We start from the raw sequence: 144,179 nt of genomic DNA, 5'->3' as shown, positions 1-144,179 counted from the left end.
GTTCTTCAAAAGAATGTTATACAAATTGAGAGAGTAGTATTGAAACATACACATTATCACATATAAAATGGATTGCTGGGGGAAGCTGCTATATAATACAGGGAGCTCAACCTGGTGCTCCGTGACAACCTAGAGGAGGGGAGGGTGGGGTTGGGAGCAAGGTTCAAGAGGGAGGGGACACAAGCATACTTGTGGCTGATTCACTTTGCTACATGGCAGAAGCCGACACAACACTGTAAAGCAACTTTCCTCCAACTAAAAATAACTTTTTAAAGAAAGCAAAAAATGGTAAGTAAATAATAATAAAATAAAAATTTAAATAATAAAAACAAAGCAAGGAATGTTATAAATGTGTGTCATTCTCAGAGGATCAACCAATTCTAGTCCAAGACGCAACAGTTTTGCTTTCTTTGCCTTATTTATGCAAAATGAAAGTTTCAGATATCTTACAAATAACAAGGTCTGTAATTTTGTTTATTATGAGTTTTAATAATCTACTTTTTAGTAGTTTATTTTTATTTATTTTTAACAGTGCTGGTTCTCTGTCGCTGCATGCAGGCTCTTCATTGCCAAGTGTGGGCTTTCTCTAACTGCGGCAAGTCAGGACTGTCTGGGTTCCAGAGTGTGTGGCACAGGAGCTCAGTACTTGCAGCTCGTGGACTTAGTTGCCCCGCAGCATGTGGGATCTAAGCTCCTGGATCAGGGACCAAACCTGTGTTCCCTGCATTAGCAGGTGGATTCTTAACCACTGGGCCTCCAGGGAAGTCCCCTGATGATCTACTGCTACATCAAAAACCACTGCAAAAGCTAGTGTCTTAAATACAATTTGATCAGGACTCAACAGGAACAGCTCATTTCTGCCTCACTCAGAGCCTTCTCAGATGGCACAAAGGCTGAGAGATGCAAGCATTTGAAGGCTCATCGATCATAAGTCCGGTGGCTGAAGTTAGCTGTCAGCTGGGACCTTAGTTGGGCTACAGCCACACGGGCTCTCTGTGTGGCCTGGGCTTCCTCACAACATGGCATCTGGATCCTACACACCAACATCCTAAGAAAGAGCCAGTGATAAGCTATGTCACCTCTTCGAACCTAGCCTTTTAAGTCACACTGCCACTCTACCACATTCTGTTCTCTAAAATCAAATGAGAAATGGCAGGGGATTAGATTCCATCTTTTGATGGGATGAATGTCAAAGAATTTGCAGATTTTTTTTTTAATCACCATACTGTTTATTAAAAATGCAGATTCCTCATCATCCTTTCAAATATGTGGCCAGATGCTTTCATGGAAGGAGCTCTTATGCAGGGACTCCAAGACACTGGATGCAAATCCTGATGGAGATCTGAGACTCTTGGTTGCTGTTGTTGTTCAGTCACCCAGTCGTGTCCGACTCTGTGGCCCCATGGACTGCAGCATGCCAGGCCTCCCAGCGCCTCATTATCTCTCAAAGTTTTTCCAAGTTGATGTCCATTGCATCGGTGATGCCATCCAGCCGTCTCGTCCTCTGTCGCCCTCTTCTCCTTCTGCCCTCAATCTTCCCCAGCATCAGGGACTTTTCCAGTGAGTCAAGCTTCTTGCATCAGATGACCAAACTACTGGAGCTTCAGCTTCAGCATCAGTCCTTCCAACAAGTATTCAGGGTTGATTTCCCTTAAGATTGACTGGTTTGATCTCCTTGCTGTCCCAGGGACTCTCAGGAGTCTTCTCCAGCACCACAGTTTGAAGGCATCAAATCTTTGGTGTTCTGCCTTCTTTATGGTCCAGCTCTCACAACCGTATGTGACCACTGGGAAGACCATAGCCTTGACTCTTACATGGGCTAATTTTCCACGTTAAGAATGGGGACTAGGAAGTAGTGTACAGATGAGGTCAAAGTGAGATGAGAGGGCACAGAGGGAAGGGATGCAGGCTTCACAGTTTAAATTCTCAGCAGAGAAAGGCAGTGGAGGCACTAGATAAAACACAGCAGCCAGACTCCCAAAAGAATACTTAGGGCCACTGATCGGTCAGTCCTGTAAAAGCAGAGTGAAGAATAGTGGTGGGCAGGCCAGCAGCTCAAGGGAGAAATCTTGCAGCAGGTACAGGTGGTTTTGAGTCCAGAAATGGGTTTTGGTACCCCTGTTCATGGCCTCCAGTCCCATCACTTCATAGCAAATAGATGGGGAAACAGTGGCTGACTTTATTTTTTTCAGCTCCAAAATCACTGCAGATGGTGACTGTAGCCATGAAATTAAAAGATGCTTACTCCTTGGAAGGAAAGTTATGACCAGCCTAGACAGCATATTAAAAAGCAGAGACATTACTTTGCCAACAAAGGTCCATCTAGTCAAGGCTACGGAGAAGGCAATGGCACCCCACTCCAGCACTCTTGCCTGGAAAGTCCCATGGACGGAGGAGCCTGGTGGGCCGCAGTCCATGGGGTCGCTAAGAATCGGACAAGACTCAGCGACTTCACCTTCACTTTTCACTTTCATACATTGGAGAAGGAAATGGCAACCCACTCCAGTGTTCTTGCCTGGAGAATCCCAGGGACGGGGGAGCCTCGTGGGCTGCCGTCCATGGGATCGCACAGAGTCGGACACGACTGAAGCGACTTAGCAGCAGCAGCAGTCAAGGCTATGGTTTTTCCAGTAGTCATGTATGGATGTGAGAGTTGGACTATAAAGAAAGCTGAGCACCGAAGAATTCGTGCTTTTGAACTGTGGTGTTGGAGAAGACCCTTGACAGTCCCTTGGACTGCAAGGAGATCCAACCAGTTCATCCTAAAGGATATCAGTCCTGAGTGTTCATTGGAAGGACTGATGCTGAAGCTGAAACTCCAATACTTGGGCTACCTGATGGGAAGAGCTAACTTATTTGAAAAGACCCTGATTCTGGGAAAGATTGAAGGCAGAAGGAGAAGGGGACGACGGAGGATGAGATGGTTGATGGCATCACCAACTCAATGGACATGAGTTTGGGTAAACTCCGGGAGTTGGTGATGGACAGGGAGGCCTGGCGTGCTGCAGTCCATGGGGTTGCAAAGAGTTGGACATGACTGAACGACTGAACTGAACCCCTGTTTCTGGGCAGAACCGTGCTTCTGCTAGACAGCAAACAGCCTGCTATTACTGTACCAAATCATATAGAATCCTCATTTCAGGTTCATATGACCAGCTGTCCTACTAGACTAAATGCTCCATCAGGGCAGGCAACATGTTTAATTGTTGGGGGTGGGGGGTGGGGGTGGTGCCACACCATGTGGCAGGCATGTGGGATCTTAATTTCCCCACCAGGGATTAATCCTTTGCATTAGAAGTTCTGAGTCATAACCACTGGACTGCCAGGGTAGTCTCTTTTTTCTTTTTTGTTTGTTTTTTTGCTGTTGTCTACTTAATTCATTTTTGAATCTCAGCACCTTGCATGGTTCCTTTGGAGCCCAATACTTAGCAAGTGCTCAGGAATAAATGGAACTGAACTATCAAGGTCAAAGGAGGGAGACTATCTTAAGGGAGTAGGAGTCTAAGGCTGGATATCAGGACAGGATTTAGAATCCAGGAAAATCAAGGCTCAGTTATTAAACTATATAGTGGTGGAGGTCCTAGGCAGATGATCTGTGCTGAGGTTCTGAGTGTAACTGGCTACAAGGCTGAACTGCCTGAGCTCTTAAACAAAGGTTCCTTCATTTCTTCCCAAAGATTAATCCTAAAGCATGGGTGCAGGATCACAGAATGGGAACAAGTGGCAGGAACAGAAAGATCTGTGGCCCACATAAAGAATGTACCAGGAAGCCTGTGAGACCCCTTTCTGCTTCTAAGTCAACCTGCACAGAAAGAAGCTGTGCCTATAAGACGATGTGTCTTGAACAACATGCCAGGAATCCCCCACTGCACTACGTGGCTTCCCCAGGCCAGACTTCTCTGTTGTGAGCTCATCTATCCAGCTGCCCCAGATTCCCACAGGCATCAAACAAAGCTCATCACCAGGCCCAGACCTCAATGTTCCTCCTGCATTCCCTGACTCCACAGGACAGAACCAGCACCACCCAGCTGGCCACACTGGAACGTGGCCTTGTCCTGGTCACCTTGCCTCAGTCATCCCCAACTTGCAATTATGTCCTATCAATTCCAACTCTTTATTATCACTCAATCCTGACTCCCCAAAATACAGATCAAAACTATAGCGAGCTACCACCCCACACCAGTCAGAATGGCCATCACCAAAAGTCTACAAATTAATAAATGCTGAAGAGGATGTGGAGAAGAGGGAACCCTCCTGTTGGTGGGAATGTAAATTGGTGTAGCCACTATGGAGAACAGTATGGAGGTTCCTTCAAAAATTAACAGTAGAATTATTATATGATCCAGCAATCCAAATCCTAGGCATATATCCCTAAAGGGCAAAAATTCTAATTCAAAAAGATACATGTCCCTCAATGTTCAGAGCAGCACTATTTACAATAATCAAGACATGGAAACAACCTAAATGTTCTTCAACAGATGACTGAATAAAGAAGATGTGGTACGTGTGTGTGTGTGCGTGTATGTATGTGAGAGAGAGAGAGAGGAGGGCATGGCAACCCACTCCAGTATTTTTGCCTGGAGAATCCCATGGACAGAGGAGACTGGTGGGTTACAGTCCATAGGGTCACAAAGAGTGGGACACGACTGAAGCAACTAAGCATGCACATATATAATGAAATATTACTCAGCCATTAAAAAAAAAAAAGAATGAAATCATGCCATTTGCAACAACATGGATAGAACTAGAAATTATCGTACTCAGTGAGGTGAAAGTGAAAGTCTCTCAGTCATGTCTGACTTTGCTGCTGCTGCTGCTGCTGGTAAATCGCTTCAGTTGTGTCCGACTCTGTGCAACCCCATAGACAGCAGCCCAACAGGTTCCTCCATCCATGGGATTTTCCAGGCAAGAGTACTGGAGTAGGTTGCTATTGCCTTCTCCAAACTGACTCTGCAATCCCACAGAATTCTCCAGGCCAGAATACTGGAGTGGGTAGCCTTTCCCTTCTCCAGGGCATCTTCCCAACCCAGGGATCAAACCCAGGTTTCCTGCATTGCAGGCGGATTCTTTACTAGCTGAGCCACAAGGGAAGCCCAAGAATACTGGAGAGGGTAGCCTATCCCTTCTCCAGCAGATCTTCCTGACCCAGGAATCAAACTGGAGTCTCCTGCATTGCAGGCAGATTCTTTACCAACTGAGCTATCAGAGAAGCCCACTCAGTGAAATAGACAAAGACAAATATTACATGATATCACTTATATGTGAAATCTAAAAAAATGATAAAAATGAATTTATATATAAAATGGAAATAGATGCACAGACATAGAAAACAAATTTATGGTTACCAAAAGGGAAAGAAGAAAGGGATATAATGGGAATTTTGGATTAATAGATACGTGCTACTATACTAGATAACTAACAAGGACCTACTGTATAGCACAGAGATCTGTATTTAACACTTTGTAATAACTTATAATGGAAAAGAATCCAAAAATGAATATATATATATATATATATAACTAAATCACTTTGCTGTACACCTGAATCACTGTAAATCAACTATACTTCAATTTTTTTTTCCCAAAAAAGTCTCCTCTCTAAGAAATCCCCTCAACCCTAAAAAGTTGAAATGCCTTAAGTAACTTCAGATCCTGAACTACAGGATCAGTACTTACCCTGATCAGTGGCTACACTACTCCAATGGCCCAGATGACCTGGTTGTTCAACAGATGTTTACTGAATAAATGGACAAACAAATAAAGCCATAGCCACTGTAAACCATGCCCCCACCTAGCACTTCCTAACCTCTTCCATCCCTTCTTTTTCCCCTCCATAACACCTATTGCCTCCTATTGCTATGCCTGTTGCTATACATTTACTTGTTTCTTTTACTCATGATCTCTTCATCTCCACACACCCTCTGAGTGTAACCTCCATGACAAAGGAATTTTTTACTTAGTTCATTCCTGAACCCCAAGTTCATAGAAGAGCACCTGGCATTCAGTAAGCGCTTAATGACCACAAATGGATGACAGGCTTCCACTGCTTAGCTGGGTCCACACAGCCTGGGCATTTTCTCAGCAGGGATCCTCCAGGGTCCCTGGCAATCATGCCTCACTGATGTGCCATCCTCTCCTGCCCTGGGGCATTCTTTCCTCATCTGCCTGCCCTTATTTTAGGGCAGCAGCTGCCGCAGAACAACCAGCTACCAAAGGAAACACTTCTCATCCCAACATCTGGAGAACTCACTGAGAAAGTCTTTCAACCCTCATGCGCCAGGAAAAATCACTTTGTCACTCTTTACAAAGTAGCCAAGTGACCATAAAGTATTTGTTTTAAAAATGCATTTAATGAGGAACTAGTTGGTATTTTAAATTTTAAATATTTGTGAAATTTTAACATTAAAAAAAAAACTTAGACTCAGGAAATACTAAATAAGGGATTATTTTTCTAAACCAGCAATAGAGAAAATCAGCTTTATTTTTATAGTAACAAAATCAAGGTTAGGGACTACCTGTTACTGTTGTTGTTTAGTCACTAAGTCTGACTCTTTTTGCAACCCCCCTGGACTGTAGCCCACCAGGCTCCTCTGTCTCTGGGATTTTCCCGGCAAGAATACTAGAGTAGGTTGCCATTTTCTTCTCTGGGGTATCTTCCCAACCCAGGGATCGAACCGAAGTCTCCTGTATTAGGCAGGCGGATTCTTTACCACTGAGCAACAAGTGAAGCCCTAGGGACTGCGTAGAGTTAGCAAAATTATGTTGTCTTAAAAAAAATTCATATTAAGTTTCTAAAAAGCCACTAAAGTGATTTATTTATGATTGTCAACATAAGAACGCTAATGTGTTTAAGCACATAAAATATGGCAGACACTTTAGGTATGTCATGCTGTTTAATCCTCACAACTCTGTGACAGAAATATAATTAGACTCATTTCAGAGTAAAAGAAACCCCAAGTCAAAGCAACTACGTAATTGCTATAACATTTTATTTCCTAACAAAGGAAGGGAAATTAATACCGTATGGCACAATGATAAAATCTGACAAAGTTACAATGGTGGCTAAACATGTTATTGTATACACAGCTTTCTGAACTTCAAATACTTCATAATTAAAAAAAATAATGCTGGTAATAATTGGCCCATGTTACAGTGCTAATTAAGGACAGAACCAAAATTTAAATTCGCATCTAACTCTGAAGTCCATGCTTTTCCCATAATATTGTGCTGCCTTGCCTCTCCAAAATAGAAATTATGACATTTGCTTGAACCAGTATATACCCAAGTTGGAAGGCTGAAAGTAGGTGTAACTCATCATTACAGTTACTATTAGCAGAAATTATAACACAAGTGTGGCAAATATGTTGGATGCATGTCACATTTTTCTACTGTCTTTGAGATGGTTTAGTAGTCCTAGACCAAGAGATTGTGAAAATTATCCTCTATTCTCAAATGGCCTCTTAGGATAGAGTCCACAAGCTAGAACCAGCATCTCTTTCTTAGAGTACAAGACATAATTAAAAATAAGGAGCACTCTTATGGACAAAGAAAGGAAAAGGAGTAAACCAAAGATAGTAGGTGAGCGGGGCTAACTGTGAGTGAGTTCTGAAGAAGGAATGGGTATGATCCTGAGGTTTAAAGAATAAGAAGAGGAGAAAGTAGGAGAGGAAGGATTTTATATATAAAGGAGGCATAAAGAGAACTAGGAGATGAGATGAAGTCTGAAGACAAAGAAAGGTAAGAGTTAGAGAAAGTAAAAAGAATATAGAACAGGAAAAAATTAAAAATTAGAGGAAAACAGTGGGACAGAGAAGCAGGGGGCATAAAATGAATGACATTAAGGAGAAGGCAGAGGCAGCCCTCCATCAGTTCATAAATTAGTTCCACGTCCTGCCATGTGGATTTTCCCCTCCCTTTCCTGACATTAACAGGATCAGCAACTTTGAGTGCTACATTTTGCAAGAGGAGGGTGATAAATTGAAAGCATCAGTGAGCAAACAGACCCTCGCAATGAAAATTAAGCACTGAGGAATGCAGATTAAATTCCGACATGACATAATACTTAGAAATGCACTGAAACACGATGTTGTTCTGGAACCATTTCCAGGTCTGCAGCAAGCCTCCAGACCACAGGCTGCTGTTACAGATTTTATTTCTCCCCCCACCCCAGTCCACCACTGTGGACTGGAATCTGACGCCATCTTTACTACTGAACAAGCAGGACGAAGCTTCACAAACACACCCCCAACCACACCCACACCTGCCAACACCTTTATTTATCTAGCAGGTTGAAGGGTGAGTGGCAAGCAGCCAAAACACACACCAGGGGAAACACACACTCTTTCGAATGTTTTTTTTTTCCTCTCACTCCCCCTTTCAAGGAATTTTAAAAATTATATCCAGAATGTGCAAAAATGTCAGAGTTTTTAAAAACCTGTAGCGGCAATCAATTTTCTTCCAGGTTCATCAGGTTTGTTTTTATAGGTAAATATTTCTTTCTAAAAAGGTAGGCTAAAAATCCATAAAGCTGCAGAGGGAGACTTAGTAAACATATTATTTTATATTGCCCAAATAAGCACTTGTTCTTTAAAGGGAGATTCGTTTTTGGTGTTTTGTTTTTTTTTTAAAGCACTTTGTAGCCATTTCATCTGTTTATAAACAAGTTTTACATTAATTCCAGTTAGGTTAATTCAATAAGGATTTACATTAAATCCTTAACAAGTGCCTACTTATATCAAGGTCCTATGCCCTAATCCACACAACCTGAAAAAAATTAAACTGTCACCTGGATGATATATTAAAGGTCGGGCTTCCCAGGTGGCACTAGTGGTAAAGAACCCGCCTGCCAATGCAGGAGATGTAAGAGGCGTGGGTTCAATCCCTGGGTCAGGATGATCCCCTGGAGGAGGGCATGGCAACCCATTCCAGTGTTCTGGCCTGGAGAATCCCCATGGACAGAGGAGCCTGGCGAGCTACAGTGCATAGGGTCACAAAGAGTCGGACACGACTGAAGCAACCTAGCATGCACGCACACATATTAATGGTCATCTTTACATACAGGTAGTTCCTAAGGGAAAGCAAACAGATCAACAAGCACAACTCAGCCGCTCATTTCAATCTCCAGCCACCAAGGACCACCCATCTTCCACCATGGCACTGGGAACCACCCTGAGCTACACAAGCACCACACGTGGTCACATGTAGATGTGAGGGCTGGACCATAAGGAGAGCTGAGCGCCGAAGAATTGATGCTTTTGAACTGTGGTGTTGGAGAAGACTGTTGAGAGTCCCTTGGACTGCAAGGAGATCCAACCAGTCCATCCTAAAGGAGATCAGTCGAATATTCTTTGGAAAAACTGATGCTGAAGCTGAAACTCCAACACTTTGGCCACCTGATGCGAAGAACTGACTCACTGAAAAGACCCTGATGCTGGGAAAGTTGAAGGTGGGAGGAGAAGGGGATGACAGAGGATGAGATGGTTGGATGGGATCACTGACTTGATAGACATGAGTTTGAGCAAGCTCTGGGAGTGGTGATGGACAGGGAAGCCTGGCGTGCTGCAGTCTATGGGGTTTCAAAGAGTTAGACACAACTGAGCAACTGAACTGAACTGATAAAACCACCAGAGCCCTTGGCCTACCCTCCCATTCCCTTTCCTCCTCTCTGCTGCCTTATCAACCCTGCAGCCTCCCGTGGCAGGTGCCCCTCAGCTCCAGGACATTCCCTGCTCAGGACAACTTTTGGACAAGCAAACCCTGGGCCAAACTCCTGCCACAACATCAATAGAGGAGCAGACACTGGCCTCAGACTCAGAAAACTTTGAGTGCCAAGTCCTCCACTTGCTAATTGTGTGTCAAAAGACAGTTTATTTCATCTCTTTGAGCTTCCATGTCTTTACCCTTAAAATGGGAAGATGATCTGCTTTACCGTCTTCATAGGATTGTGGTGAAGATTTTGTGAGTCTACTGTGAGGGCGAGCACTTTCTAAGTGCTCTAGTGATATATATTTATTCAGAAGTAACCTGTTTAGAGCTATACAGAGGTAAGTAGCGGCCTAATTTTATACATTATAGGATACTGGAAGGTCACAGCTTGGAAGTCAGATGTGGATCCAGTCCTGACTGTTGGATAAACCCAAACAAGTCACTTTCCTCCTTCCACCCTTTGTATGAGTTCATGTTTTTATTCAACTTGATGATCTCTGAAGACCCTTCAGGGACTGATAACCTGGAAATCTAGAGCTGCAGTGTTTAACTGCACACGTGTTGCATAAGCTTTCAGGAATCAGCCCGGGAACGGAACTTACAGGATAATATTGCTTATGGAAAAATGAGTTCTGAGTGATGACAACTGCCTTTCAAGTGAACTTTTGGAACAAAAGCAATTTGTGATTTGGAGATTGCATTAATCACTACTATAGATTTCCATTACAAAAAAAAAAAAAAACAAAACCCTTTGGTGAAGTTAGGAACTATCTCCCATGCTTTCCTGGAGTTGATTTTCCACAGCATTTCAGTTTTGCCACTGTATGTACTTGAGACCTGAGATGTACTTGGGTTTTTAGTTAATCAAACCACCACCATTTCTAAGGACAATGACTGGTTTTCCTTTTGGCACATGAGCTGTATGTATGTATGTGTGTATATGTGTGTGTGTGTGTGTGTGTGTAGTGAGGGAAGGGGACTAATCTGGATTTCACTTTAAACCTGATATTATATGAAATTATTACACATTATGAAAAGCATTTTGAATTTTTAGAAGAAATATGCAATATTGACATACACTTTCATTTTTCACCTTTACTTTCTTCCTTATATCACTCTGCCATTAACTGTCTAAAGTGAAAAAGGAAAGGGCAGTGTATCCCTCAGCAGATCTAACAAAGGCAGTGGGATAACTAGTACTCTCTCAAATTAAAAAATGAAATGAAAAGACTTTCTTCTCAATTGACCTTCCTAAAGCAGGGAAGTCTTGGACACATATTACCCCCAGGTCCCCGGGTGCAACATGTTATAGTAAACTCCTGATGCTATGAGGGAACAGGGAGAGATCATGGGATGCTGCTACTATGGAAGCTTGGGGTTATGTAACAAGAACTTGAGTTGTCAATCTCTGAATGGAGGACAGCTCAGGTGGAGGCTCAGAAACCTGAATTTTCACTGGCTCATCTCACATGGTCCAAGACCGAGGTTTCAATATATGGTTGTTATGATAAAAGTAACCACAATCCAAGAAATCATAACTATGAAGACACATTGTTCTAAAAAATTCTCTCACATACCTTCCTTCTGTGATGACTGAAGCTCTACTCGCTGTCAAGAAGGCAATGTTTTCCCATTACATGAAATGTACATGTTCTACTGACTTCACGCTTTATTGTGAGATGCACAGACACCTTTTCTAAAGACAAGTTTAAAAATCACACTTTTAAACAAAAATAAAGTGACTTGCACAATAGGCTCCACAAAAAAAGTTCACACACAGTTTTTCAGAAACTATTCCAAGAACTGTGGAAGTTAATGTGTTAAAGTGATCATCCTTTTCCCAACTATGGGGACATTTTGCATCTGATGGACTTGCCGAATTTATTACCAGACAGTAGACATGACCACACTCTGAAATATGTATTTGTGTAAGAAAAATTAAAAAACAAAAAGAGGAGTTAAGGGGGGTCAAGAGATATAAATTTCCAGTTATAAAATAAACAAGTCCTAGGGGTGACTTGTGATGTGCAGCACAACTATAGTTAACACCACATTGCATATTTGAAAATTGCTAAGAGAATAGATCTTATAGGTTCTCGTCAGAAGAAAAAGCTTACTTTTTATATATCTAAAATATCAGATCATTTTGACAATAAATCTGTTGCCCTGGCTTAAGAGGAAATAATCTTTTTTGTGAAAGGCTTCTATGTACTCTGCTGAGAGTCTTAGAAATCCTGCTTCTAAGCTGCTAAGTTGCTTCCGTTGTGTCCGACTCTGTGCAACCCCATAGACGGCAGCCCACCAGGCTCCACCGTCCCTGGGATTCTCCAGGCAAGAACACTGGAGTGGGTTGCCATTTCCCTCTCCAATGCATGAAAGTGAAAAGTGAAAGTGAAGTCGCTCAGTCCTGTCCGACTGCTAGCGACCCCATGGACTGCAGCCCACCAGGCTCCTCCGTCCATGGGATTTGCCAGGCAAGAATACTGGTTCTCCTCTAACTATTAAAAAAAAAAAAATATGTGAGCAATATCATTTTGTGATAGGATCACTGTTATAGATTCCTGATAGGAATCAAATTGGGCTTCCCAAATCTAGCTGACTGGGACAATGCTAGGTCATGTGACAGCACAAGATGTGGCTTTCCCTCTGCAAGAGATCAGAGCAGCTCCTAAGGGATCCTTGTATCAGTCGATAGATCCTTGAAATCAAACCCAGGGTGGTTGTGCATCAAAAACATGCTCTTTGGAGAAGGATGACGATGATGATATGGTGATGACAACAAAATAGCTGGCATTTATTATCCATTTCCGGAGAAGGTGATGGCACCCCACTCCAGTACTTTTGCCTGGAAAATCCCATGGACGGAGGAGCCTGGTAGGCTGCAGTCCACAGGGTCGCGAAGAGTTGGGCACAACTGAGCGACTTCACTTTCACTTTTCACTTTCATGTATTGGAGAAGGAAATGGCAACCCACTCCAGTGTTCTTGCCTGGAGAATCCCAGGGACGGGGAAGCCTGGTGGGCTGCCGTCTATGGGGTTGCACAGAGTCGGACACGACTGAAGCAACTTAGCAGCAGCAGCACTGTCCGTTTCTACAAGTCAAGCATCACACAAAGAATATGTAAATTAGCTCATTTAAACCTGACATCAACTCCGGGATAGCTTATTTACACATACTGCTGCTAAGTCACATCAGTCGTGTCTGACTCTCTGCGACCCCATAGATGGCGGCCCACCAGGCTCTCGTCCCTGGGATTCTCCAGGCAAGAATACTGGAGTGGGTTGTTTATGTTGACTAAATAACTTGCCCAAAGGTACACAGCTCAGAAACAGCAAGGCCTCCACCCAAACTCAGATGGGTCTTTGTGCTGAACCACTTCATCTGCCCCTCCTGGTCGTCTTTCCACCCTAATCTCTGCACCAATTTTATAAACTGTGCCAGTTTTATACCCAGGTGTTTGACCTCTATGAGCTGCATCAGTGGGCTTCCCTGCCTTCTGGATGGTAGTTGTTTCGGCCCATGGCACCAGGGCAGGAGGTCAGCGGGAGGAAAGAGGCAAAGACTGAGCAGCTTATTCCCTGGGCTTCCTCCCTGTGGAGTCACCTCAAACTGGGGCTTATTTCTGAAGCCCTATTCCTAGAGTACCATTTCCCAATCAATACTGTGGAATGCTCTGACACGTGTAATGATGGTCCTGGGGTTTCATGAGACCCAGTAGCCAATTTTTGACTAGGCATATTAGTGTGCAGGTAATTATATTCTCCTAGATCAAGAGAGAATTGAAAAGAGCCTGTGCATGTGCCCTTGTGTGTGTGTTTACAAACACAAGCAATCCTAAAAGAGGCCGTGATCCCTGTGTCAATGCAAGAAGTACAGTCACTACACTCAAGGGATTTCATCGTGCCTCTAACACTGCATCTTGGAACGCAATTCTCCTCGGAAATAATCCTAAAGAACCACAATGTTACAGCTACTAGAGACCCTAGAGATAAAAAAGGAAGACTTCCAACCCCTTCATTTTTCAGATGAGTCAATGCATCAGAGCAAGAAGTGACCTCCATGGATTTCCAGTTCAAAAGTCTGATTCCATTCATCAAACTCTTGGAGTGCTGGGGGCTTTCTCTTGTTCCTCTACGAACTGCCTCCTCCATCCACTTAGTTTGCAAAACCACCAAGATACTGACAATGACACAATATCTCAAAGTGTTTACTTATTAAGCCTACTATATTATAAGCAGTTTTGTGTATGTGTTAGTTGCTAAGTCGTGCTTAACTTTTTGCGACCCCATAGACTATAGCTGGCCAGACCCCTCTGTTCATGGAATTCTCTGTGCAAGAATACTGGAGTGAGTTGCCATTCCCTTCTCCAGGGGATCTTTCCAACTGAGGAATCCAACAGGGGTCTCCTGCACTGCAGGCAGATTCTTTACCGTCTGAGCCACCAGGGAAGCCCAATGTACTATAAGCAATTTTACATATTATTCAATAGGGCTTCCCTGATAGCTCATGGAATACTGAACACTGGGCTCCAGTATTCTTGGGCTTCCCTGGTGCCTCAGATGGTAAAAAATCTGCCTGCAGTGCAGGAGACCTGGGTTCGATCCCTGGGTTGGGAAGATCCCCTGGAGAAGGGAAAGGCTACCCATTCCAGTATTCTGGCCTGGAGAATTCCATGGACTGTATAATCCATGGGGTCACAAAGAGTCGGACATGACTGAGCAACTTTTACTTTCAGGTATTTTACAAGATTTGTAATGACTGTATAGCCTTTTGGCTTTGGGGTGTCATGTCCTTTGTTTCATCAGTCCTCTGTGTTTTATTCGTTTCCCTTTGCTCCACTGATGAGGGAAGGATTCCTGCCTTAGGGTGACAGGGATGGTGGGATACATGACGCCTGACACTGGACAGATGAGATGGACAGCAATTTTACAGCCCCATACACTCACAGCCTCAGGGAACACATGCACACCATGCAGAACTGCCTGGGGGCTACCCCTAGAAACAGAGGGAATAAGCAGAGTCTGTGGACGCAAGCTCCATAGAAACAAGAGGGTGAGGTGACCCCTGGCTTCTGCAGGGGGGTGTCACTGACTTGTCTGAATAATTCTGCACACTGGCAGGGAACTGAAGAAGCCCACTGTTCAGGGATAAGCAGCACTGTGCCTGGCCCTGTGATAAGGAAGGGCTTGGGCCAGTGTACCTTATCCCAGGGAACAGAATTTGTTGTGGAGGGGACCTGCAGTTAAGCCATCAAGCCCCTCCCCACATCCAGTTTCAGATGTCAAGGCAGCACATATTCTTGAACCCTAACCCTAGGTCTTACACCACACCTTGCTGTTTAAATTCCCAATATTTCATTCTCATAAACAAAACCACAGTGGGCACCTTAGGACACCTATCATTTTACCTATCTCTGGTCACTCCCTTAGGATAAATTCCTTGATGCCAAACTTCAGGGGGAAAAAAACAACAATAAAACAAACACTATTCTGAACTATGTACATTGGTGGAAGGTCTGTACTCCATCCCTCATTTGTCAGATAATATTCATATTCTAGGCAGAATGCTGTTTTGCTTTTATTTTAACTAGATGCTTTATTATGAAACCTATAAGCTCTTATAAAAATATTCAAACAGTTGAAAATGGTATATAATGAAAGCTAAAAGCCTCTCTCACCAAGCCCCACTAGGAGGCCTTTCCCCCAAAACAACTACAAAATGCTTATGGATATACAAGCATATAATGTGTATGTGTGTTAGTCACTCAGTCATGCCTGACTCTTTGCAGTCACGTGGACTGTAGCCACCCAGGCTCCTCTGTCCATGGAATTCTCAGAGAATACTGGAGTGGGTTGCCATTCTCTTCTCCAGACAAGCATACCATAGTGTATCTTCTTTTAAAAAAAGTTTGAATCCAATAAATGGGAGGGCAATATGCTTTATGTTGGAACTGCATAGTACTTCATTAGATGGATGCTGCATTCATTTGCAAGGATTGCCATAAAAAAATAACACTGACTGGGTGGCTTAAAACAACAGAAATTTATTTCCCCACAGTTCTGGAGGCTAGACGTCCAAGATCAAGGTGCCCGCAAGTCTGGCTCCTCCTGAGGCTTCTCTCCTTACCTTGCAGACGGCTGCCTTCTCACTGTGTCCTCACACGGGCCTTCCTCTCTGTGCGTGCCCCTGGTCTGTCTCGTCTTCCAAGGGCATCAGTCATGAATTAGGGCTCCCCAACCCATATGATCTGTTAACGGACTGCATTCAATATGTCAGCAAAATTGGAAAACTCAGCAGTGGTCACAGGACTGGAAAAGGTCAGTTTTCTTTCCAATCCCAAAGAAGGATGATGTCAAAGAATATTCAAACTACTGTACAATTGCGTTCATTTCACATACCAGTAAGGTTAGGCTCAAAATCCTTCAAGCTAGGCTTCAGCAGTACGTGAACTTCTAAATGTACAAGCTGGATTTAGAAAAGGCAGAGGAACGAGAGACCAAATTGCCAACATTCATTGGATCATAGAGAAAGCAAGGGAATTCCAGAAAAACACCTACTTCTGCTTCATTAACTATGCTAAAGCCACTGACTGTGTGGATCACAACAAACTGTGGAAAATTCTTAAAGAGATGGGAATACCAGACCACCTTACTTGTCTCCTGAGAAACCTATATGTGGATCGAAAAGCAATGGTTAGAACCGGACATGGAACAACAGACTGGTTCCAAATTGAGAAAGTACAACAAGTCTATATACTGTACCCTGCTTATTTAACTTATTAACTTATTACTATAACAATAATATATGCAAAGTACATCATGTGAAATGATGGATGAATTGCAAGCTGGGATCAAGATTTCTGGGAAAAGTATCAACAAACTCAGATATGCAGCTGATATACCACTCCAGTGGCAGAAAGTAAAGAGGAACTAAAGAGCCTCCTGATGAAGGTGAAAGAGGAAAGTGAAAAAGCTGGCTTAAAACTCAATATTAAAAAAAACTAAGATCATGGCATCTGATTCCATCACTTCATGGCAAATAGATGGGGAAAAAGAGGAAACTGTGAAATATTTTACTTTCTTGGGCTCCAAAATTACTGTGGATGGTGACTTCAGCCACAAAATTAAAAGGCACTTGCTCCAAGGAAGGAAAGTTATGACAAACATAGACCAAATATTAAAAAGCAAAGACATCACTCTGCTGACAAAGGTCCATCTACTCAAAGCTATGGTTCTTCCAATAGTCAGGTACAGATGTGAAAGTTAGACCATAAAGAAGGCTGCACATCGAAGAACTGATGCTTTCAAACTGATGCTGGAGAAGATTCTCGAGAGTTTTTTAAACTGCAAGGAGATCAAACCACTCATTCCTAAAGAAAATCAACCCTGAATATTCATTGGAAGGCCTGATGCTGATGCTGAAGGTCCAATACTCTGGTCACTAGATGTGAAGAGCCAACTCATCAGAAAAGACCCTGAAGCTGGGAAAGACTGAAGGCAAAATGAGAAGGGGGTGGCAGACGATGAGATGGTTAGATAGCATCAACGACTCAGTGGACACGAATTTGAACAAACTCCAGGAGATAGTGAAGGACAGGGAAGCCTGGCGTGCTGTAGTTCATGGGGTCATAAAGAGTCAGACATGACTTAGCGACTGAACAACAACAACTTATAATCTCATTTCAACTTAATCCATTCTTTAAAGGCCCTTTTTCCAAATAGAGTCACATTCTAAGATACTGGGGGTTAGAACTTCAACACAGGAATTTGAGGGAATCATAATTCAGTCCAGAAGAGACACACCATAAACTTTGTTGCTTTCAGCTTTTTTTTTTACTATTATAACAATGCTGGAGTGAATATCATTGTCCATATTTTTGAACATGTAGGTATACCTGTAGAATAAACTCCTAGAAGCAGAACTGCTGAGTCGAAAAAATAAATTTTTGTACCTGTTGCCAAACTGCCCTCCATAAAGATCTGTCAAATTTAAACTCCCACCAACTGTGTGTGTGAATAGTCATTTCCCCTCACACCCAACACACAGGATATGATCAGACTTTTTTCATCTTTGCCAAACTGTCAGTAAAAAAAAGAAAAAAAAAAACTTATTTTGGTCTGGTTCTTTTAATTATCAGTGAGGTTTTATACAGTATGCATTTTTCATAAGATGACTATTACCCTTTTTTCATACATGCTATTACATTTACAGTGATTAAGTGCTTCAGTTCAGTTCAGTCGCTCAGTCGTGTCCGACTCTTTGCGACCCCATGAATCACAGCACACCAGGCCTCCCTATCCATCACCAACTCCCAGAGTTCACTCAGACTCACGTCCATCGAGTCAGTGATGCCATCCAGCCATCTCATCCTCTGTTGTCCCCTTCTCCTCCTGCTCCCAATCCCTCCCAGCATCAGAGTCTTTTCCAATGAGTCAACTCTTCTCATGAGGTGGCCAAAGTACTGGAGTTTCAGCTTTAGCATCATTCCTTCCAAAGAAATCCCAGGCCTGATCTCCTTCAGAATGGACTGGTTGGATCTCCTTGCAGTCCAAGGGACTCTCAAGAGTCTTCTCCAACACCACAGTTCAAAAGCATCAATTCTTCAGCACTCAGCTTTCTTCACAGTCCAACCCTCACATCCATACATGACCACTGGAAAAACTATAGCCTTGACCAGATGGATTTTTTTTGGTAAAGTAATGTCTCTGCTTTTCAATATGCTATCTAGGTTGGTCATAACTTGCTTCCAAGGAGCAAGCGTCTTTTAATTAAGTGCTTATATATATATATATATAAATCAAAGCTGTTAAAATGTCTTTATTCAAACCCATAGTCAGGTAATTGAAACACTGGTTCCAATATAACAGATTTAGAGAAGTATGGGACTTCCGTGGTGATCCAGTGGTTAAGAGTCCACATTCCAATGTGGAGAATGCGGGTTCAATCCCTGGTCTGGCATGATTCCACATGCCACAGGACAACCGAGCCCACATACTGTAGCTACTGAGTCTGTGAGCTCTGGAACCCATGCCGCAACTAGAGAGAAGCCCCTCGCCACAAGGAAGGATCCAGCATGCCATAACCAAGACTCACTGCAGCCAAAAATAAATAAATAATAAAATATCTTTAAAAAGAAGTATGGCCGCACAAGCTTTGCATAGAATCTGTTCTAAACAAGTACTTGCTGAATGAAACTGATCACTGGTGGAATTTGCTGTATATCAGCAAAGGTAATAAACCCAGCCCCTTTAAAAAAAAAATGAACCTAGCTCCTAATCACCAGTGCATCTCTAAATAACTTTGAATTAATTCAAACATATTTTCCTCTACCAGTTCTTCTCCCATTGACAAACAGGCATGACTGAGCCTGGTGTTTTCAAATTGGATTGAAAGGGAAAAAAGGTTGTTTTTAATTTGAAAGTTACCTGAAAATCTTGGTAAATAAACCAAATCTAATTTTTAACCCAGTACCAGTACAAACAAATTTTCTTGTATATTACTGTGCTTTGGGAGCCTCTGGAAGACACAGCACCAGGGCAGCCTCAAGTTCAGGACTTCCTGGTGGTCCAGTGGTTGGGAATCCACCTGCCACTCCAGGGGACACAGGTTCAATCCCTGGTCCAGGAAGATTCCACATGCCCTGGTGCAACTAAACTCATGAGCCGCAACTACTAGGCCCATACACAGCAACGACCAAAGCCTGTGCGCCCTAGAGCCCATGCTCCACAAGAGAAGCCACTCCAGTGAGAAGCCCGTGCAGCGCAACAGAGAGGAGCCCCCGCTGCCCACACTACAGAAAAGCCCCTCACAGCAACGAAGACCTAGTGCAACCAAAAATTAATTAATTAACAACAACGACAAAAAGAAGACAGGATTTCCTATCAGAATGAGCAGACAGCATAAGTAAGATCAGGTACAAATGAATAGGCAAGATGCTGAGAAAAGACGAGTATACTTGCTATGGAACATAAAAATTTTAAACAGAAAAATTGCCTGCAGGGTTTTGGTATGAGTGTATTTATGGGGAGGGGGCCCCCCAGGGAGGGAGGAAATCATGTTCATATTGACTAGAACTATCCAGGTTTCCCAAGTGCCTCCCAATAGCAGCAGGAATATTTATGAACAGATACATGTGGCAAACAGAATTGAGCAGTGTAAGTCTAAAAGTGCACATTAAGTTTGCCATGTTTCAGGATTTCATCATGTTTTTGGCAAGAGTAAGTACACATAAGGAGACCTTTTGTTAAACCACATAACTCTGATCTTGTTTATGAGCTCTAAAATTAAATTATCTCACATAAATACTCAGAAGGTAATTGTCATATTAGTCTCAATGGTCCACAGTACCACCACAAAAGAGCCAGTCACAATTCATTCTGTGACATGGGCGGCCTGGCGGCTTGGTATAATGTGCTGCTTCGTGGGAGTTTCATGACCTACAGACTCTCACGCATTTGGAGAGGGGAAGAGGGGCTGGAAGCACTTTTGCTGGATCTGTGGCCAAAGTATTTACTATTGAATAAGGGAAATGCATTAATGCGAAAGAATGAAGACCGTAGTTCAGAGCCTGCAAACTATCTCTGTGAAGTGACAAATAGTAAATATTTTAGATTTTGCAGGCCATTAATTCTCTGTCACAACTACTAGGCTCTGCTGTTATATCATGAAAACCACCATAGACAACACATAAACTAACAGCTATAGCGGTGTTCCAATAAAACTTTATTGACCAAAAAAGGTAGACAGGCCAGATTTGGCCTATGGGTCATAATTTACCACCTCTTGCTCTAGACTACATTGATCTTCCCCTTCTCTGGTATTTTCTTTTCTAAACATGCACCATTACTATGTCCCAGGTCCTATTCGACCTTCTAAAAAGTATTTTATTTAATCCTGGAAACAACTCTGCTTTTATCACCTTCCCATTTTATAGACAGGCTTGCCAGGGGGCACAGTGATAAAGAATCTGCCTGCCAATGCAGAAGACACGAGAGATGCGGGTTTAATCCCTGGGTCAGGAAGATCCCCTGGGGTAGGAAATGGCAACCCACTCCAGTATTCTTGGCCCAGAAACTTCCATGGACAGAGCAGCCTGGAGGGTTACAGTCCGTGGGGTCACAAAGAGTCAGGCACAACTGAGCGCACACACACACACACACACACATACTTTATAGATGAGGAAACTAAGGCCCAGAGATGCTGAGCAACGTTCCCAGGGTTGTACAACCAGACAACTAGAACTTGAACCCAGGCAGTCTGACCACAGAGACCACAGCTTGCCACCCACCCCTGTGAGGTTTTAACTGTCCCAAGAACTCTTTAAAAAAAAATCCATCCACCCTTCCAGGGACTCCTGAAGCTCCGCAAGTCTGACTGGCACCCAGAGCAGATTATTTTTGCTAATCTTCATTCAGGTGGATCCTAGTTCATTCTAGTCCTTTGTGAGACTTCTAACAAGGGAAACACAGGGAGACGCTGAGGGTCCCAACTCCACGCCGGCATTGAATGTTCTCAGACACCTCATGAAGTTTTCTGGATATTTATCCAGCATCTTTTCCCAATTTGCTATAAGCCTAGAAGTTACTGTGTCCCCTAAGGGATAATTTGTGACAATACTGTGCTACCAAAATTTGCTGTTTAAAAAAACAAGAGAAAACACTAGAAAATTATCATATTTCATATAAAATTAATGACTACAGAAATAAAAATTTACCCCAAAGTTCTCTTAGAACACAAAATTACAGGTTCACTGGATGAAAAGTGATGATGTTTGTCACTATAAGTAATAGGATACTACTATGAGGTTTGGAATTTACCTCTTTACATCTGAATGAAGTAAACACATCCTGGCTGTTGGGGTTCTGATACCACCAAATGAAGTAAACACATCCTGGCTGTTGGGGTTCTGATACCACCAAGGACGGGAGGGCAAGTTTAACTTGCTGCTTGCCAAAAAGTCCTCAGGATTTGCTTCTCCCTCACCCTCCCATCATATTTTTTAGATTTCCTTTCAATCAAAACTTACCTCTTTTGATAGAGTTAAAACCACATCATTAAAGAAGAAAGTAAACTGAACATTCCCTTTCAGAACATGGAAACTTCCTGTGGTTGCCAAAGAGAACTTGAAATGCTTTAAGACTGAGATTATACATTCAGTCAAATCAGCAAATATAAATTAATAGCTTTGTGTAAGGATTTAGAACGTAAGTATTGTAGAATGAGAAAAGAGGTTTTCTCTGAAACGGCCTCTGGGAAAGGGAAGTGGGTATTTTCACATCCCATTCATAAAAGCCAAGGACAAGTCCATAAAATTTTCTATGGCCTTTACTGCAGAGGAAAAAAATCCTATTTCTATTTGTTAAAAGATTTCATACCCTGGAAGAACAAAGAATGTTTAGCTCTGAAGAGGACACACAAATCTTAGGTAGGATATATTTGTGAGTTTTAAAAAAAGATATTTTATTACATAAAACACCACTGTGGTATTGTGACTGGGGTCCTTAACAGCTTTGAAGTTTGCATCGAACAGGAAAGATATGAAAAGGCAGAGGAGAAGAAAAACATGTGAAGACTACTATATACCAAGCTCCATGCTAGGAAGTGTAATATAAATTACTATATCAAGGAAATAACTAATGTAAAATATTGATTGCTGCTTAGTTGCTAAGTCGTATCCGACTCTTTTGCAACCCCATGGACTGCAGCCCACCAGGCTCCTCTGTCCAAGGGATTCTCCAGGCAAGAATTCCGGACTGAGTTGCCATTTTCTTCTCCAGGGGATCTTCTCCACCCAGGGATCGAACCCACGGCTCCTGCAACTCTCCTGCTTTGCAGGTGGGTTTTTTACCTCTGAGTCACGGGGGAAGCAAAATCTTAGTTACATCTTCAAGTTTTGCAGATTGTTATTTGTCATTAAAAAATATTTTCTCTTATTTCAATTTCTGTTGGGAAATTTTAAATTTTATTGTGCAGGCACTTTTCTTTTAAACTAACACCTCCTTTAAAAGCAGGCTGAGGAAAACTGACGTGCGAAGGAGCCTCATTCCTGCTTGCAGGATTGCGCCTGCCTGTCTTAAAACTGTTGCAAGAGCAATGGAACCTCTTGATCATTTTCAGCTACCAAGGCCTTCATTTCCATCGCCCACTCCACCTCCCAATTATAAACTAATATATTTTTCAACATGAGGACTCGTGTGTGTTCATGACTATAATAAATGAGGCATGGCTTTGCAAGCAGTTGGGATATCCCCTCGAGAAGTTGTCTACATAATTAAACCCTGAAGCATCTGAACATGGTTACTGTGGTGTGTGACCCACTCTTGCATTGGAAGTAACTACAAAGCTGCATCACGTATTTCCAGCAACTACTCAATCAGATGACTCCTAAATCCTCCACCCAGCCTTCCCATGGTAACCGGGAGATTTGCTTCAAGCACAACAACCTGGCTGCCTTCTCTCACACCTCCTGTCTCAGTTTTGCTGAAAACTCACTTCCCTTGACTTAAACTAAGTTACTCTTATTGTTCTGTTTTCTGTGTTCTGGACATTGGCTGCTGCTGCTGCTGCTGCTGCTAAATCGCTTCAGTCGTGTCCGACTCTGTGCGACCCCACAGACAGCAGCCCACCAGGCTCCGCCGTCCCTGGGATTCTCCAGGCAAGAACACTGGAGTGGGTTGCCATTTCCTTCTCCAATAAATGAAAGTGAAAAGTGAAAAGTGAAAGTGAAGTCACTCAGTCGTGTCAGACTCTTCGCAACCCCATGGACTGCAGCCTACCAGGCTCCTCCGTCCATGGGATTTTCCAGGCAAGAGTACTGGAGTGGGTTGCCATTGCCTTCTCCTAGATTCACTAAACTGTTTTAAGTTTTAAAATAAAAGCTGTGGGGCTCTGACTATAATCATTTACTGAATATCTATTAACCTATATAGAACCTGTTTGCTCTATTTAGATAATTTATACTTTTCTTTGCATAGATAATCCAAATTTCCTCATGTAATACCCATAACAACTCACTGATATATATATATATATATATATATATATATCCACACACACACATATATATATCACTTTTAAATACATATATTACTATTCCCACTTTACAGATGAGGAAGTTGAGCCTAAGAAGTTAAAAATGTCTAGGACAGTGGTAATGACTCAAACCCACTGATTTCCAAAACTTACTGCTCTTAAACGTTAGGCAATATTGCCTAATTTAGCTCTTTATCTGGAGTGGTGAATGTAAAATCATACATAATCACATCCCCAGAAAGTATGTTCAACTCCATCTTTTTAAAAATCACTTTGGTAAGGCTAAATTTAGATGAGCTAACTCTTCACAGTATTCTGATTATGAAACCATAGAGAATTTGACAGTGCTGCTGGACCCTTTGCCCAGGGAAAAAAGCACATAGCACACGCACCACAGTCTAGATGGCTGTCGACTTTAAATGTGTCTCCATCGAGAGATCAGAATCCGTCTCCATCACAGGCTCATGTGGCCAGATCATCTCTCTTCAGTTATTACCAGCAAGCCTTCCCATTCTTTGATTTTATTTTCTACTGAGTGTGAAAAGTACCCTTCCCATTACTACATTCTGGCCTTAACAAAGGGAAATGACTCACAGCGGACTTTCCACACTGTTGAGTACCTTTGTCTTCAACAGTAATGTTAAAGATGGTGTGGCCTTTGTACCCATCAGCTCAGAGATGTGGCACGGCTTTGCTCCTTGCCAGTACATTTTCCCTCCTGCTGAAACAGTCCTTTTGATTTGCATATGAGAACACATAATCAGCTCAGTCGCTCAGTCATGTCCGACTCTTTGCGACTCCATGGACAGCAGCACACCAGGCCTCCCTGTCCATCACCAACTCCCGGAGTTTACTCAAACTCATGTCCATTGTGTCGGTGATGCCATCCAATCATCTCATCGTCTGTCATCCCCTTCTCTTCCTGCCTTCAATCTTTCCCAGCATCAGGGTCTTTCACATAATAATTCATTTCTTCACAATTCGTTTTCCTACGCAGAATCATTCAGAGAATGGGGCTTGACCACAAGGCATAAGAAAAAGACAGAGGAGAAGCCAGTTATAAAAGGCAGTCTGGAGTTCCATGGAGGTTAAGAGCCCAAGCTTTGGAGTAAAGTGGCTCAGTAAGACAGCTGTATGTTCAAGCCTGTTCTGCCACTCACTTCCTGTGGGACCTTAAACAATTTGTTTAACCTCTCTGACTTTCTTGATCTGTGAAATTGTCTAATACTACACATCTCTTGTAGTCCAAGTTAATGCCAAGATTAGATGCCGAGATCAGATTAAGAAACATGCAAAACTTTGGGCTCTCATGGAGGCAGCTAGCGCGAGGCTGTGGAGTACTGAGCCACACATCCTGCCCTGCCCTGCACTGCCCAGACTGGCAAACAATACAGTCAAGATGGCTATAAGTGATCCCAAGAAACCAAAGGGCAAGATGTGTGCTTATGCCTTTTTTGTGCAGATGTGCAGAGAGGAACATAAGAAGAAAAACTCAGAAGTCCCTGTCAATTTTGCTGAATTTTCCAAGAAATGCTCTGAGAGGTGGAAGACCATGTCCAGGAAAGAGAAGTCTAAATTCGATGAAATGGCAAAGGTGTATAAAATGCACTATGATCAGGAAATGAAGGATTATGGACCAGCTAGGGGAGGCAAGAAGAAGGACCCGAAGGCCCCCAAGAGACTACCGTCTGGATGTCTCCTATTCTGCTCTGAATTCCACCCCAAGATCAAGTCTACACACCCTGGCATCTCTATCAGAGATGTGGCAAAGAAGCTGGGCGAGATGTGGAATAACTTAAGTGACAGTGAGAAGCAGCCATACATCAATAAGGCAGCGAAGCTGAAGAAGTATGAGAAGGATGTTGCAGACCATAAGTCGAGAGGGAAGTTTGATGGCACCAAGGGTCCTGCTAAAGTTGCCGGGAAAAAGGTGGAAGAGGAAGACAAAGAGGATGAGGAGGAAGAGGAGGGGAGGAGGAGGATGAATTAAAAAAAACTGTTCATTTGTCTCCTTGTGAATACCTTAGCATAGGGAGTGCCGTGACTGACACACCTCTCACTCGAGATGTGTCTGTTGCCCTCATTAGGTTTAATTACCCAATTGGATCATGATCATATGGCAGTCTCTCAAAGCACTCCAGCAATTGTCAGTGGTTTACAGAAAGTGGCCATGGGTGTCTGGAGCACCCAGAAACTGTATCAAAGCTGTACATATTTCCAAACATTTTTAAAACGAAAAGGGTCTCGTGTTCTCCTCACTCTGTGCACTTTGCTGTTGGTGTGACAAGGCTTTTAAAGATGTTTCTGGCATTTTTTAAATCTGTAAGGTGGTGTGTTAATTCTATGGTCATTGGCTAGAAGTCCCGAGTTCTCATCTGTACATATCTATAGTTTGTAAAAAGAACAAAGCAACTGAGACACACTCCTGACGCTCCTTGCTTGGCGTGGAGGCTGTGGGGGCAATGCCTTCTGGAGGGGCCGTAGCTCGGGGCATGCGCTGCGGGGCTGGGCCTGTGGACACGGCAGTGGGCATCCATCCAGCTTCGGGTTGTCTTGTTGCTTGTATATAGCGACATAGCATCCCGCTGCCATTCTTGGCTGTGGAAAAGGGGGGATGGGGTCAGCTGGCATGAGAAGTGTACCGGATCCTTTTTAGTTGAAGTGCGGTAGTTTTAAACTGTTTTGTTTTTTAAAAAACAAACCATAGAACTCTTCCTTGTCAGCAAAGCCAAGAGCCACTGCACCAGTCAAAGTTCAAGAACCTTCTGCACTAAACACGATCTGCAATGTTCTGTTTATTTTTATTTTTTTGGTTTGTTTAGAATGCTGAAATGTTTTTGAAGTTAAATAAACAATCAATTCAGTTCAGTCACTGAGTTGTGTCTGACTCTTTGCAACCGCATGAATCACAGCATGCCAGGCCTCCCTGTCCATCACCAACTCCCAGAGTTCACTCAAACTCATGTCCATCGAGTCAGTGATACCATCCAGCCATCTCATCCTCTGTCGTCCCCTTCTCCTCCTGCCCCCAATTCCTCCCAGCATCAGGGTCTTTTCCAACGAGTCAACTCTTCACATGAGGTGGCTAAAGTATTGGGGTTTCAGCTTCAGCATCAGTCCTTCCAATGAACACCCAGGACTGATCTCCTTTAGGATAGACTGGTTGGATCTCCTTGCAGTCCAAGGGACTCTCAAGAGTCTTCTCCAACACCACAGTTCAAAAGCAAACAATATTACATTAAAAAAAAAAAAAAACGAAACATACAAGACTTTGGCATATAGTAAGTACTGGATAATGGGTGGTATTACTATATTATTCTTAGTACTTTTCAATAAACTGGTTAGCAAAGAGTTGGACACGACTAAGCGACTTCACTTTCACTTTTCACTTTCATACACTGGAGAAGGAAATGGCAATCCACTCCAGTGTTCTTGCCTGGAGAATCCCAGGGACAGGGGAGCCTGGTGGGCTGCTGTCTATAGGGTCGCACAGAGTCAGACACAACTGAAGTGACTTAGCAGCAGTAGCAGCAGCAGCACAATTATGAAAGTTTATATTCTAATCAACAGATAGTTTTCAAATATGTATTTATTATTGTTGAAATATGCAGTATTAAACCATGGAATTTTTGCCTGAAACCAAAAGGAAACCCAATCAACTGTATTACTTACTTTTAAGGAATTGGAATATAGTGAAAATGCTTAAAGAGGAAATCATATGAAGTCCCTATTTTAATAATTTGGGAGGATCCTCTAGACTCAGGGTTACACAAATAACCATTAATCATCATTATTATATAATAGATATGCAGAAATACAGAATAAGAGAGGGTTTTAGATGATAAAATATCAATTATTCTGTGATGTAGCCTTTTATTAAGAAGTCATCAAGTGGAATTCCCTGGCAGTTCAGTGTTTAGAATCCCTTCACTTCCACTGCAGGGGGCATGGGTTTGATCCCCGGGTAGGGAAATAAGATCTTGCATGCAGCAGTAGAGCAGTAAAAAATAAATTAATAAGTCATCAAGAAGATTTATTTTTAAGAGATATTGAGAATGTAGTTTGTATTTATTGAATGAAGGCCAACCTGAAAAATCACAGATGCCAGAGTTTCATGTATTCTCTTATTATATCTCATAATTTCCTAGCATGACAAAGATTATAAGCTTACTCTATATTTGAAGCAATTGTGTGTTAGGAAGCTTTAATTTGCCAATGTACACATCCAGTAACTTGTGTGTAAGTAACTAGTAATTAGTATATTAGCATTCCAACCTTGGCCTAACTTCAAACCCCTGTTGTTTTCTCACCATACTCTGCTGCCTGCCAAATTTTACAAGGGAAAAGGCATAATTTTCAAACCAGTCAGGAACTCTGCTTATAAAATTGTCTTACTCTCTCCATTATCAATCAGACAGCCTCCTGGAAGGGAAAAATGGCAAAGTTTGCAAAATAAATATACAGAATGTACTGTTTCTAGAATAGAAAGATTTCAAATTCAAAAAATAGAAGATAAAAAAGGCAACAGAATTCTGGTCTGAGACAACAATTCAATTCAAAAATATAACACCCTTTTTCCAGTTTATTATCTGGATTCATATGAAGGAGCTGCCATCCCAAACTAATTAGAACACCGTTCTAATTAGTAAGCATAAGTTAGCAATTTGATTACTTGCTAATTTGAATGAAGCATCGGCAAAAAGCACATGAAACCTGGATGCATAAATCAAGGGAATTTCTCCAATTTTAATGAATCATATCTTTTAAGAGATAAGCCACAGTTGAACGTTAGTTTATGTGCCAATTAAGGAAGCTATAATCATAAACAATTTGTCTGGGCCTGGAATAAAATTTAATCAATCTAAGATCATTTCCTTTTCATCTGTGCATAAAAAGTAATTTATGTAATTATTATCAAGAACTTGGAAAAAATAAAAAACACTGAAATGCAAGAACTAGGAGACATTCAAACTGGATATCTAACATGGACTAATAATTTGGTACTTCCATAGGTGCTACTAATAAGAAATGGTACAAGCTGAGCCCTTGAAATGCCCTACATAGCCCAGCAGACCAATGGATTTATGAGTCTGCTGAATCTTGCAGAACACAAAGAATGAAGAAACTCAGAAGATTCAATTGATTTTATCACCTCAATATCCCAGGATTTTCAGAATAATCCCAGATCCTTTTGTTTTAGGAATCATCTGCCTTAATTTTTCTATTAGGACCAAATAGTCATCAAGAGTCAGAAAGGTTGGTATAAAAGGGAGAATAATATCAATAGGTAAAACACTGTAAGCTAAGGCTCAGTTAGAAAAGCCAAAAAAAGCATCCAGGTGCCTTTTTTTTTTATAAGACTGTGCCAGAAATCATTAACAGAAATGAATCATTTGGGAAATCTTAGCCAAAGCCAGAGATTTCACTACAATTCAGTCTTCTCTCTTGAGTCTAGTATATCATGCAATCCAATAACGAGGTTCAGAAACCATATTTTTCATCATTTGATAATGTACAGACATGGTCAATGTTTAAACGACTGTATTCATAGAAGCCAAATCATAGCACTCGGCCTCTGAACATAACAGGGACAATGAACTCTTGTGATATGAACAAGTGTGGTGAAATTTAAGGAGTGCCAGAATTCAATAACATAAGAAGAGGTGGTTAGGGCTTATGAAACCTCCCTGCAGTACTGCTTAGGCATTCATTTTCCTCAGTCTTCCTTTTTAAGTTACAAAAGCACTAAAGAATGTTAGGAAAAATGAAGAAAAATCATCACACATAACCCTGACACCTTGCTTTTTTTTTAACCTAAAATATTTCTTGGAGATGCATTCATATTGGTATTTAAAGCTGTCTCATTCTTTTAATGACTGCATGTTACTTCAGTGTATGGATGTAGCATAATTTATTTACCTAGTCCCTATAAAATACCAAGTCACTTGTTTGCATTTTTTTTTTGTTACTACAAACTGCCACAACAAACATTTTGGTATCAACTTTATGTAGATATGAAAGTATATTCATGGGATAAATTCCTAGAAATGGATATTCTTGATGTTTCATGTAGTTAAAGTCATAGTGTCCATTCAATTTTACAGTCTGAACACATCACATTGGATTTTATACACAATAAATATTTTCCATGTTGCTATATAGCCTCCAAGATTAAACTTTCCAGTGGCTTACAGCTTCTTATTAAGGGGAGACACTCAACCTTCCCTCTATTGTTATGCAGTTCAACATTTCTCGTTACTTGCTTCAATAAGTAATACAATGCCCTTCCTCATGCACCGTATCACGCCCTGAGCCCCACTCTGGTCCTCCTCTCCATTTATCTTCACACAAGGCATCCTCATTCTAGAATAATTCCAGGTCCCCGTGACCCTTGAATTCCTTTCCTAAACGGCATAACATATACTACAATATGGATAAACCTTGAAAACTCGATGCTTAGTGAAGCAAACCTTCAATTGTTTTGAAAACTATAAACAGTTTCCCAAACTGGTTACCGTCTTCAGAAATTTCAACTTTTAATGTAGCTCAAATCTGACTTTAAGCTTCCAGGTTTTCCACCTTGCCTTCGAAGCTCCCCTTCTTCACTCCCATATTCCATCCCAACACATTATAGAAACATTCCCCTAGAGCTTCATCTGTTACATTTAAATTCTGAGTTCATCTTATACTCGTATTTGTATAAATATAGTAAAAGGGTGAAAATCAAATTCTTCACCAGTTATCTAAATTTTGCCTTTATATCATATAACTAGATCCCTTGTGATACACATGCATTATTTAATAAACTTAATAAACATCAAAGAATACTATCTAGCTCTAAAAAAAAAAAATGTAAACACAACCATTTTACTGCCAAGCTGAGAAAAGGAATAAAGCAATTCATTTGGGAGTATTCAAATGGACTCAGCAAAAGTGAACTATCAACCCAGATTCTAAATAACCGGTCTTTGTAAACTTTAGAGTAACAACAGTTTTTTAACATTTTCCCTCAAATGGTTAAACCAAATGAAGAATAATTAAACCCATATTCCATTCAGGATAAAATGAACCTGTGGTTCACCTAATGATCAAGCTTCAGCTAATTAGTAAAAGTGGTCAGACCAGACAATGATAACCCACCCAAAGAAAAAAAGAAGCCCATGATTAAGCCAGCAGATGGCCACCTGCAATTTACTGCTCGATTTGGATTGATGGCCCCACTAGGGAAGGCCTTTAGCTTAAGCTTTTCCCTTGAGAGCCCTGGATGGCTGCACTCCAGTGATTTGTTCAGGTCAGAGCCCTTCTCCTCCCAGGATTGTTCCATAATTCATAAAATGTCTAACGTGTATATCAAACAAGCACAAACCAGGAGTCCACACTCCTTCAACATGGCATGCTAACTAACTCTTTCCATCAGCCTCAGGCAGGCAGAGTCAAAGAGGAAAAGCATCTTTTTATCTTCCAAAGATCCTGTTTAAGAAGCAAAAAAGATTGGGAGGACTCATACCCTACTTAAATCATTTTGTATATATACCTTAAGCCAATGTTAGCAAAACTCTGTTGACTGCCATGTGAAAGTAGACCCAGGCCTCAGGACAGGTAGAAATGGTCAACTCAGGGAAGAGAAAGGGTACTGATGTAAGACGGAGCCAAAAGCACGTTTCTATGTATTTCTCAACTTTGTTTGGAATAAGCACATCCTGTACCACTCACGATCAGCTCTAAAACGTCTTCCCTAATAGGAACTGTCCAACTAAGTAAAAAGTATCTATTTACTAGGCTGCAGGTGGCTATAAAACAGAAAGAGATCTCAAACACCACCACCTATAGTTCCGACAAGGTTTAAGTAGAACATATACATTTTTTTTTAGAACATATACATCTTTAAGTGTTTCCTTTTTCATGGAAATATATATTTCTAAAAAACTGAAGAAAGAGACATGGATGGGGGAGGGGGATTATGGCTTAGTTTTCAACTCAAAAAACATTTAAATATATAAACATTGATAGCTCTTAAAGTCAGCTCTTAAAGAGGTAGCGACCTCTTTATTCTTTATTCTCTTTATTCGACCATTATGTCTTGAGGTTTCATTCTTATGTTTTCTTTTTCTAACTAAAGAGACAGAGGGATAGAGAGAGAAATCTGTATTAATCCTTTATAAGCCAGTTTTCCAATTACTATATCTTGCGGATTCAGTATCCTTTTCCTTAGCAGAAAGTTACTTTGCATTAAATTGAAGGTTTACAAATTAAAACTCAAATCTTTTTATTTTTTCCTAAATAACTCCATAAAGACGTTAAACAGGAAAAGGAAGTTGGGAGTTACGAACTGGGAGGCTATAAGAATTTTTTGTTTCTAAAGGATTGGCTGCGACTGCCAACAATTCCGTGGTTTCAGATGCTTTCAAAAGGAAGAATGTGATAATAGCTCCTGGGTGGAATAATTTTGGCTGTACTTGATTAAATCTAAGCTTAAAACTTAGAGAACAGCTTGGACTGCATTTTTTTTTTAAGAAACAGCTATGCATTTCATCTTACTGTGGCCTTGCCAAATTCAGGAACATTGGGGAGTCTGGCACTAGATTAGACACTAACAAAGCAAGCTAAATACCCTGGGTAACATGAGTTACATAACTGCAATCAACACTAATGACTGTGTGTCTCACTAAAACCCTGCACGTGTAATTTTGGAAAGGAGTCCTTTCCTTTCACAAAGGGCTATTTCATTAAGCTCCCAGAAAGTACTCAGTCCAAAAGAGAATAAGCGACGAACGCTGGACATACTCCGCTGGCATTTTTATTTGTACTCTAGTGTCTTTTTCTGTTGGTAAATAAATTATTTTACACTTCCTAGAAATGCATCTAGAGTTTGCATCCAATATCTTAAGCTTTGTTCTCAACATCATTTTCTGGTGGCTTCAGGAGATACAACTTTAGGATCACTGACAATAATTCTAGAATGCTTAAAAAAAAAATCAACTACATGTTGGGTAACCTCTGGAGTCTTAATTTTTGAAATTCAAATACAAACAATATTAAATACTAAAAACTGTCCCATGGGTTTCTGGTTGTGGACAAGATGGCATAAATGTACCTCTCCCTATTCTTTCTGCTAAGTACCGCTAAAATCCTGGGCCATTATATACATATTAAAAAAAAAAAACACACATAAAAAGATGCTAAATAGTTTTGAAGTAGTGAAAGAAAAGAATTCTATATCCATGAAAATATCCTTCAAGGATAAAGGGAAAATCAGACATTCTCAGATGAAAGAAAAGTAAGATAATTTGTTGCCAGCAGGCCTACCCTAAAGAATGGCTAAAAAAAGTTCTTAAAATCAGAAAGGAAATGATAAAGGAAGGAAACTTCGACCATTAGGAAGGAAGAAAAAAAAAGTATAAAAACTTAGGTAAATACAATAGATGTGCCTTCACCGCTTGAGATTTCTAAGTTGCGTTTAATGGTCAAAGCAAAAAAATTATTATTTGATGTGGTTCTTAATGTAAGTAGAGGAAATAGTTGACAATTACATTATAATGGAGGAGGTAAGGTTTCAAACTACAAAGACCAGTAAGAGTAGATCATGATAGGTTACGTATATGTAATATAAAGCCTAGAGCAAGCACTCAGAAAGCTATACCAACACATACACTCAAAATACCATAGATATATTAAAATGGAATTCCAACGAATGTTTTAGTAACCCAAAGCAAAACAGAACAGAAAGCAAAACAGAGAAACAGAGAACAAACAGAAAATGAAAAGTAAATGGAATGCTTAAGCTCTAACATATAAACAATTACATTAATGAAAACAGTCTAAATTCACCACTTAAACAGAGATTGGCAGAGTGGATAAAAACCATGACCAAAACTGCATACAATTTGGATGGCACTCAAGATCATGATGCTGGGTGAAAAAAATGTCCTCAGAAGTCCACATACTGTATCTTTCCACTTATATAACACTCTCAAAATTACAAAATTAAAAATACGAAGAACAGACTAGCAGTTACCAGGGTTAGGGTTGGGGTGGGTGTGACTCTAAAGGAATGCTACCCCACGGACTGTAGCCAGCCAGGCTCCTCTGTCCAAGGGATTTTCCAGACAAGAATACTAGAGTGGGTTGCCATTTCCTTCTCCAGGGGATCTTCCCTGTAAAGGGACAGTATGAGGGAAGTCTTTATGGCAATAGTTCTGTATCTTAACTGTAGTGCTGGTTACACAAATCTATACCTGTTATAGGATGCTATAGAACTGTACACACACATTGTACCATGGTCAGTTTTCTAGTTTTAATACCGTATTACGGTTACCTAAAACCACCAGTAGTTTCTGCAATTTCCGATCAATCTTAGCTTTTGAGGCTTTCCTCATAGCTAAGTCGGCAAAAAATCTGCCTGCAATGCAGAAGACCCGGGTTCGATCCCTCGGTTGGAAAGACCCTCTGGAGAAGGAAATGGCAACCCACTCTGGTATTCTTGCCTGGAGAATCCCATGGACAGAGGAGCCTGGCGGGCTGTAGTCCATGGGGTCATAAGAGTTGGACATGACTTAGCGACTAAACCACCACCATGGTTACATAATCCTTTCATAGGCATACTTCAGAGATAATGCAGGTTCAGTTCAGATCACTGCAATAAAATACTGGCAACAAAGACAGTCACAAAATTTTTAGTTTCCCAGTACATATAAAAGGTGTGTTTATGCCATACTGTGGTCTATTAAGTGTGCAATAGCATTTTTTAATGTATACCTTAATTTAAAAATACTTTATTGTTTACAAAAACAGAAATATGGATCAATGGAGTAGAATAGATAGCTCAGAAACAAATCCACACATTTATGGTCAATTAATCTTCAACAAAGGAGGCAAGAATATACAGTGAAGAAGAGAGTCTCTTCAGCAACTGATGTTGAGAAAGCTGGACAGCCACATGTAAATCAATGAATTCAGAAGACACCCTCACACCATTCACAAAAATAAACTCAAAATGGCTTAAAGACTTAAATATGAGACGTGACACTGTACAACTCCTAGATGAGAATACAGGCAAAACATTCTTGGACATAAATCAAACCAATGTTTTTTTAGGTCAGTCTCTCAAAATAATAGAACTAAAAGCAAAAAAAACAATGGTACCTAATCAAACTTATAAGCTTTTGCACAACAAAGGAAACCATAGACAAAACACAAAACAACCTAAAAACTAGGAGAAAATATTTTCAACCAATGATACTGACAAGGGCTCACTTAATTTTCAAAATATACAAACAGCTCATACAACTCAATAATAAAAAACCAAACAACCCATCAAAAAATGGGCAGAAAACCTAAGCAGACATTTCTCCAAAGAAGACAGATGGTCAAAAAGCATACAAAAAATGCTCAACTTTGCTAATTATTAGAGAAATTCATATCAAAACTACAGTGAGGTACCACCTCACACCAGTCAGAATGGCCATCATTAAAAAGTTTACAAATAACAAATGTTGGAGAGGGCGTAGAAAAAAGGACTCCTCCAGCACTGTTGGTGGGAATGTAAACTGGCATAGCCTGTATGGAGCTTCCTTAAAAAACGGAAAATAAAAGTTTCCATATGATCAGCAAATCTACTCCTGGGCATATATCCAAAGATAACTATAATTCAAAAAGATGCATCACCCCAACATTCATAGGAGCACTATTCACAACAGCCAAGACGTGGAGATAGTCTAAATATCCATCAACAGATGAGTGGACAAGCATACGGTACATATATACAATGGAATATTACTTGGTCAAAAAAAAGAATGAAATAATGCTATTTGCAGCCACATGGATATTCCTGGAGATCATCATACTAAGTGAAGTAAGTCAAAGACAAATACCATATGATGTCACATATATAGAATCTAAAATATGACACAGATGAACTTATTTATGAAACAGAAACAGACTCACAGACACAGAAAGCAAGCTTATGGCTACCAATGGGGAAAGAGGTGGGGTGGGCATAAAGTAGGAGTTTGGGATTAGCAGATACAAACTATTATGTATAAAATATATAATCAACAAGGTACAATAGTATAGCATGGGGAACTATATTCAACATTCTGTAATAAACCATAAGAGAAAAGAATATGAAAAAGAATATGTGTATATATGTATAACTGAATCACTTTGCTGTATACCAGAAACTAACACATTGAAAATCAACTATACTTCAATTTAAAAAATACTTTAGTGCTAAATAATGTAAACATCATCTGAACCTTCAAGTTGTAGCTTTTTTTTGCCATAGTAACATCAAGATCACTGATCACAGATCACCACCACAAATACAGTAATACTGAAAAAGTTTGAAGTATTGCAAGAATTACCAAAACATGATGCAGAGACACCAAGTGAGCAAATGCTGTTGGGAAAATGGTGCCAATAGACCTGCTCAATTCAAGGTTGCCACAAACCTTCAATTTGTTTCAAAAATATATATATGTAAAACATAATATATGTATCCAGTTTCCCCAGTGGTTATGTTGCATCTTATGTAATCATTGGAGGGAACTGGGTAAAAGGTACACAGGTCCTCTCTGTAAGATTTTGCAGCTTCCTGTGCATCTAGTTATCTCAAAAGCAAAACAAAGAAAAAGCTCTACCTAAATTCAAATCCAGGCTCCACCACTCCCTGTATGAATCTGAGCTCATCTGACTAATCTGTGCCTTGGGTTTGTTCATCCATAAAATGCAACAACAGTATCTACCAAGTTATGGCAAGAAATAACTGACACAATACATTATAAGAAAAATTACTGTATGAGTACTAAGTGATTATTCACATATTTCTGATTTTTCCTTTGTTGTAGAGCTAGGCAAGAGCAAGTCCTCTTTTTATCTTTGATTACTTACATGATCTATTTCATGTCCAAATCATACAGCTATTATTAAGAAGCCATTATGACTAATAAAATAAATGTTTTAAGCATCGCATCAACACATCTAAGAAAACATTGGCCTGCAGGATGAAAGCAAAAGAACTGGACAACTAAGCATGGGCAGATCTACCCTCTGACTTTATTCACGGTCTATTCTGGAGAATCGAAATACATTGCCCAAAGCACAAGATGTTTACTGTCCATATTATTCATTGAACAAAAGAAAAAAATCTTATTTCAGGTGGCACTAGTGGTAAAGAATCCACCTGCTGATGCAAGGGATGCAGGTTCGATCCCTGGATCGGGAAGATCCCCTGGAGAAGGAACTGCTAACCCACTCCACTATTCTTGCCTGGAAAAATCCATGGACAGAGGAGCCTGGCAGGCTACAGTCCATGGGGCTACAAAGAATTGGATACAACTGAGTGACTGAACACAACAGCAGAGCACATTATTCATTGAACAAAAGGAAAAAACATATTGTTTAATTAATTAAAAGCCAATTAGAAAACCTGACACATATATAGCCAGACAAATCCAGAGAAACAGAATAGGGAGTCAAGAAATAAATCAAATACACATGAAAATTTAGTATATGAACAGGATGTTATCTGAAATTGGTCAGGGAAAGATGGACTATTCAATAAATTGTGCTGTAGCTATTGGACAGCCATCCGGAAATAAAAGGTTACATTCACACTTTATATCAGGAAAATTCTAAATGGATAAAAGACTTAGATGTGAAAATAAAGCAGTGTGAGTACTAGAAGAAAACAGAAACTTCTTTTTAACCTCAAAGTGTGGAAGGTTTTCCTTACCATGATGCCAAAGAAGCCACAGAAGAAACATTGACAAAGCTGACTATATAAAATCAAAAAGTTCTGCACGACAAAAACAAAATCAAAAAAACTCAAAAAAAAAAAGAGTAAATGAGGGAAAATATTCACAGAAAACAGTAAGATCAAAAATTATATTTAAAAATACATCTGGTTATTCCTATAGCACAGTTTGTAAGAGCAAAAAAATTGGGAACATCAGTAGAAAGCTGATTAAGTTGTTCAGTACATTCTTACATGACAGAATATTATGCAGTTGGGAAAAAGGAAAAGGTTCTTTAGCTAAATAATATGGGAAAATCTCTATTATTAAAACTAGTATTAGTTTTTTTTTTTAAGCAAAGTGAAAACAGAATATACAGTATGTTTCCTTTTGAGTAAAAGGGGTAAAATAAGAAATATATTGCTTATACGCATGAAGAAACTCTGTAATGAGACACTGCTGTTGTTTCTCATCCACTCAGTCATGTCCGACTCTTTGCAACCCACCCCATGGACTGCAGCACGCCAGGCTTCCCCGTCCTTCACCATCTCTCAGAGTTTGCACAAACTCAAGTCCATTGAGTCAGTGATGCCATCCAACCATCTCAACCTCTGTTGTCCACTTCTCCCACCTTCAGTATTTCCCAGGATCATATAACAAACCACTTATGTTGGCTATCCAGAAGGTAGGCAGATAGGTTAGAACTGAGTAGATAAGGAAAAATTTTCATTTTATACTTTTTGCTACTGTTTTGAATCACTCAAAAATTAATCTGTTCAAAAATATTGGATTAAAAACAACTCTTAAGCAGACTCAGAAAGGATTGTTTTATTCATTTTAACCTCCATTAAAAACTCATATAGACTGAAAATATTCTGATAAACACCTAATCAGAAACTGGGAGTCTTAAGATACTACCAAGAGCCCCTGGATCAAAATGCCAAAAGATGATGTCACACTCATTTCTCACTCAGTCTAAGACATTAAATTTACTTTAACAAAGGGGCAACAGGGACTTCCCTGGTGGTCCAGTGGCTAAGGCTCCATGCTCCCAATGCAGGAGGCCTGGGTTCGATCCCTGGTCAGGGAACTCGATCCCACATGCTGCAACTAAGACCTGGCGCAAATAAACAAATAAAAATAAATATTAAAAAAATAGCAACAATAATAAAAGTGTTTGCCAAATTTTAAAGACATCAACAACTGCATTTTATAAAATTCAGAAGTCTAGAAACGCCACACTATTTAAAGAGAAATTTTTTTTAAAAGACAACAATGAAGGTAGGCAATTGGCAGAGGGGGGAAGCAGCTTTTGCAATAGAAGATAAGGAGTGGGAAAGACCAAAGAGTTGCAGTTCATTACAGCAGCAAACTCAAATTTGAGAGAAATATTCCAACAATTTTTTGTCTATATACATATGTACTGTGTGGGATTATTTATCTATTTATTCATTTACTTATTTAGTCATTCATTTAGTCACTCACTCAGTCATTCACTTGTCCATTCATTTTGGACTGGCAAAACTTGTCCTTTTATTCTAAACAAAACAAATTTTAAAGCTGAAGGGAGGGAATTCCCTGGCAGTCCTGTGGTTAGGACTCCTTGCTCTCACTGCTGAGGGCCCAGGTTCAATCCCTGGTTGGAGAACCAAGATCCTGCAAGCTGCATGGGGCAGCCACATAAATAAAAAGGCTGAAGGGCATGACATTCTCAAAGCTTACAGATCTATAGAGCTAAAAATCAATTTAAAGAAGGGGTTTTTTACAGAACAGTAACCTAAATTATAAAATGGAAGGACAGCATGATTACAGTATTGGTAAGTGATCACAAAAAAGTGATCATTCCTAAAACACTAAATATTAAAGCAAGTGAGATTATAGAGCTTTCTTGGTAGCTCAGCAGTAAAGAATCTGCCTACAATGCAGAAGACTTAAAAGGAGATGCGGGTTTGATCTCTAGGTCAGGAATATCCCCTGGAGAAGGAAATGGCAAACTACACCAGTATTCTTGCCTGGGAAATCCCACAGACAGAGGAGCCTGGCGGGCTACAGTCCACAGGGTTGCGAAGAGTCGGGCACGACTGAGTGACTAAAACAACAACAGAGAGATTATAAGTATACAGCACTCTCATAGCTTCTAGTCATTTCTGGCTAAGTGTTAGTTATTAAATGACTTACTCTTAACTATGGAAAGAGTACACAACTTTTCCAAATTTAAATATTTTCCTTGAGAGAAGAAAATGAAGGAAAATTTACAGTGAATAACATACAATTTGGATAGAAATCTGATAATATATTAAAACTGGGGGTTAAACCATTTTTGTTATGGAGACATAAATTTAAGCCTGTATTTGTCAGCTGCAAACTAGCACATTGATAAAAGAATATTTACATTAATCTGCTTTGTCTGTTATATCCCATAATCCAAGTTGGAGTTTAGAGTTCCTCCTCCTTGCTCCCAAAATACTCTATGCTTACTGCATCTTACTGTGTTCTAGAATTCTGTTGATGTTTCCACATCAGTCTCTAGACAGATTTCCAGAAGCAGGACCCTGTGTCTTCTATTCATTATAGTAGTTACACAGAATCTAGTAAAGTGTTTAGTTTGCTGATGATTAATAGACATTGTTCATTAAATATAAAAAAATTAGGTGTTGTAGCACATATTCACTATATTAATGATGTTGTTACAAAGCCCACCTTTTCATTTAGGTCAAAGTTATTTGCGTTTATGTGTCCACGACTTTTAAAAAGAGATTACAAATTTATAAGACTGAACAAGCATAACACAAATTGAAGCTTAAGAGTTTCACTGTAAAATTCTCCAAGGCTAATTCTCTATCTTTTCATATAACTCATAGAGTTTACTCTTTTACAGCATCCTTGTATAACTCCATGGAAAGCATTTCAGATTATTTGGTTCCTTTGGATGTTATAAGATTTTTCTTTATAATTTAAATATTTGATGAATCCTCTAGATGTTGAAAATCCAAATTACTACGTTCCGAAAATGTTAAAAGTTAGTGGGAATGAGGAATTTCACAGCAGACTCCTCTGTGATCCTACAAAAGCTGCCCTACTTTATCTGGCCGAGAGGTGGCAGCATGCAACAGGACAGTGTCTCAAAAATCCTGTGCCTATTTCTCCTGAGTATTTAGAACCACGCAAGACCTTTACAAATAGCTATGAAAAGAAGAGATGCGAAAGGCAAAGGAGAAAAGGAAAGATATATCCATTTGAATGCAGAGTTCCAAAGAATAGCAAGGAGAGATAAGAAAGCCTTCCTCAGTGATCAATGCAAAGAAATACAGGAAAATAATAGAATGGGAAAAACTAGAGATCTTTTCATGAAAATTAGAGATACCAAGGAAACATTTCACGCAAAGATGGACTCAATAAAGGACAAAAGTGGTATGGACCTAAAAGAAGCAGAAGATATTAAGAAGAGATGGCAAGAATACACAGAAGAACTATACAAAAAAGATCTTCACGATCCAGATAATCACGATGGTGTGATCACTGACCTAGAGACAAACATCCTGGAATGTGAAGTCAAGTGGGCCTTAGGAAGCATCACTACAAACAAAGCTAGTGGAGGTGATGGAATTCCAGTTGAGCTCTTTCAAGTCCTGAAAGATGATGCTGTGAAAGTGTTGCACTCAATAAGCCAGCAAATCTGGAAAACTCAGCAGTGGCCACAGGACTGGAAAAGGTCAGTTTTCATTCCAATCCCAAAGAAAGGCAATGCCAAAGAATATTTAAACTACCACACAATTGCACTCACCTCACACACTAGCAAAGTAATGCTTAAAATTCTCCAAGCCAGGCTTCAGCAATACATGAACCGTGAACTTCCAGATGTTCAAGCTGGTTTTAGAAAAGGCAGAGGAACCAGAGATTAAACTTCAAACATCCATTGGATCCTCGAAAAAGCAAGAGAGTTCCAGAAAATATCTATTTCTGCCTTATTGCCTATGCCAAAGCCTTTGACTGTGTGGATCACAACAAACTGAAAAATTCTGAAAGAGATGGGAATACTAGACCACTTGGCCTGCCTCCTGAGAAACCTGTATGCAGGTCAAGAAGCAACAGTTAGAACTGGACATGGAGCAACAGACTGGTTCCAAATCAGGAAAGGAATATATCAAGGCTGTATATTGTCACCCTGCTTATTTAACTTATATGCAGATTACATCATGAGAAACACTGGACTGGGTGAAGCACAAGCTGGAATCAAAATTGCTGGGAGAAATATCAATAACCTCAGATGTGCAGATGACACCACACTTACGGCAGAAAGCAAAGAAGAACTAAAGAGCCTCTTGATGAAAGTGAAAGAGGAGAGTGAAAAAGTTGGCCTAAAACTCAATATTCAGGGGGGACTTCCCTCGTGGTCCAGTGGCTAAGACTCCGGGCTCCCAGTGCAGGGGGCCTGGGTTCAGTCCCTGGTTGGGGAACTAGATCCCACATATTGCAACAGAGTTCACAAGCTGCAACTAAAGATCCTGCATGCTGCAACTAAGACCTGGCATGGTTAAATAAATAATAAAATAAATTAAAAAAAAAAACTCAATATTCAGAAAATTAAGATCATGGCATCCGGTCCCATCACTTCATGGGAAAAAAATGGAGAAACAATGATAGACTTTATTTTTGGGGGCTCCAAAAATCACTGCAGACGGTGGCTGCAGCCATGAAATTAAAAGACGCTTACTCCTTGGAAGAAAAGCTATGACCAACCTAGACAGCATAGTAAAAAGCAGAGACAGTACTTTGCCAACAAAGGTCCATCTAGTCAAAGCTATGCTTTTTACTGTGGTCATGTATGGATATGAGAGTTGGACTATAAAGAAAGCTGAGCGCCGAAGAATTGATGCTTTGAACTGTGGTGTTGGAGAAGACTCTTGAGAGGCCCTTGGACTGCAAGGAGATTCCATTGTAAAGGAAATCAGTCCTGAATACTCACTGGAAGGACTGATGCTGAAGCTGAAACTCCAATACTTTGGCCACCTGATATGAAGAACTGACTCATTTGAAAAGACCCTGATGCTGGGAAAGATTGAAGATGGGAAGAGAAGAGGATGACAGAGGAGGAGATGGTTGGATGGCATCACTGACTGGACAGACATGAATTTGAGCAAGCTCCAAGAGTTGGTGATGGACAGGGAAGCCTGGTGTGCTGCCGTCCATGGGATCACAAAGAGTCAGACACAACTGAGGGACCGAACTGACTAACTAACTGAAGAACTTTACAGGAGACAGAGTAAACAAAGATTTAGCTACTTTATTAGTTCCAGCCAACTGGATGCCCAAAACAGTAGAGGTCATTGGATGGTTTCAACCATCTTACAGCTAGATCCAGCGCCACCACTGTTGCTGACTATCACCTGCTTGTTAATTCACAATAGGTGTAACACAACATAAACTAGCAAGGTTCTTGCCAAGCGAGGAGGAAAGAGGTAAAGGAACAAGGGAGCTTGGGAAAGAAATTGAAATAAAAGAAATTGAAAAATGCTTGAGTATTCTGGAACACCTCTTATAAACACTTATGATGACTTTTCAGTCTGTAATAATAGACATGACTAATATGTGATAAATTTTTACAGTTTATGATACTAACCCTTTTTATATAACCATATTGTTAACATAGAGACTAACAATAATAATATGATCAAACAACTGCAAACAACTAGTGAGGGTTTTAAGGTTGATTAATGTACGACTCATTTTTTGTACAAGTATATGATTTGGTAAAAACAGAAGAATTTGTCCCATAGCATAAGCACTGTTTGACATTCAACATTTTCATATATTTTATTATACCTGTAGGATGTTACTGGCGTACGACACTTTTATAGAATAATAAAATTATGATAAAATATTGGGCAAGTTAGATAATAAGGATAAACAATTACTTGTTTGGGTTTGTTTGGTTTGGTGTGGTTAGAGTCAGTCATCAGTAGACTATTTCATTCTGCCATGTCATCATGCTTACCTACATAAGGTGTTAAGTGTCCTTGCTTTTAAAGATTTAAGAGATTCTGACATGCTCTCTATTTAAAGGGTTATTATTTGAGTTCCTAGTTACCACCCAGTTTCCTAGGAGACTAAGAAATCTGTTGCTATTTAAACACAAAGCTAAACTGACTATACTTGTTTAACTGCAAAATTGACTTGAGACCTGTTTAAAATTATATAAGAGGGTAGCCACTAAGCTTAGAAATGTGTCAAGTGTGAGGCAGGCTAGAACCTGAATCTCATCTGAAACTTGGAGATTTCTGTGGCACCTTATCTTCCCGTGTGCAGTTTCAGTTCGGACTCACCATGGACTGTATGGTAGCCCAGAACTGGAAGAAGTACAATCACACAACATCACTCCAGGGCTACTACACAGCTGCCTGAGTCAGTGAGTGCAGGACCAACTGTTAAATCTTCCTGCACCTAATTGTGTGCAAGTAGCCTAGACATGTTACATGTTTGTCAAAGTGATGATGACAATAGTGATGATGTTAGTTTAGCTTGCTAAAAAAAAAAAAAAAAGGAAATTTACCTTTTAAAATAAAATAAAAATAAAGGGTAATAAAAATTTCCTTTTAAGGATAGTTTCTAAAAATAAGGACTTTTAATTTTAAAAAGAAATTAAGAGGATGATTACATCATCAGATTCATGCTGAGTCTGGCAGCAACCTGCAAGATGCATGGGAATAGAGGGCAGATGTGAGTCAAGAAGATCCATTAAGAAGCTATTACTAGAAAGATAATAAAGGCTTGAATTAAAACAGTAAAAAGGAAAAGATGACAAATCTGAGCTATTTCAAATGATGAGTCAATATGACCAAAGTTTTTATTTTTTTGCTTGTATATGTGCATGTAACATTTCAGTCGGGTAATGTTAGGCTTTAATTTATGCACATCTGTGGGATAAAGGAATCTCTCAAAGAATGAAGAGGCTTTATTCAAAAGTATACAGTGGAAATTAGTCCTCAAGTGGGCTACCTTTAGAGAAAACCACTGGGTTAGCAGTATATTTTCCATCACACATGAATTTCTAGGGTTTGAGTCAGCTGGTCCAAGAAGGAATAACAATTAGACCACTGTGCAATAATTGCTTGCTGTGGCACTAACCACCTACTGTGACCGACTTTTCCCAATCCCTTCCACTGACCCTAAAATTTCTACTTACTCATGATATGTGAGGGTAAAAAATGCAAGAAGTAATTATTCTACTATAAAAATTCCACAATGTAATAATTTTAATAAGAGTAAAAATGGAGGAAGGTAGTCCAATTTGCTTTGGCTGTATGAATGTAGAAGCATTGGTGAACTGTCCATGACAGATGTCCTCACACCTCACAGGTTGGAAATTAAGATTTGGGGCTTGGGACTTTCCTGGTGGTCCAGTGGCTGAGCCTCTGTGATTCCCATTCAGGGGAGCGCAGCTTCAATTCCTGGTCATGGAACTAGATCCCACATGAAACAACTAAGAGTTCACACTATTCAAGTAAGAGAGATCCCATTTGCCACAAGTAAGACCCAATGTAGCCAAATAAATAAATATTAAAAAAAATTGGGGGGCTTGATAGATACAATATTGGGGCTACCCTGATGGCTCAGATCGTAAAGAATCTGCCTGCAATATACGAGACCTGGGTTTGATCCCTGGGTTGGGAAGATCCCCTGGAGGAGGACATGGCAACCCACTCCAGTATTCTGGTCTGGAGAATCCCATGGACAGAGGAGCCTAGCCAGCTACAGTCCTTGGGGTTGCAAAGAGTGAGATACGACTGAGTGACTAAGCACAGCACATATACAATTTTGTGATATAATAAGAAATACATGTTTGGTCTTCATCCCCAGTTTCTGGCAGAGAACAACTAAATCCCCTGGAATTTCCCAAGTGGTGGGTGAGAAGAGTGCCTTTTGTTATATAATAAGCCCTTTCAACTCTACCTGAGGTTGTGCTAATTCCAACCACATGATCAGAGGATTGGAATTTTCAGCCTCACCCAGTGACCTCCAGGGAGAGGAGAGGAACTAGGGATTAAGTTACTAATAACGGTCAGTGGTCAATAACTTAATCAGTTGTGCCTATTAACAGAAGCTCCAATACTTTGGCGACCTGATGTGAAGAACTGACTCATTGGAAAGACCCTGATGCTGGAAAAGATTTAAAGTGTGAGGAGAAGGGGATGACAGAGGATGAAATGGTTGGATGGCATCACTGACTTGATGGACACGAGTTTGAGCAAGCTCCAGGAATTGGTGATGGACAGGGAAGCCCGGCATGCTGCAGTCCATGGGGTCGCAGAGAGCCAGACAAGGCTGAGCGACTGAACTGACTGATGTAACAGCAGCTCCATAAACACCCTAAACGACGGGTTCAGAGAGCTACTGGCAGGTGACACAACCCAACCTCTATGGGGACAGAAGCTCCCACACTCAAGACCCTTCCTGACTTCCTTTAAATACCTCTTCATCTGGCTGGTCACTTGTATTCTTTATAATAAACCAGTATTTCCCTGAGTTCTGTGAGCCTTTAGAGCAAATTATTAAACCTGAGGGGAAGCTGTGCAAACCTCCAATTTATAGCCAAGTCAGACAGAAATGTGGATAAGCTGGGAACCCACTACTTAAAATTGTTGTCTCAAGTTGGGGGCAATCTTGTGGGACTCAACCTTTAACCTGTGGGGTCTGTGCCAACTGGGTAGTTAGGGTCAGAACTGAATTAGATTGTATTAAGTTGTTAATAACTAATGTTCACAGAGAACTGGAGAATTGCTTGGTGTGGGAAACCCACACATTTGGTGTTGAAGATGTCATGAATGGAGAAACCGTTTTCCTTTAGTAAACAAGACAGGAATGAAGATACAAATTGGGGGATCATTTATGTACAAGAAGAATGAAATCAGCCTCCCGACAGACGGGATATACGTGGAAAGTGATGAAGAGGAGCTCAACAGAAGCCCGAGGCAGGAAGCAGGCAGTGAAGAGGAGCCAGCCAGGCACAGTGTGGCTGGAGCAGGAGAGAAAAAATAGTGTCCTAGAAACTAAAAAAAAAATAAAAATAAAAAAGGATAGGCTGTCAGTGACAAAAATACTAGAGTTCATGAAGGATAAGGATTGAGAAGTCACTGAATTCGGTGATTATAAGATCACTATCTTCTAAGATTCAACTTCATGGGAATGGTAAGAGAAAACTGGATTAATAAATAAGAATGTATCCTTATCTCCATGCTTCCATAATTCCTCCAAATTGTACTTAAATATTAATATTTTAAATATAAAAGTAAATTACAGCCTTAAAATTCTTCAGTATGCCCTCTTTCCGTGGTTATGGTAATGTGCAACTCATTTTGGGATGTGTAGAAATGTGAGAACTTCGGCTCTTGAAGAGGTAAGCATTAGCTGTCTTAAATGTCACTGGAAAGAATGCCCCCATTGCCCCAACAGTAATGTCCAAAACGTATTTTTGCTTTCAGTGTTTGTTTTTTGTATTGTACATAAAGCATAAATACAAAATGTAGAAAGAATAGTAAGCCACTTTGTCCAGTGCAGAATAAATGCCAAATGTGAAAATCAAGGGATAAAAGCAGAGACACTCAAGAGATTCAAAGAAAGCAATACTTCACCTTTAATATGTGTGTGTTTTTTAAACAGAAGTAAATAGCATTTTTACATGAGTCATAACCCTAGTTTTAATTTTACTGAAAAACAGACTAAACAAAATAGAGTCCCTGCTTCCGCCCTGACCCTAAAGGGAAACAGGCCACCAGCTGTGTTAAATCAAGCTCCAGTTCAAACCACTGACAAGTACTTTTTGGTATCCCCTGACATGAGAACAGCAGAACTATTTTCAAGGATAAATATGTCCTCTTACAAGAAGCCATCAACAAAAAGAAAATATTCCTGGGTTTGATCATACTGTCCTAGAGAAAGAGAAAACTCAGATTCAGCTGCCATTATTTCCCTTTCAAAGGGCAATTTTGAAGGGATTTGTCAACCTATTAGGCTTGGCAACTAACCAACCAGACAATACACACAGAAGCCCAAAACTAAAGGAAACTCAATCTGGTCATAATTGCTTTTCTGTGTTTAAGGGGCTCAATTTCCCATTTAAAGGTAAGACCACTTGGTCATCTTCACCACCACCAAACCACCAATGCCGCCATTTTTGCTTTCTTCTATTCTAAATTCTTTTACGTAATATGAACATCAGGCCCCTGCACAGCTAAAGATTTCCCTCTCCAACATGAGTTCACTGGACTGTGGTTTATAATTTCTGATTTATTTTTTCCTTTAATGAACTCATAATGCTTTTGTGACAAGGGATAGAAAAGCTTTTATTGTTTAAATTGTTCATTCAAGTTACTCAGTCAGGCCTCCGGTTAACATTTTACAACAGAAGTCCCAATAGACTGTAGGATCTAAGAGAACAAAAATCAGAGAGATATTCATTGGTTTTAGCCTCTGCTATACACCCAGAAACTAAAATAGTCTCTGGTGGAAATCTAGACACAGTTTAATTAACGGATCAGAATCCACATCTGTCTGACTCTGAAGTCTACACTCTTATCTGCCACATCACAGCTTCCCAACCTAATTTGATAATGAGAATCATTTGTCGCATTTGTCAAAAATATAAATTAATTGAATCATCCCTATGCATGTGTGCTCAGTCGCTAAGTCATGTTCAACTCTTTTGTGACCCCATGGACTGCAGCTTGCTAGGTTCCCCTGTCCGTGGGATTTTCCAGGATTTTCCAACCCACTGGAGTGGGTTGCCATTTCCTCCTCCAGGAGATCTTCCCCTTGGAATTGAACCTATGTCTCCTGCATCTGCTGCATTAGCAGGCATATTCTTTACCACTGAGCCACCTGGGAGTCCAAACAAGGTTTAACACCCTGAATCATCCCGAGGTATTCTAATTGAAGGCCTAGTAATATGTATTTTTAACAAAGACCCTAAATAATTATTACCAGCAGGCATATCTAGGGACTGCCCTGGCAATCCAATGGTTAAGACTTTGCCTTCAAAGCAGAGGGTTCGGGCTTGATCCTGGTCAGGGAGCTAAGATCCCTCATGCCTCATGGTCAAAAAAACCAAAACATAAAACAGGCAAATCGAGACCCACAGAAATGTTTCTTCTGCCAACTTCCACACTGCTTTTATCAAGTCAATCTCTCCTTCCCCAAATACCAACAATACACATTCACTGAGAACTGTTCTACATGTATTCCAACAGCCTTATGAGGTAGGTAATATAAGTACACCCATTTTTCAGAAAAGGAAATGGAGGCATAGAAAATTTAAGAAGCTTGTACAAGGTCACAGTTAATCACTGAGAGAGCAGGGATTTGAACCCAGTCTTACTCCAGAAGCTGAATTCATAACCATTACATTATTCTGCATATACCCACTTGTCCCAACCTCCTCAAAGTGCTGGTTTCCTTTGGGTAACACTTCCACATCTGGTAATGAAGTCAACTTATAGCCTCTGTATGTGCATGGGCTAAATCGCTCCAGTCGTGTCCTACTCTTTGCAGTCCCGTGGACTGCAACCTGCCAGGCTCCTGCATCCATGGGATTCTCCAGGCAAAAATACTGGAGTGAGTTGCCAAGCTCTCCTCCAGGGGACCTTCCCAACCCAGGGAGCAAACCCAGGTCTCCTGCATCCCCTGCCTTGGCAGGCAGGTTCTTTATCATTGCGCCACAAATCGCAAACTGATAGATTGTAAAAATAAAAATAGTTCCACCAAAGGGCACTCAAATTGGCTTTTTTAGTATAACCAAAAGAAATAGCCATTTATAAGGAAAGGGTTATTATCTGCAGTGGTATAATCCCAGCCACAAAAACACAATATAAAATAATGAAATTGTAAAAGCAAGACAAATCCGGAAGTAAGCAAATTGAATCGGGCCTCCTGAAGATGTTTTAAACATAAAAGTGTATTTTGGCATTCAGAAAGCCTGGGGGTAGTGTGTGTGTGTGCACCCCTGTGCTCAGCTGTGTCTGATTCTTTGCAACCCCATGAACTAGAGCTGTCAGGCTCCTCCGTCCATGGGATATTCCAGGCAACAATACTGGAGTGGGTTGCCATTTTCTGCTCCAGGAGATCTTCCTGACCCAGGGATTGAACCCTCATCTCTGCGTCTCCTGCATTAGCGGTGTATCCTTTACCACTGAGCCACCTGGGAAGCCTCCCCAAAGGTAGTATATAAATCAATCATTTCCCGTCATGCTGACTAACAAGATTAAAAGAAATGAACTTATGATTAGATGTTGCCACAAAAAAAATGAATATTCAATAAGTTCACTGTTTCGTAAAAAAATTCAATTAAACCCTCAATTTCTTTCTAATAATGATTACTACAACAACAAAAGAATTTAGCCAAATAATACAAGTTCAAGACAACCAAATTAGATTTTTAAACACATCCAGTTTAACACAGATAATGGTTATAATGAAATGACACGAATGGCTTTTAACACCCAAGACCTACAGCTTTAAAAAAGAAAAGCTTCCCCTTCACTCTAAAGTTTCCTACCCACAAAACCATTAGAAAATATTTCATTCAGCTTCTTTAGCAGAGTTGTCCTTTTAGTTACTCCCTGAACTTCCAGATGTTCAAGCTGGATTTAGAAAAGGCAGAGATCAAATTGCCAACATCCATTGGATTCTCAAAAAAGCAAGAGAAGTCCAGAAAAACATCTACTTCTGCTTTATTGAGTATGCCAAAGCCTTTGACTCCAAAGTCACAACAAACTGTGGAAAATTCCTCAATAGATGGGAATACCAGACCACCTGACCTGCCTCCTGAGAAATCTGTACACAGGTCAAGAAGCAACACTTAGAACTAGACATGGAACAACAGACTGGTTCCAAGTCAGGAAAGAAGTATGTCGAGGCTGTATATTGTCACCCTGCTTATTTAACTTATATGCAGAGTGAAAAGAAAAGGAAAGTGAAGTCACTCAGTCATGTCCGACTCTTTACAACCCCATGGACTGTAGCCTACCAGGCTCCTCTGTCCATGGGATTTTCCAGGCAATAGTACTGGAGTGGATTGCCATTTCCTTCTCCAGGGGATCTTCCTGACCCAGGGATCAAACCCAGGTCTCTCGCATTGTAGACAGATGCTTTACCATCTGAGCCACCAGGTAAGTCACATCATGAGAAATGCTGGACTGGATGAAGCACAAGCTGGAATCAAGATTGCCAGGAGAAATATCAATAACCTCAGATATGCAGATGACACCACCCTTATGGCAGAAAGTGAAAAAGAACTAAAGAGCTTCTTGATGAAAGTGAAAAAGGAGAGTGAAAAAGTTGGCTTAAAACTCAACATTCAGAAAATTAAGATCATCACATCCAGTCCCATCACTTCATGGCAAATAGATGGAGAAACAGTGACAGACTTAATTTTGGGGGGCTCCAAAATCACTGCAGATGGTGGCTGTAGCCATGAAATTAAAAGACTCTTGCTCCTTGGAAGAAAAGTTATGACCAACCTAGACAGCATATTAAAAAGCAGAGACTTTACTTTACCAACAAAGATCCATCTAGTCAAAGCTGTGGTTTTTCCAGTAGTCATGTATGGATGTGACAGTTGGACTACAAAGAAAGCTGAGCACCAAAGAATTGATGCTTTTGAACTGTGGTGTTGGAGAAGACTCTTGAGGGTCCCTTGGACTTCAAGGAGATGAAACCAGCCCATCCTAAAGGAATTCAGTCCTGAATATTCACTGGAAGGACTGATGCTGAAGCTGAAACTCCAATACTTTGGCCCCCTAATGCGAAGAACTGACTCATTTGAAAAGACCCTGACACTGGGAAAGATTGAAGGTGGGAAGAGAAGGGGACGACGGAAGATAAGATGGTTGGATGACATCACTGAGTCAATGGACATGAGTTTGAGCAAACTCCAGGAGTGGGTGATGGACAGGGAGGCCTGGTGTGCTGTAGTCCATGTCAGTCACAAAGAGTCAGACACAACTGAGCGACTGAACTGAACTGAATCCATTCATTTATAAAGTCATTGCACTTTTTCTTTCCTAATCTTAGAATGTATCTTTCTTTGTTGAATCACCCCTAAGGCAGAACAGAATCCTGGTGGAAGATCCTTCTGAAGTGGCTGGCAGGATTAAGAGCTAGGATGAGATTTGTCTTTGTGAATAATTCATAAAGGGAAATAAACATAAAACAACAGGAAGAGCCTGTCTATGGCTTTAACTCTGTTCTGGGCATGGTAAATGCAAGAATGTGCAACCGCAAGGGCTCTGACATCGAGGCAAAGAGAAACAACTCAGTAAATAAGGCTTTTGTTTACTGTCTTGGGTGCTACAAATAAGCACTGTCTTGTTCTGTTAATCCATATCCGTCTCTAAAAAACACTCAATGCAATGCTAAGTTGGTGATATAATAGTAACAGTAATAGAATTTAGTAGTGTAACAATTATTCTGGATATTCTGTATTAATGATTTGGCATCTTGGAGTCATAGAGCCACACTAATAACCCAAAGTTTTAACAAACACCTCCACCATCAGGCACTCGGAAATCTATCACCAATTCTGCGATCACAAGCTTCAACTCTGTGTTCTGTTTCCCACTCCCACTTTCAATAGGAGACATCCCCACCTAGCTGGCTGCTTCTCAGCACTATAACAAGGTTTAGTCCCAGCTCTACTTCTCCCTGTAAGTGACCCCAGGTAGCCCCCTGTGGGATGCGACACCTCCCATCCTCTGAGTATCTGAGCAGTAAACTCTTCTTTCAACGGTTGCTGTCTGTGTGCCTGTCAAAACTTGATTAAAATAAATCTTGGATTCAATAGTCCAAGCACATTATTCAAAATGTTCCTCTCTGAATGTGTCCTTGAATCCTTCCATCACTATCACTAGTTGTGGTATTGTTAAAAGGTAAACTGAGTGAGGTTCATGAAAATTTTGAAGAGTTTCGCTGAACAAGTGAAGTGAAAGTCGCTCAGTCATGTCTGACTCTTTGCGACCCCATGGACTATACAGTCCATAGAATTCTCCAGGCCCGAATACTGGAGTGGTAGCCTTTCCCTTTTCCAAGGGATCTTCCCAAGCCAGCGATTGAACCCAGTTCTCCTGCATTTCAGGCAGATTCTTTACCAGTTGAGCCACGAGGGAAGCCCAAGAATACTGGAGTGGGTAGCCTATCCTTTCTCAAGGGGATCTTACTGACCCAGGAATCAATTCAAGGTCTCCTGCATTGCAGGCAGATTCTTTACCAACTGAGCTCTCAGGGAAGCCCTTCTTTGTGCAAACATCGAAGCAAATCAGGCAGCATCAAACTGAAAATGGCTGGGAGCTTTAGAGCAGATGTGGAAGCAACTCATGGAAATTGATGCTTAAGCTTAAGTGATGGCCTCATTTGAGAAAGCCTAGTTGGCTGGCTGTGATTAGTTAAGTTTGTTTCTTAATCTTGAGGCATTTACAAAAATAAACTCTGGCTTAGGTTTTAGTTTGCCTATATAGGCTACCAAGGCATTAGAGCCACCTCAACCGAACACCACCTAAACAAATTTAAAAATCCCTGTTTAGTAACTTTAACCAGCACCAATATTCTCGCTTGCATATTTCTATACTAGTCATTACTGATGAGACAACAATGGAAAAACAAAACCCCTGCCCTCACTGAGTTTATACTCTAAGAGTTACAGTTATAAGTGAAGTGAGGAAGCTTATCTTTTATTTCATTTGAATCTCTCACTTGTCTTACCAGTGTTTCACATATAATAATATTCAATAATTATTTGCTAAATGAAAGAATGATCTGTTTTCCTTTAAGCATCAGAAGCCATTTTCTTCATCTTTATGACTGAAGAGTGGTCGTTTACCTCACTTGATGAAGACCATGAGGTATAGCACTGTTAAATGACACATAATTCAAGCAGTTGGACTTTATTGAATGAATAGCTTTACTCACCAATCACCAGTTTATGAACAAGTGGGTCTTCACAGGACACTGAATCTGATGATGCTGCGGCCATAACTTTCCAACCTCCAGAACTGTAAGAAGTACATTTTTGTTGTTTATAAGCCACTGAGTCTATGGTATTTTTGTTACAGCAAAATTGACTAAGACACCATGTAAGTGGAGATTGTCAACCAAATCTCTTAAAATGATCAGTTGCCATCCCGCTGGGCATTTAAAACAAGTCCTGGGAATTTCTTATAAATCCTTAGCCTACATCTCTTGCAACTAAGTCATTGGTTTTTATTTTAAATGTTTGTGCCATCTTGTAAGGAATGATAGGGATTTGAATTTTTTTTCCTAGGGTCTCACTTTCTTACCAATAAAGGCCCATTACTTATTATAAGATTATCTACCGAAGTAGATGTTCTTGTTGCACTCATCACTCATCTATCTGTCCCCTTTTTCTGTTTTGTAACATAAACCTAGTCTCACTCACCTTCCCCAGACTGTATCTCTAGGCCTTTCCTCAGCTCTAGGACATGAATCTCAATTGACTAAGCCTATTTTGGAGGGCTCAAGCTGCAGATGTTGCTGGTGGTTAAGAACCCGCCTGCCAATGCAAGAGACATAAAGGACATGGGTTTTATCCCTGGGTTAGGAAGATCCCCTGGAGGAGGGCATAGCAACCCACCCCAGTATTCTTGCCTGGAGAATCCCATGGACAGAGGAGCCTGGTAGGCTACAGTCCATAGGGTCACAAAGAGTCAGACACAACTCAGCAACTTAGCATGTATACACTCACCTTGGAGGCCTCACTCCCTTGTTAGTGATAGGCATAGACAGGTAAAGCAATTTTAACTAATGTGACATGAGCAAAATTCCGCTGGTGGGGGGGAAGGTTTTCCTTAGTCTTAAAAAGAGAAAATATAAGGGTGACCCCTTTTCCTGCCCCTGGATGTTTTCTATAATCTGGAACAGAGACCACTTTAGGGCCATAAGGGAAGCCAGACTGGAGAGCATGCCAACATGCTTAAACATGGAGGAGCAAAAAGAAGAAAGGGACCTTGTCCTTGCAATGTTGTCAAGCCATTGAATTAACCAACCCTGTGGATGACCTGACCTCCACATACCTAGCTATGTTAGGTAATAAAAAGGCTTAAACATTAAGGACATTTAGTAAGGTTTTCTGTCACTGCAACTAAGAGTATTTCTTCTCTCTCAATAGTTGTCCTCCTAAATAGTAGGCTTCTCAGGTATGCGTAACAATGCAATGATAACTGCCTATATTTTCTCCTAGGTTCAAGCTACTCTTCCTCTTAAAATGCAGAGTCTATTTCAAGAGCCTTCCCATGAGTCTAGTCCTGCCAACAGAATACATAAGTAATATAATATCAGTTCCAGACCTAGGTCTTAAGAGAGCAACCATCTTACCTTCTTCCTTCACACTGTTGGAAACCAGGACCCCTGTCTCACTGTTTGTTGAACACACAGTATGCAAGGCAAGAGCGGGGAACCTGGAAGAAGATTCGAGGAGTCGTAGGAACTGCAGATAGGTTTATTCTCTCCTGACTGGCACGGCAGCAGCAGACATGTTGCAATCGCTCACGGTTAACCCAGCGGACACAGCCGTAACGCATGCCAAGGGCTTTTCAGGTGGTGCTTATATAGGCATGATGCACACATGCAGTGCTACAAACAATTTCAGCTGTTACATAAACATGCAAAGTTATTATTTACAAAACGTGGGGCGAGAGAGCCTGATCACTGCCATCTTGGCTAATTTGCTCCTTCCCTACAACCAGGTAAGAAAGTCTAGGCTAACTCCCAAATGACGGGCCACTAGGAGGAAACTTTATGGAGGAGACTTAACTGACTCCAGCCAAAAGGCAGCAGCACCAAGACCACAACAAAGCGAGCGACATCATCCTGGGCCTTCCAGTCCCAATTAAGCTACGTGGGCTGACACCTCATAAAGCATCTCTGCTAAGCCCCGTCTGCAGTCCCAACCACAGAATTGTGAGCAATAAAACACCTGCTATTTCAGTCACGAAGTATTGGAGTGGTTTGTTAGGCAGTAACAGCTGAAGTATAAAGTTGTATTATTTGTTCTTTTGCTTTGTAAAATTGTTCTAGTCTGTGCACTATGATTAGGAATTATTTAGCGAGCCACTCTGAAAGCTGCTGCTGCTGCTGCTGCTAAGTCGCTTCAGTCGTGTCCAACTCTGTGCAACCCCATAGACAGCAGCCCACCAGGCTCCCCGTCCCTGGGATTCTCCAGGCAAGAACATTGGAGTGGGTTGCCATTTCCTTCTCCAATGCATGAAGTGAAAAGTGAAAGTGAAGTCGCTCAGTCGTGTCCGACTCCTAGCAACCCCATGGACTGCAGCCTACCAGGCTCCTCCGTCCATGGAATTTTCCGGCAAGAGTACTGGAGTGGGGTGCCATTGCCTACTCTGAAAGCTAATGAGTATTTTTTCTTCAAATATGTGTTTCATCTTAGCTCACAAAAGAGTTGTTTCTCTCCATGTACCACCTTGTACTAACATTTACAAAACAAATACAAATAAAAGGGGAAATATTTGTGACAAATGAGTTGATACCCTTCTCTCACAAATAGAAAAAAATAGCAACACCTCAGTTTTAAAAATGGGAAAAGCCATTTATTCGAAGAAACATAAATGGTCAGTACACATGAGGAAAATACATTAACTCAAGCTCACTAATTTAAAAGAAATGCAAATGAAATCAACATTAGGTATCTTTTTAAAAATTTATTTTTAATTGAAGGGTAACTGCTTTACAGTGTTGTGCTGGTTTCTACCAAACATCAACAAGGAGGCATCGTTTTTTAATCTACTGCATGGCCAAAGAAAAACTTAAACACTAAGACTTAAAACCAGTGAAAAATGGAAAAAATTCCTTATTAGAGGCGCCAAGTCGGGGACCCCTGTCCTGGAAATAGGGCGACTTCGGCGTCTCTGGCCATCAGTTCCCTGACTCAGGGCAGAGTGTGGGCATAAACAGCTACCGCACAAAGCAGTTGTAAGGCTCACACGATACGCACAGGGAAGAGCACAAAAATGGTTGTTACTTTTTGTTCAGCTCAGTTCATTCACACGTTCACTTCTGTTGGCAGTACTGGAAATGCACAGGAATTACAGGAAAATTCTATTTTCTAAAAAATTGGAGGTGAGATGACTCGGGAGTGACAAGACATCAAGTACGGAGGTGACCGAGTCGGTGAGCGGTGCCTGGGACAGTGGCGACTTCCCACCGGGACCCCCGCCGCTTGAGCATCCTTGACCAGGCGTCGACGTTCCTCGGATCCCGAGGCCACCACGGGAAGGCGGTGGGAGGACCAGGTCCACGCGTTGATTGGCTGTTTGTGAGCACGGGGCGGGGCGGACGGAGGCTCTGGAGGACGCGCGAGCGGAAGGCCGCGGGCGGGTACTTCCGGTCTTTGTGGCTCTCTGCTGCCGGTCCGCGGCTCGCGCCCTGGCCGCTCCTAGGCTTCGCGGTGAGGGACGTGGGACTCTAGGCGGAGGGAGGGTGGGGAGGGCGCTTGGCCCGGGCGGCAGGCGCGGGGTGGAGGATTCCCGCTGCTTCGCCTGTCCATCCCTGGGTCTCGGCACCTTGTCGTGGCGGCATCTCCGAGTGTCCTGGGGACGCAGGGGAGGCCAGCAATCTAGCCTCTGCTCTCCGGCAGAAAGGGCAATTATTCCTCCTCCACTGTGACTTTTAAGATACTGCGATTTAAGCGAGGTATAAGAATAGAAAGGCTAGTGCGACGGGACTGGTAAATAAACTACAGATTTGTAGGCTAAGTAGTCTGTTCTCTAAAGTTAACTGTAGGTTAGGTAAGGGTTAAATTGTACTGATCTGTCCGAACTATTCAAGGGCATACTGTTCCATCGAAATTCTCCCATCCAAAAATCAGATTTAAGCGAGGTATAAGAATAGAAAGGCTAGTGCGACGGGACTGGTAAATAAACTACAGATTTGTAGGCTAAGTAGTCTGTTCTCTAAAGTTAACTGTAGGTTAGGTAAGGGTTAAATTGTACTGATCTGTCCGAACTATTCAAGGGCATACTGTTCCATCGAAATTCTCCCATCCAAAAATCAGATCATGAAATTTAAAACACAAATTATTAGTTGCCATATTTCACTTTTTTAAATGTTTACTCCCCTATGAGTTCTAAACATTTTGAGAGTTTAGATTAACGGTTTTGCTTTTGTGTCTCATAGTATCTGACGTGTTTTTGAGCACGTGGTAAGCATTTAACAAATACTTCTTGGTTAATTCCTGGGTAGACTCTTATTCAGGAGTAAAAACCTTTGTATCCCAAAACCTGGCTCAGGACAGAGCCCATAATAAGTGCCTCAGTGTTTGTTGAGGAAGTGCATCAGATACTAAATTTGATCAAATGGCAAATGTCCAACGATGTTTTCATTAAACTCAACTCATGTTTAATATGAATTTTTTGAAATGTTTTATTACTACCTTAGATGAAAAGCACCATAATTTGCCATAAGTAAAAGGTAACTAAAATAAATTTTTAAAAAGCGTATCAAATCCTAGCTAGATACGGTTACCCATGGAAATCTGAAGCCTATATTTTAAAGAGAATTTTGCAAGTTTTACAGATGATGTTAAAGACAGGCTGTTCTCCCTGATGCAAACAGGATTGAAAGAGAATTGAAGAGTACATTTCCCAATATATGATTCAAGTTAATGCTGCTTTCTTTTGTCTCTAAAATAATTCCTCATAGTATAAATGTGGTAGGAATTCTACAGAATGAGAGACATTGAATGAGGTGAGTGATTTTTAGTTTTGTCGCTTGTTTATTAGTTACGGTCTCCACCCTGACCCCACTCCATATGTTATTCCAGTGACTGATCTTTATTATTACAAGTTCTTAGAGGTTTTTTTTCATCGCTGTAAGTTAACAGTGCTTTTATATCCTTCAGGAAAGAAGAGATTACCCAAAGAAACTCTGAAGTACAGGATCCAGTTTTAGTGAGCTTCACGCTAAGCTGTTTCAACCCAGAATGGCTGTGGAATCCAGAGCAGTTTCAACCCCAGTACCTCAGAATTCTCAGGAACAAGAGCTGATACTGGTGAAAGTAGAAGAAAGCCGTTCTTGGGGTCAGAAACTTAAGCAGAGTGGGAGTGCCCGATCCTGCCAAGAATTGTTTCGCCAGCAGTTCAGAAAGTTCTGCTACCAGGAGACACCGGGGCCCCGGGAAGCGCTGGGCCGACTCCAGGAGCTTTGCTATCAGTGGCTCAGGCCTGAGTTGCACACGAAGGAGCAGATCCTGGAGCTGCTGGTGCTGGAGCAGTTCCTGAGTATCCTGCCAGAGGAGCTGCAGATCTGGGTTCAGCAGCATAGTCCAAAGAATGGCGAGGAAGCTGTGACTCTGTTGGAGGATCTGGAGAGGGAATTTGATGATCCCGGGCAGCAGGTGGGAACAGGGAGATGTGATATGTTATGGGAAAAGGAATGTACAGACTCGAGCATGTGGCATCATCATAAGAATGGGGTGAGAATTTATGTCCACTGAACCATAACCCTGAAGTGACTACTAGGGCCATACCCATCTCTGTCTTTCATAGTTCTTTTGTCCCTATCCCTCATCCCGGGAGATGTCTTTGTTAACCCCTGAGAGATTTTTACTAAGCATTTTCCCTAGGGATTTTCTCACAGAGCTAACCATATTTTACTGATTTCAGGTCCCAGCTACTCCACAGGGACCACCAATGCCTTGGAAGGATTTGACCTGTCTTGGAGCAGCCCAGGAGTTTACACATATTCAACGCCAGCCTTTAAAGAAACAGCTGAAACCCTGGGAACCTTGCCTTTCCCCCAAGAGTGGTAAGAAATAGAAACTCATCTGGAAACTTATCAGGCCTCTGGTCTCAAGGATAGGGAATTAGCTACATTTTACAGCACACTCCAGGTGAACCTCATCTTTATTATTCTAGAAAGGAGGTGCTCACTTCTGCAGCTTTGTTTTCAGCGGTCCTGGTGAATTGCAGTTAGCCCTCCTTGTGTCAGTTTGCCTGTCCTTTATTCATTTATTGCTTCATTACATGACTTAATAGGGTGCTAATACATGTTGTATTGTGGTGGGCAGTGGTTCTCTGTTTTCAGGAATGTTTGGGTCTAAATGGGGTGGTTGGCAAGCACAAAGGCAATTATAATACAGTCCCAGGTAGTAAATTATAGAATAAATGTAGCTACTGGGTCCTACTACATATAAAGACACCCACGTCAATTTTAGAGGTTCACTAAGTACTTCCTGGAAGGAGAGACATCTCAGCTAAGACGGGAGCCGTGAGTAGAGGTAAGCTGGGTAAATAAGTGGGAGCAGGAGCTTCCGCACTAAAGGGAAAAACTGTTTCTCTGTTCACAGCACTTCTGACAGTGGATATGTGAGTCTTCCCTCCTGTTAAGCTCTTCTGACACTAACTACCCAGAACCAGTACAGACCCCACAGGTTAAGGTTTCAGTCCCAGGAAACTGCCCCTTCCCCTGCCCTCCGTCAGATACTAGTCTCACATGTAGTGAGTCCCCAGATTACCCACACTTCTGTCCAGTTTGGCTGCAGATTGGAGGTTCCACAACTGCATCCTGAGGTTTCATAATTTGCTGTAATGGCTCCCAGAACTCAGGAAACACCTTCTTCACCGTTTCCTGTTCATTGTAAGGATACTGATGACCACCCAGATGAAGAGGCCCACAGGGCAAGGTCCAGAAGGGGCCTGAGCACAGGAGCTTCTCTTTCTGGAGTTCAGGATGCACAACTGTCCCTGAAGCTCTCTGAACCCTTTTATTTAATGTGTTATGGAGGTTTTGTTAGGCATGATTAATTACATCATTGGCCATTCGTGTAATTAACTCAATCTCCAGCCCCTCTCTCTCGCATTCAGGGTGGGACTGAAAGTTCTGACCCTCCGGTCAAACTGGAAAATCTTTGGGAACCAGCCCTCCCTGCCCTCTAAGAGTCAACTCATTAGCATAAGCTCCAGTATCCTCTCCTCTCCACCACAGATGAAACTGCAGGGGTTTTCAAAGCTCTCTGCCAGGAACTGGGGGTGAGGTCAAATCCATGTTTCCCACATTACAGTGTCAAATAAGCAAGGGCCACAAAGTCCCAAAGATGAGAGAAGACAACCCGTTCTGGAAATTTCAGGTAATTCCATTTAAATTGAAGAGAGAATTCCTGGGTAAGAGAGAGAAACTAGAGGGGAAATTGGCACACAGGTTGTGAAAATGTGTCTGTCATCCTAACTGGTTTGTACAGTGCAGTGGGGTTCAGCTGAAGGGTTTTAGACAAGGGAGTGACATGATCAGATCTGTGTTTTAAGACTCAGTTGCAGAGAGGAGAATGGATTTGAGAAAGGCAGTGCAGAGTCTGGTTAGAGACAGTTGGATCCACGTGGCCACAGGGAATAAATCAGGATGGGGTGAGAGATGGGGAACATCACAGCTGAAAAGACACATCTGATGATTTAATTTAGTTCGGGACATTTTGGTGTTTGTCAGTTATTTATAGTAACATGGCCAACTCATGTTGGATATGAGAGTCTGGAGCTTAAGAGAACTGGGTTAGAATTGGTGATCTGGGGAGATATTAATATGTAGCCTAACTAGTGACTAATGAGGAGGTAGTTGGTGGACTGAGGACATGGGAGAGCTCAGAACAGAACTCTAGGGAACTCGTGTTCAAGTGACTGACCTTGAATCTGAGAAGGAACAGCCATAGAAATCAGGCTAATGTGTTTAGAAGAGAGTGTCTCTGGAAGAAAGGTGTAGTCTGCAGTATTAGTGCTACAGAGAGGCCAGCTGAGGAAGATCCAGAAAGTGGCCATTGGATTTAGTAGCTATGAAGTTGGTGATTTTGACGAGGGCAGGGTGGAGGGTGCATAGGTAAGGCAGACAGCAGATTAGAGAATGGGGACCAGTACAGACTGCTGTTTGAAGAAGCTTTACTCAGTGGGAGTGAGGTTGCATGAGGGAGATGTATAGGCAAGGAGCTTGATTTAAAAAGATGAAGAGACTTGAATTTATTTAAGTGCTGATGAACAGGAGTCAGCGGAGAAAGATCAAAACAGTAGGCATGAAATAGTGGATAATTGATTTACTGAAGTCTCAGAGGAGGCAGGAAAGGATAAATTTCAAACTGTGGACGTAGGCCTTAGTATTAGAATGGAGGAGGGACCCTATCTTGACCAGTTAAAGAAAAGGTGCATGCAGACAGCTATATCTTTGTAGGCAGGAGCATCTATTTTCTCTAACCTAGAAAGGGAGTATTGAAAGTGACTAGAGAAATAAAACATTATGTTTTGTTATTACCATTTCAGGTTGTGAGAATAATGAATCAGCAATAAAGAAGGACATTTCAGGAGAGAAATCACAGAGACTTTCCCAGGAGTCTTCATTTGGAGGATTCAGTGAACACAAAAGCAGTTTAGAGTGGCAGCAAGGGAGTGCTCCAGGGGAGACATTGAGAAGATGCCCTTCCCAGAGGGCCAGTTTTAGTCCAGTAATCTTCACACACAAATTGCTAGCAAACAGAGACCACCCTGAGCCCCAGAGAAACTTGATTCTAAGCACAAACTCTGTAACCTATCAGAAAGTTCCTACAGAAGAGAGACCTTACAGGTGTGACATCTGCGGGCACAGCTTCAAACAGCATTCTTCTCTAACGCAACACCAGAGAATCCATACTGGAGAAAAGCCCTACAAATGTAACCAGTGTGGGAAGGCCTTTAGTTTGAGGTCCTATCTTATTATTCATCAGAGAATCCATAGCGGTGAGAAAGCCTATGAATGTAGCGAATGCGGGAAGGCCTTCAACCAGAGCTCAGCCCTCATTAGACATCGGAAAATCCACACTGGTGAGAAAGCTTGTAAATGTAATGAGTGTGGCAAAGCATTCAGTCAGAGTTCCTATCTCATTATCCATCAAAGAATTCACACTGGTGAGAAACCCTATGAGTGTAATGAGTGTGGGAAAACCTTTAGCCAAAGCTCAAAGCTTATCAGACACCAGCGAATTCATACAGGAGAAAGGCCTTACGAATGTAACGAGTGTGGAAAAGCTTTCAGGCAGAGCTCAGAGCTGATAACCCATCAGAGAATACATAGTGGAGAGAAACCCTATGAGTGTAATGAGTGTGGAAAAGCCTTCAGCCTGAGCTCAAACCTCATCAGACATCAAAGAATTCACAGTGGAGAGGAACCTTATCAGTGTAACGAATGCGGCAAAACCTTCAAAAGGAGCTCAGCCCTTGTGCAGCATCAGAGAATCCATTCCGGGGAAGAGGCTTACATATGTAGTGAGTGCGGCAAGGCCTTCAGGCACAGATCAGTCCTCACGCGCCATCAGAGAGTCCACACTGTAAAGTGACTTGTGAATACATTGAATACTGTAAATATTTGAGTCAGGCTTCTATCTTTGTCAGAAGGGTTTCATTTACTTTGGAGTAAAACTCCACAGAGGTGGTTATAAAGTACCAGGTCTCAAGTCATCTGACTACAGCACTTCCCAGTGCTCATGCACATTGTCCCCTGAAAGCTTTTCCTGTGACTAATCAGAACAGCAGGCAGCTTTTCTCTTAACATGAGGAATCCTCAGGAGATGCAGAAGATGGGATTATAACATTTAAATCTCATTTTCCATGAGACTGTCACAAAGAGAGCACAGCAATCCAGACTCTTGTCAATGCATCTAATGATCCATGGGTCAGACTTGGGGCATGGCATGGAGAGTATGAGGGATATTTTCTCAGGAATGCAAAAGGTTTTACTGACCAACTAAGACCAGTGGCAGGGCAGCAAGACATGGGGAACAGTTTCATCAGTGACTTATTGAGCCCAGGGCAGGCCAAAAGTGAGACATTGAAGAGAAAATATAAATTAAGTTATCCCAGCAGTTATTTTTTGAGTGGCTGCTATCAGGCACAAGGGGTACGGTGGACAGTAAGCCCGTCTCTGCAGTTTCATGAACAAGGCAAACAGGCAGTGATACTGGTTCCATCAGTGCTTGTGTGACGTTAAGGAGTACCTGACCCAACCTTGGATCAGGGAAGGCCTCTGAGAAAAATTACCTGAAGGATGAGTGGGAGTTAGCCAGGGAGGTAGGCCACCAGGAAGAAAGTCTGGCACATCTGAGAAAGGAAAAGGCTGTGTTACGTAGAGCATGGCTGTTGAGTTCCTTCTGAAGTATAAAAGAAGTATATAGTCCTCCTGACTATAAAAGAAACATGGGTGTAGCCAGTCTTGTTTACTACAGTGCCTGTAGTTAAAACCTGAACCAGTGGAAAAGTCTGTCAATAAACAAAACCTGGAGTCTTTGGAACACAGGGCGGTAAGGAGCTTTGTCTTGGTTTGTGTGATCCCAGGGTAAGGGTTAATAGGTCGTTACCTTGTCCATCCTGGAGGCTAGACCTTCCATGTGGGGGAGGGCAGGGGGGCCAGAAAGAGCCCAGTCTAGCAGAGTCCTAGAGTTTCGGCTCTCTCCCTTGCAGGTGTAAGGACTCCTTTGGTTCTTTGGTCAGACCTCAGCTTCTAGTTCCCAAGGCTCTGGGTCAGAAGCTGCCATGCTGCCCTGTTGTCTCTGGGGCTGTGCCTCCACAACAGTGCGCACACCCGCCTCAGGTGCTAAAAAATATTTGTCCATTGCTGGGTCGCTTTTTCTTCTCCAAGCACCTCACGTGTTCAGTTCCATCTTTTTATCAGAAGTATCAGTCTTGGGAAGTTTGTCAAAGACCACACTAAAGGGAAGTAACAGTACCAGTCATGGTCCATCCAGAGACTGCCCTCTTTTGAGGGATCCAGCAGGAAATGTCTCCTCAGACAGGTGCTCCTCAGTGCAATGCAGAAGGGTACAGAGTTTAGTCAGCAACAGGAAGACATGTCGCTTAAAGCTTCTGATAGGTTGGAGGTATAACACACCTCCCAGGTGGTACTAGTGGTAGAGAACGTGCCTGCTAGTGCAGGAGACAGCTGCAGATTCAGTCCCCGGGTCAGGGAAGACCCTGAAGGACGGCATGACAACCCACTCCAGAACTGCCTGGAGCAGCCCATGGACAGTAGAGCCTGGTGGGCTACAGTCCATAGGGTCACAGAGTCGGACACAACTGATGTGACTTAGCACGTCACACACCTTAACCAAAGATACAAACCTTTGGGAATCTTGTGTCCTGTACATAGGAAAGAGAAGGGTTTTCATGAGGATAGAGACGTAATGCTCCTACTGGGGCATGAGCTTGTACTAACCAACAAGAACGGTGGGAGGGCTACAGCTCAGGCTTGGAAACAGAATGTAAAAAATGATCAGTTACATGTAACAGAATAGCATGGTAAAGCCATTCAACTCCTGTTCCTCTTCCACAGAGGCAGACCCAATCAAACTGAAACTGGTAGAACAAATGCTAAGTAGGAATTGCTACAACATACATTACAAAAGGCAGATACTCTTCATAGAGTTCTTAATGTATATTGGTAAGAAACATAATAGGTACGTGCAAAGGCTTTGTATAGATGTGTTATTTCTCAGACAGCCCATATTTTAGAGATGAGATGAATGAAGGCTTAGGGTCATGGCTTACTCAAGATCATGTGGCTATAGAGTGGTGAGGTCAGACTGGAAACCCAGGTAGTAGGAATCCAGAACATGTCCATGGAGCCACTTCTCTGTACCATCTCCCCATGAAAAGGTCCCAGTAGAAGAAATAGTACTTAAATAGGCAAGTCACAAAAGTATAAATGCCAACAGACAATAAATGTTAGCCTTGCTAGAATTAAAGACGTATATTAAAGCAAGAGTTGAGGTGGCAATTCTTCCCCCCTCATAAAACATGACAAAGATTCAGGGAAATTGGGACTCTGATGCTGCTGGTGAGGTGTGAATAGACGCTGTCTGGCAATCAACACCGAAAGCCTTAAACGTTGCCTTTTGTTAAAATTCTACCTGGAAATGTATGCTTCAGAAACCATCATGAATGTATACAAAGTTGTTTTAAAAAGTGATGCTGATTAATAATAAATGACAAAGCATATCTTAAGTAAAAACACAAGACTGCATACAGTATGATTCATTTAAAAATATATGCATTAAAAATACTGGAAATATATAAAAATTGATTTGCATACTGGTTACATCTGAGTAATAAGATTATAGGTGATTTAATTTTTTTTCTTGTGCTTGTGTCTTCCAACGTTTCCTACAATAAATATCTCAAACTTCTAAAGTTAGAGGAACAAAAGGTTTAAAAGGGAATGGAAGCCTAGGATAGTTGAAAAACACCAAGAAAAGCACGTGCTTTCTATAGCATCTTTGTCCCTTCTGAGTCCCAGGAGGTCAGTTAACTCATTAACTATCTGTGACTTCCTCACTGGTAAATGACAGTGCAGATGTATTCACCTCGCTAGTGTACAAAAAAGCCTGCAAATTATAAATTTTTGTGAAGAACAATAGCCTTGACAAGAAGACTTCTGTTCTCAGTGGTGCTTTTCCATGAATTCTGCACCACAAGCAAGTCACATAACTCTGGACCCTCAGTCCAAAGGAGCTGAAGTAGGTGATCTCTTTAAGAGTTAAAGCTTCAACAGTCTTATGTTTATGAGATGGGGGTGGGGGTGGAGGTGGGGGGGGTGGGGAATGGGCACCAAATAAGGTAGATGCCAAAGGTAATTGTTTTTTCCTTCACCAGAATTGCTGGAGGAAAAGTAACCCATCTGTTTCTTTTCTGCTCAGATCCCTCATTTCTTGGGGTGGAGAGGCAGTCCACTGTTTACCCTAAACGGATCCTGCACAAATTCTTGGATTTTAAAAGATGTGGAATGTAGGCACAGTGCTTAATACCAGTTTTCTACTTCTCCCTCACGTCCACAGGCTAGTTAACACTGTCTAGATGAGAGAATTAGAAATTTAAACACGTCTGACCTTGGTCTTAACTCCCCTGTGAACAGCATTGCTTCTTTTGCCCCTTGAAGTGAATCTTCAGAGCAGGGAGACTTGCCAGTCATTTCCGTGCAGAAGGAACTCATCTGGAGAGCATTTCTGCAAAGTCAAGAGGGAGGGTGAGTAGACAGACCCACCCCCTGCTTTCTGATGGGCCAGAACCAGACACCGCTGCTCAGTAACTATCATTCACAGCTGTCTCCTTGGCAGGCACGAACGATGGCAGATCTAGAGGGTCATGGGGTTTTCCTTCATGTGTGATTGTATTAAGGACCTGCTGAGAGGAGAGGGGAAAGCTGGGGCATTCTCCCAGACTCTTGCTCTCAAGACGGGTGGGGAAGTGTCCGGATTCTGGTGGATGCAGGGCATGTGTGTTCAGAGGGGACTTGCTCTGATTCCCATGTTCTTTCAACCACAGTTCAGCCCCAGATGGCCCCTCAATTTTGTGGCTTCACCTGATGAACTGCATCCCCAGGGACTAGCTAGCATCTCAGACACATTTTGGCCATGGAATCAAGCTGAGATCACCAGCTCCCAGCCTTCCACAGCTCCTTCCCCTGTTTCCCCAACATGTCTCCACTTGTCTTACTGTGCTTATTACTGAGTGATCAATTTCAAAGCAAAACTCAAAACTCAAATTTTATTACAAGACATCTTGCATTACATTCTCATACTAAATAGCTGAAGTATAACAACAAGGTCCTACTGTATAGTACAAGGAACTATATTCAATGTCCTGAGATAAATCATAATGGAAACGAGTATGTTAAAGAATATATAGATATATAACTGAATCACTGCTGTACAGCAGAAATTTACAATATTGTAAATCAACTACCAAAAATTTTTTAATGAACAGTTGAAGTATATATTCAAAAGTATAAATGTTAAAAATCAGTTACTAAGAATGATTCACCAGACAAGATTATTACCAAGAAAAAATATATGTGTGTATATTATATATATTAGGGTTGATGGGTTAAAAAAATGAATAGAAAGTACTCTAAAATGTTAACAGTGTTTCTATGGATGATGGGATCCTGGGTGATTTATACTTTCTTATTTTCTATACTATCAACATTTATAGTTCACAATCAGGAAAAGATATTCAATGGTATTAAAAACATGAAATCATTTGATTGTCACCTACAGGAAAAGGCAACTCTATCCATCTGAAAAATCTTTTTAGATATCTGATTGACCTCACTAGTGATCCTACGGCCTCTGGACACAAAGGCTGTTCCCCCAATCCCACCTCCCCTGTTACCCACAACAGCTCTGATCACCATGTCTTCTTCAGAAGTGACAGCATCAGGAAGGGAAACTGGGGTACCCTAGAAGAGGACTCAGACTTTCTCTTAGGTATTAACTGCCCTCAACAATTACTGGTGAGTTAATTAAAACTGACAAAAATTAGAAAAGTTGAGTTTTGAGGCATCTGAGAGGGTAATTCAACAAATACTCATTGCCCTCAAGTAGCTTAGCATCTGTGAGTCTGATGAAGAGGAGGGCAAGCAGGGAATGAGACATAGTGGAGCCTGGGAGGACCTCCTACTCCCATGTTCCTGTCAGCTTCTCATTTCTGGGCCCCAGGGTCATGAGACACAAGCACTCTAGTCCACATTGTCCCTCTAGCATCCAATATGTACTCCTTCCTAGATGTACAAACATGTCTTTTTCATGCATCACAGCCAAGTCTCCCATCACACTAATTCTCTGAGTACTTCAAGAGATTGGGATTGGCTACCCAACTCAGTGATTAAATAGGAAGCGAGGAACCAACACCTCTCCTGGCTTCTGAACCAGGGGCCACAAGAACAAATTGTTGCCAGAGAGAAGTGTCAGAAGAAGGGATGGTTCCAGATCCTCTCTTCATGCCATGCAGCATGCGATAACCTCTGCATGTAACATTCTCTTCCTTCTCGCTTTGTTCTGGCTAACCTCTACCCACCTTTTATGTCTCAGCTGAGATTTCATCACATCCAGGAAGCCTTTGGTGACTCATGGACCAGGTTAGGTATCCCTTGCCATCCATGCATTTCAACAGAATCATACATACACACCACACATATACATATACTCACATATATGAATATGTGTATATATATTTCTGAATATGCATATATATGTAAGGGCTTCCGTGGTGGCTCAGTGGTAAAGAATCCGCCTGCAATGCAGAAGCTCCAAGAGATGCAGGTTAGATCTTTGGGTCGGGAAGATCCTCTGGAGGAGGAAATAGCAACCCACTCCAGTATTCTTGCCTGGAGAATCCCATGGACAGAGGAATTTGGGGTCGCAAAGAGTCAGATATAACTGAAGCAACTGACCATGCACGCATGCATATATATATAAAACTTACTAGCCCTTAACTCAAGATGCAGTGGCCATGTCTGCCCCTGATGAATGGCACATACCAGGCGCTAACTAAACAAGCAGACCTCAGCAGGAAGGCCAGAGCTGAGGAGAGAACTGACGTGGGAGGAGAATGAGTCACCATTCCCCAGATACTACTAAACTGATCCAGGGCATAATTCAACGTTTCACAACCTCACAACACAACATTTCAGAGAACTGGATAATTTGGCATGTGCCTTCACCTGCCAAATACAAATGCTCTTGCCTGGGCAGGGATCCTTGCCATTAGAGGCATCACCTCCTAGGCATCTTATAAGGAGCTCTCTCAGGATCTCTTCCCTAACCCCAGATTTACTGTGAAGGTACCCATTCAACACTTCAACAAATATCCTTCTGTGGATCTACTCTTACAACAGTTCATGGCACTGGAAGGACAAGAATTCTGCTCTCAGAAAACCTTTATCTTCTGTGGAGTCTCACCCCCAAAGTGAATTCCTAGCATTTCACAATTGTACAACTCTTACCCAAAGAGTTACACTCTGGTGTGAGTTCTCTGATGCTGCATGAGGCCTGATCTATGCCTAAAGGTCTTCCTACATTCACTGCATTCATAAGGCTTTTCCCCAGTGTGGATCCTCTGATGCTGGGTGAGGGCTGAGCTTTGATTGAAGGATTTTCCACATGCATTACATTCATAAGGTTTCTCTCCAGTGTGAATTCGCTGATGTTCAATAAGGATAGAGCTTCTACTGAAAGCCTTACCACATTCAGTACATTCATAGCCTTTGTCTCCAGTGTGAATTTTCTTATGCTGGGTAAGGGCTGAGCTCCGGCTGAAAGCTCTCCCACATTCACCACATCCATAAGGCTTCTCTCCAGTGTGAATTCTCTGATGCCGGATGAGCTCTGAGCTGCCCCTGAAGGCTTTTCCACATTCACAACATCCATAGGGTTTTTCACCACTATGAATTCTCCAATGTCGAACAAGGTCTGATCTCAGACTAAAGGCTTTGCTACAATCTTGACATGCATAAGGTCTCTCTCCAGTATGAATTCTCTGATGTCTAATCAGCTTGGAGCTCTGGCAAAAGGCTTTCCCGCAGTCCAAGCACTCATAGAGCTTACCCCCAGAAAGAATTCTCGGTTGTGTTATAGAGTTTGAGTTCAGGCTGAGGCTTCCTATACTTCCATTACATTCCAGGAAATTCTTTTCTGTGGCGATTTTCTTGGTGAAGCTGGCCAGTCTAAAATGTGTTTCCTGGGAAGGGAACTGACTCAGTTTGTTCCCAGACGCACTGCCTTTCAGCTTCTCAAAATTGTCCAGACCTCCTAAAGCTTCTTCAAGTATCTGTCCTGAAGGAGTTTCCCCAGGGAGTCGTCTTGGAGGTATTGTGGTTGCTGATGCAACACATTCAATAATTTCTTGCTTTGCTGTCAATACTCTGTCAGCCACCAGCTTGCCATCTAAAAATGTGAATAGAATATGCAAGTGTCATTTGCTCCCCATGCTGGAAGAAAAAACTTACTATAGTGAGAATAGAAAAGAAATCAAGTAAAATAGGTATTTACCTATTAGAAGGAAAACTATTAAAAATTAGCTTCCAAATCTACAATTAAGAGAAGTGACTTGGTTTCAGTTTTATTTATTAAATAAAAAATAAAAATGGTTAAAAAAAAAAGAGAGAGAGAGAAGTGACTTGGGGTAGTGAGAGGTGCCCGTCCCCAGACAGTAATATAGACTAGAATGAGAGTCAGCCTGGGAAAGGAGAGATAGTGAACAGTGAAAGACATTAGCTAAAGGAGATGGTGGTAAACAGGGGTAGCAGTGAGAGAGCAGGAAGCTGGGAGACAGTCCTGGGTTAGAGGAGAAGGTGTGTTTTTAGGTAATGAGGGAAAGGAAAAGAGGAACAACTAGGAACAAGTAGGCTAAAGAAAGATGTCTGAGTCTTGAATCTAGTCCTTCTAGAAAAACAGGAGAGCAGAAGATACAATTGGAAAACACTTCAAGGTTTAGAACTGAACAGAGGTAGGCGGTACAAGGGCTTCCCAGGTGGTGCTAGTGGTAAAGAACCCACCAGCCAATGCAGGAGACGTGTGTTCAATCTCTGGGTTGGGAAGATCTCCTGGAGGAAGACACGGCAACCCACTCCAGTATTCATGCCTGAAGAATCCCATGGACTGAGGGCCACAGTCCCTAGAGTCCCAAAGAGTCAGACACGACTGAATCAACTTAGCACGCACACACACAGGGGGTGCAAAGGTAAATGGCAGATTCTGGTAAGTTCTTAGTTGATCAAATAATTACAAGCAAATAGAATACGATATGCAGAGCATAATAAAAGGAATCTTGTGAATTCCTGACTCATTCAGGGTCTGGTGGGAGTCTTCCATGTTCACTTTTTTATTGATAAATGGTCAAAGAAGGTTGGAAAGGAGAGGCAGATATGACTGCTTGGTGCCAAACCTTCAGCTCTCACACAACATGCCCCTCTCATTTCTAGATTTCTCGTAACTCAAAACAGGAGGCTACTAAATGATGGCTAAGGTAACTTGAATTATTTTGCATGGAGAAAATCTGAAAAACTGTTAAGTTACTTTCTACCTCCTCAAAGTCCTCTAAACTTATACACATTCTACAGATTAGGAAATGAAGACTCAGAGAGGCTATATCAATGATATCTCTTGTTGCTGTTGTTTAGTTATTAAGTCTTGTCTGACTCTTTGCGACCCCATGGACTGTAGCCCGCTAAGGCTCCTCTGTCCATGGGATTATTGGAGCGGGTTGCCATTTCCTTCTCCAGGGGATCTTCCTGACCCAAGGATGGAACCTAGGTCTCCTTCTTGGCAGGCAGGTTCTTTATCACTGACCCACCACCGAATTTCACCGATGTAAGGTCACAGAATAAACAATTGGTAGAGTTAGGATTCAACCAAAGATGCTTCACATCAAGGTTTACAGTTTTCCCTCCATGTCATCTGCCTTTCTTATTGGAAGGAAGCATGGCTATAATGGCATGGCACTGAGGGGAAAAAAAATTTTTTTTAACATTTTTGTTTTATTTTTGTAAAAAAGCATGTTTTTATATGAAAATAAATACCTTTTCTGATATTCTTGTAGTTCATGATACTTCAAACACAACAATAAAGTCTCACAATGATTACCTGACCAAAGCAGAGGGCTATCCAGCTTCTCTTTCCCTCACTCCTTACCAGAAATCACAGATGGATGACACTGCCTCTTAGATTAGGATGGAACACTCAAATTCACACTGTTCTTGGATCTTAGACAGAAACTTAATCAAGCCTGTGCTTGTTTGAAAAGGGAAAAATTATAAATAAAAGCATAATATATAAAAAGGGCTGAAGAATAATAAGCACCAACTTGGTTAAAGTCAGAGAAGTAACAACCCAATGAGAAATTTTCTGAAAGTAGTAAATAGATCAAATTATTAGATTATAAAGTGGCAATAAAATTTTGTAGGGACAAAATTAGGGTTGTGAACATTAGAACAGTTACATAATTTACAGGATTTAAAATATCTCTTACTCCTTGGAAGGAAAGTTATAACCAACCTAGACAGCATATTAAAAAGCAGAAATATTACTTTGCCAACAAAGGTCTGTCTAGTCAAGGCTATGGATTTTCCAGCAGTCATGTATGGATGTGAGAGTTGGACTATAAAGAAAGCTGAGCACCAAAGAATTGATGCTTTTGAACTGTGGTTTTGGAGAGGACTCTTGAGAGTCCCTTGGACTGCAAGGCGATCCAACCAGTCCATCCTAAAGGAAATCAGTCCTGAATATTCATTGGAAGGACTGATGTTGAAGCTGAAACTCCAATACTTTGGCCACCTGATGTGAAGAGTTGACTCATTTGAAAAGACCCTGGTCCTGGGAAAGACTGAAGGCGGAAGGAGAAGGTGACAGAGGATGAGATGGTTGGATGGCATCACTGACTCAATGGACATGAGCTTGAGTAAACTCTGGAAGTTGGTGATGGACAGGGAGGCCTCGCTTGCTGAAGTTCATGGGGTTGCAAAGAGTCAGACACGACTGAGTGAACTGAACTGAACTGAAAATACCTCTTCAAATTCTGTAATTACATGAAGTCAAATCATGAGACCAGTACAAAATCCTGACCTTAGATGTATAGATCAGGAAAATATCGACTTTTATTCTTTCAACTATATATGTTTATTATATAAAAATATTAGGATAAACAGTTAACTAGAATAATTTATGGCAATTTAAGATTGAACGTAGAATAACAAATGACTACTTGAGTATTTAGAAATATTTGTACAAAAATAAGCCAAATAATCTAATTACTATCTCCCAAGAATGAATGATAATTCACAACCAAGCCCAAAGTCCAGAGGCTGGAGGGCAGAGTACAGATTATAGGAGACACTCTGGAAGAGAAATAAGCCATAGGTTTCCCTATAGAAAAGCTCTTCTATATAACATCCCCTGGTGGCTCAGAGGTTAAAACGTCTGCCTGGAATGCAGGAGACCCAGGTTCAATCCCTGGGTCGGGAAGATCCCCTGGAGAAGGAAATGGCAACCCACTCCAGTACTCTTGCCTGGAGAATCCCATGGAGGGAGGAGCCTGGTAGGCTACAGTCCACGGGGTCGCAAAGAGTTGGACACGACTGAGTGACTTCACTTTCACTTTCACCCCACCCCACTACTTCCCTACCTTTTCAATACCCTGTATGGTCTAAAATCCTCTTACCTAGGGACTCAGCCTTAATTGCACAGGGTAACACTATAAAGATGATGCTCCACTGCCCACCCAAATCACCTTCACCAGTATGGTGCCTCCTTCCCTCAGCTGCTGCAACTGTTGGCTCCTAATGACCTACAGCTGTCCCCTTCTCTGGAGACTTTCCCTGGCAGATTAAAGCCACCCGGCCTAGGAAATTACTCCACCCTCACCACCCTCCACCCCAACTCAAGAAGCGACAACTCAGCAGTACAATTATGCTCCAGGGGGATCCCTGCAAAGCCCCACCACATGGATTAAGCCAAGGCTAGGTTTCTTGATCTTGCCCCTTCCTAACCCTCCCTCTCTCACTCCATCCAGAGTTCTCCTGAAGAGCATGTTCTCAGCAAAACACCTGCACTCAAATCTCCAACACAGACTTCTCTTCTTGCAAGACATACTATTAGGCTAGTGAAGAAGCTACAGGAAAATTATATTATATATTATGTAACGAGGGTGTAAGGCTGTAAAAATTACGTGATGGCTCTTACAATCCAGTCAGAGTGGATTCCTCCAATGATTTAAACCTCAGGACCTAGGTAAAAGATGTGAAATGATCCACATTAATCCTTCAGAAGTGGAGGTGAAACCCTCATGACTAAGAAAGAGATCAGCATAACGAGATTCATCAGGAATCCAGTAAAGGCCATTCAAGGCCATATTCTTAGGGACCAGGCATAAACGGAGGATGAGGAAGGCTGGACTGAGTCAAAAATGTAATACCACTGTGAAAGAGTGAACAATAAAAAGATGCAAAGTGCAACACGTAAGAGGGGTGTGAATCTACCTTATAAACTAGTCAGATCTTTATTAGAGTATTTTATTTTTTTATCCCTGTAGTTCAAATGAATGTGGAGAACCTGAAGCATGTCCAGGGGAATGACCAGAGATGGAACAGAGAGTCAGAGGCAGTGAGATGCTTAGTTAAAACAAAGTTAAAGGGCGGTGTACTCACTGCCTTCAAGAATAGGTTGTGTTTTATGAGGACTCTGCTGAACAAATAAAATAAAATGGAATTAAAGTTGGAAGTAGTTCATATCGACCCAGAAAAGAAGTTTAAGATTGTTGTAGCTGGCTGGTCTGCTTGCCGTAACACAATACCATACACTGGATGGCTTAAACAACAGAAATTTACTTTCTCACAGTTCTGGAGGTTGGAAGTCCAAAATCAATGTGTTGACAGGTTTTTTTCCCCCTCCAGGTCTACCTCTCTGTGGCTTGCAGTGGCTTTCTTTCCACTGTGTCCTTATATGGTTGTCCCTCAATTTGTGTTATGTCCCAATCTCCTCTTCTTACAAGGACACCGTCATATTGGATTAGAGATCACCCTAACAATCCCATGTTAACTTATTTACTTCTTCAAAGGCTCTATCTCAAACACAGTTATATTCTGAGGTACTGGAGGCTAAGGCTTCAACACAGAAATTGGGGGCAGGGGGACATAATTCAGCCCACAACAAATATCAGAATGAAAAAAACAAGAATGACTTAAAAAATTACAGGACACTCTCATTCCTTAAGACCTTAAAAAAGGAATAATCTACTCTAACTGATTTAGATATTTACCTACTTTAAGGCAGAGGACTCGAGGAAATGATTGTTAAAGTCCACTTGAATGTAGCTCCTACTGGATGCAGAAGATGGTTCACTTGGCAAATGATGTGTCAGGAGAGCTGGAAGGGAGTTTCTCAGGAGGTCTCAATGTACAGATGCATGAGTTCCTTTGGTGAACTGCCAAAATCTGAGAGCTAGCCCTTGACCTTGTGGCCTCATAAACCTAACTTTATCATCATACAATGAATAGATTTACCTCTTGGGGTCAACTCTCATTAGCCAAGCTCATGAAACTGAGCAGGAAAACCACAATAAGAATGAATGAGTAATGTAACTGTCACACAGACCAGACTAGACTAATGTACTTTTTTATTATAGCTAAGTTTCATGGGAACTTAATAAGATTGTTTGGTAAAAATGAAATCGGAAGGGTAGGTGGGTGTAACAAACTTGTTCATGAAAACAAGTTAATAAGCCTGATGTATGTGCTGCCCATAGGGATGACTTTGCCAATAACATAAAGCCCCCTGGTCAGCTTCAAACCCACCCTTCGATGCCCTGCCTGTGACACACTTCTCCCTGGCCGACTGACACGATGTGAACTTTAACAGTAGGGGGGCCAAACAGACACTGGAGGAGGAAGGGTCTTCCCTTCCTGGTTCTGGTGTGCTCTCTTTGTTTCCCTGCAAGGTGCAGGGCACCATCCCTCAGCATGGCTTTCCAGCAAGTTCCGTGTCATGGCACCTCCCCATGGGGGGCTCCTGGCACTCAAAAAGGTGGCTTCTCAGGGAATTCTGCCCCCTAGAACACAACACTCTCCCCCCACCCATGAATGGCTGTCCTCAAACCCCAAAGAGCAGTTTCCCAGCAAGTCTGCCAGCAAGCACTTCTGGGAACATTTCAGCGGGCCACAGCTGTGCCCTTTTCAACAAGGTCTGGACCTCAGCTCTGCCAGGGGAGGGAGAGGATGTGGCACCCTCTTGCAGACTGGTTCCTTTCTGGGGTGATCTACCTCAATCCCAGAGACTCCTACATGTGTTATTTCTGTATACTTAATGGGGATTTTAAAAACTAGTTAGTAATTAATCCCCTGTCATAGTTAATAATTCTTAATGCTAAACTTCCCCTGTTCAAGCTACCATGTAATTTCTCTTACTGATACATTATTCGTCTTCATCTTAGGAATTGCCTTGACAGTAGGACCATAATATTAAAAAAACAGAATACTGGTCTTTGAATATTATGGGTATTATTAGAAAATTCTATTAGAGACCTTAATTTTTTCTAAGTTTCTTTTTTTATTTTTTTAATTAATTTTAGTTTTTTTTTCTTATGCTGGGTCTTCGCTGTTGTATGTGGGCTTTCTCTACTTGCGGTGAGAGGCAGCTACTCTCTAGCTGCAGTGCACAGGCTTCTTACTGGGGTGCTCCTCGTGTGGTGGAGCGTGGGCTTCAGTAGTTGTGGTGGACTGGTTTAGTTGAGGCAGGTGGGATCTTCCCTGACCAGGGATGGAACCCGTGTCCTCAGCATTGGCAGACGAATTCTTAACCACTGGACCATCTGGGAAGTGCTGAGACCTTAACTCTTAACCCAGAATTAGAAATTATGTTGGAATTTCAGATTCTAGGCAGAGCCAAAGGAAGAATATTTCTAGGTAAGGGGGCTTTTCCACAACATTTAATGACAGTCACAAGCAGCAGTCATTAAGAAAATGCCCCATGCCACACATTTACACCTTCACCTCCATCCTCAACCCCACATGGACTGTGGCTCCTCACCTGTCTCACAGAAAGCCTGGCACTCCTGAGTCTCATTCTTGCCCCGCTTTTCCAAGGGCTGGAGCTGGATACTCGGTGACTTCAGTGCTCCCACAGATGTCATTTCCTTCCAGGTCATTCCCTGGCCATGAGCTGTGTCCTAGGAGTAATCAAGTACCAACACTATGATTCTGAGGACACACAAGAGGAAAACCCCTAGAATAACAGGGCAGGCCAACCAGAGTCAGAAACTCAAGCAAATGATTAGATAGAGAACAATAAGGCTAATAGCTCTAGTGACTTGATCCTAGTGGACAAATAATAAGCCAAAAGACAAAAATTTTTACTGTTCTCTGGTAGCCCAGTCAAGTCACTCAGAATGGCTTTCTCATTAACCTACAAACAGTTAAACAAGCCAACAAAACACCTCCCTACCTGTTGCCTTGGCTCGTCGAGCTCCTTCTCCAGCTCCTCCAACATCTCCACGGCGTCCTCTCCGCTCTCTGGTCGGTTCTCTCGGAACAAGGCCTGCAGCTCCTCGGGCAAGATGGCCAGGAACTGCTCCAGCACCAGCAGCTCCAGGATCTGCTCCTTGCTGAGCACCTCGGGCCTCAGCCACTGACAGCAAAGCTCGCGGAGCCGGCCCAGCGCCTCTCGGGGCCCCGCAGAGTCAGAGTAGCCAAACTGCCTGAACCGCTGGCGGAAGGCCTCCTGGCTACAGGCGTTTCCCTGACGGCCAAAGTCCTGCCCCCAAACACAGTTTTCTTCTTCGACCTTCACCACGATGAGTCTTTCTTGCCCTTTTGGAGCACAGTAGGCCAAGGCTGCAGACTTCCCTGCCATTCTGGGCAGAGACAATCTGAATTCAGAGGCTGCCTAGCTGAAGTGGTGAGCAGATGGGTCTGTGTCTATGAGATTTCTTCTGAGTTCTGATGCTTCGGGGAGCTCCTGAGGTGGACGATGCTAATGTCACATAGGGGGAAAAATGTGTTTAGAATATAAATTCAGCTGTTTGAAGACCAGGTGACACAGAGCATAGCGCTGTAAAGAAAACTGACGAGAAGGGAGCTTTCGTATAAATGATACATTCATAGATGATTCAGGATTTTTCTCAGGATGTGAAACTGAAAATGTTTAAGTATCACTGAAATAAATTCAACTTTTGGTGACCATGTTAGAGACCACATGGGAGACAGTAAGTAGTGCTCAAAAATCATGCAAAGCAGGAAAAACACTCTAGTGTATTATTACTCCTCAGAATAACAAACACCACTTTACTGACCACCTACTAGATGCCAAGCACCTGCGAGATACTTAACATAAATTTAATATAACTTCCCTATGAATTCTGTAAGGACAATCATAACTGTGCCCATTTTCCAAATGAGGCTGCTGAGAATCATAAAGGGACCCAAGACACACAGCCAGTAAGCAGCACAACTGTGCTCAGCAACCAGAGTATTTATTAGCTCTTTCTATTAAGTCATGGGTTCTCCCCAAAGAGGGGCTTCCTGAGTGACTCAGTGGTAAAGAATCTGCCTGCCAATGCAGAAGACTTGGGTTCAATCCTTGGGTCAGGAAAATCCTCTGGAGAAGAAAATAGCAACCCACTCCATTTATTCTTGCCTGGGAAATCCCACAGACAGAGGAGCCTGGCAGGCTACAATCCATGGGGTCACAAAGAGTTGGATACGACTTAGCGACTAAACAACAACAACAACTCTCCAAAGAAGGGAATCTGCACTTAATAAACCTACCTTGGGCAAGGCACTTTACAATTACAATTTTATCAGAAAGTGTAAATAACACTAGCAGGTATGCATTATCATCCCCACTTTACAGATGAGGAAACTGAGGTTCTCAAAAGCTAAGTAATTTGCCCAAGGTCCCAAACTGGTATACAGCAAAGTCAAGACATGAACCTAGGAGTAGCCCAACTCTGATGCACTGGCTTTTTAAAATTACAGAATGGGTTAATGCCCAGGACAATCTAGGTTGACACTAAATTAAATTAAGAATGAGGGTGAAACTGTTAAGGAAAAGTCATGGAGAATGGCCACGGTGATGTACATAAAAGGAAGGTTTATTCTTGACTTTAAGTCACAAGGTTCTGAGACACAAAGAAAAGAGGAATGGATTCCTTCATCCATTATCTCAACAATACTTGAGCTCTGTGCTAAGCAGTATACTGATCAGGATTCTCAGGGTACGAAGGTCTGTTTTCAAGGACTCCTAGTTTAGTACAGGAAAGTGACAAACACAGTGCAATATACCCAAGGATTGAGAGAAGCAGACAAGGTAGCCCGGAAAGATAACCAAGACCAGGAAGAACTGTCTGCCTGGGCGAATCATCTCAGCATAGCCTGATATGTGTGAGCTGGGTAAAGCCGTAGAGGAAGGTCATTCAGGCAAGCAGTGGGATGGCAAGTAAGAGGATGTGGCCCATTGAGGAAAATGCAGGTAATTCAGAAAGGCCAGGCTCAGCGTGCTATGGCTCAGAATCAACCATGGAACACAGACATCAGGACAGACTTGTTGAATCAGAATCTCCATGGGTGGGACTCCAATAAGCTCCATAGATGCTTCTGATATGCAGCCAGGGTACAAAGTACTGGACAGAGTACCTCTGCCTAGGCAGAGGTAAGGAATAGTGAGAGAGGAGAGACCTCAACAAAGAGAAATTTAGGGACATTTTTCTTCCTAATTTTGTGGTACTTGGAAAATATTAAATACATTTCTTTAGTTCTTCTTACAATTGACATTTAAGAAATTCCATGACAATGCACAAATATTATCCCTCACCAACTTGTCCTCCACTGGGTGGCTGAAGCACTCTCACTGCTCCTTCTCCATCTCCTTCACAGGCCCACCCTCCTCTGCATCAGAGTTCCACAGGTCAGCCCTAAGCCCACCACCACTGCTCTTAGTCTCTCCCGGGAATCTCATCCTGACCTTCAGTTACCATCCACTTCTAGTCTTGAGCTCCCATCTGAGCTCCAGTTCTCTGTGCCTGTTGTGACTCACATCCATCATAAATCCTCTTGAATTTCTCAAAAGGACCTCAAACTCAGCACATCCATGATCAACTGATGATTCCTCCCACCGCAACCTGCTCTTCTCGCAGGAAGATCCCCCTCAGAAAGCAGGAATAACCATCTGGCTGTATTGCCAGAAACATGAAAGCATGCCTAACACATTCTTCTTATATTTAATTCAAATTGAGTCCTATTGATTTTATTTCCTATCTCCAGAATCTACCTTTCCCCATCACTACCAGCACCATCTTCATTTCAGCAACTATCCTTGTCACACTGTATGAGAACGCAGTCTGCTTCTAATGTAACCACAGTGACTTCTTCAAGTTGCAGATCCGATCTTGTTCCCCCGACTAGTTTCAAAAAAGCAAAAACAAAAACAATGGGTAATCAACAAGGACCTACTGTAAAGCACAAGGAACTCTGCTCAACATTCTATAACAACTTAAATGGGAAAAGAATTTGAAATACAATACAAACACGTGTAACAATCACCTAGCTGTACACCTGAAACTAACACAAGATTGTTAATTTACTATATATACGTGCTTAGTCACTCAGTCCTGTCTGAGCCTTTGTGACCCCATGGACTATAGCCCACCAGGCTCCTCAGTCTATGAGATTTTCCAGGCAAGAATACTGGAGTGGGTAGCCATTCCCTTCTACAGGGGAATCTTCCTGACCCAGGGATCGAACACAAGTCTCTGCATTGCAGGCAGATTCTCTATTATCTGAGCCACCAGGGAAGCCCACTAATCAACTATGGAGGTGGTGGTTTAGTTGCTAAGCCGAGCTCGACTCTTGCGATCCCATGGACTGTAGCTTGCCAGGCTCCTCTATCCATGGGATTCTCCAGGCGAGAATACTAGAGTGGGTCGCCATTTCCTTCTCCAGAGGATCTTCCTGACCCAGGAATTAAACCCACGGCCTCCTGAATTGCAGGCAGATTCTTTACCGACTGAGTTATGAGGGAAGTCCTATGTCAACTATACTCCAATATAAAATAAAAATTAAAGACAAAAAAACTCCAAAGCCCTTTAGCTTTGGAGTTAAAACTCCAAACTCACTTTAGCCCACGTGAGTCTGTCTTTGCACTCATGTCACTTTACAGATTCCCGGGCCACACCCCAGCCTGAGCCAGAACCTCATGGATGGGGTTTTAGATCTGTAAAACAGTCTGCAAGCAATTCTGATGTGTAGGCAGGCTTGAGAACCCTGGACCATTCAGGAAGTCATGAAAGAGAATCATGTTCCTTTCCCTCAGAGCACTTCTCTCATTTTGTCAGTATATATACAGCCCCAGTACAGTTCAATTCAGTTCAGTCGCTCAGTCGTGGCAGACTCTTTGCAACCCCATGAATCACGGCACTCCAGGCCTCCCTGTCCATCACCAAACCCCAGAGTTTACTCAAACTCATGTCCATCGAGTCAGTGATACCATCACCATCTCATCCTCTGTCGTCCCCTTCTCCTCCTGCCCCCAATCCCTCCCAGCATCAGGGTCTTTTCCAAGGAGTCAACTCTTCACATGAGGTGGCCAAAGTATTGGAGTTTCAGCTTCAGTATCAGTCCTTCCAATAAACATCCAGGACTGATTTCCTTTAGGATGGACTGGTTGGATCTCTTTGCAGTTCAAGGGACTCTCAAGAGTCTTCTCCAACACCACTGTTCAAAAGCATCAATTCTTCGGCACTCACCTTTCTTCACAGTCCAACTCTCACATCCATGCATGACCACTGGAAAAACCATAGCCTTGACTAGACGGACCTTTGTTGGCAAAGTAATGTCTCTGCTTTTCAATATGCTATCTAGGTTGGTCATAACTTTCCTTCCAAGGGGTAAGTGTCGTTTAATTTCATGGCTGCAGTCACCATCTGCAGTGATTTTGGAGCCCAAAAAGATAAAGTCTGACACTGTTTCCACTGTTTCCCCATCTATTTCCCATGAAGTGATGGGACCAGATGCCATGATCTTCATTTTCTGAATGTTGAGCTTTAAGCCAACTTTTTCACTCTCCTCTTTCACTTTCATCAAGAGGCTTTTTGGTTCCTCTTCACTTTCTGCCATAAGGGTGGTGTCATCTGCATATCTTGAGGTTATTGATATTTCTCCTGGCAATCTTGATTCCAGCTTGTGCTTCTTCCAGCCCAGAGTTTCTCATGATGTACTCTGCATATAAATTAAATAAGCAGGGTGACAATATACAGCCTTGATGTACTCCTTTTTCTATTTGGAACCAGTCTAACTGGTCCAGTTCTAACTGTTGCTTCCTGACCTGCATATAGGTTTCTCAAGAGCCAAGTCAGGTGGCCAAATTCAGACTTAAATTGAAGAAAGTAGGGAAAACCACTAGACCATTCAGGTATGACCTAAATCAAATCCCTTATGATTATACAGTGGAAGTGAGAAATAGATTTAAGGGACTAGATCTGATAGATAGAATGCCTGATGAACTATGGACTGAGGTTCATGACATTGTACAGGAGACAGGGATCAAGACCATCCCCATAGAAAAGAAATGCAAAAAAGCAAAATGGCTGTCTGGGGAGGCCTTACAAATAGCTGTGAAAAGAAGAGAAGTGAAAAGCAAAGAAAAAGAAAGATATAAGCATCTGAATGCAGAGTTCCAAAGAACAGCAAGGAGAGATAAGAAAGCCTTCCTCAGCAATCAATGCAAAGAAATAGAGGAAAACAACAGAATGGGAAAGACTAGAGATCTCTTCAAGAAAATTAGAGATACCAAGGTAACATTTCATGCAAAGATGGGCTCAATAAAGAACAGAAATGGTATGGACCTAACTGAAGCAGAAGATATTAAGAAGAGGTGGCAAGAATACACAGAACTGTACAAAAAAGATCTTCATGACTCAGATAATCAAGATGGTGTAATCACTCACCTAGAGCCAGACATCCTGGAATGTGAAGTCAAGTGGGCCTTAGAAAGCATCACTACGAACAAAGCTAGTGGAGGTGATGGAATTCCAGTTGAGCTATTTCAAATCCTGAAAGACGATGCTGTGAAAGTGCTGCACTCAATATGCCAGCAAATTCGGAAAACTCAGCAGTGGCCACAGGACTGGAAAAGGTCAGTTTTCATTCCAATCCCAAAGAAAGGCAATGCCAAAGATTGCTCAAACTACCACACAATGCACTCATCTCACATGCTAGTAAAGTAATGCTCAAATTTCTCCAAGCCAGGCTTCAGCAATACGTGAACCGTGAACTTCCAGATGTTCAAGCTGGTTTTAGAAAAGGCAGAGGAACCAGAGATCAAATTGCCAACATCCGCTGGATCATGGAAAAAGCAAGAGAGTTCCAGAAAAACATCTATTTCTGCTTTATTGACTATGCCAAAGCCTTTGACTGTGTGGATCACAATAAATTGTGGAAAATTCTGAAAGAGATGGGAATACCAGACCACCTGACCTGCCTCTTGAGAAACCTATACGCAGGCCAGGAAGCAACAGTTAGAACTGGACATGGACCAACAGACTGGTTCCAAATAGAAAAAGGAGTACGTCAAGGCTGTATATTGTCACCCTGCTTATTTAACTTATATGCAGAGTACATCATGAGAAACGCTGGGCTGGAAGAAGCACAAGCTGGAATCAAGATTGCCAGGAGAAATATCAATAACCTCAGATATGCAGATGACACCACCCTTACGGCAGAAAATGAAGAGGAACTAAAAAGCCTCTTGATGAAAGTGAAAGAGGAGAGTGAAAAAGTTGGCTTAAAGCTCAACATTCAGAAAATGAAGATCATGGCATCTGGTCCCATCACTTCATGGGAAATAGATGGGGAAACAGTGGAAACAGTGTCAGACTTTATCTTTTTGGGCTCCAAAATCACTGCAGATGGTGACTGCAGCCATGAAATTAAACGACACTTACTCCTTGGAAGGAAAGTTATGACCAACCTAGATAGCATATTGAAAAGCAGAGACATTACTTTGCCAACAAAGGTCCGTCTAGTCAAGGCTATGGTTTTTCCAGTGGTCATGCATGGATGTGAGAGTTGGACTGTGAAGAAAGGTGAGTGCCGAAGAATTGATGCTTTTGAACAGTGGTGTTGGAGAAGACTCTTGAGAGTCCCTTGAACTGCAAAGAGATCCAACCAGTCCATCCTAAAGGAAATCAGTCCTAGGTGTTCTTTGGAAGGACTGATGCTAAAGCTGAAACTCCAATTCTCTGGCCACTTGGTTCAAAGAACTGATTCATTTGAAAAGATCCTGATGCTGGGAAAGATTGAAGGCAGGAGAAGAGAATAACAGAGGATGAGATGGTTGCATGGCATCACCGATTCAATGGACATGAGTTTGAGCAAGCTCTGGGAGTTGGTGATGGACAGGAAGCTTGGTGTGTTACAGCCCATGGGGTTGCAAAGAGTCGGACATGACTGAGGGACTGAACTGAACTGATACTTCAGTGGATTATTTGAGTAATACCCATGCGTGTGTGCTCAGTTGCTTCAGCCGTGTCCAACTCTTTGCGACCCCATGGACTGTATCCTGCCAGGCTCCTTTGCTATGCCCTCCTTTAGGGGATCTTCCAGACCCAGGGATTGAAGTGGCATCTCCTGCCTTTCCTTCACTGCAGGTGGATTCTTTACTGCTGAGCCACCAGAGAAGCTCAAGCAATACCTATCATCCTCCACAATGAGATTATAAGCCACATCAAGATTTTTGCTCCCACTGTGTCTCCATCACCCAATCCAATGTGTGGTACATAGTAGGCGTTACATATATAAAAGAAAGAGTGTCGCTACAGTTAAGAAAGGAGAGTTTAAAACAGGCAGTGGTCAACATTGTTGAATGCCTAATTAGGTCTGAAAAAGTCCCCATTTGTCATACTGCAAGGAGATGACTTAGCTCCCAGGAAAAGCACCAGCTTTGGAATCAGGTGACCCCACAATGTGGAATCATAATGCAGCCTCTTAAAAGCTATGACAGTAGTCGCCAACTAAACCTTTCTGAGATTCCATTTCTTCTCCATTAAAAATGGAGTCAACAATGCTTTCATCAGAGTTATTACAGGAATTACAATAACATAAACATTTAGTTTTGCTTGGTATATTACGCATTTTTTAAATTCTGATGCTTTGACATCTAGGGCCTTGTCAACACTGGAGGGACTGCCCTTTCCAGGGCTAGCAGATTTCAAGAGATAGCAAACTTGCCTGCAGGTATGCCTTTTACATACCAAGCAACCAATCCAGAGCCCCACAAACCCACCACCTCCTCCAGGGGGCTTTCTCATCCAGGACCACCATTCCCCTGCCCTAATCACCCCAGGACCAAGTATCAGCAATCAGGGATAACCTCTATGCCTCAGAGCCCTGTCCCTACTTTGAAATTATTCAAAGTAGCCAATCCTAAACCTCATGACCTTGCCCTGTTTCTTGCCACACAAGACACAATAAAGGCTCCTGCCCACTTTCTGCTCCTATCACCTCCTAACTGACCCTAGGGCTTCCCCAAGTGGCTCTGTGGGCCAGGCATGCCCCTGCTCCTTTGGGACCTGTAACAAACTACCTTTTCTCACCAATCATCTCCTGATCTGTTGACCTCCCCATAACTAAATAACAATAAAAGTTGCATTTTAAAACACTTGGCCCAGAGGAGATTCTCAACACATCGTGCATACAGCACTCAACATAGTGGATAAGGGAAACGCAAATTTCACGTCAGAAGGCATGGGTTACAGAATAGGCTTTATTGGGGAAACTTACTGAGTGGTGAGTAAAAAGAGCACATGTACCCTGATTCTCCCATTATCCCATAGAAAGGAATTCTGGTGTGTGTGTTTTTTTTACCTTCTCTCCCCTTTCATTTTGGGCTTTTGTTTTTTGTGTTTTTTTCCGGCTGTGTGCAGCATGCAGGGCTTTAGTTCCCTGACCAGGGATCCAATCCATACCCCCTGTACTGAACCACCAGGGAATTTACAGAAGGTAATTCAAGGGACTGCTCCTTCTACATTCTTACTGTGTAAATATGAGAAAGCAGCTTTGTCACCAAGGGGCATAAGTCGACTGCTTTGGACCAGAAGTGTGAATTTAAGTGTCAGCTGTTTATGGAGTTGTCTAAGGGACCCAGGTGCAGGCCGGAAGCACCTCTGGGAGATGAGATCCTGGTCCCAGGTAGCTCTTAGTCCAAGACACCCAAGGAAGTCCAGGGCACTTTTGGACATTCCTGTCTACTGCAGTATAAAGTATCTACCTTGTCTGCTTAAACTGTAACAGAAAACACTAACTGAGCTTTCATTGTAGTGTCAAGCATCAGCTACCTGTTCTAAGTGTCTTCATTCATCTTTATAGCACCCTATATTCTACAGTTTTACAGAAGAAAAACAGAGATGTTATGTACTTTGTCTCAGGTCACAAGGCTAGTAAGTAGTCTGGATTGTTTTGAAACCAAATGGTCTGACACCAGAGTCCATACTCTTAGATGGGTACCTTGATGAACTGCCCTTTCACATCTGCCTTCTCCACTAAACCAACTGCACTTTTGAGGAAAGCCTGTGTTTTCATACATTTCTCTAACATTTATTGAGTTCCTACTTTGTGCAGGCACTGGGCAGGCACTGAAAGAGTTACAAACAAGACAACTGTCACTGAAAGAGTTACAAACAAGACAATTGTGGTTGTTGAGTTGCTAAGTCGTGTCTGACTTTTGCCAACTCCTGTGACCAGCCCCCGCCCCCACCCCTCCCACGGACTGTGGCCCCCCAGCCTCCTCTATCCATGGGATTTCCTTCTCCAGGGGATCTTCCCAACCCAGGGATGAAACCAGCGTCTCTTGCACCTCATGCATTGGCAGATGGAGTCCTTACCACTGCCCCACCTGGGAAGCCCTTACCACTGAGCCACCAGGGACTGAAAAACAGTGGGGAGAGGCAGATGTTTAAAAAAAGAGGGGGAAAAAAAAAAGCACGGAATTACCTGATTTAATTGTGAAAGAACTACAAGGGGGAGAGTACAAAGTGCTCTGAGCGTGGCTCGTTTAAAAAAAAAAATCTAACCTATAAATCTAACCTAGACTGGGGAAGTCAAGAAGGATGGCTGAGATAGGACACAAGAATGAACTCTGGGCGAGTGAAATGGGAGGAAGGATTCCATCTGTGCCCCTGTGACTCCTCCGTCAGCGGCCAGGCACACAGGAAGCACCCGGTTAGTGCTCCCGGAGTCCGGGGATGCAAAGGCAGGTGGATGAACCGCAAGCGGATAAACATGAAAGCATGAAAGAATGACCGACGGACTGATGCGCCGACCGACGGAAGGGCGAGCGGCCAGACGGTACCGTTGAGGGGCGGCCACTTAGTAGAACCGCATGCTCTGCCTGGGGCCTAGGCAGGCCGAGGCCGGACAGCGGCATTTTGGGAAGCACCCGGGGCCCCGGAGCCGCGGGGCCGCACCGCCTCACTCACCCTTCGCTCCGCGGGCGGCGGGGACTGACCCCAGATGAGGGGCAGAATGACCTCGGGCGGCGCGCGCCGGAAGTGGGGGGCGGCACTCCCCTCTAGGCCGCCCGGAGGACTGCAGCTCTGTGGCGGGGCCGCGGCGGGGTTCAGAGGACCATTGAGGGGACCGGGAGAAGGAGGGGTCTCTGGGTGGGACCTGGTGGGGACCGCCCCAGCTCGAAAACGGTTGACGGGAGACTGTAAGAGGAAAATAGAAATAGCGATAGAGCTTAGTGTAGCATCAAGGAGATAAAAATAGAACCGACCATCTGTAAATCTGGGGCAGAGGACCAGATTACATTCGCACACCGCGAACACGCTGTCTGCAAGGACAGTTCTCGAAGCTACAGGGCGGAGAGTGGGAGAAGGGGTCTTACCCCAGCGTGGCGAGAGTGTAAAGTGCAGAAACACCCCACCGTCGACTGCAAGGGCTTGGGATCCGGGATCCAGCAGTAGAAGGTCACTAATTTTCTCAAAGACTGCGGTACTCAAGCTGAGCCTTGCCGCAGACGGAGTAAAATGGAGACTTAGGAGTGCAGTGTTTCGTAGGTAGCGGCAGGAGCGAGAGCACAGCGGTGGGAAGCTCAGGGCCCGCTGGGGAATTAGCCCAGCATCTTGGTTGGGTGGATCCTAGGTTAAGGGATGGATTGGGATCAGGTTTGGAGAGTTTCAAATGCCCTGCTAAGGAATCAGGAAAGCATTTAGTTAGCGGTGCAGGCCATTTACATGTGACATGGCCAGAATTGTAATTCTGGGGCAGTATCTGACAGTGCTTTGTAGACAGGATTAAAGGACAAAAGAGATGAAAGAGGACAGGCGGTTAAAAATGTAAACTCAGCAAGATTTGCGAGTATCTGAAAATATGACTAAAGATAGGGAAGACACTTTACCAAGGGAGATCTTGTGGAAAAAGAAACAAGGAATTATAAAATACTAGTATCTGAGGGAATGAAGGGGTAGAGCTGGTAGAGAAAAGGAGCTTCTCAGGGAAGCTGGGCCCAGCTAGTTCAAACATCATAAAAGCCAGGAGAGCTCTCAGGAGAGGGAAGAAGTGACTAGGAGATGCTACAGAGAGCTGGAGAAGATGCTAACTAAGGTGATGCTAGAATTAAGGCGAAAGGCAGAAGAAGGGCCAGAGAGATGTTACCTATGGAATGTCCTTGCCTGGGGTTAAGAAGTGTATGGTAAGGCCCTGAGAATAGATAATGATTCCTTTCAAGAAATGTGATAATGCAGGAAGGAAAAAGAGGAAACTCGTTGGTCGAGGCAACAGAATTTTAAGGAGTTTGTTTTCTAAGGAGATTAGAGACCTAATTATATTTGTAGAATAAAGATAAAGAGTGAGTGGGGAGAAAAATTGAAGATAGAAGAATAGAGGACTAGTTGATGGGGAGAGAATAAGACTGGATAGGTCTCAGGAAGTAAGATGAAACACTATAATAAAAAATGGTACATTTAGTCTATGTTGTCATGCTCTGAATGTAGACCAACCAAGTAGTATCAGTAGGTGATGCTCGTTTTATAAGTAAATAAGTGCACTGTTTACTGAATTGTCACAAACTGAACACACTTGTGTTACTAGCACTCAGATGAAGAAACAATATTATCCATCCTCAGAAGTGCCTACTGCAGTCTCATCAAGCCACTACCCTCCTCTGGCCCTAAAAGATAGAAACTCCCCTAGAGGAGGGCATGGCAACCCACTCTAGTATTCTTGCCTGGAGAATTCCCATGGACAGAGGAGCCTGGCAGGCTACAGTCCATGGGGTTGCAAAGAGTTGGACACGACTGAGCGACAGCATAGCATACATACACTAAACCCTTAACATGATAGGTTAGTCTTGCCTATTTTTGTACTTTATGTAAATGGAACTCAATATGCGCTCTCTTAATTCAGCCTTCATTCAACACTGTGTGTGAAATTCATATTGCTTTCTGTAGATGTACACTGTACATTCTCATTTCTAATAAGAATATATTGTGTGATTATGCCAATACTCAGACATTCTATTATTAGTGAACATTATTGAGAGTGAAGTATTTAACTCTCTAAATACATTATTTTTGGATGTTAAGCTAACCTTGTATTGCTAAGATAAATTCCACTTGATCATGATGTATAATTTTTACTATATTAATGGATTTAATTTACTCATATTTGATTGAGAATATTTGTGTCCATATTGTTAGAGATATTCATCTGTAGTTTCTTTTCCTGTGATATCTTTGTCTCACTTTGGTATCAGAGTAATTAATGGCCCCTTTTATTTTCTGGGAGAGATTATGAAGGATTAATATTCACTTCCCTGATAGCTCAGTTGGTAAAGAATCCACCTGCAACACAGGAGACCCCAGTTCGATTCCTGGGTCGGGAAGATCCACTGGACAAGGGATAGGCTACTCACTCCAGTATTCTTGGGTTTCCTTTATGGCTCAGCTGGTAAAGAATCTACCTACAATGCAGGAAACCCCGGTTCGATCCTTGGGTTGGGAAGATCCCCTGGAGAAGGGAAAGACTACCCACTCTAGTATTCTGGTCCGGAGAATTCCATGGACTGTATAGTCCATGGGGTCCCAAAGACTCGGATGTGACTTTCCATATTCTTAAACTGTTTGATAGATTTCACTTGTGAAACCATCTAGGCCTGTGCTTTTTCTTGTTAGAAAAATTTTTATTATGATCTCAATTTCTTTACTTTTCATACATTTATTGTTTTTCTTTTTCAGTTTTAGTAATTTATATAATTCTAAGTAGTTTGTCCATTTCACTTATGTTGTATAATGTGTTTGCATAAAGTTGTTTATAATAATCCCTGGTTGGGTTTAGTTGCTAAGTCGTGTCCGACTCTTGGAACCCCATGGACTGTAACCCACCAGGCTCCTCTGTCCATGGGATTTTCCAGGCAAGAATACTGGAGTAGATTGCCATTTCCTTCTCCGGGGGATCTTCCCAACCCAGGAATCGAACTCAGGTCTGCTGCATTGCAGGCAGATTCTTTACCGACTGAGGAATGAGGGAAATTTTTATAGGGTTAGTAGAGATGTCCCTTCTTCTTGGCTTTTGTTAATCTCTCTTTTTTCTTTAGTTGACCTAGTAAAGGCCAGCTATATACTAACAAAAATACCAATTTGGGGGGAGCAGGTAGCACCCGCGCCAGGTCTTAGTTGTGGCACACAAGCTCTTTATGGAGCAGGATCTTCAGTTACCGGACGAGGGATCTAGTTGCCTGACCAGGGACAGGACTTGGGCCCTCTGCTTTGGGAGTGCAGTCTTAACCACTGAACCACTTGAAAAGTCCCTTGGTTTGATTTTTTTTTTTTTTCTGCTTTCGGTTTTATTAATTACTACACGACTCATTACTTCCTTCCGTCTGCTTCTTTTGGCTAAGTTTGCTCTTGACATTCAAGTTTCTCAAGATGGAAGCTTAGATTACTGATACGAGGTTTTCCTTTCTAAGACAGACATTTCAAAGCTAAAAAAATTTCCTCTTAAGCACTGCTGTACCTATACCCTACAAAATTTTAAATGTTGCATTTCATTTTCATTCAGTATGAAACATAATTTCTCTTGTGATTTCTTTGAATTATAGGCTATTTAGATATGGGTTGTTTAATTTCCAAATATCTTAAGAGTTTCCAAATTACTCTGTAGCTTGGAATGCTCTCTGGGCCAGTGGAAGTGAAGAGAAGTAAGTTGCTCAGTTGTGTCCAACTCTTTACGAGTCCATGGACTATACAGTCCATGGAATTCTCCAAGCCAGAATACTGGACTGGATAGCCTTTCCCTACTCCACGGGATCTTCCAACCCAGGGACTGAACCCAGGTCTCTCACACTGTAGGTGTATTCTTTACCAACTGAGCCAACAGGGAAGCCCAAGAATACTGGAGTGGGGAGCCTATCCCTTCTCCAGCAGATCTTCCCAACCTGGGAATCGAACAGGGATCTCCTGCATTGCAGGCAGACTCTTTAGCAGCTGAGCTATCAGGGAGTCTTTACCAGCTGAGTTACCAGCTGAGCTACTGGGCCAGTGGAATCCCTATCAACTGCAGTCTCTGGGCTGCACAGGTCCCATTGGCTTTGGAGCTGCTCTCAGTTGAGGTGGCCTTGGTGTCTCAACCCTCAGTAGTGGACCCACCCCCTGGGCACTCCATTGTCTGTGTGTAGAATCCCAGTAGAATCCCAAAAGTCTGACAGTCTTTCTTTATTTTGTCCTGTCTCTATCAAATTCAATCCAAGCTAGCAGTGTTTCTGGTGAGAACCATATTGGTCTTCTGTGGATATCAGAGGGATACACACAACTGGATACAAGGCTCTTCCATGGATCCTTCCTATGGATAACCCCCTTTCTATTCCTGGTTTCTGTTGAGATGGTTGATTGGGTCCATGAATCACCCATCTAACCTCTTCACCGAAAGGTTGTCCAGCTACACCGAAGGCCTTGTCTCTGGAGCATTCGATCTGTGTAAGCTGAGAATCTTCCAGATCTTTGAGTACTGACTCCTTTTCAATTTATCTCTTTCCTCTCAGATTTTTACTGTAATCAGCAAGAGAAAATCATCCATCTATACTTTACACCTTTTGCTTGATAATATCCTCAGTTAACTATCCAAGCTCATCCCTTACAAGTTCTATTTTCTGTCCAACAGCAGAATATGATTCAGTCAAGTTCCTGCTACTTTATAAAAAGTATCACCTTTTTCTCCAGCTTCCAATAATGTTTTCTTCATTTCTGAGATGTCACCAGAAGTTTTTATGTTTGTTTGTTTGGGTGTTTTTTTTTTTTTTGGCCACACCACATGGCTTGTGAGATCTTAGTTCCCAGACCAGGGATTGAACCCCAGGCCTCAGCTGTGAAAGTGACAAGTCCTAACGGATGGACCACCAGAGAATTTGCCCCCACCAGAAGTATTTTTAATGCTCGTTATCTCTAGCAAAATTCTGTTCATGACAATATATGTATTCTCTAGGATGACAGAGGATTCCGCTTCTGAGTTTTTCATTTCCTCTGAGCCCTTGCCAGAGTCACCGTTAATGTCCATATTTCTACCAACAATCTCTATAGGGAGAGAAGGCCAAGGACTGGGACTTCCCTGGCCGTCTGCTGGTTGACTCTGCCCTTCCACTGCAGGGGGCATGGCTTCCATTCCTGGTCAGGGGACTAAAATCCTGAATGCTGCATGGCACGGCCAAGGAATGCCAGCAACCACCTTAAGTTAGGAGACTGGGGTGGAACCAGTCCTTCCCTAGAGCCTTCAGAGGATCATGGCCCTTGCTAACACCTTTGATTTGGGGTTTTAAGCTCCAGACTGTGACAGAATAAATTTTTATTGGGTTAAGCCACTCAGTTTGTGGTACTAGAAATGGGGTGCTGAACAAACACCTAAAAATGTAGTTGTGGCTTTCAAACTGGGAAATGACCGGAAGCTGGAGTTCTGAGATTGATGATACCAAGTCTAGGATGCCTGGAAGAGATTGTGTCCATACAAAGACCTGTATGCAAATGTTCATGGCCCCTTTATTCCTAATAGTGAAAAAAACTATAGATAACCCAAATGCCTATCAACTGGTGAATGGATAAACAAACTGTGGTGTGTACATCCAATGGTATGTCATTCAGCAACAAAAGGGAGGAGTGGGCTGCTGATACAGCAATATAGCTAAATCTCAAAATAATAATGCTTAGTGAAAGAAGTTTGAGTGCAAAAAAGAGTGCATTCTGTTTGAGTCCACGTAAATAACTCTAGAAAATGTTAACCATAATAACAGAAAGCAGAATAGTGATTGGGGGCTGTGGCAACAAAGGGAGGGATTACCAAGGGAAGGAGGAAACTTTTGGGAATATGTTCATAATTTTCATTATGGTGATGGTTGTATACATATGACAAAACTCACCAAATTGTATACTTTAAATATTTGCTGATTATTGTATGCCTGTTATACCTCACTGTGTTTTGTTTGTTTTTTTTTAAAAGCATCTGCACTCCCTACTTGGAAGTGCTGGACCCAAAAAAGGAGTCCTTACATTTGCTCTTACATAATGTTTCTTACATTTCATCAGGGTCTCGTTCACATCCCTAAGATTTCATGAATTGGAACAGGTTCTAGGGGTGAAAGACAAAGTCGTATTCCTCTACCTCAATCATCACTTCAGCCAACCACCGTTTTCCCAAACCTATACCTTTTCTTCTGACATCTTAACTCACATGTCTTACCGGTCTCGATAATTCTATTATTTCCTATTTCTATATCCCCTCCTCCTCCCGCCCTCACCCTTACTTCCCAAGATATTTCCACGGACACAGCAATATCCTTTCCTACCCTGATGCCCTCTCCAGCCCCCTTTCAGGTCCTTCTCACCCTGATCCTTCAGCCACAAGGAGGAGTGTATTGGCAAGCAAACAGTTTAGAAAGAGACAGCCATGGCCTTTCTTAACAGCAAAGTAGATGCAAATCCAGCTTTCTAGCAAGTCAGGGATGAATTCCTGAGCACTATTTTTAAGGCAGCAGCTCTCAAAGTGTGGCCCCAGGATCATCTGAGAACCCGCGCCCCCACGGCAGACCTACTGAGTCGGAAGCTGGGATGGGGCCCAGCAATCAATTTTAATAGAGGTATGTCAGTGTTCTGGGGTGGAGGGAAACCTGAGAGACAGGAAGAAAGACTGGAAGCTTACCGTGTGTATCTGATTGACAGATTTGGGGACTCGAGACTGGGTGTGGAGTGGGTGGGGAGACATTAACAAAGGAGAAAGATAGTTAAGGAAGAGCTCATTATGTAGTCAGAAAATCTACCCTGCCCCAGAGAGCTCTCTCGAAAGATGATTTCCGACATTGACGCCAGGAACTGGCAGACAGGGCCCTAGCTGAGGCCAGTTCCGCGGATGTTCAGGGGTTAAATCTCGGCAACTCCCCGCCCCCACCCCACCCCACCTCGCCGCTCCCGCCTCGCGCGTGCGCGCGTGCGAGGCCTCGGGCCATAGAGCTAAGCAAGCCTCCCAGATTCCTAGAGCGGACAGCGCGATGGCGGGTTTACCGGGTGGGAGGCTTGACGACGACCTGGAGAACACATCAAGGTATGGGTGATGTCGGCTCACGGATGGCAGAGGAACTCGGGCGATCTGGGCTGCCCAGCGGCCTCGCAGCGCCGCCAGGGAACCGTGTACGGTTCCTTGAGTCTATAGGGAGTCGAGGCTGCCGCCGTGGCCCCCAGGCTCGGCTCCTGGGCACTGGGAGCAAGCTGGTCGGTGCTTGGCCTGGTGTGCTTTGGGTACCCGGCCAGTCGTTGACCGGCTTGGGTTCTACTGAATGAACGTTAGAAACTTTGGAAGCAAGTGGAATCCAGAAGCTTGGATGCAGCCGCACGAATCAGCCGACGAAGGTGTGAGTGTGAGAACAGGAGGGAGGAACAGATGATGATAGATGTCTCAGTAGTGTCATTTGGGTGTAGGAAGGGCAGCGAATAACATAGAGCTAACCGCTAGGGCAGAATTCTGAAATTCCCTTCCCTGCCTTATGTTTCCCATTATATCCTTAGTTTGGTAGCATTAACCCCCGGATTATTTTTTTTAAATCTCTAGACTTGGAATGGAGACTACATGTCCAAGACGGGTGGTATACACTGTTGATACACTGTGTAAAATAGATAACTAATAAAAAAAAGTAGGTGTGATGAGAACGTACTGTATAGCTCAGCAAACTCTCCTTAATGTTCTGTGGTAACCTATATGGAAAGAAGTCCAAAAGGGACTTCCCTAACTAACCCTGTCTGCTGGATGATGAGGGAGGAAGCATAGTAAATTTGAAAGAAAAGCACTTGAAAGTTAAATGAGATTTTACTTTCTCCTTAACGTCTTTTATATCCAGAGGATGTTTTTGCTGGTCTAGTCTCAGAAATTATATCTTCAGTCTCTGCAATGATTCCCTTCCAAGTCCAATGGTGCCCAGTTGCCTCCAGGCCCCAGACTTCTATGTGAATAAGAAAAGCTCACTGAGGAAATGGTAATTCTTCAGTTGCTCCCTGAGATGTCATGTCCAGTTGCTGTCTATGGAGACTCAGTTCAGTTATGAGTCTTAAAAACACCTGTCAGGTGAGAAGCAGTGTGTATCTTTTTTAATGGTTGGGGGAGGGGGCGGTTTGGGGTTACCTTACTATGTTAGTATCTTCCGGTGCTGTTGGTATTTCTCATTGCCAATGCCCTTCCCTGTATTAGGCAGTACTATCTCTTTTTTCACAAAAGAAAAAACATTGTTTTGTGTTCTGAGCTCCTGGCTTTATTGTACATTCTTGCATATGTAAATTTACATATTGTAAATTCTCCTGGCATTCCTTCCTCTCCTCCATTTTTCCTATTATAATCACCTTACCACCAAGCTGTCAGTATTCTGTATTTCCCCGGGGGAATACTACCTGTGAACTAATCAAAGAAGCCTTTGCCCTCAGGGAGTTTACATTCTAGTTGCAGGAAAAGGAAATATATAAATATACAGTATACTATCCGTTGTGGCTCAGCTGGTAAAGAATTCACCTGCAGTGCTGGAGACCTGGGTTCGATCCCTGGGTTGGGGAGATCCCCTAGAGAAGGGAAAGGCTACCCACTCCAGTATTCTGGCCTGGAGAATTCCATGGACCGTATAGTCCATGGGGTCGCAAACAGCTGGACAGGACTGAGCGACTTTCACTTTCACTTAACTTTCACAGTATAGTATCAGATACTGATAATGGTTATGGAGAATGTATCAGAATTCTGGCAGGAAACAGATGGCTCATTCAAACTGGATAATTCAGATTTCATGAAGAGGCCGGGAAGGATTATAGAAATCAACAAGGGATGGAGAAGAGCCTACACAAAGTCTAAGCTGATAGAACTATCTTCTGTCACCCATTCCACATTGCCTTACCTTCTGCCAGCATCTCAGTGGCACAGAGTTCTTTATCTAGTCAAATAACATAAACCTTCTTTCCTAGATGATATAAGTCCTTGGTGACCCTGTCTCTTTCAGGTTCCTTTGGTGTACCATTGACAGGGCCTATTAGACATGAGAGAACTAATGGGCACCCCCGTGAAGTCCTCTGAGTTCCAGTAGCAGCAACCATTTCCCCACTGGTAATTGGTATCAGTCATTCTGGCCAGCAGAGTGACCCCATCTCTGCCTGCTGGTTTGGCAGTTTGAGGAGCCCAAAATACAGAAGCAGGAAACAGTCTCAACTTCAAATTTAATAAAATTATGACTTTGTCCCATGGTAGAAGTATTTTTCCTTTGAGAATCAGAATCCTAAACCCACCAAGCCCAAGATTGTAGGGATACGAAGCAAAAATAATGTAAGTGAATTATGAGGTATAGAGTTAGAGACATTATTACTTTCTCTTCTGCCCTTGGCTCCTATATCCATGTATTATGGCCATGGGGAATATTTAGCGCTGTTTATCATCCTGTAGTTTATTGCATATATTGCATCCCATATGACAGAACCGCAAAGTTATCAAGGTGTTGTTGCCCAGCTGGTACCATAACTGAACCTTCTTTTAATCATTCCACCATTATCATCATCCACTTAAATGTAGATGGTGGGACATATGATAAGGCCCATGAGTTATATGTGTATGAACTCACTCCTGAACTTCCTTCCCTGTAAAATAACTCCTTTGGCAATAATACTATATAGAATACTGTGATAAGAAATACAGCATTCTCTTAAGTCAATGTACATTTTTATCTGGACTGTGTATATAGTCCTTTGAAAACAAATGGTTGCCCTCTCCATAATAAAAGGGGTTAGGTATAGTGAATCTGTCCCCAAGTGGCTACCTACTTTCTCTCTAGAGAATGGTACCTTATTAGGGCCTTAGCAGTTGGCCTCTTGGGCACATAGAAATTATTCTAGGCATATCAACCTTCATAAGTGGAGGTCCGTATTGTTGAGCCCTTATATAGCCTCCGTCTGTGCTGCCGTGACCACTTTGTGCGTGAATCCGTTGGGCAAACACTCCATTGGTAAAAAGGCTGATTGATATCATAATATGGATCGCCGTGTCCATCTGATTGAGAGGCTTCTCCACAGAAAATGCCCTTTGGTAGGATTCACATGGGCCACTAACTTAGTAGTGGTTCCTGCTTTGGTTCATCCTCATACTTTTCCTCCAGAATCTTTATTTCTCATCTTGCTCAGTCTTATTCTTCCCAGGTACCTAAGTAATCAGATGGGCTTCCCTGGTGGCTCACCAGTAAAGAATCTGCCTGCCAATGCAGGACATGCGGGTTTGATCCCTGTGTCAGGAAGATCCCCTAGAGAAGGAAATGGCAACCCACTCCAGTATTCTTGCCTGGGAAACTCCATGGACAGAGGAACCTGGCAGGCTACAGTCCATGGGGTCGCAAAGAGTTGGACACAACTTGGCGACTAAACAACAACAATGAGTAATCAGATAACCCATTAGTTACTACCCGTGAATTGTCAATACATGTATCTTAGGCTATGTTACCTAAGTAGACATGGAAAGTAGACAACCAGGTATATACCTGAAATTCTGCCCACTGGAAGGATTTGCCTTTACCAGCGTGTTTGAGGCAACCTCTGAGTAGAGGTATAAGCTGGTGCCCATACACTGGGCAGACCCATCTCTGCATTTTCCCCTGTGTTAACTGGTAATAGGGAACTCCCATGGGACCATGAATATAGGTTGAGGAGGCATGGTAGTAGAGCAATAGGAACAGGAATGGGAATCTGAGCCACTAGCGCATGGAATTTACTTGTCTTTCAGATTTGCTTTTATGATGGAATACTGGTTTATATGTTCAGTTCTATGAATTGATGGATCAAATAACAACTGGTACACAGTGGTCACTCTGTAATAGTTATTTGGTACCCTATGGTCAAGCATTAAGTCTCTAATAGTGCTCAAGAGCAAGCCAAGATCCGCTTTTCACTTAGAAAATTGTTGGTAGAAGGAAGTATGGCCTTATTCCACTATGTTCTCTCTTTGTTTAATATTTATTTTTATTTATTTGGCTGTGCCAGGTCTTAGTTGCGACATGGGGGATCTTTAGTTGTGGCATGCCAGCTCTTAGTTGCAGCATGTGGGATCTAGTTCCCTGACCAGGGATCGAACCCAGACTCCCTGAATTGGGAGCATGGAGTCTTAGTCACTAGACCACCAGGGAAGTCCGTTCACTGTGGTTCTCTTACAGAGGCTTTCAAAGAGTCTCCATACAGCACCCATGACTGCTCCTGACACTTCCAGTACCATTGGTTATCCTGGTTAATGAAGTCATGTGACAGGACAGCTTGCATCGCAACATGGTCCTACTGTAGAACCTTTTTTTATTTTCCTGTTAGTCACTCAGTCATGTCCGACTCTGTGACCCCATGCACTGTAACCCACCAGACTTCTCTCTCCATGGAATTCTCCAGGCAAGAGTACTGAGTCTCTCTCAAAAGTAGCAACCTTACAAATTACTTAGATTGGTTATTTTAGCTCATTTACTATGGTATCTGTTCCCTAGAAAATGCAGGCCCACCAAGCATTATGCCTCTCTGAGGTGGTAAGAATTGGTTAGAGGTATAACCAAAGTGAGAGAATAAGCCATGTGACAGAGAAGAGTCTTCCAGGAAGAGGGAATAGCAAAAGTCAGAGCCCCACAAATACAGCAGGAACAGAGCAAGCCTGGGGTAGACAGGTGATAGGGGTGGTGTAGAATGAAATGAGGGCAGAGAGAAAAAAAGGGACGAGATCATAAGTTATTCCCAGTGAAATGGGAAACCAGTGGAGCTCTTTACACAAGATAACATGTAAAGATCACTCTAACCATTATATGGAGAATAGGAGAAAAGTAAGTTAGCATAAAGAAAGCAAATGATTTAAGAGAGTAAGCAACTATGTCAAATAAATCAAGAATAAGACTGAAAATTGACCATTGGATTTGTTAAGATAGAGCATATAAGGGGCTTCAATAAGTATGGTTTTGGTGGACTTACAGAGATAAAAGCCTGCTTGCAATGAGTTAAAAAAGGACTAGACTTGATGTTGCTTAGAATATAGCACTATGTGAACTACGCACACCTGAGCAAAGTGTGAAGTGGCTTAACCACTTAGGAAAAATCTAGTTGAAGACCCAACAATTCTGATCCTAAATTTATATAACCAAGAGAAACACTTGTATATGTATACTGAGATAGACGTACTAGCATATTCATATCAGCATTGTTTGAAATAGCAAAATATTCTTACCCATTGAAGAAGAATGGACAGATCACTTGTGGTATATATCACATTATAGCAGTGAACATGAATGCACTGTGGGTGAATCTTCCAAACATAATGTTGAGCAAAAAAAACAGTCATAAAATATATGTGGTATGATTCCATAAATGTATAAAGTTCAAACACATGCTGTATTTGCTGCTAGGGATGCCATACCAAAACCATAGAGTGGGTGGCATAAACAACACAAATGTATTTTCTTAGTTATGTGTATGTATTTTGGTCATCTGTGCTTTACTTTGCTTCTACAAGTCTTACAGCTTTAGGTTTTATATTTCAGTTCAGTTCAGTTCAGTCTCTCAGTTGTGTCCGACTCTTTGCGACCCCGTGAATCGCAGCAAGCCAGGCCTCCCTGTCCATCACTAACTCCTGGAGTTCACTCAGACTCACGTCCATCGAGTCACTGATGCCATCCAGCCATCTCACCCTCTGTCGTCCCCTTCTCCTCCTGCCCCCAATCCCTCCCAGCATCAGAGTCTTTTCCAATGAGTCAACTCTGCATGAGGTGGCCAAAGTACTGGAGTTTCAGCTTTAGCATCATTCCTTCCAAAGAAATCCCAGGGCTGATCTCCTTCAGAATGGACTGGTTGGATCTCCTTGCGATGGTTTATATTACATTTCTAGTTAATTTTTAAAATAATTTTATTTATTTATTTTTGGCTATGCTGGGTTTTCGTTGCTGCACAGCCTTTTCTCTAGTTACGGGGAGCGGGAGCTACTCTCTAGTTGCGTTGCGTGGGCTTCTCATTCCCGTGGCTCCTCTTGCTGTGGAGTGTGGGGTGTAGGCATTCAGGTTTCAGTAGTTGTGGTGCACGGGCTTAGTTGCTCTGTGGCATGTGGGATCTTCCTGGATCAGGGATTGAACCTGTGTCTCCTGCATTGGCAGGCAGATCCTTTACCACTGAGCCACCAGGGAAGCCCCTCTAGTTAATTTTTGTGTTTAATATAAGGAAGGGCTTCCCTGGTGGCTTAATAGGTAAAGAATAGAGTCAGAGTTAATTTTGGTTATTATGATATCCACTTGTAACACTTGTTTTTGAAAAGAGCTACTTTTTCACCATTGAATTATCTTGGCAACTTTGTTAAATGTCATTTGTACCTACATATTTAGATCTGTTTATAGATTCTGTTCTATTCAGTTAATGAATATGTCTATTTCACAGCCTTGATTACTATGGCTTTGTAGTAAAGCTTGTAATCAAGTAGTAAAGAAGCTACTTTTTCACCATTGAATTATCTTGGCAACTTTGTTAAATGTCATTTGTATGTACATATTTAGATCTGTTTATAGATTCTGTTCTATTCACTTAATGATATGTCTATCTCACAGCCTTGATTACTATGGCTTTGTAGTAAAGCTTGTAATCAAGTAGTATAAGCTGTCCAGTTTTGCTCTTTTTCAAAATTGTTTAGACCTTTCTCTGACTTTCTACACAGAGTTTAGAATTAGTTTGTCAGTTTCTACAAAAAGGCCTGCTAAGAATTTCATTGAGGTTGCATTGAATCCACAGATCACTTTGGGAAGAATTTATCATCTTAACAATATAAAATCTTCCAGTCTGTAGATGATGGTATATATTTCTAAGTCTTTAATTTCTCTTAGCAATGTTTTGTAGTTTTCATTATGCAGATATTGCACATACCTTGTTGAATTTGCTTCTTAGTATTTCATTTTTTAGTGTACCTGATAAAATCTTTTTAACTATAGGTTCTAGTTGTTCATTGCTAGTATACAGAAATGCAATCAGGTTTTGTGTATTGCAATAAAACCTTTTACAAGTTCTAGTAACTTTTTAAAGACACTTTAGGATTTTCTGTATACATGATTGCATAATCTGTAATACAGTTTGACTTCTTTCTTGTATATCTCATTTATTTTTCATGGTATATTGCATTGTCTATGAATAGTGAATAGAAGTTATACAGTGTTGAATAAAAGTGATAACATGTTCTTGTTTTCCTCCCTTCTTCCCAGGAGAAAACCATGTAATGTTTAACCATTAAGTATGACGTTAGCTATTAGCTTTTCTTATTAAAGTAGTTAATTTACATGTAACATACCTGATGTTAGGATTTAAATGTACCATCTTATTTTTTTGGTTTTATTTTACCCCATCTTTTGTTTCTTTTTTGTTTTTCTTTTTTCTCTTCATGTGCCTGATTTATTTATGTTATCAAGTTTTTTGTTTTTCCGTTTTTTTCTCTATCAGCTTATTGTTTATACATCCTTGTATTGTTACTTACCTGTCACCTTATAGCTTTCACCTCATAGGCTTTCTCAAATGTGATTCTGTGACAGAATTAAGCCAAAATGCTCTAAAGCATTCACTGTAAGTAACATATTAATGTTTCTCCTATACATCTATTGATGTACTAGCTCTCTTTGGAAGAATTAAGAAAATAGTCATTCATAATATTTTCTTGTGGAACCCTGTTTGAAAAAGGCTGCCTTAGAAATCACAACATACATATTTAATTTATTATAGTTTATCTTAGTTTACTATTTCTGTTGCTGCTGCTGCTGCTAAGTCGCTTCAGTCGTGTCCGACTCTGTGCGACCCCATAGACGGCAGCCCACTAGGCTCCTCTGTCCCTGGGATTCTCCAGGCAAGAATACTGGAGTGGGTTGCCATTTCCATCTCCAATGCATGAAAGTGAAAAGTGAAAGTGAAGTCGCTTAGTCGTGCCTGACTCTTAGCGACCCCATGGACTGCAGCCTACCAGGCTCCTCCGTCCATGGGATTTTTCAGGCAAGAATGCTGGAGTGGGTTGCCATTGCCTTCTCCGTTACTATTTCTAGGATAATCCAAAGACCTTGTAATATTTTGGTTCCATTTACCTTCCTCCTCTTATGCTATTTTTTCCATATATTTTAATTCTATGTATATACTGTAAACTCCATGAGACACTCATGCCCATTTAGATTTACCCCAATACTTCACTTTTTCCAGTACTCTTTGCCTGTGGCAAGGAGGATAAACCTCCACTTGGAGGCTTGGGATTTTGGATTTTAGCCCTTGAAATTAACCTCTGTCATGTTTTTAGCTCTACAGACCATTTGCAGTCTGACAGTGATGTACCTTTTATAGTAAACACCTCTTAAGAATGGGCTGATAGTCTCAAGAATTTCGGTGGAGCTCTCATGTTCTCTACCATTACAGACATCTGGTATTGTTGAGCATAGGAATAACTTCCTAAAAAATCAACTCAAAAGAGATTTCTGATCCTACCTCCCTAATCTTTTTCTGGTTTACACACCTTAGTAAGGAAGTTTGGTCATTGAATATAGCTATTCTCAAAAGGATCATGTTTTCCTCGTCACTTTCTTCTAATAATCAAGACAAAAGAGGTAGAGGACTACATAGACCTATTTTTGGAAATTCAGGCTTCTTTCCTAACCATTCCTGGGCTTGATGCTTCTTTCTTTCCCCTGGACAGCACATGACCAGTCTTGTTGGTATACACTCACAGTGACAGCTGCCACTGCCTCCTCCTTCTCTTTTTCCCTTTTACCTCCTTCCAACTCCCTCACTGAAGTTTTCATTCATACTGCCTACTTTACATATATCAGTAAGTTGCTTATGTATTAGCTCTAAATAGTCAAACTTTGCTAATTACTGTAATTAGATTTCAGTATTCTCAGATCTCTTCTTGTGACAAACATATACAGAACATATCTGAGAAGCCACTTTAATAAACAGTTATTCATTATTTATTAATTTTCAGTGTTTTGGAGCACTCCTGTACTGTGACATTTCATAGGAAAATACTAATCTTTTTCACCTTAAAATTTCTTACAGTATGGAGAACATCTTCCATCTATATTTTGTTTACTGTTTTAGATGGTGTGACTAAGTCCAGTGTTGGAGAGATGGCTTCCAAGGAGGAAATTACAGCAAAAATTGAACCATTGACTGAAGAGTCTGGCAACCCCAGAAATGATGTTCTCCAAGATCCTGAATGCAGAGAATTCTTTGGACTTGGGGATAAATTCAGTGAAAAGGATCAGAACCTCTTTAAAAGAAGACAGCACAACTGTGATGAATGTGGGCAAAGCTTTGCTTGTAGTACAGGCCTTATTAGGCATCGAAGAACCCACTGGGAGAAACCCTATGAATGTGATCAGTGTGGAAAGGCCTTTAATGTGAGCTCAGCCCTGGTTCTGCATCAGAGAATTCATACTGGGGAGAAGCCCTATCCTTGTAATTGGTGCATTAAAAGTTTCAGTCGGAGCTCAGACCTTATTAAACATCAAAGAGTCCACACTGGTGAAAAACCTTACAAATGTGATGAATGTGGGAAAGCCTTCAGTCAGAGCTCTGATCTTATTATACATCAGAGAATCCATACAGGAGAAAAACCCTATCAATGCGGTCATTGTAGTAAAAGTTTTAGCCAGCGCTCAGACCTGATTAAACATCAGAGAATCCATACTGGAGAGAAGCCTTATACATGTAGCCTGTGTAACAAGCATTTTAGTCAGAGTTCTGATGTTATAAAACATCAAAGAATCCACACTGGTGAGAAACCATATAAATGCGATGTGTGTGGAAAAGCCTTCAGTCAGAGCTCAGATCTTATTCTACATCAGCGAATCCACACTGGAGAGAAACCATATCCATGTAATCAATGTAACAAAAGTTTCAGTCAGAACTCAGACCTTATTAAACATCGAAGGATCCACACTGGAGAGAAACCCTATAAATGTAATGAATGTGGGAAAGCTTTTAATCAGAGCTCAGTTCTTATTCTGCATCAGAGAATTCACACTGGAGAGAAACCCTATCCATGTAATCAGTGTAGCAAAACCTTCAGTAGACTTTCAGATCTTATTAATCATCAACGAATTCACACTGGGGAGAAGCCTTACCCCTGTAACCAGTGCAGTAAAATGTTTAGTCGAAGATCAGACCTTATTAAACATTATAGAATTCATACAGGTGAGAAACCCTATGAGTGTGATGAATGTGGGAAAACCTTTAGTCAAAGCTCAAACCTTATTCTGCATCAGAGAATCCACACTGGAGAGAAACCCTATCCATGCAGTGATTGTACAAAAAGTTTTAGTCGTCGTTCAGACCTTGTGAAACATCAAAGAATACACACTGGAGAGAAACCGTACACATGTAATCAGTGCAATAAAAGTTTTAGTCAAAGCTCAGACCTCATTAAACATCAGAGAGTACACTCTGGAGAAAAACCCTATCATTGTGATTGTTGTGAGAGAGCTTTCAGTCAGAGTTCTGACCTTATTCTTCATCAGAGAATTCACACTGGAGAAAAACCATATGCGTGCACACAGTGCAGCAAAAGTTTCAGTCAGAACTCAGACCTTATCAAGCACCAGAGGATCCACACTGGGGAAAAACCATATAAATGTAATGAGTGTGGGAAGGCTTTCAGTCAGTGTTCAGCTCTTGTCCTACATCAGAGGATCCATACTGGGGAGAAACCATACCCATGTGGTCAATGTGGCAAAGGCTTTAGTCGGCGCTCTGATCTCATTAACCATCAAAGAATCCACACGAATGAAAATCCATATAAATGTGATGTGTGTAGAAAAGCCTTCAGCACATCCACTGATCTTACTGAACACCAGAGAATCCACATGAGAGAGAAACCCCACAGGTGCGTTCAATGCAATAGAAGTTTTAGCCAGCTCTCTGATCTTAATCATCATGAGAAAATTCATTCTGGGGAAGACACTTTGAATGTGGGAAAACCTTTAGTGTATACCCCAACTTTATTCAGTACTAGAGATGCTTTGCCAGAAAAAAATCTTAGGAATGCTAGTGATTATGAAAAAGGTTTTAATCAATGTTCAGCTGTCACGCTACATTAAAAAAACACACAGACACTAGAGAGAAAACATAGTAATTCAATTTTTGTAATGAAAAGTTTAACTCAGAGCTCAGACATTACTAAAGAAAAATTCTGAGAATGAATCCTGTGGGTAGAGGGAAAATCTTTAATGTGAAGAAAATTTACTGAATGTCAGCAACAATGGAAAAAAATTTCTGCTGTAATGTAAGAAAAGCTCTAGTCTTTTAATCAAATACAGTCCACAAGAGGAAGGTTTCTATCATTAAAAGAAATGTCTAACAATGCAGAATGTTACCAGATATTGTAAAAATCAGTGTGGTGGCATGTGTAATCAGAGCTCAAAAAGAAATGTATTAGTGTTATAATCTCACACCTTTAGTGAGCCCAGATCACCAGTTGCAGAGAAGTTATTTTAGAGAATGTAGGGAAAACTTAAACCCTTCCCTTATCTTGTCATTCACTCTGCTAATTGGCATACCACTTATCTCCTGACAGCTGGAGAGTTCTACATTATGCTAATGCTAGCTATTAAAGTCCCTGCGTGTGAACATGCTATGCTATTCTGGTATTAAACTTGTTAACTACAAAACTCTAGTGCCCCATTTTCTGAAAGTTTTTTTTTTTTTGTGGCCAAGTTTTGTTCTTCCTAGTGAGCATGAGTTTTCAAGTTTCTGTAATGTTCACAGCAAACATGAATTTGTTTTCCTCTTAATAATTCAGCCCATCCATAAACTTTAGAGGTTTGAAATTATTTCAACACTACCATTTAATTGCAGCTTCTGAATATATGAAATAATTGTTTTAAATTCCATATGTTAAAGTATGAAGATTACTACTATGTTTATCCTGTCATCTATAGATTGAACAAAATGTTAGCTAAAGTAATAACCTTCATGACTAATTCATACAGCATATTCTGTCTACAAGTAAAAAGATCTATTGATCTTTTTTTAATGGCAACATTCATCAGACTTGGTTTTGTTTGTTGATTTCTGACATACATACTGATAATAGGCTATGTATACTTGATATTTTCAACTGAAAAATAGTTTTTTAAAAGTAAGAAAACCTGTCTTTCTGGTATTAACCATTTGTTAAAATTCTGCTGTTATTTACTTTGACTATCCCCCATAATCATCCAATTAATATTTTAATACACATTGTTAAATTATTATGTGCAAGACATTTTTTTTTAGGTTTTCTAGTATACACAAAGAATACACTGTCCCCAGAAATCATGAATTGTATGGTGATAAAGGCTGACATGCATAAAACATGGCTCAATAGAATCATTAAGGTAGATAAGATGCTTATAAGAGCTCCAAGGAGATAGGGTTCATTGTGATTGGAAAGAAAGGAAAAGCTTTGTGGAGTTCCCAAGATTTGAGTTTTGAAGGATGGGAGTAGAGGCATATGGGCAGGGAGGGAATAGTCAAGAAAGGCACAGAAGTGAGAAAATACAAGAAATGATGTAGAGTATGGTGCTTAGTCACTAATTCAACAAATATTCAGTGTCAGACACTGCAGTGAGTGCTACTGAAGAAAGAACGATGCCCTTGTGCTTAAGTGTTTAGGAAAATAATGACTGAAACATGTACTTAAAAGAGTAAGAATAAAGTGGAAATTAAAATGAAGTAGGAGAAAAGACGGTTAAGTGTGATGCTAAATAAGCAGACACTTCAACTTTCTGGAGTTTGGTGTCATCTGTAAAACAAAAGTGCTAGGTATGGTTGGAATAGATTTCGTATTTCTGCATATTGTTCTCAAGGCAGTGGAAAGCTGTTAAGATCTGTGAATCAGGGAATGGCATGATCATCATCTTGCTTTCAGAAAAGTCTAAAAAGAAAGAGCGAGCAGAAAGGAAAACCATTTTGGAAGTCTAGAAATACAATCATGAGGTCCAGAAGTAGAGGAGCTAAATGGCATAGGCATGGTGATAGGTTGAGAAGTGAGTAGGGGTGAAGTGAGAAGTGAGTAGGAGGGGGAAATCATATTATCGATTATTGTCTGGGGGGAATTTTAAAAGTTAAGAAAAATACAATGATAAAATTTATATCTGAAGGTTAGCTATTTTTCCTGAGGATAAACACTAAGAGCCAACTGCTTACTACACATTACTATCTAGTGTCCTGCAGGTAAACTTAAATTTCATAAACTTGACACACTCATGATATCCTCCTGAATTCCTTACTAAACACCTTGCCATCCAGATAAAATAACTGGTAGCCAACCTACATCCCTCATTCTCCCCCAGTGTTCTAAATCTACTTGGTCACTAGGTCATTTCTGAGTTAAAAAAATAACACTACTTATTGTAAAAATTTAAACAATAGTGAAGTATATAAAATAAAAAGGGAAGGGAAACAGAATGAGGCCCGCTATTTTATGCCAGTTGATTCCCCTGGCATTTGCTGATTCTCAAGCTGGCAAGACAAAAGGCCAAGAAATCTAACCAAAGGACACTGGAAGATTGAGATGTCCACTATCGCAGTCTGAATCACACACTTACCAACTGAATCATCAAAAATAGGAAATCTGAATATAACCATAGCTAGTAAGGAGATCCCCGACACAGAAAAGCTCAGAACCAGATGGTTCCACTGTTGAATTCTACCAAACATTTAAAGAAGAAACACCAATCCACCTCAAACTCCTTCAAAAAACAGGAGGGAATGTTTTCAAGCTCATTTTATGAGGCCAGAATCAACCTGATATCCAAGCCAGACAAAGATACTACAAGAAAACTACAGATCAATATCTCCTATAAATATTGATGCAAAAACCCTCAACAGAATATTACCAAACAGAATTCAATAGCACATTAACAGGATTATACACCAAGACCAAGTGGAATTTATTTCTGACATGCCAGGATGGTTCAACGTACGAAAATCAATCAATGTAATGCATCATATTACCAGAGTAAAGGGTAAAAAACCACATGATCATCTCAGTTGATGCAAAAAAAATTTTCTTTAACAAAATTTAACACCTTTTCATGACTTAACCCACACAGTCAACAATCTCGGAATAATACCTGGACAATAATAAAGGCCATACATATAAAACTCATAGTTAACATATACTCAGTGGTGAAAACCTGAAAACGTTTCCTCTGAGAGGAATAAGAGTGCCTGCTTTTGCCATGTTAATATAGCATTGGAACTCCTAGCCACAGAAACTAGCAAGAAAAATAAAGGAGGGATTAAAATGATATCTCTTTGTAGATAACATGATCTTACATACAGAAAATCCTTAAAGTCTCACACATACAACTTGTTAGAACCGAAATCAATTTAGCACAGTTGTAGGGTACAAAAATCAACATGCAAAAATCAGTTGTGTTTTTATACACTAACAATAAACAACCTGAAAAAAAGCAATCCCATTTACAGTGGCATCAAAAAGAATAAAATACTTAAGAATACACTTAAACAAGGAAACAAAAGACATGCTAAAAGCTACAAAACATATGAAAGAAAGTAACACCAATAAATGAAGAGCCATCCCATGGTATTAAGTACATTAAATAATAAAATTAACCAAGGAAACAAAAAACTTATACACTAAAAGCTACAAAACATTCTGGAAGAAATTAGACACCAACAAATGAAGAAACTCCATAGTGTTAAATACATTAAATAATAGAGAGTAGTAAATACTACCCAAAGAAATCTACAGATTCAGTGAAATCCCTATCAAAACCCCAACAACAATTTTTTCAGACCCAGAAAAATCCATCCTAAAGCTCACATGGAATATCAAGGAGCCCTCAATAGCCAAAACAACCTCGAGGAAGAACAAAGTTGGAAGTCCCACACTTCCTGATTTCAAAACTTAACTACAGTAATAGAAACAGTGTGGTACTGGCATAAAGACAAATGCATAGACCAATGGAATAGTATAGAGAGCCCAGAGATAAACCCTCCCATAAACAGTCAAATGATTTTCAACAAGGGTGTCAAGAACATTCAATGTGTAAAAAGACAGTTTTCTTGATAAACGACATTGGGAAAAATGCATATTGACAAACAAAAGAATGAATTTGGACCCTTGCCTTACACTGTGTACAAAAATTAACTCAAAATGGATCAAACACCTAAACATAGGAGCTAAAAGTACAAAACTCTTAGAAGAAAACTTGGAGGAAATTGGATTTGTCAGTGATTTCTTGGATATGACAACATAAGAGGAAATAAAAGAATTAAGTGGATTTCATCAAAACTTAAAACGTATTTATCAAAGGATACTTTATCAGAATGAAAAAGGAAATCCATAGAATTGGAGAAAATATTTGCAAATTGTATACAGATAGATTTTTAAAATTTTTCTTATTTTTAATTGAAAGATAATTGCTTTACAGTATTGTATTCATTTCTATCAAACATCAACATGAAACAGCCATAGATTTACAGATAAGGGATTAATATTCAGACTATATAAAGAACCCCTACAACTCAACAATAATTAACCACATTTTTTAACTGATCAAATGGCTTGAATAGACATTTCTCCAAAGATGTTATAAAAATGGTCAAAAAGCACATAAAAAGATACTCAATATCACTAATCATTAGGGAAATGCAGACCAAAACCTCAGTGAGATATCATTCTATACCTGTTAGGATAGCCATTAAGAAAGGAAGGAAGGAGGGCTAGAAGGAAGTAAGGAAATAATATTGTTGGTGAGAAATTGGAACTCTTGCACAATGCTGATGGGAATGTAAAATGGTGTAGCCACTGTAGGAACCAGTATGGTGGGTCCTTAAAAAATTAAACACTGAATTACAATATGATCCAGTAATTCTACTTCTGAGTATATACACAAAATGGTTGAAAGAAGGGACTCAAATATTTGTACACTGATCACAGCAGCATTATTGACAATAGCCAAAAGCTGAAAACAATCTGAATGTCCATTGACAGACAATGAATAAACAAAATGTGGTATATAAATACAATAGAATATTACTCAGCTTTACAGAGAAAGGCAATTTTGATACACACTATGTCATAGAGGAACACTGAAGGCATCATACTATGTGAAATAAGCCAGACACAGTTTACCAAGAAAATAGAAATATACTAAATGTGTATACACCTAACAATTTTGCTTCACAATATATAAAGCTGAAATTGACAAAGCTAAAACAAGAAAGGTAAATCTACAATCTTAGTAGGAGACTTATGCAAATCTCTTAGTAAAAGAGAACAAGCAGGAAAAAATGCCCAAGAATATAGTGTATTTGGACAATATGATTAATAAAATTACCTAATGGACATATAGATAACAGTGCAACCAATAATGGCAGGAAACTTGATTCTTTTTAGGTGCACCGAGAACATTTTCCAAAACTGAGCGTATGCTGGTTTGTGAAGCAAGCCTCAACAAATTTTGTCAGATTGAAATCATTTAGAGTCGGACTATGCAACAGAATTTTCTGTGTTCTATCTGTATTGTTCAATATAATAGACACCAGAGTCAATACAGTAGTCACTAGCCACATGTGGCTACTGAACACTTAAATTATGTGACTAATGAACTGTATTATATTTATTTTAATTTATTTATATAGCTACATCTGGTTAGTGACTGCTTATTAGCATAGACTTAGCATATGTTTTCATACAACAATAAAACTAGCTAGAAATCAACAGCATAAACATTTTAAAAATTCCCAAATCTTTGGAAATTAAGAAAAACAATTTAAATTACCCATGGGTAAAAGGAACAAACACAATGGAAATTAGAATGTATTTTTATCTGGATAAAGTGAAATACAACTTTATCCACAGAGATAAAGTAAGATACAACTAAAGTCCTGATTAAAGAGAAATGTATAGCGTTCAGTGCATGTATTAGGGGGAGTGAGAAAGGCTAAAATTTAGTGATTTGAGTCTCCATCACCAGAAGTTAGAAAAAGAATATCAAGTAAATCTAAAGAAAGTAGCTATGGCTGTTTAGTCACTCTTTGTGACCCCATAGATTGTAGCCCACCGGGCTCCTCTGTCCATGGGATTTCCCAGGCAAGAATACTGGAGCGGGTTGCTGTTTGCTTCTCCAGGGGATGTTCCCAACCCAGGGATTGAACCTGCATCTCCTGCTTTGCAGGTGAATTCTTTACCACTGAGCCACCTGGGAGCCCCAAAGGAAAGTAGAGATTCATATGGGTTGTTCAGGTTTCTCATCATAATTTAAAGAGAAATACTCACCATATCCAGAGCCCTTTTATGTCCTGCAAAAGCAGGAAGAAGAGGTCCTCAAATTCCTTACATAGGGACTTCCCTGGTGGTGCAGTGGCTAAGATGCCATGCTCCCAATGCTGGGGGCCTGCGGGTTCAAACCCTAGTCAGGAGGCTAGATCCCACATGCCACACCAAGAGCTCACATGCCACAACTAAAGATCCTGCATGCCACCGCAACAAAGATCTGGTGCAGCCAGATAAATAAAAATTAAACTATTTTAAAAAGAAAAATCCTTACATAAGGAACCATTTAAGAAGCACTTAGGTTGACTTCCAAATGGAACAGTGAATCTACAAAAGGAAAAATTGATGGCGTCTACCTCATAAATCTGAAGAGAATCTGGGAGAAAGTCTGGCAGCTTGTGCCATGCCATTGATGCCACTGAAAACTCGGCTAACGTCAGTGTCCTGTCCTCCAGACATACTGGCCACCAAGCTGTGCTGAAGTTTGCTGCTGCCTTGAGGCCACTCCTATTGCTGACTGTTTCAGTCCTGGAGATTTCACTCACCAGACTTAGGTAGTCTTCTGGGAGTGGGGACTTCCTGTGGTTGCTGATTCTAGGGCTGCCCACTAGCCTCTCACAGAGGCCTCTTATGTTAACCTGCCTACCACTGCTCTGTGTAACACTGACTCAACTCTGCGCCCTGTGGGCATCGCCGTTCCCTCCAACAACAAGGGAGCTCGCTCAGTGGGTCTGAGGTGATGGGTGCTGGCCTAGGAAGTTGTGCACATGCGTGGCACCAGCTCATGAACACCCACAGGAGGTCACACCTGATCTCAGCTTCCACACAGACCCAGAAGAGATTGAAGAGGAGGAGCAGGCTGCTGCTGAAAAGGCTGTGACCAAGGAGGCATTTCAGTGTAGATGGACAGCTCTAGCTCCTGAGTTTACTGCTGCTCAACCCGAGATCCCAGACTGGTCTGTGGGTACAGGTGCCCTGGGTGCCTACTCAGCAGGTCCCTCCTAAAGACTGGTCTGCAGCTCCCACTGCTCAGGAATGGGGAGGGAAGACCGCTGAGTGGTTTTAAACCACTCTCTCATAGACTTTAAACAGAACATGGAAATTAAGTTGAGGGAAAATAAAGTTTTTTTCTTTTTAAAGGAAGGAAATAGTAGAGCATGAATTAATGAACTAGAAAGCAAACATTTTAAAAAGAAAATAAAGCCAAAGGCTCATTTTTGGGAAAAGATTAAATTTGATATTCTCCCAGCAAAACTAATCAAGAAAGAGAGAGAAGTCCCATATGTCAATGTAAGGAATGCAAAAGTGGCCATCAGCACAGATCTACAGTCATTACAGGGGTAATATGGAGGATGATTAATAATTTTACCTGAAATAAAATCTAAAATTAACATAATAAGAAATATAAAATTTGAATAGCTCTATGTCTATTAAGGACATTATCTGTAATTTAAATTTTCCCTATAAAGAATATTCCAAGCCAGACATCTCAGCAGGGAATACTTCCAGACAGTAAACGAAAAAAAAAACAAACCAATCTCACACAATCTCTTCAAGGTAATAGAAAAAGACCATACATTACCCAACTAATTTTATGGAAGCTGTGGATTATGTTCCTTACAGAGGAAGATTTCCTTTCTGAAACTAGAACAAGAGGCCAGCTTTCCCAGGGATGTTGACACACCCATCTCCCCACATCTCCCTAGAACACCCTTCAGGCCTTTGATCATTGCAGCTGTCAAAGAGCTGCAGCTGAGCCTCCAGGGCACATTAAAAGCAATCTCTTTCAAAGAATTGGGATCCAGTTCTCTGGAAGGCAGACTGAATCTATACAATATCATTTATAACTTACACTAATACCAGGCTGAAAGAATCACAAGCTAGAATTGAGATTGCTGGGAGAAATATCAACAACGTCAGATATGCAGATGATACCACTCTAATGACAGAGAGCAAAGAAGAACTAAAGAACCTCTTGATGAGGGTGAAAGAGGAGAGTGAAAAAGCTGGCTTATAACTCAACGTTCAAAAAACTAAGAACATGGCATCTGGTCCCATCGCTTCATGGCAAATAGAAGGGGAAAAAGTGGAAACAGTGACACTTTCTTGGGCTCCAAAATCACTGAGGATGGTGATTGCAGCCATGAAATTAAAAGACACTTGCTCCTTGGAAGAAAAGCTATGACAAGCCTAGACAGGATATTAAAAAGTAGAGACATCACTTTGCTGATGAAGGTCTGTATAGTCAAAGCTATGGTTTTTCCAGTAGTCATGTACAGATGTGAGTTGGACCATAAAGAAGGCTGAGCACCAAAGAATTGATGCTTTTGAACTGTGGTGTTGGAGAAGACTCTTGAGAGTCCCTTGGACTGCAAGGAGATCAAACCAGTCAACCCTAAGGAAATCAACCCTGAATATTCACTGGAAGGATTGATACTGAAGCTGAAACTCCAATACTTTGGCCACCTAATGAGAAGAGTAGACCAAGAGTATTTTGATGAGTGCCATGCTATATATGTGTGTACTTGTTCTAAAAATCATATTGACAGTGGCAAATGAAAAGTTTTCCATTGTTGTACCAGAAATATAGAGGCCTGGCGTGTTGCGATTCATGGGGTCGCAAAGAGTTGGACACGACTGAGCGACTGATCTGATCTGATCTGATCATAAACATAGCTCTACATGTTCATTTTAAATATGGCTGTAAGGGATATTTATAATTGCTTTCTCATTATTCCTCCTCTCTCTCCCTGCCCTAAAATTTCTCAATAACAGCACCTTACCTGACTTTCTTTTAGTAATTCGCTCTCTCTCTTTCAGGGCTACTGTTTTTTCTAAATTTGAATTTTGAGATAATTTCAGAATTATCTCAAACAAACTTACAGAAAAGTTGCAAGAAGAGTACAAAGAATTCCTATATGTGCTTCCCCCAGATTCCCCAAATATCATTTTATCACATTTGCTTTATCATTATCTACCTACTTACTCTATCTACCCAGATATATCTCTATATATATTTTAATTTTTTCCCTGCATTGTTTAGGAGTAACTTGCAGACAACTTACTTTGCAGGCAAAGGAGAAAAGGAAAGATATGCCCATTTGAATGCAGAGTTCCAAAGAATAGCAAGGAGAGATAAGAAAGCCTTCCTCAGTGATCAGTGCAAAGAAATAGAGGGAAACAGTAGAATGGGAAAGACTAGAGATCTCTTCAAGAAAATTAGAGATACCAAGGGAACTTTTCATGCAAAGATGGGCACAATAAAGGACAGAAAGGGTATGGACCTAACAGAAGCAGAAGATATTAAGAAGAGATGGCGAGAAAACAGAGAAGAACTATACAAAAGAGATTTTAATGACCCAGATAATCATGATGGTGTGATCACTCACCTAGAGCCAGACATCCTGGAATGCAAAGTCAAGAGGGCCTTAGGAAGCATCACTACGAACAAAGCTAGTGGAGGTGATGGAATTCCAGGGGAGCTATTTCAAATCCTGAAGGATGATACTGTGAAAGTGCTGCACTCAAAATGCAAGCAAATTTAGAAAACTCAGCAGTGGCCACAGGACTGGAAAAGGTCAGTTTTCATTCCAATCCCAAAGAAAGGCAATGCCAAAGAATGCTTAAACTACTGCACAATTGCACTCATCTCACACGCTAAAAAAGTGATGCTCAAAATTCTCCAAGCCAGGCTTCAACAGTATGTGAACCATGAACTTCCAGATGTTCAAGCTGGATTTCAAAAAGGCAGAGGAACCAGAGATCAAATTGCCACCATCTGCTGGATCATGGAAAAAGCAAGAGAGTTCCAGAAAAACATCTATTTCTGCTTTATTGACTATGCCAAAGCCTTTGACTGTGTGGATCACAACAAACTGAAAAATTCTTAAAGAGATGGAAATACCAGACCACCTGACCTGCCTCCTGAGAAATCTGTATGCAGGTCAAGAAGCAACAGTCAGAACTGGACATGGAGCAACAGACTGGTTCCAAATCAGGAAAGGAGTACGTCAAGGTGTATATTGTCACCCTGCTTATTTAACTTATATGCAGAGTACATCATGCAAAATGCCAGGCTAGATGAAGCACAAACTGGAATCAGGATTGCCGGGAGAAATATCAATAGCCTCAAATATGCAGATGACACCACCCTTATGGCAGAAAGCAAAGAAGAATTAAAGAGCCTCTTGATGAAAATGAAAGAGGAAAGTGAAAAAGTTGGCTTAAAACTCAATATTCAGAAAACTAAGATCATGGCATCTAGTCCCATCACTTCATGGCAAGTAGATGGGGAAAGTGGAAACAGTGACAGACTTAATTTTGGGGGGCTTCAAAATCACTACAGATGGTGACTGCAGCCATAAAATTAAAAGAGGACAGGAAGGACTGATGCTGAAGCTGAAACTGCAATACTTTGGCCACCTGATGGGAAGAACTGACTCATTTGAAATGATCCTGATGCTGGGAAAGATTGAAGGTAGGAGGAGAAGGGGACGACAGAGGATGAGATGGTTGCATGGCATCACTGACTCAATGGACATGAGTGAGTAAAGTCCGAGAGTTGGTGATGGACAGGGAGGCCTGGCATGCTGCAGTCCATAGGGTTGCAATGAGTCAGACATGACTGAGCAACTGAACTGAAGTTGCAGGCACAGTGTTCCTTTGACATTCAGCACAAGGAGAAAGAGGATTTTGAGCAGAGAAATGGTATAGTCTAGTTTCTATGATCTGGCTGCCTTGTGGGGAACTGAGTTAAGCAGGGAGATGGGGAGGCTATGGCCTGAGCAACTGGAAGGATAAAATTGCCACTTTATAAGATGGCAGTATAAGATACGAGAAAACTACATGTTTGGTGAGAAATTAAAAGTTTGGGGCATGTTAGGTTGAAGATGCCTAATGAATCACTCTTCCAAGCCCCAGGGTTTCTGCTCTTTGATACTGATGACCCTCTAAGAAGACTGCCTGCACCATCCACCCTTGTGGTTGCCGTGCCAGGCTGCAAGTGGAGGGAGCACCTAACTCCCCCTGGGTCTCTGGTCCGACACTCCCCCTGTGCTGCTGTGCTTTCTTGGATCCTGACTTCCCAGTGGCTGCTGCTGGAGGGGCTCAATGATACCACCTGGGAGTGTGGAGTTGATGTTCTGTGGTGGAAACTGAGGGGAGCCTGAAGAAAAGTCATCTCCCTCCTCGTACCCCATGGTGAGATGACCTAGTTCATACTGCGTGTACTCTGAAGATAGTGAAACTATGCAAACAGCTGTGCCTTGACTGTAGACACAGAGTAACACCCACTTTGTACCTTTCTTTTTCCCTGCCTCACTACCCATTTACCTTCAGTCATCATGTTCTGAGATTGCACCATCCCAATAAAGGAAAAGAACCCACCTGCAAATGCAGGAGACACAGGAGACCCAGGTTCCATCCCTGGATCAGGAAGATCCCCTGGAGGAGGAAATGGCAACCCACTCCAGTATTCTTGCCTGGGAAATCCCATGGACAGAGGAGCCTGGCAGGCTACAGTCCAGGGGGTTGCAAAGAATCTGACACAACTGAGTAGGCAGGCATGCAATAAAGAATTAACAATAAGGTTTAATTTTAGGCTCTGTTTTCTTGGGAACCCAGATTAAAGTAGGCATCAAAATGGAGATATCTGGTAGGCAAAGGGATTTATGAACCTGTAATTCAGGGAAGAGGTCAAGGCTAGAATAGATTTTGGAATCCTAGATACTAGTTGTAAAGACCTAAGACCAGATGAATTGATGCTTTTAAACTGTGGTGTTGGAGAAGACTCTTGAGAGTCCCTTGGACTGCAAGGAGATCCAACCAGTCTATTCTGAAGGAGATCAGCCTTTGGATTTCTTTGGAAGGAATGACACTAAAGCTGAAACTCCAGTACTTTGGCCACCTCATGCAAAGAGTTGACTCATTGGAAAAGACTGATGCTGGGAGGGATTGGGGGCAGGAGGAGAAGGGGACAACAGAGGATGAGATGGCTGGATGGCATCACTGACTCGATGGACGTGAGTCTGGGTGAACTCTGGGAATTGGTGATGGACAGGGAGGCCTGGCTTGCTGTGATTCATGGGGTCGCAGAGTCAGACATGACTGAGCGACTGAACTGAACTGAACTGAAGACCAGATGAGATCCTAGGAAGTGAACATAGGTAGAAAACCAGACTTGAACGCTGACCCCTCAGGCACTCCAACATACTGAAGGCTAGAGAGTTGAGGAAATACCAGCATTGAGACTGAGAAGACATGTCCCACAAGGTAGAGAAAAACCAAGTGTGTTGTTCCTGAAGCCAAATGAAAATGTCAATTATGCAAAATACTGCTGACAGCTCAAACAATAAGTTAGTACTGGAACCAGCATATGGAGTTTAGCAAACTTGATTACTACTCTTTATTTGGAGAATTAGTTTAATATTCAGTAATGTCACACCTCTCATTCCTGATATAATTTGCATCTTTTTTTTTTTCCTGATCACTTTGGCTTAGAAGTTTATCTTGTTCTTTTTAAAAAGTTGCTTTTGGTTTAAATCGAGTATAGAAATTGCTTCCTTATTTTTGTTTTCTGTTGATTTCCAATCTAGTCTTTCTTTTCTTCTATTTACTTTGGGCTTAATTTATTCTTATTCTGGTTTCTTAAAGTGGAAGCTGAAGTAATTAAATCAAGACTTTTTTTTCTAATATATTTCATGGCTAAAAATTTACCTGTAAAAACTGTGTCCCAGAAATAATTTGTTGAAATATTTCTCTGTTCCTTTCTCCCCTCACCTTGCTGCTGCTGCTGCCTGCTGCTGCTAAGTCGCTTCAGTCGTGTCTGACTCTTTGGGACCCCATAGATGGCAGCCCACCAGGCTCCCCTGTCCCTGGGATTCTCCAAGCAAGAACACTGGAGTGGGTTGCCACTTCCTTCTCCAATGCATGAAAGTGAAAAGTGAAAGTGAAGTCACTCAGTCGTGTCTGACTCTTAGCGACCCCATGGACTGCAGCCTTCCAGGCTCCTCCGTCCATGGCATTTTCCAGGCAAGAGTACTGGAGTGGGGTGCCATTCTCCAATACTGTACTGCAGCTCTGTTCATTTTTTCTCAGTATTTTCTTTTCCTTTTTTTCATTTTGAATGATTTTTGCTATGTCTTACCTACGGTAATTTTTTTTTTTTCTAGTATGTTTAATCCACAATTAATCCCATCTGTGCTTTTTTAAAAAAAGAATCTGATATTGTAGCTTTCATCTCCAAAAGCTTGATTTGGTTGTTTTTCTTAGATTTCATGTTGCTTCTGAGCATGTTCTGTATTTCCTTAGCTTCTTGATCATATGGAATACAGTTTAATAACTGTCTTAATGAGCTTGTCTAATTGTCACTTCTGGATCAATTTGAGTGGTTTTTCTTATTATGGTTGCATTTTCCTGCTTCTTTGCGTGATGTGAGTTACCCAATTTTTTATTGGATGCCAGTCATTGTGTATTGTATGCTGTTGGGTGCTAAGTATTTTTAATATATGTATATTCTTGAGCTTTGTTCTTGGATGTGTTTAAATTACTTAGACAGTTTTATCCTATTAGGTCTTGCTATTAAATATCTTTCAGGCAGTGTTGTCTAGGGTTCATTTTTCTCCTATGGAGGTAAGACTACATTTTGGACCCAGAGTTTCTCAACCTCAGCACTATTGACATTTAAGGCCAGATGATTCATTATAGAATGTTTAGCTGCAGTCCACGGGGTCACTAAGAGTCTTAGGGAAGTCTTAGTGAAGTGAGCAACTTCGCTTTCGCTTTTCACTTTCATGCATTGGAGAAGGAAATGGCAACCCACTCCAGTGTTCTTGCCTGGAGAATCCCAGGGACAGGGGAGCCTGGTAGGCTGCTGTCTATGGGGGTGCACAGAGACTGAAGTGACTTAGCAGCAGCAGCAGCAGCATCTCTGGCCTCCACCCACTAGATGCCAGTATAGGTTCATCTCCTCTGGCTGTGAAAACCAAAACTGTCTCCAGAAGTCACCAATTGCCTCCTGTGAGAGTGGGGGATGGGGGGACAGGGAAGGTGTGTGTGCGCCAAAACTGCTCTCTTTTGAGAACCACAGCTCTAACAGATGTCCTGTCACTTTTAAGGCTTTCTGCTCTGCCTGATGGTACTATTCCTGGCCATTGAGTTCTAGTGATTTCCCCCCCTAATTCTTCTGGATGGTTCTTTCCTCTACCTCAGATAGTTTCCACTCAGCTGAATGCTTGTGAAGGACCCTCTGCAGATCTCCAACGTTTAGCTCTCTTCTTTGGTACTCCACCCTGCAAAAGCTAGTCCCTTGACCTCTCAGGGCCCCCTGCTCCATCTTCTCATTGAGGGAGACTGCCAGGTTCTGCTTGAGTTCTCCCTCCCTGTGCTGTGGCCTGAAAGGCCACAGGCAGTGAAAGTTAGAAGTGTTAGTTGCTTAGTCGTGTCCCACTCTTTAGGATCCCATGGAACTGTCCATGGAATTCTCCAGGCAATATTGGAGTGGGTTGCATTCCCGTCTCAGGGGTCGAAGTCAGGTCTCCTGCATTGCAGATTCTTTACCATCTGAGCCATCAGGGAAGCCCCAAATTTGCCTCGCATTTCCCATTTCAGGGATCTCCTCTCTCCTATTCTTTGCTTCTGATACATTTTGTCTAATATTGTATTTGCTCAGGCAGGTTAGATTTAGTCATCTTGGTCTGAAGGATTTTGTGATGGTTTTATAAAAGGATATTTGCATGCTAATTCAAAAAATTCAAAGAGAGGAAAACTTTATAATGCAAGAGGTAAGGATTACTAGAGCATGCCTTTGAGGTTTGAGGGTGGCTTAGACCCAACAGAGAGGGCAGCCTCAGGTAGAAGCACAGTTGATCCACAGTTGACGCAAAGTGGCACTAAGAAACGAAGATATGGACTTTGTTTACTGCTTTCTAGATTTTTCTTTCTGTTGTAAACACAGTATGGTAAGTAGAGACAGAGACAGGTATACAGAGTGCATTTTTATAGGTGTAGACACAACATAAAATTGTTACTGGGATAATACTAGGATTGTGGACTCATGGGTTACTTTTGGAATGCTTTTTATTTCTAAGATTTTCTCATGTAGCTATATATTAGTTTATATTATTACAGATTTACATAAAAATATGTAGAGAAACTTTTTACGAATTTAAAGAAACTAGTTGGGACACTTTATTCTAGTCTCAGCACCTACTCATTACACTCCTTTGCCCAAAACCTCTGAGCTTTCCATCTCATTCATAGTTCTCACCAGTGGCTAACCAAGTATCCCATGATCTGGCCCTACTCTCCACCCTTAACTCCTTTCTCTGGTTTCACCCACTACATTCACCCATTTCACTCTGCTCCAGCCCCACTGGCCTTGTCTCTTGAACAAATCAGGCAATGCTCCTACATCAAATTCTTCATACTTGCTGTTCCCATGCCTAGAATGCCATCTGTAGTTTCCAATAGCAATAAACCCCAGGGCAGTCTTGGGCCTGAGCAACTTCAAATTCACAGGCCTGAGAATTTTTTAAAAAGGATCCCAGAAAACCACATTGTGGGGAGGTAAGGAAATGGAGGACATGGGAAGGAGTTCCAAGTCACATATAGGGGATGTTTGTGGGGGAACACCCTAAGAGTGATGGCTGGAGGTGGGTACAGCATAGACTCAGCAGTGTAATCCCCAGTCTGGGTCCCAAGTTAATGAATCTGTAAGAAGGATAGGAAGAGAAATGCCAAGGACTTGACTGTGTGATGTTTTTTATCTATAGACATTCCCAATGTGTTCAGTTATTGTTGGAATTTAAAGTATATGAATGTGCTGTGTGATGTAGACAAGAGTAGAGTAACAAATGGCAGAGGTTGACAGAGGCCACATCATGGAAGGCCATGCTAATTTTATTAACTTATGTAGTGCATAAAGTATAAGTCTAGAATTTAAAATTACAAAGGTTTTCTACAAATCAGTAAGAAAATACAAACAACCTATATTAATCAGGACAGAAACCCAATTCAATTATTTTAAACAAGAAAGGGACTTTATTGGCTCACAAAACGTTAAAGTCCAGAGGTAGGGCAGGCTTTAGGCACAGCTGGATCTAGGGCCTCCAGAAAAATGACATTAGAACTTAGATCTCATTCCTTTCTGCTAGCCTCTGAGTTTCCCCTCAGACTCTTTCCACATAGTACAAATTTTCAGGCTTACACAGTCCTTAGTTCGTGGGATCTCTGATGAGCGTTCTTTCCAAGAGTTCCAGCAGAAGTTCCGTTGAGGGTATTCTTTAGCCTGACTTGGGTTACACGCCCATTCTTTAATCACTGTGGCAAAGGAGCTGTGGGACTCAGGAAGGCCTGACCTGGTAATGTACTCTCCTAAGCCACAGGGAATGGGCTCCCCACAATATTTACTGTTATCACAAGACGGGGAAAGAGATGCTGAACAGAAACAACATATATCCACACATAACTCAAGAGAAAAGCAGGTGAAGGATACAAACTATCCATGATAAAACTATAAATGGCCAATAAATATATGAAAATAACCTCAACCTTGCCATTAATCAGGAAAATGTAAAATGATCCTCTCTTTTTTGCCCATCAGATAAAAATTATCAAGTGCAGGTAAAGCTTTATGGGGAAATGAGCACTTTCCATACAGTTGGTGAAAACAGAAAGTCATGAAGGCCTTTTGGAAGGCTAAGGTGGGTCTACTATCAGATTGTTCCCTGATAGACAATCTGGTAACAATCTGATAGACCCAACAATCTACCTTCTACTCCACTCTAAAAAAATACTCACACACATGCATAAAGATAAGAAAGAGATGTTTACTTTGGCAATGTAATAGCAAAAGAAAAAATAAGGGAACAGTTAAATAATGGTATTTTCATAGTATTGAATATTATTCAACCATTAAGGAGATTTAAAGACCTCAGGATTGGTTTTCGAGACCAAAAAAAAGCAAGCTGCAGAACAATACATAATATATCCTATTTATGTAAAAATGGCATTTATATGTATATGCATATTCACATGGGAATTATGGAAAGGAGATTAGATGAATGCATACTCAACTGTGGGCAGTGGAATGTGATAGGAAATGCTGGAGAAAAGGGTCTCTCTTCGCTCCTATATAAAAGTTTTGTACACTGAGATGGTAGTGATTTATATTTTCATAATTAAAAATGGGAAAATGCAATTCACAATTGGAAATAAAAAGTATATTTGCAAATAAAGTATAAAAAGATAATTCTATTAACAAAAAAAAAAGCAAACACATTGAAGGATTCAGGGTTGTTGGGAGTGTAGGCAAAGAGGCACTCTTAACTAGTGATGGCGTTGCAAAGTGGTACAATCTTTTCTCATGGTATTTCTCCAAATGTTAAATATGTACATTTCCTGACCCAATAAATCTGCTTCTGGCTATTTACGCTACAGAAATACCCACAGAGGCAGCAAAATATATACGGATGTTAACTCTACCTTTCTTTGTAATAAAAAAAAAAAATGGAACTAATGAAATTACCTACCAGTAGGGGTTGTCTAACGAGTTACAGCATATTTTTTTAGGCTGTGCTGTGGCATGTGGGATCTTAGTTCCCCAATCAGGGACTGAACTTGTGCCCCCTGCATTGGGAGTGCCGAGTCTTAACCACTGGACTGCCTGGGAAGTCCCAGTTATAGCATATTGATTCAATGGGTTAGTATGTAGCCATAAAAAAATAAAAGTCTACATCCAAGTGGGAGGGAGAGGAGGCAATTTTCAGTGCAGTACATGTAAAATGGGGATATGTACCTACCTCATATGGTTGGTGGGGGGATTAAGAGTTAATCCATGGTAAAGCGCTTCCAACAGTGTCTGTGTACAGTGACAACTGTCAGCTATTAACACGTTTTTGCTTAATTATGTATATGCCTAAGTCTGGAAGAAGAGCAAACCAAATAATTATTACTTGTCAATTTAGACCATAAAAAGATATGTCCTTTTTCATTTTGTATTTCTGCACTGTAGAAAAGTCAAACAAGTATGTTTTAATAGCCTTTATATTTGCTAACCATAAGATAAAAAGCATAGAATTTACCAATCAAGGTTTAATAGCCATCATTCATTGCATTGTGAAAAAAAATACATCCCTGGAGTTCACAGAACTAGATTTGAGTTTTAGCTCTAACTGGCCACATGCAAGTCACGCGATCTCTAAATCTTGCTTTCCTAGTCTACAAATCTAAGGGAGATGGGTAGTGTCTAACCCAATGACTGGCATGCAGATTATTTCAGTACATAGAACCCTCCCTGCAACTTACACAAATGTGACAGACCTACTGCTAAATGATCAAGTGCCAACTGGGTGTGAATGTGGAGAGTTCAACCTCCAAGAAAATCAAAAGAAAATTTCGCAGTAATGAGCAAGTGCTCAGTGGCTATTGGTCAGGCATAAGCAGTCTGCTTGCTGTTAATAATGACTGCTCATTTGCAAACCCAACAGATGCCACTGCTTGGCAATGCTAGATCACCACTTCATCAAAAGCTGGGCACCCCCCAGATTTGCCAACTATGATCATCTGAGTGGACATAAATGAAAAGTCCAGACGAAATCACAAAGCACTGAATAGATAACCAGAGATGGGGAGTACACAATCATTTCCTTTTAATGTGTATCATCACCCAGTTTTCTGGCGTCCAGTCCATTTTCCCCCCAGAGCCTTGCCTTAGTCTCAGAATCCTTCTTAAACAACACACAGGTATCAGAGATGACAAAACAAACTCACATTTGCCAACTCTAATACTTTTTTCTAAGTTCTCACATTACACCAAACATCTTTGGCATTTATGACGAATGTACCACAGGGAAGCTTCTTTGTATACAGGAAAAGCAGAAGATCTAAAAAACCATGAAACTCTGACCACCAAGAGGTTACTCCATTCTTACCTACTCTGATAAAAGAATTCTGTCATCCCAGCAGTATTCCAAATATGCCACTTCAGAACCTACTTGGAAAGAAGCCAGTTATAAATAAATCAATCAACCCAAGACCGTTTTATCTTAGAGCAGAGGAATTCATAGCTTTATTGGACTCTGACTTGTTTCCTCTTAGCCACAAAGAGAAAAAGACCCAAACAAAAGTCCCTACATATTCTTGTATAACTTAAAATACATTATATCATTACTACATATTTATACTTCAATAAATCTTAATCTATAAAGCACATTTCTTATAATTATCAAAAAATTCTATAAACAAGCTCCATTCTGCCTCACTTCTCCACCAGCTAGCCTTGCATTTATTACTCTGCTTTTTAACAGCCTCATGCAAATCGCACCTTCCATTTTTTAATTTGATCCAAGCACCAGATGTATCCCAAAACTCTGGAAATACGTAATATTTTTATTCACATGGGTCATTTTTCACACAATTATGCCCACTATAAAAAAGCCTTTTCTCATATTCTATATATTTTAACTTCCAGAGTTTTCCACTAAACAGAACCACAGTATTTGGGATTCTCAACCAAGGAGTATATAATCCTACTACTACCATGTTATTACTTTTATACATTTTTTAAAAAATGTGTTAAGACTTAAAATTAAAAAAAGCTCCACCAACTCTGACGATTAATAAACTAGTTGTTAATAGCCTAGTTCTTTTTTAAATAGAACAATCCATTCAACCTAATATGTTAAGTACAACCTCAATACTACTAGAGATTGATTAGTTTTTTTTTTTAATAAAAGACCCATAAACTTCCAAACTGTGATAGTTATCTTGGACTCACCTCTGAAGACTGCTGACGAGCTGGCTAGCTCTTTGAGCTGAGTCCTCCTTTCCCCAATACAACACCCTGGTAAGAGAACTATGGCTCTAGGAATCTCAGAGGTGACCCCCCAACCCCAAAACTACTTAGATTGGGGTGGGGGGAGCGGCTAACTCACAGGAAACAGCTTTATACCAACCCCCAGTGACTTACAGTGGAAGAATACCTACCTACCCGTGGCAGGGTTACAGTACCTAGCGCAGTGCCTTGTTGGCAGAAAATTTAATAATAAACCCATGGCTGCTCTGTTAGCTTGGTGTTCAACCCTTTTGTACCAAAAGAGTAAAATCAAAACCCTGATACCTTGTTCCCCACCTATCAGGGATTTTCCTGTCCTCAACAAAAGTGAAAGAAAAGTAACGACTTAGATCTTCAAGTCTTTTGTTTTCTAAAAGCCAAGACAGACCATTACTCGTTTACATTTGCCCTTCAACACTGCCATTCACTACAGATCCTCCCCTAGTGTTATAATTTCTACCTTCAAAGCTTTACAACTGTTTGTTTAAACTGTTCACTTTCTAATGATACATGAGTAGACATTATTTTCATGAGTGGGCTGCTTCTCAATTACAGGTAGGATGAGCTATTTTTGAGTTTTCCAGCAGGCAGATTATACCTAGAATAAATTCTTGATACACTTCAATTATTGGATCAAAGTATGTCAGTCTTCCCCAATCTAGGTATCCCAGTCACTTTTTGATGTTCTATCAACCGTCACTTCTTATCTGAGTTTTAAGGCTCATTTCACTCTGGTTTTTGGTCACCTTTTATCTTCTATTTTCAAAAATGCATATTCAAATTAGGTAAAAGGAAACAGGTAAATTTGGAAAAAGTGGTTTCAGTTTTCAGATTTTGTAATTCTTATGTTGCTTTTCAATGCAGAAGGGAATGTATCCTTGCAAAGAACATTTCGATGACCAACACAAATAATATATCTGTCTAAGAAGCAAACTTTGTAACAAAGGGACAAAGATCAGGTAGCTCATCATTAGGAAAAATAATAAGAAATATCACATGGAAGATTAGGCATTAACACCTGAATTAAGTTTAAAATTTCAGTTTCTAGGCAGGTATGACACCATTCCTTTCAAGATAATAATAGTGGGTAAAGATTTTCTACATTTCCCAGTGGATTTTCTAACAGTCTATAGGAAAACTATGTCATTTCATGTTTTTAATTTTGTCTTCATTTCAGAAGAAAAAGACCTGAGTGCTGACTTTTTTTTTTTAATTTCTTAAACTTTCACAACATTGAGAAGTTTTTCTGCATTGTGTCTTCGCTGATGTCTAAAAAGATTTGAGCTTTGACTATAGGATTTCCCACACTGAACGCATTCATAAGGTTTTTCCCCAGTATGGATTCTCTGGTGATTGATAAGCCCAGAATTCTGGCTAAAGGCTTTTCCACATTCGAGACATTTGTAAGGTTTTTCTCCAGTATGGACTCTCTGGTGCTGCACGAGGATGGAACTCCTGCTGAATGCTTTCCCACACTCAACACATCCATAGGGTTTCTCCCCACTGTGGATTCTCTGATGAAGAATAAGGGCTGAGCCCTGACTGAAGTGTTTCCCACATTCGTCACATATATGCTGTTTCTTTCGGGAGGGATTTCTCTTTCTTTCAAATCTGCCCTTAGGGAAACAGGTTTCTCCATATTTAAAGATTTGAGGAACACCTATATTGAGAGTGCCGGGAACTTCATGAGATTCTCCTGCTGAAGGAATCTCCTGCTTTGGAGCTAGAGCTCCATTTTCAGTCCTAGCATCATCATCTGAAATAAACAGAAAATGTAAATATCACTTACTTCCTATTCTGGGAGGACAGACAACTGAAGAAAAAAAAAAGTTTAAAAAAATGAACTAGAAGTAAATAGCTTGTATATGTCTATAAACAGCACTATGAAACTGGTGACGATACTGCCTACTCTCAAAAAAGAAAAAAATGAAAACAACTGATTATGAGGTTAATGAGGTGAGAGCATGAGAACATATGAGGAATTAAAAGGCTGTATACTAGTGAGTGGTAGCACAGGGAATGGGTTACACAATGGTGGTCAAAAATCGAAGGGTGGAAAAACTACAGATGTTTCAGAGAGTCTAAGTTTGTTAGGAGACACAGAGATGCAGCTAAGGTCAGGAGAAAAATAAATCAAAATTTGCCATCAGGGAGTCACATTGTTTTGCTTTGAAAAAGGGAGAAATTATATCAAAATACAAAGTGTAAGTAACCAATCTGTCAGACAGTGATTTTTCTAAAATGAGCAAGACAAGGCAGGTCAAAGCCAAGTTAGATTACAAGGAGAATACAGCAGTCCAGACAAGCAGCAGCTGAAGGTAAGCCGGGAGCATCCTGTGTTAACTTGGGACACGACACTTACAAATTCAAGGCCCTTTTAATGACTGAAGTTTTCCTATAAAAGCAACTTGCTGTATTTGGTATTTGTCATGGTATTAAGATGAGCTGTGACTTCTAGGCCTGTTAAGATATGCACAGTGAAAGAACAGCCTGAATTACCAACATGAGGTACCATCATCTACCTATAGGCAGGAGTGGTATGAGTAAGTCTCATTTAAGACCTTCCTGAAACTTCAAGCTTTGATGAATAGTTACTAAAGGGTGAGCAGAAGCACTCAAAAAACTTGTACATAGTGAGAAAGTCTGTAACAAATGATTAAGAAAGAGATAGAAAAGAAAGCTGACAAAGAGACACTGACGAGTCAGAGATTAGTGAGGTCTGAAGACTTGAATAACAGAGAAGTGAGTGTGAAGGTGACAAATGGCACAGAAAGAATTTAGTTCCCAAGTGTGGTAAAGACCAGAACACTGAAATGAGGTGAGAATTATTCTATTCTACAGTTTAAAGAGGCAAGAATTAAGTCTATTCTACAATTCAAGCAAGGGAGAAGTTTGCCACCCAGGAAGATGCCACCTCCAACAACCAAAGATACTGGTTCTCAAACTTTACTGCAGAGAAGAACACCCCATAATTCAAAGGGGCAGAACTCAGGACTCATCTGGCTCGCACTAGCATTACCTTCAACTACCTCAAGAAATGATGCCCAAAGCAGTCGCAAACAAAATTTCATTTTAATTCCTATAAATATGAAAAAGAGATCTAGCAGGTTTAGGAATATACAGGATTGTATCAAAATAAATAAGTATGTGGCATTAACTGCCAAGATGCTGGGAAAGAATGGCATTAGTGAACAATCTTTCCATTTAATTTTTCTGTACTTATGTTGAAGAAAAACCAAAAAAGCTGAAAACTCTAAAAGATTTTGGTGATAACAAACAAAAAAACTAGATTTGAAGAAGTAAGCTTATTATACCAAGGGTACTAGGTAGGAAACTGGAAGGATGTGAAACAGGTGGCAAATAAGCAATAGAGAGGGACCTGGTCTACAGGTGGGTTATGGCTCAGAGTAAGTCAAATGCCCACCAGAAATGGGGAGGCCTTCAAAGAAAGACATAAAAGCAAAGAAAAGGTTGATGATGTTATGTTGAAGAATAAAAGACTCAAGGTTAGCAAACCAACTGTTATCACATAAGAATAGAAATCCTACAATGTGTCTATGTCTAAGCAATCAGGTGAAGGTGATTATTCCCCCTCCCTGCTCCCAGTAAAAATAAGCAGAGTTCTGGACAAAAGGGCCACACTCTCACTCTCCAGCCCACACAGAGTTCCGGTCCTCACCACAGTGCCTTAGGGAATGGAGCTCCCAGGATGCCCACTTGAGCTGGTTTTCCACAGCATCAAGCTCAGAACTCGGTAATCCCTGAGCTTCTTGAGATACTATCTCCTCCACTAACACTTCCCGTTTTCGTCGCCGAAGAGAAACCTGGAAATGATAGAATAGGTTCAGTTGAGAAGGAATTTGATGAGAATCAAAACTAAAACACACACCAAAGAAAACATACAAAACATATGCTGCAGAGGCCTAGAGGGCAAAGCAGCATAAACAATAAAGGGGGGGAGGGGAAGCATAAACATAATTCTAACTTAGTTGAGTGGAACTAATTCAGAAGCTGTGAATACTGCTATGCCAGTGCTCCTAACACAGGAAACTTACTGGCTGTCCAGGGTCATCTAGTTCACTCTCTAAATCCTCCAGGACTGTCACCGCCTCCTCTCCATTCTCTGGATGATGCTCTCGAACCCAAGTCTGTAGCTCCTTGGGAAGGATGGCAACAAACTGCTCCAGTACAACCAGCTCCAAGATTTGTTCTTTTGTGTGTGTCTCTGGCCTGAGCCACAGACGGCAAAGTTCTCGAAGCTGGCTCACAGCTTCCCGGGGCCCAGGTGAATCCTGGTATCCAAACTGCCTGAATCTCTGGCGGAAAACCTCTGGGTCAGGAAGATGGTTCCAGGGGATACTCGACCCCTCTTCACCATCAGGATCCTCCTCCAACTTCACTCTTAGAATTTTTTCCTCTTCATCTGGAGTTGGGATGATAAGTATTGAATCCTCTTCCACTGACTGTGCAGACATCCTGATTTATAATACTTCAAGGAAAGACAATCAAGGCAAGATACCTTAGGGAAATACCCAGTTTTCTTCACAGGCACTCCTGAGACACAAGAAATGAAAAATATATAAATGACTAAACATTCTAAGAACCTGGACACAGAATGATTAAAGGAAATAAAAATGTATTCTTTTACTAGATTAAAAATTCCAATCAATAAATAACCTGAACCAGAAGTTTGCAAACTACAGCTCATGGCCAAATCTGGCCTGCTGCCCATTTTTGTACAATGCGTATACTAAGAATAGTTTTCACACTTGTACATGGTTGGAAAAAAATCAAAAGAACACTCCATGACATGTGAAAATGACATGAAATTAAATCATCTGTCTCATAAATAATTTTATTCATTTGTCACACTACAATAGCAGAGTTGAGTAGTTGCAATAGGCACTATAGGGCATGAGAAACTTAATATTTACCCTGGTCCTTTAGAGATAAAGTTTGCCAACCTATGATCAACAAAACTTATTTCAACAATCAAAAGAATCTAAGTTAAAAACCAGCCCTTCTCAGTGTTATCTAAATGCATCTGACCCTTGAACACATTATCTATAATTCAATACTGGTGTTCCTTGACACACTTAGGTCATCTCACAAGCAGGGACTGCTTTTTTATTATCTGTTTAAAAAAATTTTTTTTCACAAAACGTTTAAGGGTTATTTTTTAAATGTTTAAGAACTACTAGGACTTTAAATATACGTTTAAAAAAAAATTCACTTGCTCAGGAATAGATAATAATGTTGGAAAAAGTAACCACTATGTGCCATAAAATTTAATTATTTTTCAGTTACTCTCCACCCCATAAATACCTTTAAATTAGGAACGACAGGCATTAATCAGCAAATTCTAGGGGAAAGAACTCTCTTAACACCTTTGTGATGCAGATTCTTCCGCTGACACTGAATGACTCACAATCTCCACAGTTACTACCTTCATGGAAACCTTGTGCTATTTCTGATCCTTTCCTTGGTATTTGCACAGTCATGCCCATGCCATTGTCTACAACACCCGTCAAGAATGAGCCACGCAGCTGCTCAATGCACCCATACAGGCCCCAGAATATGAAAGCTAATTTCCAAAAACTTCCTGTAACCCTACCAAAACTAGGAATCAGAAAAGATCTTATCAGGTAACATACACACAAGTTTAATACAATACTCTGGAGTGTGGCGGCCTTATAAACATGTAGCTTTGGCCTATAGATCTGTTTCTATTCCAAGACCCTACCTTTCTACGGCTCAAGCATTCTATAGAAAAGAAATTTCTCTTCTTTTTACGTTCTCAAACAGCACCCTGGCAGTGGGATGTGAGGAGGTGCGGCGAGCGCAGGCCCGCGGTCCCGACCGTCTTTGGGCGGAGAGCCCCGTCCCAGGTGACCTCCCCACGCAATCCTGCAGAGTGCCGCTGCGAACTGCGCCCCCACCCCAACAACTTCAGCCCCCTTTCCCCGCACTCGCGGCGGCGGCGGCTTTCCTCAGACCGAATGCCACCCGGCCACAACAGCAAACGAGCCGCGGCACTTCCGCCCGCGGCCGGCTGAACTACAAGTCCCGGCAGGCCCCGCGCGAGGCCCGCCCACTCCCACCTCCGCCCGAAAAGAATCCCAGAACTCTCCGCGAGATTCCAGGGCCTCGAAATAGAACAAAACCGGCTGATGGGGGAGGGGAAGTCGGGGGTCGCGAAGGACACAAGGGATGGAGGACTCTTCGAGGGTGCTGAAAGCCCTATCTGGCTTTCTGTCTTCCCTTGCCCGTCCCACAACTGCCGGGCACGGAGACCGCGGCCTGTCCCCCGCGCCTCTGGAAGAAGCCGAGGAAGGTTCCCGCCAGGCTTCTTCGCTGACTCTTGTCAAGCAGTCTGCAGCCCCCAGGCCAGCGTCTCTCTCACACCCTTCCCCCCTACTCGCGCAAACCTCGGGCTCGGGAACCACAGCCGCTTCGCTGTCCTCGTCCGACGCAGAAACGCCGCTCACAAGCCGTTTCCCAGCAGCCCCCGGCGCGGACTGCTTCCGGTCTGTGGGCCCCAGGAGGCGGGGGGAGGCGAAGCCCCACGTTGCCATGGAGATGCTCTCTGCACCGGGGGAAGGGCTGTCCAACGACAATGACTGCTTTGAGGCTGCGCTTGGCCTCGCGCCTTCCTCCCCCAGTATCCCAGCCTTCTGGGTTCCGCTTGAAAGACAAGGAAAAGAAAGAATTCTGCCACTAAGACAGTCTTTACGGTTTCATAAGCCTTTTCACATGCATTATGTCATGTGATCGTCACAGTAGTTCTCTGAAAGAAGTATTATGAATATTTATGAATGTTAATTACTTTGTACCAGGCACTATCACCGTGCTTTACAAGTAATTTCATTTTCACAACAACGCTGAGATAGTAAGAACTTTTGTTATTCCCATTTCACAGCTGAGATCATCGAGGCACAAGTAAATAGCTTGCTGAGTGCTCATAACTGGTAAGTGGGAAGCAAGATTTGAAACCAAGGCATGACTCTCACCTTTGCCAACTACTTGCTATGCCATACAACTTTATTATGACCAGTTTACTTGTCAGGGAAACAAGATGAGACTCTTAACCAAGAGCTTTGGCAGTGAGCTCACATTGAATTTGCAGAATGCGTGGTCATTTTCTGACTTGAGGCTTGACAGTTTATATTACAAAGCAGCTGCCAAAGTGATCGTTTAAAACCAGAAATCAGACAACTTAATTCCCCTATGTAAATACATTTAATGGATCCCTAACTGCCTTACTCCTGCTTGTGCTCCGTTGCTCGGTTGTGTTTGCCACCCTATGGACTGTATCCGGCCAAACTGCTCTGTCCTTGGGATTTTTCAGGTAAGAATACTGGAGTGGGTTGCCATTTCGTCCTCCAGGGGAATTTTCCCTTACTGCCTTAATTATGACATAAAAATTCCTTACATTTTCCTGTAAGGCCCCACTAGTCTCTTCCCTGCCCCCACCCCCACTCTCCAGCTCTATAGGTTCATTGCGGTCAGGATCCTCAGCCTTCCTGACCACCTTTCCTCCTGGAAGCCTCCCCACTCTCATAGCACTGGGTAGAAGTGATCTCATTTATTCACTTCTCTGTTTTTTTGTTTGTTTGTTTTGCTTTTGTCCATAAGGCAGAGACTGTGCCTGTCTTATTCACCACAGTATCTCCACATAGTAATCCCAGGATATTGACTGCCTGGTACATGGTGGTTGGTCAGTCGCCAAGTCGGGTCTGACTGTCACCCCATGAACTGCAGCACCCCAGCTCCTCTGTCCTTCACTGTCTCCCGGAATTTGCTCAAATTCATGCCCATTGAATCAGTGACGCCATCCAACCATCTCATCCTCCACCACCCCCTTCTCTTTTTGCCTTCATCTTTCCCAGCATCAGGGTCTTTTCCAATGAGTTGGCTCTTTGAATCAGGTGGCCAAAGTACTGGAGCCTCAGCTTAGCTAAGTCAGTCCTTCCAAAGGATATTCAGAGTTGATTTCCTTTAGGATTGACCAGAGAACTCGGTAAATATTTGTTGAATAAATGAATAAAATGTGGGCTGCTCAGATTGCTGCTTTTGCTAGGTCACATGTCAGGCCTCAGAAACCACAAAGAAAGAGCCCTGTTGTTTAAGGTCTGTGTTAGAAGTGCAGGTCCAGCCTTTCAGAAGCATTCCAAGATCCTCAGGCTTCAGCTTTCTGCCTCTTTGGGAAGGTTCCCTTTGCAAAGAGCCCTCAGTCTGCTGGACTGGTGAATGAGAAAGCTCACGAGTTAGCAGCTGATGGTATAGCACTCCTCTACTCTCTGACTGGAGCTTTGCCCCCCAAAACCCCTGCTACTTCTGATGACTCGTCTCTCTTCATTTAGGAAGTTTCTGAAATCTTTACTTTTGTCTTTCCTACTTGGCTATTGCCACCAACCTACTTGGCTGCTCTTCCCAACTGTTCTCTCTTTGGTGACTCTAAAAGCTAGCTCATGTTATTTTACAGGGACAAACCAAAATTTAATTTCTCAAGGTTCATGCTGTGTACTTTAGCAGAATTTGATGGAGGATCTTGTATATACATTTGTAATAGATAAAAAATAAACCACATTGAAAATCCTTTTTCTTTCTTTGTAAAAGCAAGCCATGTACCAAGTTTTTTGGTCCAAATTGTGTAGGATAAGTTAAATTGCATCTGTTAACCAATATGAGTATATTTCTGTTATGCTTGCATGTGTGCTAAGTGGCTTCAGTCTTGTCCAACTTTTTGTGACCCAATGGACCACAGCCCACCAGGCTCCTCTGCCCATGGAATTTTCCAGGCAAGAATACTGGAGTGGGTTGCCATGCCCTCCTCCAGGGGATCTTCCCAACCCAGGATTGAACCTGCATCTCTTATGTCACCTGCACTGGCAGCTGGGTTTTCTGTAAGTATAGCTATGTCGAAATAAAGTTTTAAAAAGCAATAAATAAATAAAAGCTAGCTCAAGGCATTTTTGTTTTATTTTGTTTTGCTTTAAGTGTTTTTACATCTAATTAATGCTGGAAAACTAAAAACATACACATCGAACAGAAGTACTTGGGCAGATTAAAAATGTTAAAATTTAACAAAACCCTTTGCCTGGGATTCATTCTGTCATTCCTAATTCTTTCTGAGAGAGTAAATAAAATCACAATGAGTTTTTCTTCTCTAATTTACTCTTTTGAGAGCAGGGACTATAAACCTCGGTTTTGAAACCCCATCCTCTGAATCCCAGGTTTGATTCCTCGGTTTGGGAAGATCCCCTGGAGAAGGAAATGGCTATGCACTCCAATGTTCTTGCCTGGAGAATTCCACGGAGAGAGGAGCCTAATGGGCTACAGTCCATGGGGTCACAAAGTGTCAGACACGACTGATTGACTAACACTTTCACTTTCAATGGAAACAGTCACAGACTTTATTTTCTTGAGCTCCAAAATCACTATGGACAGTGACTGCAGCCATGAAATTAAAAGACGCTTTCTGCTTGGAAGAAACGCTATGACAAACCTAGACAGTGTATTAAAAAACAGAGACATTATGTTGCTGACAAAGGTCCATATACTCAAAGCTATGGTTTTTCCAGTAGTCATGTATGGATGTGAGAATTAGACTGTAAAGAAGGCTGAAAGCTGAAGAATCAATGCTTTTGAACTGTGGTGTTGGAGAAGACTCTTGAGAGTCCCTTGGACTGCAAGGAGATCCAACCAGTCCATCCTAAAGGAAATCAGTCCTGTATATTCATTGGAAGGACTGATGCTAAAGCTGAAACTCCAATACTTTGGCCACCTGATGCCAAGAACTGACTCACTGGAAAAGACCCTGATGCTGGGAAAGATTGAAGGCAGGAGGAGAAGGGGATGACAGAGGATGAGCTCATTGGATGGCATCACTGACTCAATGGATATGAGTTTGAGCAAACTCCAGGAGATAGTGAAGGACAAGGAAGCCTTGTGTGTTGCAATCCATGGGGTCACAAAGAGTTGGCCGTGACTGAGCAACTGAAAGAGGAGAGTGAAAAAGCTGGCTTAAAACTCAACATTCAAAAAACTAAGATCATGGCATATGGTCCCATTACTTCATGGCAAATAGATGGGGAAACAATGAAAACAGTGACATACTTTATTTTCTGGGGCTCCAAAATCACTGCAGGTGGTGACTACAGCCATGAAATTAAAAGATGCTTGCTCCTTAGAAGAAAAGCTATGACCAATCTAGACGGCATGTTAAAAAGCAGAGATATTCCTTTGCTGACAAAGGTCCGTCTAGTTAAAGCAATAGTTTTTCCATAGTCATGTATGAACATGAAAGTTGGACCGTGGAGAAAGCTGAGCGTCGAAGAATTGATGCTTTTGAACTGTGGTGCTGGAGAAGACTCTTGAGAGTCCCCTGGACTGTAAGGAGATCAAATCAGTCAATCCTAAAGGAAATAAGTCCTGAATATTCATTGGAAGGACTGATGCTGAAGCTGAAACTCCAATACTTTGGCCACCTGATATGAAGAAGTGACTCACTGGAAAAGACCTTGATACTGGGAAAAATTGAAGACAGGAGGAGAAGGGGATGACAGAGGATGAGATGGTTGGATGGCATCACTGACTCAATAAACATGAATTTGAGCAAGCTCTGGGAGTTGGTGATGGACAGGGAGGCCTGGTGTGCTGCAGTCCATGGGGTCACAAAGAGTCAGACATGACTAAGCAACTGAACTGAACTGAGTAACTGAACAACAACACTGTGCTCAGCCATAGGTAATAAGTTGTGATTGAGCTAAGCCATTCATGACTTATCTGTTTCCCTTTGCCATGAACTCACTTTGCCCTGCTAGAGATGGTCATATGATTCAGTTCATGGTCAGTGAGATAGAAGGGAAAGTAGTCTCGTTTATTTTTCAGGGATATAAAGGAAAGTGTCTTTCAAAAAGTTTATCTAACTCATATAAGCTGTCAGATGTATTAGCATAAAGTTGTTCATAATATTCCCTTAATATACTGTCTACAGGATCAGTAGTGATGTCCCCTTTTTCATTCCTGTAATTGGTAGTCTTGTTTATTTTTCCATATATGTGTTACTTGAAGTTTATCAATTTTATTAATCTTTCAGGAAAACAACTTTTGGCTTTGTTTGTTTTCTCTATTATTTTGTTTTTTATTTCATGGGGGTCTTCTTTTTCAATAAGTTTTAAAATAAGTTAAAAGACAGTAAAATTAGTTCTGCTTTTAGCAGATAGCTTTAGGATTTTTAATACATGTATAAATTATGAAACTATCACCAAAATCATAATATAGGATAGTTTTATCATTCCATAAATCTCCCTCAAGATGTACTTACAACTTTTCTACTCCATAGCCCATGGCAACCACTGGTTTGCATGTGTGAATGCTAAGTTGACTCAGTCATGTCTGACTCTGTGTGATCCTATGGACTGTAGCCCACCAGGCTCCTCTATCCATAGGGTTCTCCAGGCAAGAATACTGGAGTGGGTTGCCATGCCCTCCTCAAGAACCACTGGTTTATTATCCATCAAAATAGTTTTGACTTTTACAGAGTGTGATATAAGTGGAATCATAAAGTATTTAAGCTTTTACAAAACTTTCATTAAGTATAATAACTTTGAGATTCATCTATGTTGTTGTTACCTGTCTCAATTGTTCATTTCATTTTATTGCTGCATATTGCTGAGTATTGAGCTTCCCTGGTGGCTCAGACGGTAAAGCATCTGCCTGCAATGCAGGAGACCTGGGTTCAATCCCTGGGTTGGGAAGATCTCCTGGAGAAGGAAATGGCAACCCACTCCAGTATTCTTGCCTGGAGAATCCCACGGACGGAGGAGCATGGTAGGCTACAGTCCATGGGGTCACAAAGAGTCGGACATGACTGAGTGACTTCACTTTATTGCTGAGTAGGATTTTACTGTAGGTATCGTTTGTTTATCCAGTTAAGCACTGAAGGACTTTTGGGTTAATTCCATATTTGGGCAATTTTAAATACAGTTTCCCTGGTAGCTCAGATGGTAAAGAATCTGTCTGCAATGCGGGAGACCTGGCTTTGATCCCTGGGTCAGGAAGATCCCCTAGAGAAGGGAATGGCTACCCACTCCAATATTCTTGCCTGGAGAATTCCATGGACAGAAGAGCCTGGGGTTGCATGGGGTTACAGTCCATGGAGTTGCAAAAGAGTTGGACACGACTGAGCAACTAACACACGTGCACACTATAAATATTAATGGACAGGTTTTGTGATCATAAGTTTTTATCTCTCTGGAGTAAATATCTAGAAGTGGAATTGCTGGGTCATATAATTTTATGGACTGAAAGTTTGTGCCCACTTCCCAAACTCACTACCTGAGGCCCTAACTCACAGTGTAATAGTATTTGAAGCTGGGCACTTTGGGAGGTAATTAAGTTATATACAGTCATGAGAGTGGGAGTAGTTCCTTTATAAAAGAGACACACGGCGCTGCTTCCTCTGTTTCTCTACCATGTGAGGACAAGGGATAACGATGGCTATCTGCAAGCCTGGAAGAGAGCCCCCACCTGGAAACCAAATTCAATTCAGTTCAGTGTCTCAGTCGTGTCCTACTTTTTGCGACCCCATGGACTGCAGCATGCCAGGCCTCCCTGTCCATCACCAACTCCTGGAGCTTGCTCAAACTAATGTCCATCAAGTTGGTGATGCCATCCAACTATCTCATCCTCTGTCATCCCCTTCTCCTCCTGCCTTCAGTCATTCGCAGCATCAGGGTCTTTTCCAATGAGTCAGTTCTTCGCATCAGGTGGCCAAAGTATTGGAGTTTCAGCTTCAGCATCAGTCCTTCCAATGAATATTCAGGACTTATTTCCTTTAGGATTGACTGATTTGATCTCCTTACAGTCCAGGGGACTCTCAAGAGTCTTCTCCAACACCACAGTTCAAAAGCATCAATTCTTTGGTGCTCAGCTTTCTTTATAGTCCAACTCTCACATCCGTACATGACTACTGGAAAATCATAACTTTGACTAGGTGGACCTTTGTCGGCAAAGGAATGTCTCTGCTTTTTAATATGCTGTCTAGGTTTGTCATAGCTTTTCTTCCAAGGAGAAAGCATCTTTTCATTTCATGGCTGCAGTCACCATCTGCAATGATTTTGGAGCCCAAGATAATGAAGTCTGTCACTGTTTCCATTGTTTCCCCATCCATTTGCCATGAAGTGATGGGACCAGAGTCTATGATTTTAGTTTTTTGAATGTGGAGTTTTAAGCCAACTTCTTCACTCTTCTCTTTCACTTTCATCAAGAGGCTCTTTAGTGCCTCTTCACTTTCTACCATAAGGGTGGTATCGTCTGCATATCTGAGGTTATTGATATTTCTCCCATCAATCTTGATCCCCGCTTGTGCTTCATCCAGCCTGGCATTTTGCATGATGTACTCTGCATAAAAGTTAATAAGCAGGGTGACAGGGAACCAGATTAGCTGACACCTTTACCTTGGACTTTCCAAATTCCAGAACTGTAAGAACAAATTTGTTATTTAAGGCACTAGTGTATAATATTTTGTTATAGCAGCTGGAGCTAATATATATGATTTTTTTAGTTTGAATAAATTGAATTTTTAACTAAAAAAAGAAATATTGAACTAAAACCAACATTTGGTACATAAAGAATGAATCTGGAAAATCATGACTAAAAATTATATCTCTATATCTTCTTTTAATAGAATGTTTGACAGAGAAAAAGGTTTAATTTTGATGAACTCCAATTTATCCATTTTTAAATTTTATTCCTTGGGACTTCCCTGGTGGTCCAGTGGCTGTCTCCGAGCTCTCAATGCAGGGAGCCTGGGTTTGATCCCTGGTCGGGGAACTAGATCCGTTGTGCCACAGCTAAGAGTTCGCATGCTGCAACTAAAGACTCCACACGTCCCAAGAAGATCAAAGATCCTGTGTGCCACGACCAAGACCCAGTACAGTCAAATACATACATATTTTAAAAATAAATAAAAGCAGTGGGATTGGCACCAAGCTTCTGGGACCAAAGCTCGTCTGAGCAGAATGAAGTGTTCCCCTCTCTCTCAAAGTGCCTGCCCCATGTCCTGTGTCTTTGCTGTGCTGCTATCACTCCACTGTCACAGGGAGAGGAGTTGAATGAAGAAAAAAAGATATGGAACTTCCCTTATGCTCTCTGACCCTTAAGAACCCCTTTCCCATCCCTTGGGCTTCTCTGTGGGCACTTCTGGGTTTCAGGCTTCCTTTGAGTCTAGGCCAGGTGATACCAAAAAGGAAAGAAGGGGTAAAATTCAGTGGAACTTGAAATTCTAGTCTTCTTCCCCAGTCTGCTTTCTATTATTCACTTTGAGGAGTCCTCAGGGAGCTACTCTGTGATCTTTGTCCAGGATTATCTGGGACTTTGGCCACCTGATGGGAAGAGCCAACTCATTGGAAAAGACCCTGATGCTCGGAAGACTGAAGGCAAAAGGATAAAGGGGTGGCAGAGGATGAGATGGTTAGATAGCATCACTGACTCAGTGGACTTGAATCTGAGTAAACTCTGGCAGATAGTGGAGGACAGAGGAGCCTGGTGTGCTATATAGTCCAGGGAGTAGCAAAGAGTCAGACACGACTGAGCGACTGGACAACTGTGGGACTCTCTCGGGAACGAGATGAGGTTGGAGTATGCTTACTCCATCTTGCCTAGAACCAGAGCCTCTGTTTTTTACTTTTATCATTCTCTCTCTTCTACTTATTTGGTTTTAAATTGATCTTCTGGTTTTTACCCTGACAGTCTTTTGTCTCTTCTAGTGTAAGTATATGAAAAGTGGTACCTTAGGGCTTGCTGCTGCTGCTGCTAAGTCGCTTCAGTCATGTCCGACTCTGTGCGACCCCATCGACGGCAGCCCAACAGGCTCCTCCATCCCTGGGATTCTCCAGGCAAGAACACTGCAGTGGGTTGCCATTTCCTTCTCCAATGCATAAAAGTGAAAAGTGAAAGTGAAGTCGCTCAGTCATGTCCAACTCCTAGCGACCCCATGGACTGCAGCCTACCAGGCTCCTCTGTCCATGGGATTTTCCAGGCAAGAATACTGGAGTAGGGTGCCATTGCCTTCTCCAACCTTAGGGCTTAGTCTTGCTTATCTGTAGTATTCTTAGCTCCTCCCTCCAACTGGGTCAGCTGCATCCTCCAGCTCTTGCAGCACTGCCTGCTATCATAACCAGTCACAAGAACATCTGGAGACTGAAAAGTATCATCTCTTTTTTATGTCTCTTTTTTTAGAAGAAAGCAAACTTTTCCAGAAGCCAGGCAGCAGGCTTTCCCTAATGTCTCACTGGCCTAAATTGAGTGATATGCCAGTGCCTAAATCAAAACTGGGCTTCCCTGGTAGCTCAGTGGTAAAGAATTCACCTGCCAATGCAAAAGATGCAGGTTTGACCCCTGGATTGGGAAGATCCCCTGAAGAAGGAAATGGCAACCCACTCCAGTATTCTTCCCTGGGAAATCCCAGGGACAGAGGAGCTTGGTGGGCTACAGTCCATTGGGTCACTAAGAGTTGGACATGACTTGGGGACTGAACAACAACAACAAAATCAAAATTACTTGCAGGTGGAATGCAATTATCATTATTGGCCTATACTAATCATTTGTGGTTGAATGACTATCAAGAAATCAAACTAAAACCACCTGGGTTGCAAGGCTGCTAAAAGTCAATGAATCAAAAACAATGTTTAATGGACTAATTCAGTTCTGATGTGGCCTCACTGACATGTCCAAGTGGAGATATTCTACCTACAATCCTGACAAGTCCTTCTTCAATAGACTGGAGCGAGCAGACCTATATAGGAAAAGATGGTAGATGTCTATCCAGCTGATCATTAGCTCTGACAGTAGAGTTCCTTGTTTTAGCTGCCACCCCATGTCATTATAGACTTTGAATAAAATCAGTCCCCCATCTGAAGACAAACAAGTTAATCATAGCCAATCTTCAAATTCAAACTTGAGTAAGATTTAGAGATCCAGATAATAAAACATATCCATGAGGTTAAAATGTCAGGAACCAATAAAGTAAATAATTAGCATGTGCTGAGTCACTTCAGTGTGTCCTACTCTTTTCAACCCTGTGGACTGTAGCCCACCAGGCTCCTCTGTCCATGGGATTCTTCAGGCAAGAATACTGGAGTGGGTTGCCATGCCCTCCACCGGGGGATCTTTCTGACCCAGGGATTGAACCCGCGTCTCCGGCATCTCCTGCCTTGCAGGCGGATTCTTTACCCACTGAGCCACCTGGGAAGCCCAAATGATTAGCATATAATAATAATTATAGTTATTTAGCATATAGCTTTATAAAAGGAAGCATGTTGAATCCAAGATAGAAATTATAAAACAATATTATTTACTAGCCATCCAGGACTTATTGCTTATATAATCCATTCAGATCTTCTAGGACTGGGAATTCCCTGGTACTCCAGTGGTTAGGGCTCTGCACAGGTTCGATCCCTGGTCAAGGGAACTAGGATCCTACATGCCACACAGAGTGGTCAAAAAAGTAAAAATAAATCTTTTGGACTGCTGGAACAATCCCATCATGGCCTGTCCTAAGTGTTAGTGGCAAAGAGAATATTCTTTTTCAGTCTCTTCACCTAACACCTGTCTGGATTTTGTCTTCCAGATGATCTGCTTTTTGACAATCTACAGTGTTTCTTCTTTTTTTTTTTTTGGTAAACTGTAAATGTTATTAGGGAAGAATTATAGAAAAGTCTTTTCCCTTTTGTTTCCTCCAATGTTCCTGTGGTAAAATAAACATGAAGTTTACCATTTTAACCATTTTTAAGTGTATAGTTCAGTGGCATTAAATATGTTCATAATGCTGTACAACCATGACAATTATCCATTTCCAGAACTTTTCATCACCCCGAACAGAAACTCTGTACCCATTAAAAACTCCTCAATCCTCTTCCCCCCAAGTCCTGGTAATCACTATTCTATGAGTTTGCCTATTCTAGATACCTCATATAAGTAACATTATACAATATTCATCTTTATTTATCCGGCTTATTTCATTCACTGTGTTTTCAAGGTTCAGCACTGTTGCAGCATGTACAAATTTCTTCCACTACCCCAAAGCAGGGAGCTTCTGTGAAATCTTTTGGAAGCTTATTTGGTGTACTGTGCTCAGTCACACATTGAGCGACCAACCCCATGTAGCCCACCAGGCTCCTCTGTCCATGGAATTCTCCAGGGAAGAATACTGCAGTGGGTAGCCATTCCCTTCTCCAGATCATCTTCCCCATCCAGGGATTGAACCCGGGTTTCCTGCATTACAGGCAAATTCTTTACTACTGAGCCACCAGGGATACATGAACTCAATCAAGATAAAGCACAGATGCTCACAGACATAGTTCAAGGCTATGGCAGCTTGATTCTGAGATGCTGAGTAGAGTTCCACAGAAGGGGCTTGGCGGTGCCAGTCTCGCTGTTCAGGATGCATGCTGTCTCCATGTGAGTAAAAATCACTCAGTCGTGTCCAACTCTTTGTTACCCCATGGACTACACAGTCCATGGAATTCTCCAGGCCAGAATACTGGAGTGGGTGGCCTTTCCCTTCTCCAGGAGATCTTCCCAACCCAGGGATCAAACCCAAGTCTCCCACATTGCAGGCGAATTCTTTACCAGCCACCAGAAAACAGGTAGTAACATAGGTCTTTCATAAAACTGAAGTGATATAAAGTGAACTTTCAAAACACAGAGGCCACCATTACTTGTTTTTACTAATTGAAATAAATCTGAGGAGGATTTTTACTTTCAAGGAAAAAGGCAGTGATAGCTTTCAGCATTTGCTTTGCCACAAGTAGCCCAAGCAGCGAGAGTGGCACCGCGAAGCTCCTTCCTGGAGAACGACCCTCAGCATCTCCGCATCAAGCTACTGTAACTTAGAACTGTGTCTAAGGTAACCGCTTCTTGGCTTTACACCATTTCAGCCTATGAAAGTTTTCAGAGGAGCACTCTTCTTTCAGATAGCGGGAGAAACCTGTACTGATGTAGGTCTTTTGTATAAAGTGAAGTAATGTAAAGTGAACTTTTGAAAAGTGGGGGATACTTGTGTCAGAATTTCATTGCTTTTTAAGGCTAAATAATATTCCACTGTATGTATATAGTATGCTTTTGCTTATCTGTTGATTTACTGATGAACACTTGGGTTGCTTCCCCTTTTTGGCTATTGTGAATGATGCTGCTATGAACGTAAGTGTACAAATATCTGTTTGAGTCCATGCTTTCAACTCTTTGGGGTCTCTATTAGGAGTGGAATTGCCAGATCATATGGTAATTCTATGTTTAGTTTTTTGAGGAAACACTAAGCTGTTTTCCACAGTGGCTGTACCAGTTTACATTCCCATCAACGATGCTCCAGGATTCCAATTTCTCTACATTTTTGCCAACACTTGTTATTTTTTTGTATTTTTAATCAGCCATCATGATGGGTATGAGGTGGTATCTCACTGAGGCTTTGATTTGCATTTCCCAAAAGATGAGCGATACTGAACATCTTTTCCAGTTCTTATTGGTCATTTATATATCTTCTTTGGAGAAATGTCTATTCATGTCTTTTGCCCATTTTTGAAATGGTTATTTTCTTTTTCTGTTGAGTTGTAGGAGTTCTTCATACATTCTGGATATTAATCCTTTATCAGATATATGATTTTCAAATATTTTCATTCCACAAATATTTGAGTGCCTATTATGGGCCATGCATTCTGTCTGACACTTGAGAAACACCAGTG

At 41.5% G+C, this 144,179-nt stretch overlaps 4 protein-coding genes and 2 pseudogenes across 29 annotated transcripts; 4 read left to right on the top strand and 2 right to left on the bottom strand.

Annotated features, from left to right (window-relative positions):
- Positions 1-25,101: 25,101 nt before the first annotated feature.
- LOC147345946 (high mobility group protein B3 pseudogene) lies at positions 25,102-25,848 on the top strand (annotated as a pseudogene).
- Positions 25,849-56,170: 30,322 nt separating this feature from the next.
- On the bottom strand, positions 56,171-89,911 carry ZSCAN30 (zinc finger and SCAN domain containing 30). 6 transcript variants are annotated; one of them, XM_086372765.1, is made up of 5 exons: positions 87,278-89,911; positions 77,254-77,781; positions 76,840-76,978; positions 69,267-70,206; positions 56,171-66,486 (listed from the first exon to the last, which is right to left on the bottom strand). In XM_086372765.1, the coding sequence occupies exons 2-4, from the start codon at positions 77,659-77,661 to the stop codon at positions 69,275-69,277; spliced, it is 1,479 nt and encodes a 492-aa protein (XP_086228891.1). In that variant the 5' UTR covers positions 77,662-77,781; positions 87,278-89,911; the 3' UTR covers positions 56,171-66,486; positions 69,267-69,274. The 6 variants fall into 6 exon arrangements, with proteins under 6 accessions (XP_086228891.1, XP_086228894.1, XP_086228892.1 ...); XM_086372768.1 differs by lacking the exon at positions 69,267-70,206; XM_086372766.1 differs by lacking the exon at positions 56,171-66,486 and having other exon boundaries at positions 67,014-76,645.
- On the top strand, positions 58,465-71,851 carry ZNF397 (zinc finger protein 397). Of its 15 annotated transcripts, none has more exons than XR_015153748.1 (5): positions 58,465-58,878; positions 59,147-59,288; positions 59,830-59,848; positions 60,544-60,609; positions 61,781-65,500. XR_015153748.1 is itself a non-coding variant. In XM_086372760.1 (4 exons), the coding sequence occupies exons 1-4, from the start codon at positions 58,465-58,467 to the stop codon at positions 66,844-66,846; spliced, it is 684 nt and encodes a 227-aa protein (XP_086228886.1). In that variant the 3' UTR covers positions 66,847-71,851. The 15 variants fall into 15 exon arrangements, 11 of the variants coding, with proteins under 11 accessions (XP_086228886.1, XP_086228885.1, XP_086228883.1 ...); XR_015153746.1 differs by having other exon boundaries at positions 58,465-58,956; XR_015153747.1 differs by lacking the exon at positions 59,830-59,848 and having other exon boundaries at positions 60,468-60,609.
- On the top strand, positions 84,094-105,981 carry LOC147345943 (uncharacterized). Of its 5 annotated transcripts, none has more exons than XM_086372748.1 (3): positions 94,320-94,382; positions 95,173-95,396; positions 103,412-105,981. In XM_086372748.1, exon 3 carries the CDS (start codon positions 103,441-103,443, stop codon positions 105,409-105,411), a length of 1,971 nt encoding a protein of 656 aa, XP_086228874.1. In that variant the 5' UTR covers positions 94,320-94,382; positions 95,173-95,396; positions 103,412-103,440; the 3' UTR covers positions 105,412-105,981. The 5 variants fall into 5 exon arrangements, with proteins under 5 accessions (XP_086228876.1, XP_086228877.1, XP_086228874.1 ...); XM_086372747.1 differs by having other exon boundaries at positions 94,320-94,687; XM_086372750.1 differs by lacking the exons at positions 94,320-94,382; positions 95,173-95,396 and adding an exon at positions 84,094-87,146.
- A 5,151-nt stretch (positions 105,982-111,132) lies between these two features.
- LOC147345942 (small ribosomal subunit protein uS2 pseudogene) lies at positions 111,133-119,121 on the top strand (annotated as a pseudogene). Its single transcript, XR_015153483.1, has 2 exons — positions 111,133-111,195; positions 111,904-119,121. The product of XR_015153483.1 is annotated as a small ribosomal subunit protein uS2 pseudogene (transcript).
- Positions 119,122-121,617: 2,496 nt separating this feature from the next.
- On the bottom strand, positions 121,618-131,953 carry ZNF24 (zinc finger protein 24). Of its 2 annotated transcripts, none has more exons than XM_086372770.1 (4): positions 131,177-131,953; positions 129,489-129,987; positions 129,113-129,257; positions 121,618-127,189 (listed from the first exon to the last, which is right to left on the bottom strand). In XM_086372770.1, exons 2-4 carry the CDS (start codon positions 129,906-129,908, stop codon positions 126,651-126,653), a joined length of 1,104 nt encoding a protein of 367 aa, XP_086228896.1. In that variant the 5' UTR covers positions 129,909-129,987; positions 131,177-131,953; the 3' UTR covers positions 121,618-126,650. The 2 variants fall into 2 exon arrangements, with proteins under 2 accessions (XP_086228896.1, XP_086228895.1); XM_086372769.1 differs by having other exon boundaries at positions 131,862-131,953.
- Positions 131,954-144,179: the final 12,226 nt, after the last annotated feature.

The sequence above is a fragment of the Bos grunniens genome, chromosome 24, assembly GCF_055505025.1.
Source record: "Bos grunniens cultivar Pamir isolate PY7600 chromosome 24, Bosgru_T2T1.0, whole genome shotgun sequence".
Classification (NCBI taxonomy): Eukaryota; Metazoa; Chordata; class Mammalia; order Artiodactyla; family Bovidae; genus Bos; species Bos grunniens.
This window is presented reverse-complemented; position numbering and strand designations above follow the sequence as displayed.

Bases quoted from the DNA above. Each gene is read 5' to 3' on its own strand.
- ZNF397 (XM_086372752.1), top strand. From the start codon at position 58,465: ATGGCTGTGGAATCCAGAGCAGTTTCAACCCCAGTACCTCAGAATTCT. The intron at 58,957-59,146 runs GTGAGAATTTAT...TACTGATTTCAG, and splicing joins GGCATCATCATAAGAATGGG to GTCCCAGCTACTCCACAGGG. The intron at 60,610-61,780 runs GTAATTCCATTT...TTACCATTTCAG, and splicing joins ACCCGTTCTGGAAATTTCAG to GTTGTGAGAATAATGAATCA.
- ZSCAN30 (XM_086372765.1), bottom strand. From the start codon at position 77,661: ATGGCAGGGAAGTCTGCAGCCTTGGCCTACTGTGCTCCAAAAGGGCAA. The intron at 76,979-77,253 runs GTAGGGAGGTGT...GATTACTCCTAG, and splicing joins TCGACGAGCCAAGGCAACAG to GACACAGCTCATGGCCAGGG. The intron at 70,207-76,839 runs GTGAGGAGCCAC...TCACATTTTTAG, and splicing joins CCAGGCTTTCTGTGAGACAG to ATGGCAAGCTGGTGGCTGAC.
- LOC147345943 (XM_086372750.1), top strand. From the start codon at position 103,441: ATGGCTTCCAAGGAGGAAATTACAGCAAAAATTGAACCATTGACTGAA.
- ZNF24 (XM_086372770.1), bottom strand. From the start codon at position 129,908: ATGTCTGCACAGTCAGTGGAAGAGGATTCAATACTTATCATCCCAACT. The intron at 129,258-129,488 runs GTAAGTTTCCTG...TATCATTTCCAG, and splicing joins TAGATGACCCTGGACAGCCA to GTTTCTCTTCGGCGACGAAA. The intron at 127,190-129,112 runs GTGAGGACCGGA...TGTTTATTTCAG, and splicing joins CCATTCCCTAAGGCACTGTG to ATGATGATGCTAGGACTGAA.